Source organism: Arachis hypogaea, chromosome 6, assembly GCF_003086295.3.
Source record: "Arachis hypogaea cultivar Tifrunner chromosome 6, arahy.Tifrunner.gnm2.J5K5, whole genome shotgun sequence".
Classification (NCBI taxonomy): Eukaryota; Viridiplantae; Streptophyta; class Magnoliopsida; order Fabales; family Fabaceae; genus Arachis; species Arachis hypogaea.
In genome coordinates, this window is record NC_092041.1 from 112,410,337 (window position 1) to 112,554,515 (window position 144,179).

The 144,179-nt window shown below is 31.8% G+C and overlaps 9 protein-coding genes, 7 long non-coding RNA genes and 1 pseudogene across 25 annotated transcripts; 7 read left to right on the plus strand and 10 right to left on the minus strand.

Moving 5' to 3' along the window:
* Window positions 1–3,178: 3,178 nt before the first annotated feature.
* LOC112757829 (2-hydroxyacyl-CoA lyase-like) lies at window positions 3,179–5,281 on the minus strand (annotated as a pseudogene).
* A 10,029-nt stretch (window positions 5,282–15,310) lies between these two features.
* LOC112757830 (uncharacterized) lies at window positions 15,311–17,876 on the minus strand. Its single transcript, XM_025806382.2, has 2 exons — window positions 16,293–17,876; window positions 15,311–16,208 (listed from the first exon to the last, which is right to left on the minus strand). Exons 1-2 carry the CDS (start codon window positions 17,709–17,711, stop codon window positions 15,486–15,488), a joined length of 2,142 nt encoding a protein of 713 aa, XP_025662167.2. The 5' UTR covers window positions 17,712–17,876; the 3' UTR covers window positions 15,311–15,485.
* A 3,029-nt stretch (window positions 17,877–20,905) lies between these two features.
* Window positions 20,906–24,629, minus strand: LOC112755771 (uncharacterized). Of its 5 annotated transcripts, none has more exons than XR_003814969.2 (4): window positions 24,226–24,614; window positions 23,990–24,116; window positions 21,665–23,874; window positions 20,913–21,277 (listed from the first exon to the last, which is right to left on the minus strand). It is a non-coding gene; the product is annotated as an uncharacterized lncRNA (long non-coding RNA). The 5 variants fall into 5 exon arrangements; XR_003179074.3 differs by having other exon boundaries at window positions 23,986–24,116; XR_011862685.1 differs by having other exon boundaries at window positions 20,906–21,277; window positions 23,986–24,615.
* A 4,629-nt stretch (window positions 24,630–29,258) lies between these two features.
* Window positions 29,259–31,415, minus strand: LOC140173523 (uncharacterized). The gene is made up of 4 exons (XR_011862688.1): window positions 31,242–31,415; window positions 31,096–31,150; window positions 30,879–31,007; window positions 29,259–29,398 (listed from the first exon to the last, which is right to left on the minus strand). It is a non-coding gene; the product is annotated as an uncharacterized lncRNA (long non-coding RNA).
* Window positions 31,416–44,654: 13,239 nt separating this feature from the next.
* Window positions 44,655–46,762, plus strand: LOC112755773 (uncharacterized). The gene is made up of 2 exons (XR_003179075.2): window positions 44,655–44,805; window positions 45,651–46,762. It is a non-coding gene; the product is annotated as an uncharacterized lncRNA (long non-coding RNA).
* A 457-nt stretch (window positions 46,763–47,219) lies between these two features.
* Window positions 47,220–49,705, minus strand: LOC112755774 (uncharacterized). Of its 2 annotated transcripts, none has more exons than XM_025804070.3 (2): window positions 49,533–49,705; window positions 47,220–48,378 (listed from the first exon to the last, which is right to left on the minus strand). In XM_025804070.3, the coding sequence occupies exon 2, from the start codon at window positions 47,786–47,788 to the stop codon at window positions 47,432–47,434; it is 357 nt and encodes a 118-aa protein (XP_025659855.1). In that variant the 5' UTR covers window positions 47,789–48,378; window positions 49,533–49,705; the 3' UTR covers window positions 47,220–47,431. The 2 variants fall into 2 exon arrangements, with proteins under 2 accessions (XP_025659855.1, XP_072053809.1); XM_072197708.1 differs by having other exon boundaries at window positions 47,220–48,399.
* A 348-nt stretch (window positions 49,706–50,053) lies between these two features.
* Window positions 50,054–51,099, plus strand: LOC112755775 (uncharacterized). The gene is made up of 3 exons (XR_003179076.3): window positions 50,054–50,397; window positions 50,578–50,883; window positions 50,982–51,099. It is a non-coding gene; the product is annotated as an uncharacterized lncRNA (long non-coding RNA).
* On the plus strand, window positions 51,096–52,205 carry LOC140173522 (uncharacterized). The gene is made up of 2 exons (XR_011862682.1): window positions 51,096–51,723; window positions 51,961–52,205. It is a non-coding gene; the product is annotated as an uncharacterized lncRNA (long non-coding RNA).
* Window positions 52,206–52,895: 690 nt separating this feature from the next.
* LOC112755776 (uncharacterized) lies at window positions 52,896–55,488 on the minus strand. Of its 2 annotated transcripts, none has more exons than XR_011862683.1 (6): window positions 55,097–55,488; window positions 54,734–54,916; window positions 54,530–54,617; window positions 54,360–54,437; window positions 54,091–54,198; window positions 52,896–53,197 (listed from the first exon to the last, which is right to left on the minus strand). It is a non-coding gene; the product is annotated as an uncharacterized lncRNA (long non-coding RNA). The 2 variants fall into 2 exon arrangements; XR_011862684.1 differs by having other exon boundaries at window positions 52,896–53,200; window positions 55,097–55,436.
* A 4,392-nt stretch (window positions 55,489–59,880) lies between these two features.
* LOC112757831 (uncharacterized) lies at window positions 59,881–63,292 on the minus strand. Its single transcript, XM_025806383.3, has 2 exons — window positions 61,808–63,292; window positions 59,881–60,687 (listed from the first exon to the last, which is right to left on the minus strand). The coding sequence occupies exons 1-2, from the start codon at window positions 63,224–63,226 to the stop codon at window positions 60,010–60,012; spliced, it is 2,097 nt and encodes a 698-aa protein (XP_025662168.1). The 5' UTR covers window positions 63,227–63,292; the 3' UTR covers window positions 59,881–60,009.
* A 3,172-nt stretch (window positions 63,293–66,464) lies between these two features.
* Window positions 66,465–69,246, minus strand: LOC112755779 (uncharacterized). Its single transcript, XR_011862014.1, has 6 exons — window positions 69,004–69,246; window positions 68,843–68,927; window positions 68,264–68,362; window positions 67,958–68,005; window positions 67,038–67,228; window positions 66,465–66,707 (listed from the first exon to the last, which is right to left on the minus strand). It is a non-coding gene; the product is annotated as an uncharacterized lncRNA (long non-coding RNA).
* A 4,553-nt stretch (window positions 69,247–73,799) lies between these two features.
* Window positions 73,800–74,870, plus strand: LOC140173773 (serine/threonine-protein phosphatase 7 long form homolog). The gene is made up of 4 exons (XM_072198355.1): window positions 73,800–74,171; window positions 74,354–74,469; window positions 74,564–74,645; window positions 74,724–74,870. Exons 1-4 carry the CDS (start codon window positions 73,800–73,802, stop codon window positions 74,868–74,870), a joined length of 717 nt encoding a protein of 238 aa, XP_072054456.1.
* Window positions 74,871–78,866: 3,996 nt separating this feature from the next.
* LOC112755778 (ankyrin repeat-containing protein BDA1) lies at window positions 78,867–82,163 on the minus strand. The gene is made up of 2 exons (XM_025804071.3): window positions 81,420–82,163; window positions 78,867–79,800 (listed from the first exon to the last, which is right to left on the minus strand). Exons 1-2 carry the CDS (start codon window positions 82,041–82,043, stop codon window positions 79,030–79,032), a joined length of 1,395 nt encoding a protein of 464 aa, XP_025659856.1. The 5' UTR covers window positions 82,044–82,163; the 3' UTR covers window positions 78,867–79,029.
* A 10,517-nt stretch (window positions 82,164–92,680) lies between these two features.
* Window positions 92,681–97,024, plus strand: LOC112755780 (NADP-dependent glyceraldehyde-3-phosphate dehydrogenase). The gene is made up of 9 exons (XM_025804072.3): window positions 92,681–93,069; window positions 93,332–93,525; window positions 93,775–93,903; window positions 94,061–94,180; window positions 94,458–94,594; window positions 94,972–95,127; window positions 95,593–95,971; window positions 96,333–96,449; window positions 96,692–97,024. Exons 1-9 carry the CDS (start codon window positions 92,925–92,927, stop codon window positions 96,803–96,805), a joined length of 1,491 nt encoding a protein of 496 aa, XP_025659857.1. The 5' UTR covers window positions 92,681–92,924; the 3' UTR covers window positions 96,806–97,024.
* Window positions 97,025–98,131: 1,107 nt separating this feature from the next.
* On the plus strand, window positions 98,132–107,561 carry LOC112755781 (uncharacterized). Of its 4 annotated transcripts, none has more exons than XM_025804077.3 (17): window positions 98,132–98,537; window positions 101,329–101,592; window positions 101,703–101,767; window positions 102,737–102,830; window positions 103,191–103,369; window positions 103,866–103,916; window positions 104,070–104,126; window positions 104,583–104,703; window positions 104,786–104,852; window positions 104,956–104,997; window positions 105,493–105,598; window positions 105,688–105,798; window positions 106,201–106,272; window positions 106,360–106,461; window positions 106,561–106,607; window positions 106,738–106,765; window positions 106,937–107,561. In XM_025804077.3, the coding sequence occupies exons 3-17, from the start codon at window positions 101,750–101,752 to the stop codon at window positions 107,093–107,095; spliced, it is 1,254 nt and encodes a 417-aa protein (XP_025659862.1). In that variant the 5' UTR covers window positions 98,132–98,537; window positions 101,329–101,592; window positions 101,703–101,749; the 3' UTR covers window positions 107,096–107,561. The 4 variants fall into 4 exon arrangements, with proteins under 4 accessions (XP_025659862.1, XP_025659860.1, XP_025659859.1 ...); XM_025804075.3 differs by having other exon boundaries at window positions 98,146–98,537; window positions 101,329–101,504; XM_025804074.3 differs by lacking the exon at window positions 98,132–98,537 and adding an exon at window positions 100,708–100,837 and having other exon boundaries at window positions 101,329–101,504.
* Window positions 107,562–120,772: 13,211 nt separating this feature from the next.
* LOC112757832 (inositol transporter 4-like) lies at window positions 120,773–122,734 on the minus strand. Its single transcript, XM_025806384.1, has 3 exons — window positions 122,195–122,734; window positions 121,400–122,113; window positions 120,773–121,255 (listed from the first exon to the last, which is right to left on the minus strand). The coding sequence occupies exons 1-3, from the start codon at window positions 122,732–122,734 to the stop codon at window positions 120,773–120,775; spliced, it is 1,737 nt and encodes a 578-aa protein (XP_025662169.1).
* A 12,225-nt stretch (window positions 122,735–134,959) lies between these two features.
* Window positions 134,960–136,357, plus strand: LOC112757834 (uncharacterized). Its single transcript, XM_025806385.1, has one exon. It carries the CDS (start codon window positions 134,960–134,962, stop codon window positions 136,355–136,357), a length of 1,398 nt encoding a protein of 465 aa, XP_025662170.1.
* Window positions 136,358–144,179: the final 7,822 nt, after the last annotated feature.

The following is a 144,179-nucleotide window of genomic DNA, read 5'->3' on the forward strand; positions in this document are numbered from 1 at the left end:
ATGCGTTCAAAAAATCTTTTTTCATAAGAAAAACGCAGTTATTCTTCTCCTCTTTTAATGCGACATTGCTTCTCTTCTCCTCCTATGCTAGGAAGCACCGATACGACACGCGATACGGATACGACACGATACGGATACGCCGACACGTTCTTTTTATAAAAAATTGGATACGACACATTTAGGATACGTTGTGAATTAAAATTTAAATAATATATTAAATTAATAAAATATCATATTGTAAATATAAGAGGAAATATAGTTGCATAAAAAAGACTAAAAATTATGCAATTATTAAAAAAATTAAAAAATTTTAATCTACTCTTGTCATCTTGCTAACAGTGTATCAATTTCTTTTCCTCCAAGCAGTGGCGGAGCTTAGTTCAGATAAGGGGGGCCATGGCCCCCAAACTTTTTATAAAAAATTAAATAGTACTTTTTCAAAAGATAAAAAAATAGTTTAATTGACTTAAATACTTTACTATGACTTAAAATATCTAATAAGTTCAATAAACAACACTCTCTCTATCTTTAAGTTCAAATATAAAAAATTAGATATTTTTTCCAAAGATAAATGTTATTTTATTAATATAAAATAAAAGTGTTTCCATAAAGAAGTACAAAATAATTGGGTATTCCCATTTATCACCAACTGTGACTGAAAGACTAAGAGCTTAAAGAAGAGTAAAGTAAGAGTAAAGAAAATTAATAGCATCTATCAAGTATGGCTCATGAGTTCACGCACTAAATTGCTAGCTTCTTTCACTATCTCTGGTGCTGGGCTTATTACCTTCTCAAAAACACACCGATTTATCGCTTTCTAAGTGCTCCAACACAGATATTTTTTATTTATTTAATTTAATATTATTTTATATTTTATGATTTATTTAATTTAATTTAATTTTTTATATGATAAAAAATAATAGAATATTCAATAAGTATTAATATTATTGTATTTGTATAAATTGATAAAAAAAATTTAATAAATATTATAAATTTTAATATTTGTCCTTCTAACTTCTTCTTTACATGTTTTACAGGATATATATTCAAATTTTTATATAAAATAATAATAAAAAAAATCAAAGAATTGATACATTTTTTAAGAGGAAGGCTAATATTTAAGAAGGAGAACATATAACTTTTACAATATCAACACCTGTAGATAGTTCTTCTACTTTAATGAATTACGAAGAAAGTGAAATATAACCTTCAAAAGTTCAAAAAGTTACATCTAATGACTTTGACCTTGACTTTTTGGAACGAGATCTTGAAAAACGGATCACCCAAACTAGAGAGATGAGATTAGACGAGCTTATCTTAAATGGGGTCCATATAAAAAATATTTTGACAATTATTTTCTATCTGGCCCCCTAAAATTTTGTTTCAAGTTCCGCCACTGCCTCCAAGTCCATCATCCGCAAATACCACAGCTTCTATGTTTGGTTCATCTAAAGATAAATACGAAACCTCACTCAGATTTGGACTGTTGTCATCAACTCTGCTTCTATTAATTATTTTATTTTTAAATTTAAATTTTGATTTGTTTTGATTTTAAAATATTTAAAAATTAAAAAAAATCGGTTAATTGGGCCATAAAACCACAAAATCGGGTCGGACTCGTTCGGATTCGTGACAGTTTCACCAAAATTTTGCACCGTAAGAAGACACGCCACCGATACGCTCGTTTGAAGTATCCGTCGAGTGTCGGTGTCGGATTCGTGTCCGACACGATACGCTGGCACCATAAAAGAATCCGTGCTTCATAGCTCCTATGTGATTAGCCTCCTCCTTATCGCGCCGCCGTTCTCAATGAAATCCTCTCACACCACATTGCTTACGCGTATAGACATCCAAACTCTTTTTGCAAAGTCACAATCTGTGTACTCCCTAATATTCAGCATGTAGTGTCATTGACCCGGACCACCGTCACACACATCGTCTTGCGTTGTCGTGGTGCTGCTCACAAGAGTCGTCTGACTGCAGCATGACGCAGAACGCAACGGCCTGACCACTCTTCCATTTCCTCCACAAACTAATGCACGCACGCGCATATTTTGTTGCCGATTACAAACGGATATTTAAATAAACGTGAGATGTTCTTTTGTTAAAATTTAGATATTTCTTTTTGTTTAACTACAATGAAGGACACAACAAAAAGGTCCAATAATACAAAAAATTATTCCACATCCTTATCCAAATCGAATCCTAGTTTTACTTTTCATTTCACACATGATAAAATTTAAAAAACAACCACACACCTGTTCTCCTTTCTCTTTCACTCCCACTCACATTGCCACTCTGATTCACGCGGTTGTGCTGCCGTCTCTCAATCGGTGTCGACGAATTTTTTATTTTAAACTTATATAATTTTTTTAAAAGTATCCTAACATTTAATTTCAATTAATTTTATTTGTAAAATTTTGGAAATTTTTGGTATCTCTTTGATGTTTTTATTTATTTTATTTATTTTTTGAGATTTTTTTATAATTGAAAACGATTAATACTTGTGTGGTTTGAGAAAAAAGTAAAAATTATAAAATGAGATTTTTTTAATGCTTTTTATAAATTACAAAAAATTATATTATAAATAATTATTGATTAAGTTATCAAAATTTATATTAGGTAGGAATAGTCTCTTCATACTTATCTAAGAGGTCGTCGGTTCGAGTCTCCCGATTTTTGGTAAAAAAAAAAATTAATCCTAATAAACTAACCTATTTTCAGCGACAATAATATTTTTTTGGTTTAATTACTCTACAGGTCCCTATAGTTTCACCGAATTTTCAATTAGGTCCCTATACTTTTTTTTTTCAATTGGGTCCTTATACATTATTTTTTTTTCAATTTAGTCCCTATTAACGTTAAACGTCAAAAAAATTTTAGTGAATTGTGAAATTACTTGTATACCCGTAGGGACCTAATTGAAAAAAAAAAGGTATAAGGACCTAATTGAAAATTCGATAAAACTATAAATATTCAAAGAAAGATATTCCTATAATCCTATTCAATGATTCTACAACATGAAAGATATTCCTATAATCCTTTTTATTTTGTCACTATCATTCTTTTACTTATTTATATACAAATTGTACCAAAAAATATCTTTTTTTTTTTTTACTTTTAAAATATCTTATCTTAAGAACATAAAAAAAAAAGAATGAATAAAATGAAGCAGAAATAGTAGTAATTAGTATATATAAAATTCAATTTCCATCATTCAAGTATTCATTATGAGTATGTAACATTTTACATTTACGTGGATTCATGGAATATAGTTTGTGTCTTTATCATATCATGGTACACCATAAAAAACCACAAGACTATGTAATTTGTGTTATTGAAATTTGAAATCTAAAAATGAAAACTATAGAAAACGTAGTTTCTTGTATTGCAACCTCCCACTCTTTGAACCAGTATAGGAATCAATAATAACATTGATAATAGCCGGTTTTTGAGCCAAGAAAGATTCTGAAAGAGCAGACTTGAGTTCATCAGGTGTCCCAACAAGATAGTCCTTTCCACCAAAAACTTCAATCAAAGCATGGTAGCCTGCTTTCGGAACAAAGGAAGTTGGAGCAGGATCATTTTTGTGAGGTCCATTAATCTCTTTGGGGTTCTCCAGTCACCACCATATATACTTTCATTTTTGAAAACAATCACTACTATAAGTACCTGGTACTGAACCAATGTCTGGATTGAAAAAAAAAGATAAGACATATAAGGTAATACATATTTTCTCAAGTATTGACAAAAGATAACGACAACAAGAACGTATAACAAGATTCAGGACAACAAGATTCGTTTATATGTATCACATAACTATTAGCTATGGACAGAAACATAAAAGAGTTCATGGAAGATCCTAATTCAAAACAATGACAATAAAAATTTCTGCTAGCATTTTATGATTTGTGGTTAGACCTTAAGTTGTTTCTATAAACATGTACTTGAGACATGCGTGAATCAACAGAATCAGTAGTCATATTCTCAATTTTATACACTTTTCATTGGTTGTTACTTAACAATAATATATAGACTAAAATAAAAATAATTCTATTATATGATGATGAAAATATAACTAAAGATAAGGGCATCAATCCACATAACACAATGAAAGAGCAATTAAATAGATAAACATAAAAATGTGTTCAGCAGTATATACCTCAACCTCAATGGCACTAAATTCGAATCCAAAATCCCCTTCAACTGCAACAACAACTCAATCGAGACAAGTTACTACAGCTGAATTGCACCGAGGCCAACCCCTATGGTCTCCCAAGTCCTTGCATCCAATATAGTCCTGAGCTCTGTTTGAACCAACACAGCCCTACCTACATCCATGGTGTTTACACCCTCAAACACCACTCCCAGAGCCGGGCTTCCAATTCCAAGAATTGCAATCTGCCTCAAGAATTAAAACAATATAGTAATTGAATTGAGAAAATCACCAGGGTGAGAAATATTTTTGTTTCGAAACACTAGGTACTCAATGTGAATATAACAGAACCACAATGCCTACAATTAATACAAAACATGGAAAAGAATCAAGACAATGATTGTGAAACCATCAACACAATTTATTATTTGAACATGAAAACTATCATAACATAAATCCCCAGCTCAAATCTTGCGATACATCTTCCTATCTTGCTTAATTCCGTAACCCAAAATATGAAAAAGGAATCGTCGATTTATACATCTTCACAAAATTAAACTATTGCAAATCACACTTTCACACTTTCACAAATTACACTTTCACAAATTTCCCATTGAAAGCAGAATTCATTTATAGAAAAACAGAAGCAGAATCCATCTATAAGAGCACCATCACAGCAACAACAGTCAAACAATGCCATATTTTTTTTTAAAAAAATAACATAAACATCAACTATTAAAACAGAAAAAAGGAGGCTTCTTTCTTTGTCACTTACTTGCAGAAAGTTCGAGTGCAGGGAGATGGAGCAGAGGCACAACGCGGGGACGGGAGGCCAGGCGCTCGGAGGCTCGGAAAGGTGTGGCGCGGTGACTCCAAGCGAGGGCCTTCACCGCGAGGGAACGAAGACGATTTGGCCGGCCAAACAGTGGAAAAGACCTCCGACAACAACCACGCAGATGGGCCCAGCGCAGAGGGGAGGCGACGGAGAGCACACCAGCAACCGTCCGTTACAGCCGATGGCAGCCACACACGCCGACGACGGACGCAGGAGACGCAAGAGACGCAGGAAAACTTAGGGTTTCTTTTTTTCTTAGGAATGAAATGCGAGGGGTTCTTTGGGGATTTGGGAAAAATTCAGATAAGGTCACTGAGCCACTACAGTTAAATGGCAAGAATATTCTTTTTTTATCAAGAATATTCTGTTATCTCAAACGTTGTACTGACGGTAGGGACTTAATTGAAAAAAAAATTAAGGTATAAGGACCCAATTGAAAAGAAAAAAAAGTATAGGGACCTAATTAAAAATTCAGTGAAACTATAAGGACCTGCAGAATAATTAAACCTATTTTTTTTGTAACTCTCACCAATAATAATATGACACATAACAAGTGGTATCTTATTCTTTAAAATTAAGAGAATTGAATAAAATTTATTATAAAAATAAAATATTGACTTAAAATAATATTATCTTATAATTATTTTTAATCTCGGTTAATAATAAGATGGAGGGCCAATTCAAAGTCTTCGGTAAAATAAGAACAGCCCTCGATTCAAAGCTCTCTTTAGAGCCCGTTTGGATAGGTGCATAAGTGAATTTTTTTAATTTTTAATTTATGAAAATGTGTAGTATTAATGTTTGGTACAATTTTTAAAACAAAATTGTAACTTTCTAAAAAACTATTTTGGTGTTTAAAGAGAAGTTAAAAAAATGACTTCTCTCATAATAAAAAGCTTTTTATCACTTTTTTCTTAAAATAAGTACTTTTAGAGTTAAAAAATCAAAAACAAAATAACTTATTTATAAGCTACTTTTAATATAAGCATTTATTGTTTAAGCTATTTCTTCAAAAGTAACTTAATTAAGTTGTTTACCCAAATTGGACCTTACTATTATTAAGATCCTGTTTGATTTGTGTATGTTATAAGAATTCGACCAACCGCATATGTAGTTTCGGAAAGTACCACTTTAGAGTTACCAGTAGAAAAATTGTTTTTAGTGGTTATTTAATTTGTATTTAGTAATAATAAAAAATAGTCACAAATATATTTATTGATAATTAAATATTAATTATCTTAATTATGATTTATCACTAAAAAGCTTTAGCAATAACTATATAATTCTTAGATATTTTTAATAGTTGTAAAAATTATATAATTATCAATATAATATATAATAATAACGATAAATAGCAATAACTATATAATTGTTAGATATTTTTAATAGTTGTAAAAATTATATAATTATTAATATAATATATAATAATAACGATAAATATATAATTATCAAAAAATAAGTCAAATAAAATATATAGTGATCTTTATGTTATTGATACTAAAAATTTATAACTAAATGTGATAGATTTTTTATTGAAGTGAGTTTAGATTGTTATTAGAAACTAGTATATGTTTTCATACCTGTACGGGATAATATATAAAATTATATAAAGACTTTAATTAAAGAAAATTAAATAAAAGTATATATAATAATAATTATTATAAATATTTTATAAAGTTATAATTAAAATCAAATTTTAAAGATTTTTAATATTAAAAATAATTAATATTTGTCTTAATTAATTTGAGTTTGTTGGGTGACCATCTCACTAATCCGTTTAAGCAAGTATTAGGATATTCGAATTTCGTTTTGCGTGCATAGCCATTCATTGGCAAACGATTGACCCTTAATAAATGGAGTATCAATACGTGGTTAGACTTTGCAGGGGTACCGAAACCCGTGAGTACCCGATCCGTCCCTACGGGTCAAGATGAATAATAACTCGACCCGAGGCAAGGCAGGTTTCGTTCAGGGCGAGTGTTCGAGCGGGGAAGAACGGGGTCGGGTTTATGGTGTACCCTCCCCAGGGTATATACGTATAAACACCTTTTATGGATTAGTCTGAGTCCATACTCCATAGCCATCCAGAATCTTCTTCTCGGCTTCTCTACAGAAAATTTCACAGCTCTCATTGTCGTCACATCTTCCATCATCTCGCTACTGAGCCCGTCACTGCCTACTTTCACAGCTCTTGTTGTCGCCGCTGCTGAGTCCGTCACCGTCGTTGTTGAGTCCGTGACTATCTTCCCGCTGAGCTCTTTTTTTTCTAGGCAAATTTCTCAAGCCCGTCGCCGCCTTTCTCCTATTAAGTCCCTTTTCTCTAGGTAAATTCCTCTCTCCCTCTCTCTCTCCCATCACATTGTGAGTCTATTAAGTTCTTCTTTTCTTCTTCCTAGGCTCATCACTTGGTCGTCGCTGCAGCTTTGTGTGAGTGTGTTACCGGAGCTCCTTTCTCCTGAGCGTGTCGCTGTCTTCCTCCTTTGTTTATCTGTCCACGGATAAGTTCTTCTCTCTCTCTCACACATTATGAATGACTGAATCTATATTTCATTGAATCTCTACTTGGTGAAATTGTGAGTTTGTGTTGTAATTTTATTGGTGAAGTTGTGAATTTGAGTTGCAATTTTGTTTATATATGTGCAGTGGATCTAATCTACATTTCAATAATTTTTGTTCATATTATGTACTAATATTTTTCATGATTGATTCTAAGATTATTTATATAAAAATTAATATATTTTATGATTGATTCTTCATTGAAGTGTGAATGTTCTCATTACATACAGTTCATTCTTTATTTTTCATTTTAAATCGTTATTGACTTTGGGTTCTAATTACTAATGTTGGCATGTTGCAATAGTTTATATATATTGATTGAGAATTAGAACTTTTGTGATTTTGATTGATTTATATATGTGCAATGAATCTAATTACTGATGTTGTAATAGTTTGCTCAGTTTTTTGAATAAGTACTTTATATATAATTTGTTTAGATTTTTCAATTTTTTCAATATAGGTGCTTTAAGATTATTTCATGGCTAGTAATGTTAGAGAAGACGCACAAAACAACAGTCTATATTGAGATTGACATTTAGAATAATGCTAATACACTTCATGTTAAATTTGTAGTGATTAGACATTAATTTTTTTATTTAATGTTATTTGACATTATATGAATTTTATGTTTGCAATTTAATTTATGTATAAATTTTAATTTTTTATCTTAGTTTATGTATGAATATATAAATCTTAAAGTATTATTTAATTGTTATAGGACGGGTAAGAGTGGGGAGGGTACTCGTAGGAAAGGGTTAGGGTACAACATTTTACTACCCACAAGAAAGAGTTAGGGTACAATATTTTACTATCCGCAGGTATAGGTGGAGCGAGTAGTTGAGAAGTTTAAGGACGTCGGGCAGGGTCGGGTAAGGCAAAAACCCGCCTCACTGCCAACCCTATACGTAGTGGATTAGTTCTCGATCTGTTCAGTTAAAAAAACACCATAGGAAAAAAAATAGATTTTTTTTAAGTAGAATAATTTATCATTGATAACAATATTTATGGAAATTTGTTTTTGGTTGAATTTACCTGCGATAATTTTATTTATTAGCATCATATTCATTCTTGAAGTCAAAACAATATCATCAATATTGTTACCTGTTAAAATTTCACATTTTATGACATTGTTTTTAAGTTTTCAAACTCAAACTTATGCCATTACAAAAACTATTAAGTTAGTTAATATTCCTTAATAACATTACTGAAACACCATCGTTGAGTATGAGTTTATTGGAAGAGAAACTAATAACAATTTTATTATTCGATATATAATTTATTTTATTGTAAAATGAATTATTATTTTACTAAATTACTAAATATATTTTCTTTTAATTTCTTACACCATTTTATTTGACAATGTTCTCATGCAGTGTACAGAATAATTAATAAAAATATATGAAGTTTTTATTAAAAAATTAAACAAAAAACATATATAACAATTATTACTATAAATATTTTATAAAGTTATAATTAAAATCAAAGGTTAACGATTTTTAATGTTAAGAATATTAAAAATAATTAGAATTTATTTTAATTAATTTGAGTTGGTTGAATAGTTAGACTTATCTCACTTGTCTATTTATGGAAGTATTTTTGAATTTTGCTTATGTATATAACAACTCATTAGTTAGCGATAGACCCTTAATAAATGGAGCTTCAATCCATGGTGGATTAGTTCTCGCCTTGCCGAGTTGGAAAATACAGTGAAAAAAATAGTATTTGTCTTGAAAGTAGAATAATTATCATTGATAGCAATACTTGTGGAGATTTGTCTTTTTTTTTTTTTACCAAAGATAGGAGACTCGAACCCGTAACCTCTTAATTGAGTATGGGGAGACTATACCATTTGAGTTATAACTCATTGGCTGTGGAGATTTGTCTTTGTTGAAACTTAAATGTGACAACTTTATTTATTGGTATCATATTCATTCATGAAGTCAAAACAATATGATCAACGTTGTTACTGGTTAATATTTCACATTTTATGACATGATTTTCAAATTTTCAAACTTATATATAGATTTATTTCTTTACAAAAACTATTAGATTGATTAATAATCCTTAGTAATATTACTAAAACACTATAGTTGAATATTAATTTGTATGAAAAAAAAATCATAATAACTTTAGTATTAAATATATATATATATAATTTATTCTATTAAAAAAATTTATTATTCCTAGATTGGTAAATTTATTTTTCTTCTATTTTTATACCAGTTTATTTGACAATAATTACCATTAAAAAAAATGAATGACTACACTATCTTATAATATGATGTATAAAATAAATTTTATTTTAAAATTAATTTTGGTCAATAAAATAAAATTAAAAATAATTTTTTACACAAATTTAAATTTGACTTTAAAATTTATTAACAACTCACCTTTTTTAAATTTTAATAACAAAAACAAAATTAGTTAACTGCAAAATATTTGGTATTTAATAATTTCAATCACTTAAATTTCAATTAACAAAAATTGGGTTAGAAATTAATTATAACTTAATAATCGATTATATATATATATATATATATATATTAATTAGTATACAAATAATAATATCTAATGTATAATTTATTTGTTTTTTTGACAAGATTAATATATAATTTATTTATTTTTTTGATAGGATTAATGTATAATTTATTAAGGAGCGATTTATTATCCGAATTTTTTTTATAAACATTGTAGTATGTGAAAATAGTGATCTTATTCTCCTATTATTATTTAAAAAATTATTCATAATTTTTTTGTTACGTAATTAACTTAATTAATAACCTTTACTATTATTTTTCTACTAAAAAAAATCATATTTCTACTATTTATATATTTTTTAATACTAATAAATAAATGAATATTTATATTATATTTATTGTCCTAACTTGAGTTGTTTATTTTGTATATTAATAATATAAATAGAGAAAAAATTATGTTATAAATCATATGTTATAAAAATTAGTTAATTTACATATAAATTAACTTTATTAAAAATAAATTTTTTTATATATAATTATCTTTAATATATGTATTATCATGTATATATTTCGATGACTTTTTAATTATTATTATTATTATTATTATTATTATTATTATTATTATTTGTTTGTTTGTTTGTTTTATTACGTTACCAAATAATATTTAGACTAAAAGAGAAAAAATATAATTAAAATTTGTTAGTTTGATTAAAAAATCTCTGGTAAGAATAACTAACTTTTATATATAATAATATTTAATAGTATAGTATGTTTTGTAACAATGACTAAAAACATTAATTCAAATGAGCAAAATTAACCTAGGTTTATCGTCCGAATTTCAAATCAGAATTAGGTTCATTATCTTGGGACTCAATGCAGATGAAGTCCACGTGTCCCATCTCAAATCGGCTCAAATTGAATTTCTGTTGTTAGTTAGAGGTGATAATGGATGTTCGTATGGACGCGGCAGACTTTTATTCCCGTCCTTTACTCCTATTTTTTTTTAAAAAAAATACCCTTTGTCCCCTCTACATTTCTGTCGTAAGTCCCTCTTTAATTATTCCCTTAAGGAATACAGATGCCATAGTTATCTATAGATATTTTTTTAATTTTCTTTTAAATAAAAAAGTCATAATATAATAACCATAAAATAATTAATTCAATATAATTCAACACAATTCATAATATATTCATTATGATAAATAACATTTTAAAAAAATATAAAAATATCTTCTAACAAATTACATAACATAATTTTTTAGAACGAAACTAAGTGATGTAGTGACAAATTTAAGAGGTAGAGAAAATGAATAAGAGAGAGATGCAAAATCAAGACTAAGGATGTGTCTAAAAAAAAGTGTTCGAATTGGAGGCAAGAATTAAGGTTACTAAATTCAAAAATATATCTATTAAAAAAAATCGGTAATTTTATATTCGCGTTGTTTTAACAGGTCTTATAGAAAGGGTAACTATATCCCCTTCCCCGTCTATTTTACGTAGATAGGTTCCCACAATCCCACCCATAAAAATTTGACATATTTCTATTAAGTCCCAAATCGCGATTAATCTCTATAAATATCTATTTGGCTGTTTGTTTGTTTTTATCATTCTAATTGTTAGTATTCGTCGGTTCGTGACGTGGAATTATACCAGCCACTTAGTCAATTCTTAGATAACCAAAATTCATGTTATCATTCTTATAAAGTTACATGTATTTTATTATAATAATATTAATCAAAAATAAAATATTTAAATACTAAATGAGTCACATTTTTCATATATATAATAATGACTAATATCACATTTTATAACTTGTGAAATCATATTATAAATTATTGTTAAGTTTGGATTATAAATATAAATTGAAAAAATTTAACTATAAATTTAAATGGCCTTATTTTTAAACCGTATAATTTAATAATTTTTTTCAATTTCTATACTAATAATATTAATTCTTCTAATTTTTTTAGTCTATGTTTCCAATATATTGTTCCTTTAGAAATATTCAATTACATAAATACTATCTACTTCGTTATACAACAGTCCAGAATCTTAATCATTTGACTTCTAAGGCGAGAACCTCTATATTTTTAAAAATGTGATGAAATTTCTTTATCTATATCACCATGTTATAGCAAAATAGACCAACCTATAAATAGAGATCAAAATCAATAACCAAATAAAAAAAAAGTCAAATACATGAATGTTTAACTACTATGATACATAGATAAATATGGAAGTATAATTACACAAGAATTTTTCTAAGTCATAATTCAAAATTCACCTATCCATTCTATCAATTAAACAACATATTCGAGCGTCACAATCTTTGTAGGCCGCCACGTAGACTTTCAAACACCTAAAAAGTCTTCGTTTTCTTTAGTGTAAGTCATGCAAACCTTCCGATTCATAGACTTCATCATGCTCTCAAGCTCATTAATTACCTCAGCAGTGTCTCGAATAATAAGTATACTTTTGGGTCTCAGAATTTGATCAATCTCAGCCACAACAACTTGAAAATTGCACCTAAGAGACCAATAAATATATTAACAAAATGACACAGAAGGGACGAATCTAAGTATAGAGGTGTGGGGCAAGCGCCCCACTACAATTTGGAATTTTTTTGAGTAGTATATGATAATAATATTTATTTGCCCCCACTAAATTATTAAATTTGACCCCACAATCATTTTTTATTCAACTTTTGGTATTTAATCATTAAATTTAAAAATTTTATATTAGATATTCGTTAGAATGATCAATTCTCAGATTTAAATAAAATTAGTGTTCTTTTTTAAAAATTAACTCAAAGAAATATTATTTATCTTCTTTTCAAATTAGCTTTAATTTTTGTGTAGCAACTGTATTAATTGAAAGAACTTTTGTAACTATGAATATCAATAAGAGTCGGTTTCTAATTGTGTTGGGAAGTGAATTTCTAAATAATTGTTTAGTAATATATATGGAAAGAGAGAAATTTCGATAGCAGTGTTAAAGAGAAAAATTACTTAATTTTTTAAAAATATAAAACCTAAAATAATAGAATTTTAAATTATATATTATTATTTAAATTACTATTTTAGTGTTTTAATTTGTATATTAGATATTTTGAAGGCTAATCATATTTTACAATAATAAAATATAATCATAACAATAATTATGCTATATATAATAAAAAATAATTATCTATTAAAATATATATTAAAATATAAAATACACAATAAAAATAAGTTAAACAATATATGTATTTATACATAGATATATAGTGATTAATAGATAATTTAATATTTAATTTTTTAATATACATATTATTTTTATTATAAAAATTATTACTATGTTATATAAATTTTGCCCCACTACTAAAATTTTCTGGATCTGTTGATATGATCTGACAAACTATTGGTTTTGATGAATGAGAAATGAATTAATTATACACACATTTTCTTGAGTCTTGAAAACAGATAATATGCATGGAGAAAATCGTAGGACCTAGGATAAGTGCTAAACAATTTACACCAATCGTGATACATGCCAAAAAGACCGCGTTCATATATAATATAGGAAGTGTATCTAGAGAATCTATTGAAACCACATTCATGACCTAAATATTCAAATCTTTTATAGCTACAGCAAACCTAGAGACCAAAAAATAATTATAAAAAAAGGTAGTGACAACAATAAATTTATATAATTCGGATTAACATTTCAAAAGTAATTTTTCTTATCCACTATAGATTGATCTTATATCCATAATATTTTGAATATTTGGCTATTGAATTTCTATCCCAACACATTTTCAGTGTTCATAGTCCATGTTAAAATTGTCAGGGATAGGTTTTTCATAAACTCCAACTTGAGAACTTGTCAACCATATGGTCCATGAATACTTCATGGTTTTGTTTTTGGTGACTATGAATACTTCATGGTTAACATATTATATATAGCTCTAAGTGGAAGTTGGAGGGTCTGGTGACTTGTATCCACAATAAGTCGATAGTTGCATTCTTACCACGACGTCTCATAGGAAGAAAAAAATTATTGTAAAAACTACCAAATAAAAATATAATTAATAAAAAAAATGAGATCCTCTTCTAATATTTATGACCTTTTATAATGATAAAATAAAAATTAAAGGAATAAAATTTTATATTTTTATATTAGAAAAAGAATTTAATATTTATCATAATAAAATTAAATAATGGATTAGTTATATTTAATATATTTAAATAAATAAAACCAATCAAATAAAAATATTTTTAAGAATTAATCAAATCAATTAGCTAATACAAATAATTAATATAATTGATTTGATTTGATTTAATTTATTAAATTCAAAAAAAAAAAAATAAATAGTTGATCAAATTTAATGAATTAAAAGACAAATAAAGAAACACTTTCTTAGGAGACAATGATTTAGTTAACTAAATTAATCTGTGTTTATTATATTCAATTAGAATAAATAACAAATTATCTATTTTAATATGCACCTTATAAATTAATAAATTAAAATAATCGATATAATGAATTATAATTAATTAATTGATATAAATTATAATAAATTGTGTGATAAATATCTAATCAAATCAATTAGTTGATATAATTAATTTACTGTAATGAATTATATTTAATGAATTAAAAAAAATAAATTAAAAATACTTTTAATAATTAATTATTTGATATAAATTATTATAAATTGTATGATATTTAAATATATAACTAAATGTCATAGATTTTTTATTGAAGTGAGTTTAGATTGTTATTAGAAATAAGAATGGTTAACACTAAAATTGTTGGTAATGATTGAAGCAAACCCATAGCTACTAGCTAGTGATGAAAAAGTTACATATACGGAACTGGCCACATTTAGAGCTATCTAAATCCAAAGAATGCTTAAGGCACTACTAAACCACGATTTTTTTTTCCGGGTCGGGTATCCACCTATAAAAAAGGTATGGGAGATGCTAGTGCTATCATAAAGATGCAAAAAATGTTTTTTTTTAAAGATATTTTTAATAATTAAAATTTAACACATATAATTATTTAAATTATGTTATTTTTGTTAAAATTAGGTTAGACAAATTAATTTGACCGAAAAATAGTGAATTAAATTTTGAATTTGTTTAAATTAATATTATTTTTTATAAAAAATGACTACAATATCTCTATTATATAAAATGACTAAAATACTTTTATTATATATATTAATTTTGAGAATTCTAAATTTTAGCCATTTTCTTTTCTATTGTTATAGGGTTAGAATTTAAAATTTTTAAAATATATATATATAAAATAGAGATATTTTAGTTGTGTTTTATAATAGGAATATTGTAATAATTTTTTATAAAAAATATTAATTTATACCGTTTTAAAATTTAATTTATTAATTTTTTTTACTAAATTAATTTGTCCAGTCTAATTTTAATAAAAATAATACAATTTAATTGATTATATGTGTTAAATTTTAATTTTTAAAAAATATCTTAAAAAAAAAAAAGACGTTTTTAACATCTTTATCTAAAAGACTCCCAAAAGATATAAGATATAGTAGTAAAGCAATAACGATAAGTGCATAGGAACTATATCCCTCACCGGTGGGTGATATCATGTCAATAGACCAGGCATAAGTTATGACAAGTAACGTCAACAGCGGGCCAAGAATGTAGCCGATGATCCCATTTGGCATTACAATAAAGATTATTATAGTTGCCAAGAAAAGGATCACAGTGTTGATCACTGATAAAACAATGAAATCAAAGGGTTCCATGCTTGCTATCCCCGGTATCCTATGCACAGTAGCGGTGTTTGTAGAATTGAGAGAGAATGATGAAGTAGTAGGGTTGAGATTATTGTCAGGCTGATAGAGTCCACCTGGTGGACTCAATGCTGTCTGATAGATGCTGGTTATAATAAGAGCAGCAACTACCATGTATGCATCACGTTGTTCTGAAGACATGCTATTTCTAAGGCGACGCCATTTCTTTCTCTGAAATACTAGTACTGCTTTCATTAAGTTGGGATGACGACCGCCATGATTAGTTGCTTCCCCACGTTTTGCTTTAGCTCCCTCTAGTATTCTTTCAATCTCTGGATAAGAATTAGCTATAGCTAGGTCTAATGCTGTTTGGTTCCAAGAATTCTTGGCATTTTTCTCCATCTTTTTACTTCCAATCAATAACGTAACAGCCTGGGTATTAGAGGTCCAATAAACAACACAGTTATTTCACTATTTAAATACTTTCAATTCAATACTTTATTGCTATATATATACCTGTGTATTACCGCAGAGTGTTGCAAGGTGCAAAATGTTGTTGCCGTCTACAGTCCTACTGTTCAGGATGGAGCGTTCTGAATCGTCTGCACTGTTGAAGGTGTTTTCTTTGAGCCAGTCAACCAATTTTTCAAGGGCACTCAGGTTTCCACACCTCAGGGCAATGTGGAGTGCAGTTTCCTTTCTTACATTCACATCCTTGATAGAATCCGGGCATATATGGAGGAAATGAGTTAGAAGCCTGATGTTTTCCTCAGAACCAGATAGGCACAGAAGATGCAAAGGAGTGAGGCGTTCCTTCCCTTTGACTCGGACCAGGTCTTTATTAATTTCTACAAGGCGATCAACCAGACTGTAATGATTGTTATGCAAAGCAACGTGGATGGGGCTCAATCCTTGCGGATTCAGCTTGAAACCAAATGAAGGTTTCAATCCCATAATCTCGATGGCAAACTCGACGTGCCCGGCAGAAGCAGCAATATGCAAGGGAGTGTTCACAAAAGGAATTGCATCCACTTCCTCCAGAATGTTTGGATTCTGTTGGATTGCTCGGTAGAGCATGTTTATATTTCCAGAAGTTGCAGCACGTACCAGCACCAGCATTGCATTGACTACTTGCAGATTGTTTGGATTATGTTGAATTGTCCGGTAGAACATGTTTATATCTTTACAAGTTGCAGCTTGTTCCAGCATTGCATCGACTTCCTCGAGAATGCTTGGATTCTGCTGAATCGCTCGGTAGAGCATGTTCATATTTGTTGAAGTTACAGCTTGTTTCAACATTACATTGACTTCCTCCTGAATGCTTCGATCCTGTTCAATTGCTTGGGAGAGCATGCTTATATTTCCAAAAGTTGCAATCCCCCTCATTGCAATGACTACCTCCAGAATGTATGGATTCTGTTGAATTGCTTGGTAAAACATATTTGTGTTTTCAGAAGTTGTAGCCAGTTCATACATTGCATCGACTACATGCAAAATGCTTGGATCCCGTTGAATTGCTTGGTAGAGCAAGTTTATGTTTCTATAAGTTGCAACATGTTCCAGCAATGTGTTGACTTCCTCCAGAATGCTTGGATTCTGTTGAATTGCTATGTAGAGCATGTTCATATTTTTTGAAGTTGTATCTTGTTGCAGCATTGCATTGATTTTCTCCAAAATGTTTCGATTCTGTTGAATTGCTAGGTAGAGCAAGTTTATATTTCTAAAAGTTGCAGCTTGTTCCACCGTTGCATTGATTTCCTCCAGAATGCTTGGATTTTGTTTAATTGCTGGGTGGAGCTTATTTCCAGAAATTGCAGCTTGTTCCAACATTGCATCGATTCCTTCCAAAATGCTTGAATCTTGTTGAATTGCTTGGTAAAGCGTGGTTATATTTCTAGAAGTTGAGGCTTGTTCCAAAGGGCCTACATTTGCCATTTTAGGACCCCTTTTTTTTTGCTCTCTGAATGAAAGACACTAAAATGATAACTTTGAAAGTGATGAAATGGTCTAACTTGCAATTGCAGAACACAATTCTTCACTTCGATTTTTCAACCCATTGACTTCGATTTTCCAACCCATTGACGCGTAATTCATGCATGTGAGCCTTTAAATTAAAGTTTCTTTTGGTGGATCCAAGGGATCACAAATTAAAAAAAGAAATGGTTTCGGCCAAGTAAAAGAAAAAAAATTAAAGAGAGAGCGTGTGTCCCTATTTTTTAAAAGAAAGAAACGAAACAGTAAAGAAGAGGAGAGTTTCCAGCATCGAAAGGAAGAAGTTGTTGGAGGAAAGAGGAGTGCCATTTTCATCACATTAAACTGATGAACTTATTTTATTTTTTTATAAAATTTTATTACGTTATTTTATTAAAATATAATTTGTTAGTTGTATTATTTTTTTTTGTCTTAATTTAAGATATTTATTTTATGAAGAATTTATGTTAATTCTATCAGTTTTAATAATGTATTTTGTTGAATATTGAAATGTCCTAATGCTATTAGGAAGACTGATTATGTATCAATTATTTTGATTGTAGAAGATTTTAGTGGATTAAGTCTCATGAATTTTTGTCCTTTTTTGAGAGTTTTTCCACGATAAAATTCTAGTTTTGATTATTTAATTTCTACCAATATATCTGCTATTTAGAATATCTTTAGTATTACTTATATTATTTAATCGCACAAATTGTGAAAAAAATTATTTTTGGTGCTTCTGTTATCAGAGAGATTCTTATTGAACCACATTTTTTTCAACAAAGTGGTATTGTTTATCTTTGTGCCGATCAAATGAAAGAAAATATTTATGGGCCAAATATGGTTAAATTGAATTCCCAAAATTATTTGATTTGAAAGACCCTCATGGAAGATATATTGTATAACAAGGACTTATATGATTCTATGAAGGGGAATAAATCTAAAGGTACCAAATTCGATGCTGAATGGAAGAAGCTAAATCAGAAGGCAGTTGCTTTAATTAGGCAATGGTTTGATCTTAGCGTGTATCCACAAATTGACACCAAAACAAATGCCGAGAAGATGTATGTGGAAGAAATTGAAGGAATTATATGAGAGGAAGAATGTACAAATTAAACTAAAGCATTCTTAATTAGGAAGCTTGTCAATATGAAGAATATTAAAGGTAAATTAATGTTGGAGCATTTGAGCATTTTTCACGAGACGGTGAGCCAATTAACAAAGAATGAAATTATTTTGAATGATGAGTTGCAAGCCTTATTATTGTTGAACTCTTTGCCTGATAATTGAAAAGTTTTGGTTGTAACATTGACTAACTCAACTCCAAATGAAAAGTTGACATTAACAATAATTAAAAAGAGCATGTTGAATGAAGAAGTCAGAAGAAGAGTGAGGTTTGATTAAATAATGTCTCCTCCTAGCCAGAAGCACTTGTTTTAGAGTCACGAGAGAGAAATCAAAGTAGAAAATTTTACAGTTCTAACAAGTCATAGAGTCAAAACAAGTCAAGAGGAAAGTACAAGTCAAAAAAGGAATTTATTTGTCACCAATGTGGCAAGTCGGGGCATATGAAGATGTATTATAGGTTCTTATAAAGAGAACAATCAAGAGGAAAAACGAAGACAAAAGTAAAGATATTGATAAAGAACTACTGCTATTATTTATGAAGATATTTTTATGATATATATGATGAAAATTATGTGAATTTTGTCTATGATGATTCCATTTGGATTATGAATTTTGAGGTCTTATGATATATCACTCTGAGGCATAAATTTTTCATTTCTTATATTGTTAGAAATTTTGACAAAATCAAAATTGAAAGATAAAGAAGTGTGTGTATCATTAGTATCGGATAATATGTGGCTTAACTTGAAACCAATATAGGATGTAAATTGCAGTTAAAAAATATTAGACATGTGCTAAATATACAGTTCAATCTTATTTCAGTAAAGACGTTGAATTAAGAGCAGGTATTATACTTCTTTTAGTAGTACAAAATGCAAGATTATCAAAAGAATTCTTATTATTGTTAAAAAAGACTAATTTTACTACCCTCTATAATTACAAGCAAAGTTGTGCAAAGAAGATAATAAAATTGAATATTAAATATACAAATGTGTTGAAATCTTGGAAAAACGAGTAATGATATAGCCATCTAGTAATTATTCCAATTAGTTTAATGCCATATGAATAAGTTTACTGAAGTGTAGTATATAATATATATTTCTTTTTCAACTATTCGCAGATCCATATGTGATGGAAGAAAGGGTTACAACTTAGATCTGGTTTGAGTGCATGGCTGAGCTGTTGTTGCAAATAAGTATGTATGGCATTTTGTCCCCACTATGTAAATGTTAGGTGATGGTCCTTGTGGGGTTCTCATTTTGTAATGCTATCTTCTCATACTTGCTTTTAATTTTGTTGACTTTTTGGTGTAAATATTCTTATGTTAATCTAGTTATTGGTTTCATAAAATTAATTAATTAGGCCACTCTCTTCCCATCATGTGCTACACTACGGTGCATCTTGAGGGTTGATTTTCTTTAATTTTTCCGGTATTGCGGTTTCAAAGGGTTGTCTTTTATATTAGCAATATTTGCATGTTTTTTAAAGTATATTTAAAACATATTTTTTTTAGCATGCACAATATACACTATAAGAAATTACCGAAATAGCCAACGATTAATTTAGCGATCGATTCTAGTAGTCGCTAAAACCTTAGTCGCTAACTTGAAAATAGCGACGAACTTCGGTTGCTAACCATTAGCGACCGATATTCAGCTAATGCTACCAAACTAGTATCAAACGATATTGGTCACTAATAAAATCGGTCACTAAATGGAGACCACTTTTTTTGTCGCTAAATTGACAGTCGAGAAAATCGGTCGTTAAATAGCGACCAATTTCTCGGTCGCTAAATTGGTTGCTAATAAAATTGGTCGCCGATATCTGACCTAAAAATCTAATATCGATCGCTAAATCGGTCGTTGTTACTGATTTTCTAATTATAGATTTTTACTAATTATTTATAATATCTATATCAAAATATAAAAATTAAAAGAGACAAAATTCATAAACATTCACAATATCTATATTAAAATATAGAAATTAAAAGAGACAAAATTCATAAATACATCAAATTTTATGATCCACAATCCAAATTTACATTTGTAACTTACAATCCCAATGAATATAGTACATTGTTTCAATGCTTCAAGAAACTCACACCAAGTCCAGAACCGAATCACCTGAAGAAATTTCTCAACATGAGGCTTCAAGCTTGGTGCTTCCACAGATTCAATCTACAAAAAATCAGCAGCAGAACATAGAAGTGCTACATTTGTTGTAGATAATAGCTCCATGCTCATGCTACTGCTAGTGCTATAATAATAGCAAAGCCACGCCACGAGCTCAAAATCATGTGAACCTCCTGGGAAGTCATTGAATATAACTTTGAATCTCACTTGTTCTCCAACTAGATTGCCAAATAAGTTGCTAAATTTACGCCACAAAGTTGTAAGAATATTCTGCAGTAATTTATGAAAAAAGTAAATATATCTTGAGTGTAAAAGCAACAAATAACTATTAATAAAAGTAAGACATTACATTAAAGAAGAGAATAAAATACTTCTTACATACATCAACATGATTAGAGGACACTATCTTCTAACTAACCCATCATAGAATTAATTAGTTAAATAGTTCATTAAAAGAAATGGTACAAGTGAATGAGTGTGCTGATAATCATGGAGTTTCATGCTTGATAAAAGGAAAATTATTGGTATTTTGCACTTTGTGAAATTCATAATTAGATGACATGATGCAATGTAATGCTATAATAAGAGTGTCTACTAGGTATGCAAAAATACTAAAATAGTAGTAAAATAGAGAGAAAAAGAAGAGCTTCAAATCACTTTGTTTATCAAGAAAGTTTCCTCTCCATTATTGATATCAACTTCAACATCACAGCAAGCTTCCAACTCCATCTCTAATTTGTTCCACAAGCTAAAGTGATTAGTTATTTCAAAGAAGCTAAACATGCAAGTGGTGATGAGAATTGAAATAAATTTGTGGGAGCTTGAAAATGAAAATGGGATCTGTATAAATGATGAAATGCTATAATATAATATAATCAGAAAAGAAAACTTGGTGGGAAAATGTATATAAAAAGGATCATTAGTTACTGTAGAAAGAGAAGAATGACGTTGGTGGATACTAAAAAAAACATGTATACACTTTTTCCGTATGTTTGCCAATTCCTTAACACAACAAATCTTCATATTAAAAGACTTGAATTTCAATTTTAATTTCAAACTAGTTAGAGACAGAATTAGACCTTTTCTTGTATGAATTGAACGAGTCATATTCATTATGTCTAAGTACCATATATAAATATGGCATTAGAGGGGGAACAAGATCTGATTAATTTTAATCAACAGTAATATAATCATTATTAAGTGGCAAGTGGTGAATTCTTAATCTTTTAACTTCTTACCAACTGAATGTTAGGATTTGGTTGAATTAGTCCCACATTGCTTAGGATAGCAAATGGAGTGGGTGGCCTAGGCTATAAATATGAGGCTAAGTTCTCCATTTGTTTTTGCACCAGTCAGAAACACTTTAAGCTTGTATCTGATTTTTCTTTTCCTCTGTATTCTTTGATTAAAGAGTGTTGTGAGGTGTAGTTAGATATTTGCTTTGAGAGAGTGTGGGTGTACTGGGGTGCCGGTGAGAGAAAGAAGTCTATGTGTTGTAACAATTTTCACATAGTGATGTTCTCTGGTTGTCATTTGACAACGGCCGTAGTTTTTTCTCCGGTAATTGGAGTTTTCACGTTATATTCTTGTGTTGTGATTGTGTCTATTTTATTTCTGTCAAAGGTGTTTTCTCAAGGGGGAATGGTGAAATGGTGTATTATTCCCTGAAGTCAGGCATGAATGACACATACTTCCACGGTGTTCGTGTGTGTGGTGCGATTACTGTGCTTTTGTTGCCTGATGATGATTTTGGAAGCTTGAAGTTGCACCCTCAAAGTTTTCCTCCACAGTTACAAAGCATCAATCAAGACCTACACTACTCAAAGATTCATTATTGACCCCTTAAAAAATCACATTAAACCACAACTCTTTAATTTAAACTTAACTCAAACCTCAATCTAGATAACACCATAACATTTAAGTGTGACTTTGAAATGTTCTTTAAGTGCTGTCAATGTCATTAATTAATTTAAAGAAAGAAAATTCATTAAAGATATTCCCAATTGCAAACATCAGAGTGTAATGATATCATACTTCAAGAAGAGACCGACCCTCCAGTTAAAACTGTTGCACCCTCACTCTTAGTAGTTGAAATAAACTTGTGAACTTTACGATACTGAAATAGCCAACCAAGTTACAGGACACATTTGGTGTAATATTTCTTACTTAACAAGCAGCAGAAGAACTAGTATTCTTTATCTCATTATCAACTTCAAAGAGCTAGCTCTCCAAAACCTTTTCTAGTTGCATCTACATTTAACTTTTCTCGAACTCTTTGTCAATCATCCTACATCATCATTGCAATCTGAGTAAATACAATCAATCAGTGTGATTTTTGTAGAATTATCTCTAGTGAATGTTGATTCATAATGGAGGTGAAGTTTAAATCAGATTCTATGCCATAGATCTCTTTGCATGATCACACAATATCACCAATGAATTTAGCACATAATATTAAAAGCCTAACAATTAACGCATCAGCAGCCAGAAAAAATTGAAAGGAATTATATTATTTTGTACAAATAATCTGTAGAGTGACAAACTAAAATCAGAACGAAAATGAAACAGAGTGCACTAAATGAGTAAAAACAATAAACCATAATAACTTTTCCAAGATAGATAGAGAGGGCGGGAGATGCTCAATAAATCAAAATGAAGCTCCTTTGTTACTGCTTAATATTCAGGAAAACTACCACACATACATACTGTTAAAGTTGTTCAATATATCATTCCACATTCAATTTAGAAATCTCATCCTCTCAGAAATCTATGGAAGACAAGTTCTCAATGCTCCAAAATCCAAAATTTGAAATAAATCCATGTGACACCATCTTTGATGCTTGATCTTCATCTAGTTTTCTCTTGCCCTACAAAGAGAAAAAAAATGCACACTTTTACTTTGAGAGCAAGAGAGCTTATTTTTCCTTTAGAGAAATAAAAGAAATGTTTAAAAAACAAAAATATTTGTTCATACCCACCTACATTTTTCATTTTCAAAGGCTGATTCACACAAAAATACTCATATTCTCCATGCTGCACCAAGTCCTTCCTCAGATTATATGCAACAACAAGAAGCAAAGTTCTGCGATAACAATTGTATGCTTGTTCTCTGATTCGAAGTTCAATTTCAAAATCAGTAAAAATAGAACCATTAATTACACATAGAAAACAAATCAAACACACCAAAACTCAAATCGACGGGGAGAAAAAGAGAATACATTCTTGTGATGGAGTAATAAGGAAAGGCGGTGTGAGTTAAAAGCGGCAGCGGAAAGTGAGGTCGAAATCAAGGTGAGAGAGATCGTTAGAGTTAGATCGAGATCAAGCTTAGAGAAATCGTAAAAGCTTGACAGCGAGAAGAAGGTGAGAGACAATGAGCTAGCGACAGAGAAGGTGAGCAATGACAAAGAAGGTTGAAGGCTTCAGGCAATAGACGATGGCGGCGACGGTGACGACGACGCAAATGAAGAGGGTGTTGTGCTTCCGACAGTGGCCACATTAGGGTTAGTGAGAAGTGTGAGGATGGCGTGGCTAGGTTAGGGTTAGATTGACTCGGTAACTTCCTTTTATTTAAACTAGAGAACGATTTAGCGACCGATTAGTTTATAACACCTGTTTTTGTATTTCTGTGGATGAATTGATAGCTAAATTTAGAAATAGCGACCTAACATCTTTAAAATATTTTATAATTGGTTGCTAACTTAACGTAGCGACTGAATTAGCGGCTAATTAGTTTTAGTCTATTTCTTTGTTGGTTGCTAAATCGGTCGCTAAATTAAAATAGCGACTGATTTTGGGATCAAAAGAACTAAAGACGAAATTTTCTGTTTTGGTTGTTAAATTAGTTACTAAACTAAAAAATAGCGACCAATTTTATTTTGGTCGAAGAAAAATATTATCAGTCGCCAAATCGGTTGTTATTATTGGCCATTTTCGTTGGTCGCTAAAATCGATCGCTGAATAAAACTTAGCGACCAAATTTTTTTTCCACCTATAAATCTTATATCAGTCGCTAAAATCGGTCGCTATTCTAGTAATTTCTTGTAATGATAACACTTTTTTTCCCATATTGTCTCAAACAGTTCAAAAATGATTTAATGTTATTCCATTTTAACTCAATTGAAAATTACTAATAAAGATATTGCAATAAATATTGTATGTGACAAATTCTTATAATATTTTTAACCTTTTACCATGAATAAATATAAAAAATAGTTAAAAATAATAATTTTAAAATAGAAAAATAAAAAAATTAATTCATGACAGATTTAGCATATTATGATCATGTTTTCCATTCCACGTCATTATCAAATTCTTATTCTTATACCTTTCTGTAAGATCCTTTTTTTTCCTACTAAATTGAAGAAAAAAATTAGTTTAAAAAAATATACATACATATTCAATAGATAGAATTAAAAGTGACAATAATATTTAGTCTTTCTAAAAACGTTGAAATACAAATAGAATTAAAAAATATTAGCAAGATTGATATTTATTAAAATATTTGAGAAAAAATATTATTTATATTTCTTTTTAAAAAATACCATCTCTGTCCAATAGCATTTATACGAGATACTTTATTTTTATATAAAAATATAGGTATCTTTAATCTAACCAATTGTTTAAGAATGGCTTTAAGTATTTTTAAATTGATAAATTAATTTTAGCAACTTCTTAACCACACACATCTTAAAAGTAAAACTGATACTTTATAATTACAGGGTGAATTTCTATTTCGGGTCCATCTAGTGTACAGATGCATTTTGGTACAGATTTACAGATTTTTGTTTTTATTTGGTTTAAAAGTGTATCACTAAAAGTGTTGCATAAAGAAAAAGTGTTACCCTTAATCGTTAACTAGGCTCTGATACCAATTTTGCAATCCTTTTTACTAGTCCTTGTATATTGTAATTTCATCAATTTTGCAATCCTTTTTACTAGTCCTTGTATATTGTAATTTCATTTTTATAGTTTTCAATCTTGTTTTAGTTTATAATATTCTTTTTTGCATGGATTATTGTATATAAAATCTTTTATCTGTTTGTCTTTTTCTTTAATATAATTTCTTAAATCCTCAAAAACTTCTTTTATTTCTACACTTTCTGTTGTTTCTAAATACCTTCTTAATTTTTCAACTTCATTTTCCATTTTTTCTTTCAACAGTTTTAATTCTTTTAAGTCATAATATGGTTTTTCAGGTATTTATAAATTTTTTAAGTTTAATTCCAACTTGTTTATATTTATTCTTATTTCTATCCTTTTTATTATAAGGTCATCAATTTCGATCTGAAGGTTATTTAATTCCCTTTTATACTCTTTTATTTTACTTTTTAATTTTTCTGCCCTTTTTCTTTTTATTTTATTTTCTGATTTTTCAATCTTTTTATGCTTCATTATTTATTTTAAAATTTCTGCAAACTCTATCATTGATTCATCATTATTTTCTAGAGATTCTATTAATTTTTCTAGCTCTTCAACTTCTCTTTTTAACTTGTCATAGATTATTTTTAGAGCTTCAAATGCTCTTTGATTTATTTCAGAAAACTGTAAATAATTCAAACGATTTTCTCTTTCAAAGAGCTCTTGTTTCTTGTCTTGATAAGTTACATATATTTCTTCTTTATTTATTGTCATAATTTAGTGTTTAGGGTTTCATTTAATTTTTCGACCCTTTTTGTTAATTCTTTTATTTCAAAATTTTCTTCTTTAATCTTCAACTTAGATAGACTTAAAGGGCTATTAATTTTAGATTCTCTAATTTGAAAATTCGATGAAACTAATTTTTCTGACGGTTCTTTTAATAATAGAACTGGGTTTTCAATAGCTTTATATTTTGGTATTTCTGTTTTTACAATTTTCTGAAATAATTCATCGACATAAATTCTTTCTCTGTTTTTAAATATTATACTATGATGGCTATTTGTTAAAGCATAATTTATTGCATATGTAATTGAAAATGGTTCATCATCTTGTTCCATTAGATTCTTTCTGTGAAATTTATAAGCCAGACTTATAGATCTTCCAAGATTTTCAGTTGATAAAGGTATAGCATATCCCAGATGGGCATTAAATTTAACATTTACGTTTGCCAAGTTTCCATGAACAATTCCAATTATTTGATCTATTGGGTCATCAGTAATTCTTTTGTCACAGATTGCTAAGCTTATTGGTGAATTAATTCCTTTCATATATGTAGATTTGATTAAGACTTGTATAGTACTAATATGAATCCATCCAATTTTAGATCTTTTTTGTTGATCCTTAATTTTCTCAATCTGTTTACTTAATTCTTCATCATTTATCAAAGCTATTTCAAGTTCTCCATTGGCGGATTTTATCTTTATAGGGGCTTCAAGTTGAATTTTTCCATAGTATATTATATTTTTTCTATTAAAAACTTCTTTTAAAAGGTTTTGTTTATTAAAATTTTCGTTTGATTTGAGATTTAATTCTGTTTTTAAAACAGCCTGTTTTTCATTATCTAATAAAGCAGTTAATCTATAATAATCAGATTCTTCTGTTAATTCTAAACTTTCTAAATAATTCATAATTGAAAGACTAGAATGAATACATACCTTTCTGGAGAAAAACTTCCTTTATTTAATATATTTTACATAAGGTGTTTTTATCTCCAGAGGGGAGATTGTAAATACTAACTCTAGAGGGGAGTTTAGAACTATTTTTCCCTAATGGGAATTCTTCTTCAGATCATAGAATCGCCTCGGCAGCTTCCTCCTTGCTATCCTAGCATTTGAGTACTCTTTGCCTCCTGCTTTCTATTTTCTGATGCCTTCTACAATTGCCTAAGCAACCTATTTATAATGGTTGGGTCTGATGGACAATTCCCATCCTTACCCTTCTTATGACGTCATTGCTTACGTCATTGTTTATTATCTTGCACCAGCTACATTGTTGGTGCTCTATGACCTAAGCGCTTACGTCACTATGCAATAATGTTGAGAGATGCTTCAGATGTGCTGTCTTCCTCTTTCATTATGTGTCCTTCAGATGCGTTGTCTTCTTCCTTTATCATGTGGGTTGATTCCGTTTTATTATTGCTTTCTTCAGATAACTCTGAGACGCATAGCTGGCACTTGTGGTCTTCTCTCTCTTTTATCAGATAGCAGAGATTCCTCTTTATCCCTTCAGGGAGCTTTTCTAAGAGTCCAGACAAGTTGTAGAATGCTGATTCAAATTCCACTAAGAGTCTCATCTCTCTTTCTTCAATTTCATTCCTTTTACTAGACACAAGCAAAGTATTTCTGCTTTTATAATTAATTCTTGTGTGAGATTCCCTTGTTATCTTTTGAGTTCTTTCGAAGACCTTTGCTAGTGTGCTAGCTAGCCTTCCTTCATGACTGTAGATTGTTAAATCTTGAACTTGATCAATTGGTTGAAAATTTCCTGGGAAGACGGACATGAATATTACTTGGTGTGCTGGAACCAAGCATTCTTCTTCTTCATTAAAAATAGGTTGACTGTTCGTAAATTTTAGGGATATATCCCTTGGATTTACGTTGTCAATCATATTTTTAAATCTCTTCACTGCATCAACGAATCCTGCAGGAAACTCACTAATAATTTTTAGATCATTAAAAATTAAAATTGTATCAATTAATCCATACTGGAAAAACTGATAGGTGTCCGATGGGGATGCATCTGGAAATATAACCAGCTTTGTTAGCTGTTCTTTGGCAATAGGATAATATCCTAAAATTGCTCTTTTTTCTTCAGTCCAGTTCAGGACTATATTAAGGGTTTCTCTGTGTAACACCCTACCACACAAAGCTTTACGCTTAAGTCGTAAAACAGAGGTGATGTGGTATTACGACCTCTAAAATAAAATAAGTACATATAATAGCAGAAGAGTTATAATATGCTAGGAGCCTTGAAGAAAAGGGGGAAATAAAAATCGCACAATAAAGGCGCAACGCTCAAGGAACGAGTTAACTTACGTGCTAAGAAAACCATAACTATCAAACATAGGCTAACAGAAGTGGGAATAGAGTGCCAAAGATACAAAATATCAAGCTCCTAACTCAGCCTGCGAAGTCAAGACTGGCCGGAGAATATTTACACATATATACATACATATCCAAAACCCAAAAGTACATACACACAATCCTGCCTCTCCATAAACCTCTAAGAGGATAAAAAAGGACAAGTTATAAGGAGAGAAAGCTAAGTACATATATATACATCACTGTACAACAAAATTATACAATAACACTATCCAGTAACCCCTCCGCTTTAAGAGTCCGGACGCCTAACGAGATGGCTCCCAGTACATATATATACATCACTGTACAACAAAATTATACAACAACACTATCCAGTAACCCCTCCGCTTTAAGAGTCCAGACGCCTAACGAGATGGCTCCCGACCTGCATCTGAAAAACAACAACATAGTATGGAATGAGAACCGGAGGTTCTCAGTATGGTAAAGGTGCCACACACATAATATATAAGGTCCTGGGAATGCCAGAGGCAATCCTAGAACGCCGACACTCAGATTGTAGAGCTTAAAGTGTTAAACAGAAGCCATAAAAGGTGGTTTCCTAAAAATATTTAATCCTAACTTAACTTAACCTTAAATCTAAGTCCTATACTGCCATTCCTCCATACCTCCAATTCCATCATGCATTTTCACAGACAAATAAACAGATAAAGGCAAACACAAGAAAGTTACAACTACTGCAGGTAACAAATACACATTTAGCATGGCAAATACAGATAGGCACACCCAATTAGAGCACAAGCAAGTAATTCAAGTAATATGCATATGATGCATGCCTGTCCTATGGCTGATGAGGCTCATCTGTCGGTTATCCAGCCAACCCGACAAGTCTGAATTGTCCTTAGACTGTCCCCCGACGTGCATCCCCAAGAGTCTATGCATAGATTTTTCTCAAATAATCAATATTGCTCAATGGGGGTAACATTCCCGGGAATTTATATAGTGCCCGGTCACACTTACGTCGTAGGGTCAACAGAGTATCGAGTTTTCAACCTGGTACACGTGGTGGCAAGCCACGACACTTAATCCAGGGAATCTCGTATCTCAGATTATTCAAATTCATAAGCCATATAAATAATTCAATTATAATTCCTCAACATCCACATCATTCTCAATTGCATCTCATTCATCATCATACATAACATATTCAATCTTTATCCTTCATTATCACACCTCCCATTCCGTCCATCAATAATTTCAATTCAAAACATAATTCATTCTTTTCTAAGAATCAAACTTCAAACTTAAAACATACTCACTTTCTTAATAACTCAAAATCAAACCATATAACATTTAAATCTAAATCTCTTTTAAATAATCATCTAAACAAAATCTCTAATTTTTTATAAAATTTCGGCAGCATCTCCTCTAAAACTCGGACTTTGCCACCCTTTTCGGGTCCAAACCTGCTTTCTTTTCAATTCAACATACCCTTCCTCATCATCATAACAACCACCACAATAAATCTACCTCAAATCAACAATTAAACTCATACAATATTCAAATCCAACAACCAAAATTCAACTAAGGATCATAGTTCACAAATCCTAGGCTTTTAACACAAAATACCTCATTATCACAACAACCTCCACAATAGTTATACCTCAAATCAATAATTCACCAAATCATTAGTTAATCAACAATAACATTCAACCATAATTCTCTCCAAATTAACATAACAACATTCACCATCCAAAATTAAAAACTAATTATCCAATAAACTTCAACCAAATATATTCATCGATAAATTACTAAACATTAAACATACACCTGCATTCCAACTTATCCAATGGTCATCTAGCCTAAGTTTTCACAGAACATTATATATTAAATGCAAGAAACCTAAACCATACCTTAGCCGATTTCCACGTAACGACCAAAGCTATTTATTCAAAACCAAAACAGCCCCTCAAAACTCAACTAATCCGCTTCCTCCAAGTTCCAGTATTCACAATTTCAAGCTCCAATTATTTATTTTCAACCTAATACACATTCATAATACATATATACCCAATTTAATACTCAAAGCTCAAATTTAATGAAAATAAAATAGAATTATCGTATCCTCACCTTACCCAAGCTTCACATAAGCAAGAGTGAATGTTTCTCTCAAGCTAATTGGATCCTAAAACATCAGAAATCAAAGAAATTCAATATTCCCACTTAAAATTCGAAAATTGGGGGAAGATGAAGCTGAGAGTGATTAAACAAGTTACCTATGAAATTGTTCCGATAGAAATGTAGAGCTCAACGCGGTGAACGCGTGGCCGCAAACGGTGCGGCGATTGGAGCTCGGACGGAGAAGTTACGGCAAATTGATTTTACCGTCAACGTATGGTTTCTCTCTTTTCCTCCCCTGGAAGGCTTTCTGCGTCGTTATGAAAGTGGGGAGAAGGAAGAGCCCGTGGCTCTCTTTTTAATTGCTGGTCCGGTTGGGCCCATGGGCCCGGTTTGGGCCCGGTTCAACCGGTTCGGCCCGTTCGGTCCAATCTTGGACCGATTTCTTCGAAATTGGTGTCAAAATTCTCGTTTCGATGAGCTCTATCCTAATTTAATATAATATTCACATTTCTAATCCTCCCTATTAAAAAATAATTTATTAACTAATTATCTACTAATTTAACCGGGGTTTACATCCTACCCACCTAATAAAGAATTTTGCCCTCAAAATTCAAATCTAGTTACCTGAAAAGAGATGTGGATAGTCCTTTCGCATATCTGATTCGAGTTCCCAAGTATGTTCCTCGATACCAGCTCGACTCCAAGCTACTTTTACCAATGATACTTCCTTTCCGCGTAATCGTTTAATATTAGTATCATCAATTCTCACTGGAATTACTGGAAGTGTTAGATCTTCTCTTACTTGAATTGGTTCTGGTTCTAGAACATGACTTGCATCAGGCGTATACTTCCGAAGCTGTGACACATGAAATACATCGTGTAAATTCGAAAGGTACGGCGGTAAGGCAATTCTATAAGCCACTGGTCCAATTCTCTTCAGAATCTCAAACGGTCCAATATAACGGGGATTCAGTTTCTTGGTCTTAATAGCTCTTCCCACTCCAGTGGTTGGTGTTACTTTCAGAAAAACATGTTCTCCTTCCTCAAATTCCAAAGGCTTTCGCCTCTGATCAGCATAACTTTTCTGGCGGCTCTGGGCTATAAGCATTCAATTACGAATCTTCTTTATCTGCTCAGTCGTTTCAGCTATCATCTCAGGCCCTAATAAACTCTTTTCTCCATTTTCATACCAACACAACGGAGACTGACATTTCCTGCCATACAGAGCCTCATATGGAGCCATTCCGATGCTCGCATGATAGCTATTATTATAAGCAAACTCTACTAATGGCATATACCGGTCCCAGCTTACCGGCTGGTCCAAAACACAAGCCCTTAGCATATCCTCCAAGGTCTGAATAGTTCTTTCTGACTGACCATCTGTCTGAGGGTGATACGCAGTACTCAAGCTTAACTGAGTCCCAAATGCATGCTGAAAAGCTCCCCAGAACCTTGATGTAAAACGGGGATCTCTATCAGATATAATAGTAGAGGGCACACCATGTAACCTGACAATCTCTTTGATATACATTCGAGCCAATTCTTCCATTGTGCAACTTATTCGGATAGGAAGAAAATGAGCTGATTTTGTTAGTCGATCTACAACCACCCAAATAGCGTCACAACCAGATCAGGTTCTAGGCAAACCTATCACAAAATCCATTGCAATACTCTCCCATTTCCATTGTGGAATCTCCAAAGGCTGAAGGGTCCCTGATGGTCTCTGATGCTCAATCTTAACCTTCTGACACGTTAAACATTTAGATACATACAATGCCACATCATTCTTCATACCTGGCCACCAGAACATCGCTTTCAGATCTTGATACATTTTAGTGCTCCCTGGGTGAATTGAAAACCCGCTCTTGTGAGCTTCCTTCAAGATACTTTGTCGTAGGTCTCCAACATCAGGCACAATAATCCGGTTCTTGAACCTCCATAAACCATCCTGACCTTCTGACATTCTCCACTGTTTTCCCTATTCAACTGTTGGTAATACCCTACGTAACGCTTCACTATCTTGATGAGCCTTCAGAAGTTCTGATTTAAAATCACTAGAAATTTGCAACTGACTCAAACACAGGATTCCAGATTCTTCTCTAACTCCCAAATTCAAACCTTGGAATGCCTTCAGTAACTCTTCCTCCCGTAGCATCATCCAAGCTGCATATAAAGACTTCCGACTCAAAGCGTCCGCTACAACATTCGCTTTTCCTGGATGATAATTCAATTCAAAATCATAATCTTTCAGAAGTTCCATCCATCTCCTCTGACGCATATTCAATTCTTTCTGCTCAAAAAGATACTTCAAACTCTTATGGTCTGAGAAAACATGAAACTTAACACCATAGAGATAGTGCCTCCAAATCTTTAAAGCAAACACAACAGCAGCAAGTTCTAAATCATGTGTCGGGTAGTTCATCTCATGCGGCCTTAACTGCCGTGAGGCGTATGCTACAACATTCTGGTGCTGCATCAGAACACACCCTAACCCTTTCAGAGATGCATCACAATACACTTCAAACGGTTCACTTGGTTCAGGTAATACCAATACAGGTGCAGTAGTCAACATGTGCTTCAATGCCTGGAAACTCTCTTCACATTCCGGAGTCCAGATAAAAGGCGTGTCCTTCCTAGTCAACTTAGTTAAAGGTAAGGCGAGTTGTGAAAATCCTTTAATGAATCTGCGATAATACCCCGCCAAACCTAGGAAACTCCTGATCTCTGTCACTGAAGTTGGTCGCTCCCAATTCATCACTGCTTCCACCTTAGCAGGATCCACAGCTATCCCCTGCTTACTCACCACGTGGCCAAGAAACTTCACTTCACTCTTCCAGAACTCACATTTAGATAACTTAGCATATAACTTCCTATCTCTCAGAATTTGAAGCACAATCCGCAAATGATCAGCATGTTCCTCTTCAGTCTTAGAATAAACAAGAATGTCATCAATGAAGACAATAACAAACTTGTCCAGATATGGTCGGAAAATCCTGTTCATATAATCCATGAATACTGCCGGGGCATTAGTTAACCCAAAAGACATCACTGTATACTCATAATGACCATAACGGGTCCTGAAAGCAGTTTTCGGAATATCCTCGTCTCTAACCCTTATCTGATGATATCCGGATCGCAAATCAATCTTAGAAAATACACCGGCACCCTGTAACTGATCCATTAGATCATCGATTCTAGGCAACGGATATTTATTCTTCACAGTGATCTTATTCAATTGCCGATAATCGACACACAGCCGCATACTCCCATCCTTCTTCTTTACCAGTAACACTGGCGCTCCCCACGGAGAAACACTTGGTCGGATAAAATGCTTACCCAACAGATCTTCCAGCTGAGCTTTCAGTTCAGCCATTTCTAAAGGCGACATCCTATAAGGAGTAATTGAAATTGGACCGGATCCAGGTACCAACTCAATTGCAAATTCAACCTCTCGGTTAGGTGGGAATTCATTAATATCATCTGGAAACACATCTGGAAATTCACATACAACCGGAATTTGCTCTAAACTCTGATCATCACCTGATACTCCCGCAGTTAATAACATAATACCCTGACATTCAATTCCAGAACAGTTTACTATCATAGAATTCAAATAGTAACTATTCACCACAACTGGTGCTTCTGACCCTTCCGGCATAAACTGTACTGACTTTTCAGAACAATCAAGTAAAACATGATTCTTGGATAACCAATCCAATCCCAAAATGAGATCAAGACCAGTCATAGGCAAACAAATCAAATCATGCACAAATTCACGCTGTTGCACTCGAAAAGGAACTTGTGGACATTCTATCCTAGTCACCATAGCTTCATGAGTAGCATTATATACTTTCAAATCATAACCTAGAACCACCATTCTCAATCCTAATTCATGGGCCTTTTCAAATGCAATAAATGAATGACTTGCTCCTGAATCAAATAAAGCATTTAAGATTTTACCAGCCATTTCACAATTACCTCTAATCAGTGTCTCAGATCCCTCAGCACCAATGGTAGAAGTGGTGTATACTCTCCCCGGCTGCTGCACCCTACCAGTCTCATACTTCTTCTTCTCAGGGCAATTACTGGCTATATGCCCGGGCTGTCCACAGGAATAGCACACTCCAAGTCCTAATCTACACGGAACTCCAGGATGATATTTTCCACACTTCTGACAATTCAGATCCTGCTGTGGCTGCTTCCCAAACCTTTTTCCTTGACTAGCATTGGTATTCGGCCTTCTGTAATTACCTTGACCCTGAGTCTGCTGCGAAACAAAACCTCCACGTTTGAAATTCCTACCTCTCGGAGCAAAGTTCCTCCCTGAAGGCCTCTGAAAAGGCATCCTCAAACTCCCTTTCTCTGCTGCCGCCTTCCTCACACAATCCTCAGCCACCCTACTCTTATTCACCAATTCAGAAAATACCCTGATCTCCATTGGGGCAACGAAGCTCAGAATATCGCTCCGAAGACCTCCCTCATATTTAATACACTTCCATTCAGCAAAATCTTCTGGTGCCCCTTGACAGATACGAGAAAAGCGACATAACTCCTCAAACTTACTAGTATACTCAGCAACAGTCATCTGTCCCTGTTTTAACTGCATTAATTCAAGTTCCTTGGCATTTCTGGCTGAATTAGGAAAATATTTCTTATAGAACTCTGTCCGAAAAACCTCCCAAGGAATCGCAGCACCATCAGGCTGCAGGATACGTCGTGTTCCCTGCCACCAGTACTGAGCTTCACCTTGCAACTGATAAGTTCCAAATTCAACCCATTGCTCTTCAGGAACCTGTTGTGCCTGTAATGCCCTTTCCATAGCCTGAATCCAATTATCTGCATCAGTGGGATTTGAGGTTCCCCTAAAAGTCGGAGGGCGAACTTTCAGAAATGTAGCAAGTGTCATAGGACCGTCTCCATCATTATTGTTCCCATGATTATCCTGATTTATCTGATTACCCAGTGCCTCAGCTGTTGCCTGCATAGCTGCAGCCATATTTCCCAAGGCAGCCATAAAGTCTACTGGATCAGTCCCTGTGGGTACAGGAGTAACGGTGCCTGTCCTACCTCTACCTCGCCCGCGACCGCGTCCGCGAGTCGACATCTGGTCCCTATACACACCAAACAAGTGATATTAAGTTGATCAGTCTCAATATCGCAGGTCTAATGCTTTAAGTTCCAAATGCATGCTCACAAACGTTTATGCCATATATATCAATCATATATCCTAATAGCACATAAACACATATACAGAGAATGCACAGAAGCACAATCAGTCCGTCTTTCAGGCTCTATAGGAACGAACTGCTCTGATACCATTAATGTAACACCCTACCACACAAAGCTTTACGCTTAAGTCGTAAAACAGAGGTGATGTGGTATTACGACCTCTAAAATAAAATAAGTACATATAATAGCAGAAGAGTTATAATATGCTAGGAGCCTTGAAGAAAAGGGGGAAATAAAAATCGCACAATAAAGGCGCAACGCTCAAGGAACGAGTTAACTTACGTGCTAAGAAAACCATAACTATCAAACATAGGCTAACAGAAGTGGGAATAGAGTGCCAAAGATACAAAATATCAAGCTCCTAACTCAGCCTGCGAAGTCAAGACTGGCCGGAGAATATTTACACATATATACATACATATCCAAAACCCAAAAGTACATACACACAATCCTTCCTCTCCATAAACCTCTAAGAGGATAAAAAAGGACAAGTTATAAGGAGAGAAAGCTAAGTACATATATATACATCACTGTACAACAAAATTATACAACAACACTATCCAGTAACCCCTCCGCTTTAAGAGTCCAGACGCCTAACGAGATGGCTCCCAGTACATATATATACATCACTGTACAACAAAATTATACAACAACACTATCCAGTAACCCCTCCGCTTTAAGAGTCCAGACGCCTAACGAGATGGCTCCCGACCTGCATCTGAAAAACAACAACATAGTATGGAATGAGAACCGGAGGTTCTCAGTATGGTAAAGGTGCCACACACATAATATATAAGGTCCTGGGAATACCAGAGGCAATCCTAGAACGCCGACACTCAGATTGTAGAGCTTAAAGTGTTAAACAGAAGCCATAAAAGGTGGTTTCCTAAAAATATTTAATCCTAACTTAACTTAACCTTAAATCTAAGTCCTATACTGCCATTCCTCCATACCTCCAATTCCATCATGCATTTTCACAGACAAATAAACAGATAAAGGCAAACACAAGAAAGTTACAACTACTGCAGGTAACAAATACACATTTAGCATGGCAAATACAGATAGGCACACCCAATTAGAGCACAAGCAAGTAATTCAAGTAATATGCATATGATGCATGCCTGTCCTATGGCTGATGAGGCTCATCTGTCGGTTATCCAACCAACCCGACAAGTCTGAATTGTCCTTAGACTGTCCCCCGACGTGCATCCCCAAGAGTCTATGCATAGATTTTTCTCAAATAATCAATATTGCTCAATGGGGGTAACATTCCCGGGAATTTATATAGTGCCCGGTCACACTTACGTCGTAGGGTCAACAGAGTATCGAGTTTTCAACCTGGTACACGTGGTGGCAAGCCACGACACTTAATCCAGGGAATCTCGTATCTCAGATTATTCAAATTCATAAGCCATATAAATAATTCAATTATAATTCCTCAACATCCACATCATTCTCAATTGCATCTCATTCATCATCATACATTAAACATATTCAATCTTTATCCTTCATTATCACACCTCCCATTCCGTCCATCAATAATTTCAATTCAAAACATAATTCATTCTTTTCTAAGAATCAAACTTCAAACTTAAAACATACTCACTTTCTTAATAACTCAAAATCAAACCATATAACATTTAAATCTAAATATCTTTTAAATAATCATCTAAACAAAATCTCTAATTTTTTATAAAATTTCGGCAGCATCTCCTCTAAAACTCGGACTTTGCCACCCTTTTCGGGTCCAAACCTGCTTTCTTTTCAATTCAACATACCCTTCCTCATCATCATAACAACCACCACAATAAATCTACCTCAAATCAACAATTAAACTCATACAATATTCAAATCCAACAACCAAAATTCAACTAAGGATCATAGTTCACAAATCCTAGGCTTTTAACACAAAATACCTCATTATCACAACAACCTCCACAATAGTTATACCTCAAATCAATAATTCACCAAATCATTAGTTAATCAACAATAACATTCAACCATAATTCTCTCCAAATTAACATAACAACATTCACCATCCAAAATTAAAAACTAATTATCCAATAAACTTCAACCAAATATATTCATCGATAAATTACTAAACATTAAACATACACCTGCATTCCAACTTATCCAATGGTCATCTAGCCTAAGTTTTCACAGAACATTATATATTAAATGCAAGAAACCTAAACCATACCTTAGCCGATTTCCACGTAACGACCAAAGCTATTTATTCAAAACCAAAACAGCCCCTCAAAACTCAACTAATCCGCTTCCTCCAAGTTCCAGTATTCACAATTTCAAGCTCCAATTATTTATTTTCAACCTAATACACATTCATAATACATATATACCCAATTTAATACTCAAAGCTCAAATTTAATGAAAATAAAATAGAATTATCGTATCCTCACCTTACCCAAGCTTCACATAAGCAAGAGTGAACGTTTCTCTCAAGCTAATTGGATCCTAAAACATCAGAAATCAAAGAAATTCAATATTCCCACTTAAAATTCGAAAATTGGGGGAAGATGAAGCTGAGAGTGATTAAACAAGTTACCTATGAAATTGTTCCGATAGAAATGTAGAGCTCAACGCGGTGAACGCGTGGCCGCAAACGGTGCGGCGATTGGAGCTCGGACGGAGAAGTTACGGCAAATTGATTTTACTATCAACGTATGGTTTCTCTCTTTTCCTCCCCTGGAAGGCTTTCTGCGTCGTTATGAAAGTGGGGAGAAGGAAGAGCCCGTGGCTCTCTTTTTAATTGCTGGTCCGGTTGGGCCCATGGGCCCGGTTCAACCGGTTCAGCCCGTTCGGTCCAATCTTGGACCGATTTCTTCGAAATTGGTGTCAAAATTCTCGTTTCGATGAGCTCTATCCTAATTTAATATAATATTCACATTTCTAATCCTCCTTATTAAAAAATAATTTATTAACTAATTATCTGCTAATTTAACCGGGGTTTACACTCTGAGATTTGATCTACAGACCCTTTTCTTTTCTTTGATTTCAGCCCTTGTAGGAATGTTTCTTATTATCCCTGTTCTCTGGGTTTGAATTGGAGCTTTATCTGCTCTTTTTAGGGTTTGCTCTGGATGAAGAGCTTCATATTCCCTGAAAGATTCCTTTGCTTCTTCCAGTGTTAAAAACCCTCATTTATGAATTATCCTTGATTGATGTGTAAATGGTGCTGCTTTTTCCCAGGCATCATATACTCCTTTCATGGGGCCATTATAAATTACATAATATTTTTTATCTTGGGTAGATTTTTTGATAATTTCAGCAATTGTTTTATTTTCTGGAATTTTTTCTTCACCTGATTTGTCCACCACGCTTAGCTGGCTGAGCTCTGATGATTTTGGTTGTTGTGTTGATTTCATTGCTTCGACGGCCTTCTTGAGGGATTGGATCTGTGTCCTTATTTGCTGACAATGCTTGCATTTTTCGAGTTCTTGTTCGTATTTCTGAATTTCTTGATCTAATGCGTTGTAGACGAACTCCATTCTCTTGTTAATGTATCAATCGTCCATGATTATAATCAACTTTTAAATTATATCGTATGAAACCTGTTAGGTAGCTTGAATCTGTCCTTAATGTAAATTCTCTGGGTAGTAAATCAATTTTCCATTTCTTAAGAGATTTAATTGCTGCTAGAGTTTCCTTTTCATGAGTGGTATATCTCTGTTCTGTTGGAGTAAAAGTCCCTGAAATATACCTGCAAAGTAATTCCTTTGGGGAATTTTTAGAATCTAGTGATTCTTTTCCTTGCTCCAAACTTTTTATAGCTTTCTTAGCTTTTAGACATCCTGACCAGGTTATGTCTGAAGCATCTGTTTCTACTATTAAGTAGTCATTTTCTTCTGGAATATAAAGTTCTGGAAGTTTTTCACATAATTCTTTAATCTTTTGAATTTGCATACTATCTTTTTCATCCCATTTCCATTCTTTTTTAGTACTTATTTTTGGAAATAAGCTTTTAGTGTATTCTGTTATATTTTTTAAGAATCCTTGATCAGAAATATAATTTATACACCCTAAAAATCTTTGTAATTGTTTTCTATCTTCTATTTTATTAGGAAATAAATTTACCTTTTCTAGGACATTTGGCTGAAGTTTTAGCTTTCCTTGAGTGGATAGAATTAATCCAAGAAACTCTATTTCTTGTTTTGCTATTCTTGCTTTCTTTTTGCTAAGAACTAATCCTTTTTCTTTACATCTTTCTAAAACTATTAATAATTTTTGAAGATGATCTTCTCTATCCTGTTTTGTAAAAATTAGTATATCATCAATGTACACTAAAGCAAATTCATTTAACTCTTTTAGATTTTCTTCCATAAATCTTTGATAAATACCTGGAGCTTGTTTTAATCCGAATGGCAATACATTCCATTCATAGAGCAACACACTTGTTGATTCTTTTGTTGGACAAGTAAAAGCAGTTAATTTCTTTGTTTCTTCGTCTAAACGAAGTTGCCAATATCCTGATTTTGCATCAAGAGATGAAAACCAAGTTGCTCCTTTGATTTTTTCTAAAATTGAATCTTTTCTCGGAAGTTTATGAGCATCACCAATAGTTGCTTCATTCATCTTCTTATAGTTAATAACCATTCTTCGTTTTCCCCTTTTAATTTCATTATTGTTTTTCGACATAGAAGGCTGGAGCCGCATGAGGACTTTTACTTAATCTTATAATTCCTTTTTTCAAAAGATCTCTACATTCTAATGAAAACTCTTCTCTATCTCTTGCGGAATAAGGGATTTTATTTGGAACATTTATCTCTTTTGTCGGATCTTTTAATTTAATGCTTACTAATTCGTTATTTGTATTTTTAATATCTAAAGGATTTTCAGCACAAATTTCATTCAAAAGTTCTTCTATCTTTATTTCAAGATTATTTTTTGGGATATTTATTTGAAAGTATAAATTTAAATAGCATGTCTCCAATATAGAAAATATTTTAAATTTTAAGATCTTATCTATAGTAGTAGTCGGTATTTTTATACGTTTTGATTTTTGATTTATTGAAGAATCGTGTGGAGCTTTTAAAACTATATATGTTAGTTCTTGAATGAATGGATGATATAGCTTTAAAAAGTTATTTCCTATGATACAATCCATTCCAGAATCTAACATGTATATAGATGGAACAATGAACCTATAATTTTGAATAAAAATTTCAACCATCTCTGCTTTTTTGTCAATTTTATGTATTGATTTGTCAGCTATTCTAACTCTTAATGGTTTCTTTAATTTTTTCCAATCAAGTTTTATATTTGAACTAGCAAAGCATTGTGTTGCTCCAGAATCTATGAAAGCATTTATAAATTTTTCTGTTATTTTTATAGTAATAAATGTAGCATTATTACTCAGTCTCTGAGTCTGTTTCCGAGACATATTCAAAAATATAGTCTAAGTTATCATCAGATTCTTCTAAAGGTTCCATGAAACAAGACTTAGCGATTTTTATTTGTTTAGTAAGATCCTTTTTATCCTTCTTTTTCGGACATTCATTTGCATAGTGTCCTTCTTCTTGGCAATACCAACACTTACAATTTTCTTTTTTATTTGGGCAATAATCACTTTTTTGTCTCTTATTTTTATTGTTATTTCTTTTTCTAAAATACCTCTTTTTTCTCCAGTTTGGATAGTATTTTCTTTTTCTAAATTGATATTTTCTTTTTCTTTGAAAATTTTTATTAAGACCATATTTTTGAGGTATCTCTTCATTATCCTGACAGCAAATTCTAATTATATTTGCAAATCTTTTTTGAGTTGCTTCTTGCATACAACGTTCTTTTATTTCCTCTCTTATTGCAGAGGTTGCTCCACCAAAATTATTTTCAATTGTTCCTCTATTTATTTCTCTTATAAATCTTCCCATAATAAATTCGTTAGCAGGATATGGAAGTTTTGTTATATACATATTAAGATAATGATTTTTATCTTCTTCTTTTAATTTGTAATAATGTATTCTATATTCACATATATAAGACTCCACATTACATAGATCATATATGTGAATGTTAGCTAAATGGTTTTTTGCTTCTTGATATTCTTTATTATAGACTTCTTGTTTATGATCTATAATATTTTTTCCAAAAAATTCTTTATATAGAATCATCATTATATATAATATCTTATCATAAGCTGTTATTTTTGTTGCTAATTCTTCTATTATTTGGTTTTCTATTGATGTCATATAATCTCTTATAGCTCCTTTAGTATGAAACCCTATGTAATTCCAAATGTCTCTTCCAGATAATTCATTAAGTTTTGGATTAGTAAAGGCTTCTAATAAGAAGGAATTCAACCAGTTTTCGAAAATTTCTTTTTCATTCGTTTTACAGTCTAAATCGAGCATTCTTTCTCCTTCCATTTCTTGGATTTTAGGAACGTATTTTGATGGTATTTTTGTATATTTTGAATCTTTATTTATAAACCCCTTTTTAAAAGCATAATTATCAAAACATGTTTCCCATTTAAATTGAGATTGATTATCCCTAGATGTTCCAGCTTCATTTTTTACTTGTATTGGAATTGCTGGTTCTTCGTCACTTGAATAATCTAGGATGTGTTCTTCATTTTCTATATTTTCAGAATTTACTATTTCTTCTTCTATCTGAAATCCCTGTTCCATAATATTATTTTCTTGAGCCATTTTTAATTGTTTAAAAAGCATTGTAACTTCTTCTAATTTTTCTTCAATATTCATAATTTTAGTGGTGGTTTTACTTTTAAATCTGTTATGTTGATTATATTTTGAAATTTTTCTTCTTTTGGATTTTCTTTTTCCTTATTTCTTTGAAATTTTATGGATACTAGTATTTCTTCAAGCATATCTACTATAGAATTTAATTGTGGGTTAAAAGTATGATAAAGATGTGGGGAATCATTTCCATGATAACATTTCTTAGAAATTCCGTGTGAAAAATAAGTTTTTTCAGGTTTTTGAAGTCCTTCAATAAAACTTATAGTAAAATAAAGATTTTGAGAAAAATCATTTTGTATTGATTTTAAGAATTCGGTGTCATTAGTTAAAATCATTAATTTTTGATCTATTAATTTTGATAACTTAATTATTTCTTCTCTTAAATCTTCTAATTTACTTTTTTCCATTAGGTGACGCTTTTCTTTGTGAAGAACTACGGTTTTAAGTGAAAAGTGTGGCTTTAAAAAGTGTGGTTTAAGTAAGCAAATCTTTAAATCTGTACAGATTTAGATCTGTACCATATAATTTTCTATTTCATAAACATACAATGTATATAAATTCTGGATACGCAGGCGTCAATTAGTTGTTGGCACTATAGTGAATTTCCTGATTCGGTGGCAACAAATTTCAGAATTTGCTTTGAAACTCGAGAGAAAATGATGTGAAGACTAGTTCATGCAAAAAGATCTTGTACGTGTGTTTTTAATTTTTATCTTTTGTCTTTATTTATATCTTTATTTTTATCTTTGTAGTAATACAAATAAAAAGTTTTTATACTAATATGACATTCATACATTGAATTTGATAATTTATTTGGTTAGGGATCATCACTAAAATTTTTTAAAATTTTATGAGTAATTATCCAAATCAATCCTCCAATGATTTTAAAATTAGACATTTTAATTTCCAAGAAAAATTAATACACAGATTAATCCCCAAGATTTTACTTCAGCAGACAAATCAGTTCTCATTTTATTTTTCGGCAGAGTAATTATCCATATCAGTTTCCAAAAATTTTAAAAACGGATATTTTAATTCCAAAAAAAATTAATGTACACATCAATTCCCAATGTTTCTCTCCATTCGTTAAATATAATAGTCTTTCGTCCAAAAATAAAATAAAATAAAATAATAATAATTATTATTAATTACATAATAATATTATACTATAATTTTTTATATTTTTTAAATAAAAATAATAATAAATTTATTCATTAGATTCTTATATATATATTTATATCTATACATAAGAATTGCTGTCATATGACTCCAACAATATTCATTATCAAAGCTTGTTTCAAGTTTCAACATTACATTGACTTCCTCCTGAATGCTTCCATCGTGTTGAATTGCTCGGGAGAGCATGCTTATATTTCCAAAAGTTAAAAATTAGGAGAGATGTATGTGTTTTTAGATTTCAAAGGGAATAAATTTAAAAATTTCACTATATTAAATAGGCTATGGATTTCTTACTCCCACTTTTATGTGAAAGTATCATTAGCCAACACTAAAATAATTACAAAAAGAACTCCATTTTTTTGTTTTTAAAAAAATCAATAATTAAATATTGACCCTCTAATAACTCTTTTTTACACATTGTTCTTTTTTCTTTAATTTCAGATTCAAAGTAGTGGTGAGAGTGAGACATTTGATTTGCTAGGATTTTGTTTTCCTCCTTCAATCACCGTAGCGGTGTAGCCATTCTCTCTTCCTCTCCCTCCGCAGTCTCTCTCGTTTGCTGCCGCCGCCGCGCAAGACGCCGCCGCCACACTTGGAGGTTAGTTAATCATTATTTTTTTCTCAATAGTCAAGAAATTTAATTATGCTTGCAATGAAAACTTAAAAATCTATTCAGTATTTTCACTGAAAATAATTTTATTTGTATATGTATCTGGTCACTACCTCTATGGTAAATACTAAATAGAGCAGCACTATCTAATCTAGTGTAGTAGATGTAGATCAACTCAAACTTTTATGAACAGAAAAGAAAAGAAAGTTGTGGAGGCACGTGAAGTGCCATCAACTTCTGTGTATGTGTTGTGGCCAGTGGCAGTGAAGGGTGTCTTTTGGATGCTTGCTTTTCTAGCTGCATAAATATGTAATTATTGGAGAAAGAGAACCGTTATGCGTGACAATGTAAATTGACCTCACCATTGTTTTATATTATTCATTTAACGTTTTATTATAATGCTGTTGAATGGTCCTTGTTGCTAAAATATTATTATACTTTACTGCTATTACTGCTGTAACCTGTAAGTGATTAATCTTTGTTGAATGAGACTTGATTAGTAAGCTGAGTTAATTAGAATTTCTAAGGGGGGACAAAATCTAAGATAGCAGTAGCTTAGGCATGGTGGATGAACTCAATAAACTATTTATACTCAAATTGGTTTGGAATTTTGGTTTGGTTTGAGAAATCAATTCATTTTAAAATGTAATCAAACTAAACCCTTCTGGATCCTTCCAAGTTTCAGGGTCTCTATGGATGGCAAACACATTTACGTATACTATCGTCTTGGCTTCAATTTCATACCCTGCTATTCTGCTATTTTTGTTGAATTCTCTTGGTACCAATGGTGCAGGTGCATAATATCTTAATGTTTCTTTGATCACTGCTTTCAGATAAACAAGCTTTTCAATATCTTCATCTTCTATGAATGGTTTCTTGCCATATAAACTTCGTATCTTCTTCCGAACGCAATCCTGCACACTATAGAACTCGACACGGACATCAATATCTCACTCAGATTCGTGGTTTCGAAGAACTCACGTGCTCTGATATCTTGCCTAACATTCTTTCCACTTCAGATTTTCTGATGTGGTAGAATCCAGAGATTCGCTTGGAGCTGAAGAACTGAACGACTCAGATCTTCCTGATTTCTCTCCAGTACTCGCTGCATGGAGAGAAAATCAAATCGAAACCGTTGTAAGAGAGTCTAGTGGTTCCGAGCGACGGAGGTCTGCTTGAAACGTCAAGATCATGGTCTTTGAGAACCTCCTTTGCGAGTTTCGGTGAGGAGATAACTATGGCTGGTTTGAACCCTATTTGAAGGGAGAATATGGAGCCGTAGATCTTTGAGAGGTTCCATAGTTGGAGATTGAGGTTGGAGCTGTCGAGTTGGTGGAGGTTTCCGATTATGGGAAGTGGTTTAGGACCTGGTGGTAGAGTGGTTCTTTTGTGTTGTTGTTTCTTTAAGTGATGAAATATCACTACTGCCATTAGAGGAATTGCAAGAAGAAGCAGATAATACAGAAATGAAAACATTGAGTGGAAGAAATTGAAGAAGCCAATGCAAGCTAAGGGCGACTAATTAGTTATAGAGAACGATCAGATACACTTTGATGCTAAGAAAATTAAATATCTTACTATATATATAGAGTTAAACCTCGTAAAATTGATAGTTGAGAGTCGTTATTTTTTTTTTGTAGTTATGATATTTGATATGATATGAAGCAGCCGAACAAAATTCATAGTCCAAACGGAAGTGCAGTATATATTTTTTATGTTGTATATTCTGGTAAATCAGCAGAGAATTAAAACTTTATATTAAATTAATGTACTAGCAAGAGATGATATAAGACCAAATGCTCTGAATAAGAAGACAATTCCAAGTCGAAAGAGTTGTTACAATTTATATATGAAGGCTGGTGTATGTGTAGCAATTGAAGAGTATGCAACTTTTGTGTGACTCTACTCTTACATTCGACAAGTGGATTCATACTCATTTTGACAAGTTACGTTTTGTTGAATCTATACTAGATCCACAACAATACATATCTGTTGGAATTCATTATTAATCTATTATCTCAGCTTATACAATGTACCAAAAAATACGCACGCTTTCTTGTCTCCTCAGATCAGAGGTGTCGCTTCATGAATTTTTTTTATAAAAAAAGTATAAATAGACAATGAGAATACTAAACAATGTGAATAATGAATATATTATATGTTTAATTTAATAGATATGCAGATAATTATGTTTGTTATTTTTAATTGGATGGTTATTTCTTTTGATATGCATATGTCCTTCGATGACATTAAATTCAATTAAACCAAAGAAGTAATAATATATCTCTTAAGAAGAATCGAGGGATAAATACATTACTGACAAATCTTGGAGATTAAGCTTCATAAACCTAACTACTAACTGTTATATCAAATTCATCCATGAAAGTATTGGATTTTCAATGTGTCATGAACATTAAATCTGTTTGCATTCTCACTGGTGGCTGAATCATGAATTCTCAGCCTATCAAATTTGGTACATCAATTCTGATCCAATTTCTATAGCAGCAATATAAGAACAGAAGATAACAAAACAAAAGGCTAAAACAGAAGTATCTTATTACAGATTTTAACTAAATACATTTCAATAGGAGGGTTATTTTGTTATTGTCATGTTTTAAGAAGGATGGACCTTGCCAGAAGAGATTCCCTTCCAAGCAGATTTCATGGAAGCAGTGGCTGAATTGAGTGCAGCCTCAATATACTTCTTGGAAGCAATGGAGGCAGCTTTCTCCATCAAATTTCCCATCTTTCTTGCACCCTCAGCAGTGTTAACTAGGCTCTCCATTTCAGCCTTTGACATGCTCTCAAGCTCCTCTTCGAAGCGCCGGAACTCGTCCATGGCACTTTCCGTGATAGAATCAGGGTAGTCCTGAGCTTCCTGCATAGAAACCTCAGCCTCTTCAACCTCTTTCTGTTGCTCAAGTTCTGCAGCTGCCCATGCCTTGTATGACTCAATCTCAAACAGCTTCATGAGGACGATTTTTATGGTCTGGGAAACTGTTCACTTTCTCTTATCTCTCCGAAAATTGAATCCCTTGAGGTACAAGGCTGTAGTTGGATCAGGGTCCCTGAAACCGGGCATTTGAAGAAGCTTTCAATTTCCAACAGTTCGGGTAATTTTCCATATTAAGTGATTCTTGTACATATAGTTTTTTCTTACTGGCTGTGTTTTCTTGTTCTTATATTTCTTTCATCTCATGTTAATTGTTTCCAGGGAGGGTATACATGATAGATTTCGGAAACCTCAATTTTCTGGAGTTCCTATCGATGCGAGGAGTCCAGTGGTGCTGGGATGCAATATGTATAATGCTGAAATTGGCAAGTGAGGTGAAGCATCTTTTTATGAAGGTTGAATTCACAGGGGACTTTGAGGCTCTGCAACCCTTTCCAGAGATTGATTTTGTCGAATTTTTCAATAGCCATCCAAAGCTGCGCAAGATATAATTTTTGAACGGAATAGTCTACTAGCTTCATTGCTCTAGGTTTGTCTCCAAGATTTAGCTTACTTGCTCCCATCATAATTCATAACTGTGTATGAAGTCGTGATGGCCATGCTGCAATCTAGTGTGAATGATTGTGACACTATAATAACCCAAGAATCACTTGAATTGACATATCAGAGCCGTCAAAAACATTAATATATTTGTGAGAGCAAAGCAATAACAATAATCATAATAATGCAGCACAGAGCAAATTAAGCTGAGGAAGAATCATAATTTTATCACTACATACTCCATAGACTGAAAACAAATGTCAAGGCCATGATCAAACTACTAGTCGCGCCATCATAGGGCCATAAGCCATATACATTAACATCAATACAGTTATCATCATCATTTATTTTTGGCATAAGTACTTAACAGATCAGTTTTAGAATGCACCATGCACAAAATTACTAGCGGCTATTCGTTTTTCTAATTTATAAAACAAAATAGAAGGATTATCTTATTTATAAATTTTCATTTTGAGAAATATTAGAAGACTAATATTTTTCTTTGTATTATCTTACATACTAGTCAACCTAATAGCTGCGTTGAAATCACTATTATCCCTAGAATAACATTCCTCATAGCTACTGAGTAGCAAGGCAATATCATCACTATTATCCCTAGAATCAAGGCAGGAGAATCAAATCCAATTGGCAATTTCTGAGTGTGGAACCTAATAGCGGTGTTGAAATCATTAAAAAACCTCCTGAAATTCAAATTCGAATCCCCTCTGCCTCCAAGTTTCAAGCTAGGAGAAGCAGCAGAACACACACTGTGGTTTGTGACATTGAAGTGCAAGTAATTTGATAAAGCTAAAGCGCAATTATCAGAGCCAAAGGTGAAGAACTTGGAATCAAAGGCAAATCGACCAATATGGGATACAAAATCATGGACAAGACCATGTTCTTATTGAACACTCGCCAAATGAAACATGGTTTTTGTTCCGTGTTACTCTGCCGAGGTTACAACTACCATATGAATAAGCCAATAAAACACCGAAAACTAATAAATATAGTAGCAAGTAGAGAGAGCTGACATGAGAAACACCACCATTACCACCACCAACAACAACCACAACGTGTGTTAACCATTTACAACATAGAAAGTGCGTGTGTGTGGAGGTCAAAGTTAGAGACAGGGTCAAAGAGATTGAAGAAGTAACAGTGCAAAGAACAGAGAAGAAAACATACGAAATGATGAATTGAAAAGGCATAATGATTAACTAACCTCCAAACATTTAGGCAGAGTCCTGCGCGGCGGCGGCGGACGCAGGGCGCGGCTGCGGACGCAGGGAGCGGCAGCGTCTGAGGCGTGTTGCGGCGACGAGGATAGGCGAACCAGAGATTTAGCAGAGGAAGAAGATGAGAAAATGGCGTTGATCGAAATTGAATCTATAAATCCTAACAAACATCAAACATGCTTCTCTTTTGAGAAACTGAAACTAAAAGAAAAAGAGAAAAAGTGTAAATAACAAAAGTTAAAGGGATCAAAATCTAATTAGTAAATTTTCCAAAAAAAAAAAAGGGTATATTTTATAATTATTTTAATGCAGGTTAATGATACTCCTACAAAAATGTAGGAGTAAAGAATCCATGGCCTATTAAATAAAAAGCAAAGTTGTAATTTTGGGCCAAGGATTCCTTGCTCCTACATTTTTGTAGATTTATCATTAACCATCATAAAAATAATTACAAAATGTACCCCTTTTTTTTTGAAAAATTTATTAAATAAATCTTGATCCCTTTAACTTTTGTTATTTACACTTTTTTCCTTTATCTTTTAGTTTCAGATTCAAAGAAGAAGAGAGGTCTGCTAGGGTTTATAGAATCAATTTCAATCAACGCCATTTTCTCATCTTCTTCATCTGCTCCATCTCTGGTTCGCCTACTCTCGCCGCCACAACACGCATCAAACGCCGCCGCTCCCTGCGTCCGCCGCCGCCCTTCACATTCTCGGAGGAACGAACTATCAATATCACCACCCTGTTAAATTTCGCGGGGAAAGAACGAGAACCAGAGCAACCCTTGATGACACTGAAATAGGACAACTTTCCTCAACCCCACTTCTTGTTGAGGACGACAAACCCAGCAAGGTATACTTTTTCCTCTGCCTTCTTTTCAGTTCGGTTTGATTCTTTTAAAATAGTCAAGATGATGAATTTTGAATCCTTACGGTAGCTTTTCAGGCAATGATTTTTGCCCTGCTTCGAGTTTCCTTGGTGTTTTGATTTGAATTTGATATGCTTTATTTATTTATTTTCATGTCTGCTTAGGAAGTAGAGGAAAGTGTAAAAGTGCTAAAAGATGCAGCTAAGACGAGAAAGGTAGCAGCAGAGAAGGTTCTGTCTGCACTTTCTGTCATTGAGGAAGCGAGGGCAAAAATCACAGGAACACATTTAAAAATCTATCTTTCTGTCCATATCATTCATTAATTCATTAGCTCTAAGACCAAGTTGAATTGATTTAATCACAGGAACACGTGACCATGATTCACCAGATGATAAATCCAAATGGGAATGCGTGAGGAAAGGGGTTTGCTGCATTTGCTGCGAAAGCAATATTGATTCTCTCTTGTATAGGTAAACTATTCAGTATCATTTTGATACATCAGCAGCCAATTTCGCTCTCGAGTTTAATCTCTTAACAAGCATTTTGTTTTTTGGTTTTTTCCTTGCAGATGTGGGCACATGTGCACATGTTCTAACTGTGCTAATGATTTGCACCGAAGTGGAAGGAAGTGTCCAATGTGTCAAGCACCAGTTGTTGAAGTAATTCGTGCTTATTCCATACTATAGTTTAGACATTAAAAAGGGGTTACATATAGCCAAAATTACAGAATCTGCACAAGTTTTTATTTCCTGGAGATTTTCAAGTACCTTAATTTTAAGTTGATGTCCTTCTCCGTCCTTTTGCTTCTTGATGTGATTACCTGTATTTATGTCAACTTGTTAAGTGCAACAATGGAACAGTAGATGGCAATTTTTTGAGGGCCATGTTTCTGAAATAAATAAAGTAAATATCGATTTTGATTTTGAGTGATTGGATTTCCTTCACTTGTTTTCAAATTTTATAGTACTTATGATGTAAAGTTGCATTTTCCATTGGTAGTGTGTATAGCGTGGAGGTTTCTTGATGAGCAGAGTTACTAATTTCATTTTCTTTGGGTTGAGGAGTCACTTCTTGAACTGGAATAATCCTCACATTTTCTTCTCCCACAACCTCGTTACCTGTCTGAATATCTTTGTTGTTCCTTCTTGTTCTTTTGTTGCTGCTGCCCACAATCGAAACTTGAACACTTTCTTGCACAACTTTCCTGGTAGATTTGATCACCACCTTCTGACCACGCTTTGGACCCATTCTTCCCTTCCCTTTCAAGCTTCTTTGCAGATGTTGATAGACAAACTATGAAGGTTAATGGAGTATGTATTTTTTCACTTTCTGTTTTATCTTATATAACCAGCCAAACTCATTTGTTCTTTTTTCAGAAATGATTGAAAATTTGGTATCTTATTGTGATGGGGAATCTTAGTTCTTAATCTTAACCATGTTATGTTTTTGGCTCCTTTTGAAAGATACTACAAAGTAGAACAATTTTTGGCCATAGTTCTTGGTTGGCCATGAATTGATCTTAATCTTCTGTTGGCATATAAATTAAGTATTCAGCACCAGGAGCTCCGCAACTTGCAAGGAAGGTAAGAGATCTACTTCAAAAATCCGGCTTCAGCGCGGTGGAAGAAGACAGAAGGAGGGGGCTAGATCATGGTGCTCGGGTTCCATTGATGTTGGTATACCATTGTTTTATGTAATTTAATTTATACAGTTCTTACCTAGTGAGATAAGATTTCGGTGTTGTTAACCTTATCTCATGCAAGTTTGATAAAGAAATCTTCTTATTTGTTTTCTTCTTATTTTAAAATAATTAAGCACGTCAAAATTAAATAAGATTTTAATCCTTATAAAATACTAGTATTTTGATTTTGAGTTTTATTAGATCATTTTTTTGGTTTTGGACAAGCAACCTTTGAAAGGTTTTTATTTTAAACTATGATGTTAGTTTGCTCCATTAAGTACTGTACTGACGAGTCAGATTAAATATTAACTTAGTAATATGCTGAATGTTGATGTTGTTAGACATATCGCACCAACACTTAAGAAAATAAAGTCTTGAAAATAATTAAAATAGGGATTATTTAAATTTTATTTTACCAAAATAAAAAAACTTTAGAAATCAGAAATTATTTTAAGCCGAAAATATTTAATAAATCATTAATGTTAGGATAATTTACATCTATTCGAAGGCCACCACCATTCCTAAAAAGACGGAAAAAAAATAATTTTTTTTAAAATTATTTATTTACTTCAGTTAAAATGCGCGCACTAAAAAATATGAATTAATAAAAATATAAATTATGTATAAAATTTAATCAAAGAATAAATTAAAAGATTTTAAAAAAGAAATAATTAAATTATCCAAACTAATAGGCTAAAAATAATTATTCTAACTAATATTAATTCAAACGCTTTGGATTTCTCAAATCAATACAAAATGTATCCAACTAATTTTCTAATTTAATCTATGCAAAAAGAGAGATCCAGAGGAACAAACGCTTTTCATTTTCCAACTGATAAAGGCAAATCACATTAAACACAACTATAGAAAAAAGTGTGACACAGCAAACTTGTGTTTAATTCGGCAAAGAAGCCAGAATGGCTATACACACATTAGAAAATTTCCTCAGTTAAGTCAAATCCATCATCAAGTATAAATCAATATTTAGAGTTTACAGTTGCAAGGGGTCAGCATTTAGCAATCCTCAGAAACACCATGGTATGAAAAATTTGGTCGTGCAGATCCTCTTTCAGCAACAACACTCACCAGCAGAACTTCTTCTTCTGCTAAATAACATCATATAAATGAAGGAAATAAGGAAATAAGCAATTCAGATAAGTCACCGTTTAAGTGACAGTAAGGAGAGGCAGATTTACATATGATAATAACACAATAATAAGATGGAAAGGGTGGACAATTTAGTCTCAAGATTATGGAGGCTAAAGGAAAAGCAGTCAGTCCTACAAATTAACGTACTATTCTTAGGCGTTGATTATTTATATCATGAGGTGACTATCTGTCATGACCAACCAAATGAGAAATTATGCTCTCCAAGAAATCTAATCTCTCTCAGTTTCTCGTCTTGCGCGGCATTAAACAGTATGCAGCATTAAACAGCACACACTCAAACTTATCAGATTAGAAGGGTCTAGATTTCCCTCCAAACAAAATTACTATAATCTTCTCTCATTTTCTATTTTTTCCTATAGAGATTTACAGAAAAATTACAGAACAAGCCCATAGCAATTTTCAACGAAGATTTTGAAGATAAGGACTTGTTAAGATTCTTAGGCGTGTTAAATCAGCTCAAATCCCTTCCTACTCTAGCAGTAATCTACTAATTCAATATACAAACAACAAACACAATCTATTTACACAGCAAAGCTATAAGATGTGATCCTATCAAATTAATTCATGCAATTTAATTAAGTCCTAACGAATCAAAAAGTGAACCACAGTGGGGAAGAAACTTAGTTGAATGCAATCAAAATCATTTAATATCAATTTTTCCCTTTTAAACTTTCCAAATTCACACATAACCTGGATAGTTTATTCTTTCTTTAAAAAAAAAGTTATGGAATCAACTACCAAGTTTAAGATATGCATATTTGGTTAAAATTCATTGCATTTCAAAAGTCCAAAAAAAAAATTTTACAAGAATGAACTCCTAACATACCTTTTTCTGATTTGCGGCTTTTCTAGGAAGGTATTTTCCTCTATCCTCCCTTCCCGCTTTAGCCAATGCAGACCTTTCTTCCTTGCTCCGCCTTTGCTTTACATGAACCTAGAAGGTGCATGAATATTTTCAATCAGAGGGTAGTATGAAATTTAGAAAACCACCACATAAACACCATCTCATTTAGTTATAGTTGTGTTTTTCTCTTTTTGCATAGATTGCAGATAGATATCATTCAGATACCAAATAAGACAACCTAAAGTACTTACTTCAAACGTCGTGCTGTCTATTCGCTTCAAACTTAGTTTATCAGAATTTGGAACCTTATTTCTTGCTTCATGTTCTTCCTACAAATCACCATAAAAAAAATTGAAACTGACTTCTGACTAAAAGCTATTACGGTTAGAAATAGATATTACCGAACAAGAAATGGACAAACCTTTTGGAAATCAGCAAACTTTCTTTTTTTTGCTGAGTCTTTCTTTCTTCTATCCGTACCTATACTTTCATCATCACCAGAATTGTTTCTAAAATGCCGCACAAAAGTATGGTAAGTATAAATTGCCAAGTATAAGCATGCAAAGGGAGAAACAGATTATAACCAAAGAACGAGCAAACAAAAAAGTAATACAAATATGTTCACCTCAGCGGTGAAAATTAGCATTCATGTCCTCCCAGGGGATTCATTGCCACCCAGGGTTTCAAGAAAGCCAGAAGGATCAATTTTCGCTTCCTCAATGACAGAAAGTGCAGACAGAACCTTCTCTGCTGCTACCTTTCTCATATTAGCTGCATCTTTTGGCACTTTTACACTTTCCTCTACTTCCTAAGCAGACATGAAAATAAATAAATAAAGCATATCAAACTCAAATAAAAACTCCAAGGAAACTCGAAGCAGGGCAAAAATCATTGCCTAAAAAGCTACCCTAAGGATTCAAAATTCATCATCTTGACTATTCTAAAAGAATCAAACCGAACTGAAAAGAAGGCAGAGAAAAAAGTATACCTTGCTGGGTTTGTCGTCCTCAACAAGAAGTGGGGTTGAGGAAAGTTGTCATATTTCAGTGTCATCAAGGGTCGCTCTGGTTCTCGTTCTTTCCCTGCGAAATTTAACAGGGTGGTGATATTGATAGTTTGTTCCTCCGAGAATGTGAGGGGCGGCGGCGGACGCAGGGAGCAACGGCGTCTGATGCGTGTTGTGGCGGCGAGAGTATGCGAACCAGAGATGGAGCAGAGGAAGAAGATGAGAAAATGGCGTTGATTGAAATTGATTATATAAACCCTAGCAAACCTCTCTTCTTCTTTGAATCTGAAACTAAAAGATAAAGGAAAAAAGTGTAAATAACAAAAGTTAAATGGATCAAAATCTATTTAATAAATTTTTCAAAAAAAAAAAAACGGGGTACATTTTGTAATTATTTTTATGATGGTTAATAATAAACCTACAAAAATGTAGGAGCAAGGAATCCTTGGCCGTAATTTTGATATTGTTGACATATTTTTCATCCATTTTTATCTCATGTATGAAGGAAAAATAATTGAATGGCCCCACATCACTTTTTCTTTTTTTTTTTTCATTTTCTCTCTTAAATCAAATAATAAAAAATTTAATTTTTCATTTATTTTTTTTTACATTTTCTTTGCACTCATATTCTTTTGAACCAAATAATGTGTTAGAGCTAATCTAAATCCAAAGAATGCTTAAGCCACTAAACAACGATTTTCTTCTGAGTGGGGTATCCACATAAAAAGAAAGAATAGTAAAACATAACAGCTAACTCGAAATGAATTAATGAATCCCTTCCCGGTAGGCGATATCAATCCAATAGACACGACATAACTTAAGGCAAGTGACATCACCGCCGCGCCAAGAAAGTAGCCGATGATCCCATCTGGCATTACAATAAAGATCGTTATAGTTGCAAAGTAAATGATCATAGCGTTGATCACTGATATATAAACGAAATCAGAGGCTTTCATGCTTGTTTTTCTCGCTATCCTTGGCACAGTAGCAGTGTTTGTAGAATTGACAGAGAATGATGAAGTAGTAGAGTTGAGATTATTGTTAGGCTGATAGAGTATACCTGGTGGATTCAATGCCGTCTAATAGACTGTGGTTATAATAAGAGCAGCAACTACCAATGACTAGAACCAAAACCATCAATTCGAGGCCATTTTCGGCTCCTCTGGAGGAAGGTACTTCATAGGCTAAAGTGACAAAAGAGAAGAGACCAATGACTGATAAAGAACCACCAACTTCTCCTCTTTCTCGTTCAACGTATCGTCCTCTAGGATGCTCAGGCCCCTCTTCTCATCATTCAAAAGGTAACAAAAGATCTTTCACTAACTTTGTGAAGGAACCTATACCCTGATTCTGTCGCCTTCAAATCTCATTTTGGTAAATGCCCTCACTCTTACTATGATTTTCTACATATATACGATTTTCTTTTATTATGAATTTTGAGTTTCACAAAGATATTGTTCTCAAACAACTCCTGTACTCTATTTTTGTTCCTGACCTAAAATCTTTGGCTGAAAAAGGAATCAATTTTATTAAAAATTTTAGATTCTTGGATTGGAAAAGGCTTTTTGAAATTTGAAAATCTGTTCTGATTTGGCCTGAAAATTCTATGCTAACATGCACTATAGTGAGACTTGTGTTCACTCATATGTTAAGGGCTGCCAAATCTATTTGAACCAAGAAAATATTGGTGAATCCCTTACTTATTTTGATGTAGGAGTAAATGCCTACATTTCTGAAAAGTGGGAATAATTTTAGAATTTCACACAAAGATGTTTTGGCCAATATATGTGAGAACATATCCCTCATGGATGTTGTCACACCAAACCATAGAGCCTTAGGTCCTTCCAAAGCACAGCTTTACCATCTAATTACTCACATTCTACTGTCCCAAAATGATTCATATCAAAGGGTTACTCTCTGTGATACCTTGGTCCTCTATGCTATAATCTACAAAATAGAAATTTTTTTTACTTACTTAATGATGCACCATATGTTTGTTTGACTGTATCAAAAGTGATAAATATGTCTCCCTTCTATATGGAATGTTTTAACTTACATCTTTAAATACTTTTCTGTTGATCTGAGCAATGAGACCATAGAAGAAAAAATTTCATATTTCAATGGTGGTGGTGCAGTAAAACAAACTAAGGGTAAAAGCGCAAAGGCTACCAAGGACACTGGACACAATTCTTGAAGAAGATGAGGAAGAAAGTCTTCCTCCTCCATCAACTGTCGGGACATCTTCTTCTCATAAGTATCATGTGATGAATGGCATTGTTAAGGATGTTTTACATGAGTTTATCAACCTCACCAAATAGATGATCAACTCGAGCCAATAAACTAGGAAACTAGCTCTCCAAAATGAGAACTTATTTCAAAAATCTCAAAACTGGGTTGAGGTGTTACTCAAATATATAGACTCTTTGGATGATGAACAAGCCATGTTCGATCGAAAAAAAAAATCAGTTTGAAACCGAAAATGAGTGATCTGATGTCTAGCCTTATCTTATGTTGCTACCATTTGAAATATTGTCTCTAAAATACTGTTTTATTGCTTTTCTGGTTCTTAAGATTTGAATATTGTTTATTATGAATGACTATAATAGTCATAGAGACTTAAACTTTAACATTGACACTCTTTTATGTTTTGCACCTGTCTTTTGCATATTGATCTTTTTGTGCAGATTCATCCCTTCTTGATGACAAAAGAGGGAGTAAGTGGGTTGAAAATGAATTGAAACTTGTTGAAAACTGTTATGAAAAAGGGGGAATAAAGTGTTTTGAAACTGTTATAAATTAAAGGCTGGTTGCAGTTTAAAATTCTTTGTTTTTTAAATCTATCAGTTGCAGTTCTATTTATGCATATTACTCTGATCAGACATACTGTATTGCTATTGAATAATTGTTGATCTTAGCTCTTAATTATTGGTATCTGAATTCTTAGCTATAAGCTTTGATTATTGTTTTGGTCATGCTTTGAATTAGGATATGAATTTTTTAAATATTAGCTCTGATTTATAATCATCTCAAAGTTAGTTATTGATTGTTTAGATAAAAAATTTTGATTTTAATTGTGATCAAACAGATTTTCTGAGATATAAAACTATTTGAATATATTTTAAATGTTGGCATTATTTCTATGTAAGGATTATTCAAATCAGGTTAAGATAAACTAATATTAGGGGGCATTGTGATAAAAAAAAAAAAGGGGAGTCTTAAATCATAGAAAATATTAAAGGAAAGTTTCTAAAACTCCTCTCATTTTTTTTTAATTCATTTTATAATATTTGTCATCAAGATAGAAATTGTTAAGTTTAAAAAACTAAAATATTATTAAGATGATGACTAAATATTATTGGGTTAAAAATCAATTGTTTGTGTGATTTATTTTGTTTAGTGTGTAGAAAATAATTTGATCACACTAGACCCAAAAAGCATCAACTCAAGCCCAATATCAAGTTCAGATTAAACAAAGCATCATTCAAACACTCTTGATCCAAAGATTGAGTGGCTAAACTATAAGAAAGAAAGAAAGAAAATAGATAGGCCCATATCCAAACACAAGTCCAAACGGTGATCCACACCTAAATTCATTCACTTTATTTAGTTTCTAACTAAGTGATTCAGTTTTCATTTTATTTGAACCATTTCACTTCATATCACCGAAATCAAATTCTTTCTTCTCTCTCTTCTCTTTTTTTTTTTTAATATCACATCACGTGAACTCTCTAAAACAAGAAGAAAGAAAAAGGAAACTCTGAAACTAAGAGCACAAATGGAGAACAAAAATAAGCTTTCAATTTCAAGCAAGAAGAGAAGATCAAAGGGGTTATATATGACAAAAAGGCAAAATCAAATCAAAAGGACAAATCACAAAAAATATTTTCACAATTGTGTTTCATCAAGAAGTGTTGAAGAAATCCTCTGTGTTACAAGCACCGATTTGGAAAATGAAGAAAGTGAAGATAAATGGTGCTCTGCTGTGAATCAAAGCTAAGAAAAATGACTTGGAGCCAAAATAAGAATGCTCGACTCAGATTCAAGAGGCAAGATGAAAAATGTTGAAAGAGAATATTGAAGGTATGGTTGCATGTTTGAGTCGGTCACTGCTTCTACACGCTCTCTCTCTCCTCTATCACGCTGTTGTTGTGTCTGATTTTTTGAAGAAGAAGACCAACAAGTGCTGAAGCAAGGTTTCAAGCGCCGGAAACTTCACTCCTCTATTAAAGGGGTGAATGGTCAAAGATTGGAGAAAGGAGTGAGAGCACAACGTTTGGGTTTTTATAGCTTATTGAACTGTTTATTCTTCTCCTTCATGGTTTTCATTGAAAATATTATTTTTTCAATCTAGTCTTTCTGTGGTTCAATGGTAAAAGACAAAATAATGAAGTTTGTAAGTAAAAGTCATTGAGTGGAAAAAGACAGAGAGTTAGACTTGGAAAAAAAGTCCAAATTTATTTCAAAAAGTTTTTATAAGTGTTTCTGTTTTGTGTCATGATCTTGAGAGGATTTTCTTACAAGTTGGGTTAGCACTTTGTTGTGTAAAAGTTAGGATGAGTTCCTAGTCAAGTCTAGTTTGGATTAAAAACTGAATTTGTCCCAGATAGGATTAGTTAGAATTCTAGTTAAGGAGAATTGATATATGACTATATTACATTGAGTAGTTGAATCAAAATACATTTGTATGTCATTATCTTTTCTCTTCGATTTTGCATTATAAGAGACAAAACTAAAGTATCTCCTAATTTTATTATCTAGTAACACTTCTGTATAACACACCTTTTACATAACTCTATTTTGTTTTCTACTGCGTCAAAAGACAAAATCATAATTTTATTATTTTCTACTCAAAGTATTTAACAAAGCTAAAGATTGAAATCAAAATACAAAAGAAGTTAAGATTCAACCCTTCCTTTGTCAGTGATAGGTATGAGTAGCCATATGATATTAAGAAAGTACATTAAAACCACGCAGCTAAGTAAAAAGGGTTTAGTGAATCCCGTGGGCAATATCAATCCAATAGACACGACATAACATGCCAAGAAATTTGCCGTGGGAAACATCAACAGCATGCCAAGAAATTTGCCGATGATCCCATCTGGCATTACAAAAAAGATCATTATATTTAAAAAGAAAAGGATCCCAGTGTTGATTACTAATATAAAAATGAAATGAAAGGGTTCCATGCTTACTTCCCCGGCTATCCTTGGCACAGTAGCGGTGTTTGTAGAATTGAGAGAAAATGATGTAGTAGAGTTGAGATTATTGTCACGCTGACCACCTGGTGGACTCAGTGCTGCCTGATAGACGCTGGTTATAATAAGAGCAGTAACTACCAGGTATGCCTCACGTTGTTGTGAAGACACGTTATTTCTAATGCGACGAATAACTACTTCTAGTTTCCTTAACTTGGGATGACCGCCATGATTAGTTGCTGCCCCACGTTTTGCTTTAGCTCCCTCTAGTATTCTTTCAATCTCTGGATAAGAATGAGCTAGGTCTAATGCTGTTTGGTTCCAAGAATTCTTTGCATTTTTCTCCATCTTTTTACTTCCAATCAATAACATAACAGCCTGGGTATTAGAGGTCCAATAAACAACACACTTATTTCACTATTTAAATACTTTTAATTCAATACTTTATTGCTATATATATACACCGTGCATGCACAGCTAATTCTGAAAGATTTATTAGCGCCTCTAAACTCTAAAGACCAGGTATAGGAAAATTATACTTGTCAATAAAGTTTGTAGTAACTTAAATACACAGTTGTGCGTATATAATTATAGGATTTGGATCCTCTAAAGTTTGAATTTTACTTTAGAAAGTAAAGTGTGATCTCTCACTATTGATTTCATAGGTGGGACCAATAATAAATATGAAAGAGAAACTATTCAAAGGTAGAAGATCACACTTTACTCTTTAAAGTGAAATTCAAACTTTAGAGGATCCAAATCCATAATTATAAAGGTCAGCTAATAACCCAAAGTTTTTAATTTTTTTTTCCTTACAAATTTGCTGTATAGTTATCTATCATTTGACTAAAAAGTAAATTAAGAGTATTAGTAAAGGAAGTAAATTAAACAAAGAAAATTTTAGTTTTTTCAATACATTAAATACATAAAAACTTACAAAATCAATATTTACTTTATATTTATAATATTTTATTAGTACTCTTAATTAGTGTTATTATGACACCTAGCTATTAATCATATATGAATCAGTTTGTAATTATAGATAAAAACAAACAAACAATGCCAGATAATTAATAAAATTTATTATTTTTAAATAATACTTATCAACGTTTTAGACCTAAATATTAAATTTTAAATTAACTATAAATCCTAGTAGCATCAAAATAAAACATTGACTATAAAATATGTTGGTCCTCGTACAGTCGTACATCTCTCAAAATAATTTTTTTATAAACACAGTAGTCGACTCAAGACGTTATTGTTTAGCTTAGGTGGTATATATGTATAAAAATGGGAGTTACTTAAATAAAGATATTTTGTATAAAAATATAATATATTTATTTAGTTATATTTTAAATAAAAATAACACTTATAATATATTACAATTTAACTCTTTAATCCATTATTTAAGGGCTAAAAAAAATTTTCACATAAAAACAATTATAAAATTTTCATTGGAATATTTACCAAAAATATTACTCTATGCAAGCATATATACCTGTGTATTGCCGTAGAGTGCTGCAAGGTGCAAAATGTTGTTGCCGTCTACAGTCGTCCTGTTCAGGATGGAGCGTTCTAAATCGTCTGCACCGGTGAAGATGTTTCCTTTGAGCCAGTCAACCATTTCTCGAAGGGCACTCAGGTTTCCACACCTCACGGCAATGTGGAGTGCAGTTTCCTTTCTTACATTCACATCCTTGATAGAATCCGGGCATATATCAAGGAAATGAATTAGAAGCCTGATGTTTTCCTCAGAACCAGATTGGCACAGAAGATGCAAAGGAGTGAGGCGTTCCTTCCCTTCGACTCTGACAAGGTCTTTATTAATTTCTACAAGGCGATCAACCAGACTGTAATGATTGTTATGCAAAGCAACGTGGATGGGGCTCAATCCTTGCGGATTCAGCTTGAAACCAAATGAAGGTTTCAATCCCATAATCTCGATGGCAAACTCCATGTGCCCGGCAGAAGCAGCAATATGCAAGGGAGTGTTCACAAATGGAATTGCATCCACTTCCTCCAGAATGTTTAGATTCTGTTGGATTGCTCGGTAGAGCATGTTTATATTTCCAGAAGTTGCAGCACGTACCAGCACCAGCATTGCATTGACTACTTGCAGATTGTTTGGATTATGTTGAATTGTTCGGTAGAACATGTTTATATCTTTACAAGTTGCAGCTTGTTCCAGCATTGCATCGACTTCCTCCAGAATGCTTGGATTCTGCTGAATCGCTCGGTAGAGCATGTTCATATTTGTTGAAGTTACAGCTTGTTTCAACATTACATTGACTTCCTCCTGAATGCTTCGATCCTGTTCAATTGCTTGGGAGAGCATGCTTATATTTCCAAAAGTTGCAATCCCCCTCATTGCAATGACTACCTCCAGAATGTATGGATTCTGTTGAATTGCTTGGTAAAACATATTTGTGTTTTCAGAAGTTGTAGCCAGTTCACACATTGCATCGACTACATGCAAAATGCTTGGATTCTGTTGAATTGCTTGGTAGAGCAAGTTTATGTTTCTATAAGTTGCAACATGGTCCAGCAATTTGTTGACTTCCTCCAGAATGCTTGGATTCTGTTGAATTGCTGGGTAGAGCATGTTCATATTTCTTGAAGTTGTATCTTGTTGCAGCATTGCATTGATTTTCTCCAAAATGTTTGGATTCTGTTGAATTGCTAGGTAGAGCAAGTTTATATTTCTAAAACTTGCAGCTTGTTCCAGCATTGCGTTGATTTCCTCCAGAATGCTTGGATTTTGTTTAATTGCTGGGTGGAGCTTATTTCCAGAAATTGCAGCTTGTTCCAACATTGCATGGATTCCTTCCACAATGCTTGGATCTTGTTGAATTGCTTGGTAGAGCGTGGTTATATTTCTAGAAGTCGAGACTTGTCCCAAAGGGCCTACATTTGCCATTTTAGGACACCTTTGTTTTGTTTTCTAAATGAAAGACACTAAAATGATAACTTTGAAAGTGATGATATGTTCTAACTTGGAATTGCAGAACACAATTCTTCACTACTTAAATGCGTTTAAAAAGGTACGGTCAGTAAAAGAACAAGAAATTTCCATTTTACGTGTTAGGACATAATGAAGGAAATTGGATGGAAGAAACGTTAATCTTGACTACTTGACTTCGATTTTCCAACCCATTGACGCACGCAAATCGATGCATGCGAGCCTTCAAAGTGTCTTTTGGGTGCTAACAACATTTACTGATGATAGCAAATTTCTACTTGTTACAGGCTTTGGCAGGGAAAGCTATGAGTAGTTGAGTACACAGATTAATTGCTTTGGTTGAAAAGTTTGTAATATATCATAGATGCCTTTGAAAGTTACATGACATGTCGTTTTATGGGCATCTGATGTTTTTGTCCTCCTCTGAAAAGTGAAAACACACTAAGGTAGGGTTTGGAAATGAAGTAATGAAATGAATTTTCTTTCCATTTTCTCGCCTTACTTGGAGAGAAAAGATTTTGATGGGTCCCCGTCACTGTTTGTTACTGTTGTTATTTTCCTTTTATATTTTCTTTCATTCCCAAACAAGTGAAATTGAACAATTCCTTCCTTTTTCTTTCCGTTCGTTTTCAATTCCCCCCTACTTCCCCTAAACAAACACAGCATAAATGACCACATGTTCGAAAGTTTCCAAAACGCGTGACCGTACATATGCATGGGAATCTATGCTGTAATTCACCCAAGTTATGTGGTGTATGGAAGCAAATTATCCTAGTTTATACCGTTAATAAAAATGTACAATATAAGAGTTTGTTAACTTGTATTTTAAGGGTATAAGTTAAACAATATCATAAAAAAATATTTTACAAAAATTATTATAAAAATTATTTTTTTTTATATTTTTAATATATTGAATATATTAAAATACTAAAAAAATTTTATTATTATATTTTTAAAATGCATCCATAAAACACAAGTTAGTTAAATATTAAAATTATTTATTCGTATAAAATATATATTGAGATACAAAATATACATTAAAAATAAGTTAAATTATATATAAATATATTGTGTCTGATTTTAGTGTATAAATATTACTTTTGTTTATAAAAATAATTGTAAAAGATTATAAAAGATAAATGAGTCTTTAGTTTCAATACTTTAAAAATATATTAAAGATAACTAAAACCATTATATTTTTAAAAGTATTAAACAACTTTTGTATTTAATAAGGAAAAGTATGAGGAGCCAATGGAATATTTATACAATGTGTACAATGGAAGTTTAGAGAGTATTAGAGATATAATCATTAATGTTACCTTTTTCCATCAGCTGAAGCTTTTAGGATGAGTGGTATCATGCATGGTATTAGAGCGCTAGATTCGAAAGGTCAAGAGTTCGAGTCTTGGTGAACCCCAAAATTCGGATGGTTATCCTAGATAGTATGGGAGATGTTCATTTTGTAATTCAATAGCCCATTCTACACATTGTACAAATAGTTCATTGTCTCCCTAGCGGGATCCATTTAATAAATAATTTGTTTATTTGGTTCGAATTTTCGTAAAAATATTTAGATAAATATTTAAAAAATACATACAAAAATCAAATTAAAAGTTGATCTCTAGACTTGTTCTAATTTTTTATTAAAAAAATTACTTATAAATTTATCAAATTTTAATAATAAAAATATATTTTTTTAATTATTTTTAAAAAAGATAAATTAAAATCTAATTTTAAATTTTTTTTAGAATACATATTTCATAGTTAGTTATTTTTCACATTTTTAAATTAAATATTTTAAATACTTATTTGTAATTCATATATTTTGAGATTATTATCATGTAATTAATCATATATAAATTTACAAATTTCCATTTTTCACTAGTTATTATTATTTTGTACATAGAAAAATTATAAGTACTGTATATTCTTATTAATAAATTATATAAAATCATTTGCAATTTTTAAGCGTATTTAAAATTAGAACTGTACATAGATCAGATAATATCTGCAGATTCGTGGTATTTATGCGCATCTAATCCACAGTCTAATAAAATCGGATATTAGATATTGCATTTATATCCGCGTATTCGATCCGCAGATTTACGGATCCGCACATTTAATAAATAAATAAATAATTAAATAATATAAATACTGAAGTTAAAAGATGCAATCATATTTTTCAACCCATTAACCCTAGACAAACAATGGTATTCTCATCTCTCACACTCAGTCTAAGACTCCCCTACCCCTCAGCCCTCTCATCTTCTCTCAAGCTCACTTCTGATCTCATCCATTACTGCAACACCGTCGTTTGCCTTTGTTACTGGTGTTTTGTTCGTCGTCCCGTCTCCTTCGTCGTCTCCTCATACCATGCTACTTCCTCTCGACCTCTCCATCGTCGCTCGCTGTGTCCTCCATCGACGTGTTCGTCGTCTCCTTCATCGTCTCTATCGTCTCCATAATATAATTTTACTTTAACAATTTTACAAAAATTAGTTATTTTTAATTGTTCTGACTTTTGAAAATTGAGATGCTGTTATGGTTTAAGCTTTTTCCAAACAAAAAATAGATATCAGTAGTTTAAAGTTTTAGTTCTTAATCTATATGTTTTAATTAATAATAGTTTAGGAATTAGAAGTAACTAGATTTAGAAAGGTGGAAAATAGGGTTTATTGACATTTTTTTACAGAAACAAGGGCGTTCATTACAAGAAATTAACGAAATAGCGATCAATTTAGTGATTGATTCTGGTGGTCGCTAAAACTTTAGTCGCTAACCATTAGCGATAGATTTTTGAACAAGGCCACCAAACCTTCATAAAAGAGTATCGGTTGCTAAACCGGTCGGTAACATAATCGGTTGCTAAATGGTGACTAAAATTTCCGTCGCTAAATCAGTCGCTGAGTAAATCGGTCGCTAAATGGCGACCAACTTTTCGATCGCTAAATCGGTTGCCAACGCCTGATTTGAAAATCTAAAATCGATCGCTAAATCCTGAACTAAAAATCTAAATTGGTCACTAAATCGGTTGTCGTTCCTAATTTTATAATTATAGATTTTTACTAATTTCACATTTACGACTATTAAAACTTAATTTTTATAAATAATTATATTTTCACAAAATATAAAAAGAATCAAGCATAGATTAATTTTTCAAATAAATACCAAAACATTCACAATGTCTACATAGAAATATAGAATTTAAAATAATATTAAAAATTCCTAAATACATCATATTTATGATCCACAATTTAGACTAAATAAAACATGGTAAAAATAATTCATGAACATAATTATGCTCTATTCAATATCTACTTAGACCAAGCAACTGTATCTATCTTAACTTATACACTCTGGTATAACTCTCAAGGGCATCACGTCAAAAATTGGTATGCTTTTTCGCTTTCCTCCCTCATTCTCTCTAATGAATCAACAACTGCAAGAAGGAAATATTCAAAATAAAGTTAATATAATTCGACTGAAATCAACAACAAATTCAGCATACAACATTTTCACACATGGAAAATCTTAGCTAGCATGAAAATCTCTTAGCAAAGGAAATAGATTCTTATACCTTTTTGTAAATTCAATAGTTAAACCCAGGAGAGGAAGAATTAGTACTTTTTCATAGAATATATCATCTTTCTGAAACTCACTTAACTAAACATAAGACAATATTCAAATGCAAATGGATTTATAAGTATACAAAAAACTATTATTAAATAATAAAAAAATTAAAAATGCAATAAGGAGAATAAATTTTTACCTCTTGAGTCCAAGTTACAATGTGACCCTTCTTAGATAATTTTCTTGCAAATATTTTATCTTACAATGGCTACTGGAACACTCTGCTAATTGCATTCTTCATCTTCTTCTTCCCTATACCATGTATCTTCTGTATGTGGTAGAGTTTCATGCAGAACATCTCAGCCTCGGTTCATCTTTCAATTTTAGCATCTTCACCCAATAAAATAATATTTCAAATTAAAAATTCTAGTGTCATAGTTTGCCTCAGAGCTAAAAGATTTCTCTTTTTTCTCTTGCTCTTCTTTTTTATTTGATTTTTTTCATATATTTAATTTTGATTTTTCTTAACAGGACACTTTGCCAAGGCAACTTTTTTTCTAAAATAATATATTTATGGGTTTTCAGATTTCATTCATGCTTCTTGTTTGCTTCAGTTGGTGGTTGATGTTAATTCTCGCTTGTTTTTTATAATATTAATAAGCATATATATTGAAGATGAGAATTTTACAATTCACTGAATTCATACTTTCCACACTAATATATAGTGATTGGACTTAAATTAAAAATATTCTAAAAAACACTAACCCTATGGATAAATGTATTCAATCACAATTACTCTTAACCTTAATTTTCTTTTTCACTTTTATACAGTGCAGAAATGGCCTATGAAATTGCAAATGCTGCTCCTTAATTGGCATGTCACTATGAAGCCTGGGTGAAGCCCACTTCACTCGGTACTACTCCAATAAAAGATAGGTAAAATAATAAAAGGCAAAAAGAGAAAATAAAATTAAGTACATGTCATTCTTTTGATGAATAATAACCTATTAGGTTAAACAATATAACAATATATATTAACATAATAGTAAAACTAATATATATTAAACTAATATTAATACCATGAAATGAAGAATACAACTCTATCAAATTTTTTTTTACCTGTTTTGATATCTCAAGTGCTATCAACTCTGCAATACCAGTTCCAGCCTTCATCAAACAAAAGATTAAAATAAGAAAGGATCATTGATATCATTTCATTTTATTTTATAGACATTGTATATTCATGCATTCTCATAAAGTTATATATTCTAAGATAAAATGAATAGAACCTCAAGGGAAGGTATAAAAGGTTTTTACAGTGATAATAATAATACATACTAAATCTTTTTTTTTTCCTTTTCTAAAATAGTAACATGACTTTGTGAAAGATAAAAATAATGAAACAAAATTTTCCAAGACGCTAACCTCTTCAGCACCCAAAAGTAAGAAGGTATGGTCAGCTAAAGTTCTCCTAACTAATTTTAAGGAAGCAAGCAATCCTACTAATACCACAGATTTTGTACCCTGGAAATAAACCAAAGAATATTGGTCATTAAGTAACCTTAAATTAAAATAAGCCACTGCATTAACATTTGCTACCCGAATATCATCATTGAAAACAAGATGAGATAAACTGTATTTTGCAAGCAAATCGAACGCATTATGATTCGCGAAGTCTTCAAACTGAAGAAGAACGAGGAAAATTAGGAAAACATTTGAAAAGAATCCAGAGATTGGAGTGTTGAATCTGATATACCAATAGTCATTGAACTTTTCGACCGAAGATTTAAGAACTGGAATGCAAATCATACAATGCTTGATTTAATTCTAAGATCTAAAATGTTTTTCAGAGGCCAATGTCTTAATTAATAGATTTAAACCCTAAATTATGAATTCAGTGAGAAGAAATTTATCCAATCGTGAAAATACAGGGTTGATGTTTAGACATTAGAGTAGCGAAATCGAAACCCTAAAATACTGATGACAAGAATAAAAATCAAATACCTTATCAGAAGTGTTTTTTGTCCATCTCTACCTTTTCCTTCTCAACTTGCTGCTTCTGTTTCTCCAACCTCTTTCTCTCCTTTTTCTGCACAAAAAAAAAATCATTGGAATCAGGCTTTGAAAAAGGAGAAGGAAAAAGAGAAAGGGAAAGGGAGAGATACCTTGATGTAGACGTTCTCTTTGGCGTGTTCCTCTTCGCTGAGAACCCTACCTTTGTCGTTGTAGAAGAAAGAGAAAGCATCACGAGATGTTGAATCTAGAAGACAACGGCGATGGCGCCAAAGCTGGAAAAGACAACAATGACGACTGCGAGTCTAGAAGACGATGGCGACGACATCAAGATTAGAAAAGACAACGACTGTTTGAGGGGGAGAAGTGTAGCTCAGTAACTGTTTGAAAATGTGAGAATGGTGACTGGTGAGGGTGAGTTAGGGTTAGTGAGGGTAGAGTAATTCAGTAAATATTTTAAATTAGCGACCGATTTAGCGACTGATTAGTTATAACTTTATTATACCGCGGTCGCTAAATCGGTCGCTATCTTAATTATTAGCAATCGACCACCAGCTTAGCGATCGAGTTAGCGACCAATCTTTTTCAACTTATTTTTCTATAAGTTGCAAAATTGGTCACTAAATTAAAAAATAGCAATCAATTTTGTGACCAACAATCCCAAGCATTACTTCCTCATTTCAGTTGCTAATTTGGTCACTAAGTTAAAAAATAGCAATCGATTTTAGCGACCAACTTTATGTTACTTGTATAAAAACCTTATCGGTCGCTAAATTGGTCATTATTAGTGACCAATTTCTTTGGTCACTAAAATTGATCGCTGATTGTAATTTAGCGACCGATTTAGCGACCATCATTTTTCCGGTCCTTGAAATTCTATATTGGTCGCTAAATCAATCGCTTTTAGCAACCAATATTTTCAGTCACTAAAATCGGTCGCTATTCTAAAACTTTCTTGTAGTGGTTTAAATAATTTCTGATGCGCGGATATATCCGATATCAGATCAGACCTCAAAAAATGCGGATATAGTATCCGCATAATTAGTGCACAGTTGAAGAATACCAAAAAGAACGCCCAATCGATATCTTAGTATCTCAAGAACATAAAAAAACTGGTAGATTCTCTCATCTCACTTGGTTATGATATAAATACAGAAACACACGTTGAAGCAATATGTGATGGTCTATCAGAAGATTATTCAAGCTGCATTTCTCTAGTACAAGCGAAGACAGATCTCTTCATGAAAAAACTATTGAAAAGTTTAAATAACTATGCTTAGGTATAGCACAGGCTCAGCTTGTTCAATCTCAATTTTCCAATTTAAGATTCTCTGGAAAATGCTTCAATGGTCGAAGAGTAGAGGAGGAAGAAATTTCTGGCAAGCAAGTAATCGCCTTCACTGTCAAGTGTACAGTAGACCTGGTCATTCTGCACTTACATTCTTCTATCGTTTTGATCAGGCTTATTATGGAAATCAATCTTCATCATTCAATACTAACATTGGAAATTAACCTCTACTCCCATTTACTGCATTCCATTATCCACAGTCTTGTTTGACATCTGCTTTAACATCTTCAATTGTTGATAGTATATGGTATCCAGATTCGAATGCTAGTCATCACTTGACTCATAATTCTCAAAATTTCATCTCATCTGTTGATTATACTGGTCCTGACCAATTATTCATTGCAAATGGTTTTGATATATCTATTTCTCAATATCAAAATTCTGTCTTACATTACTCCAATTCAAAAAGAGTTTTTCTTCTTAAAAAACTATTACATATACCTGAGATTGTTAAAAATTTATTAAGTGTTTCTAAATTTTGTTTGGATAATAATATTTTTTTTTTTGAATTTTATCCTTTTTATTATTGTGTGAAATCATAGGCCAACAAGGACATTCTTCTTCAAGAAACTCTTAAGAATGGATTATATGCTTTTGAAAATTTGTGTGTTCCTCAATCTTTTAGATCAAAATCATGTTGTTTAGTCTTTTTTTTAGCAACTTGTAAATAAAATCTTGCTTTTTGGCATAGAAGACTTGGACACCCTTCCTCTTCTATTGTTAAAATTGTCCTAAAACAATGTAACATTCCTATTAATAATAATGAGAAATCTAAATCTTTTGTTTGTGATAACTATTGTATGGCTAAAATGCATATTCTACCTTTTTCTCATTTTAAAACTACATATAATTCTCCTTTACAACTTGTTTTTATTGACATATGGGGTTCAGCTCCTAGTAAATTTAGATTCTGGTTTTAGATATTATATAAGCTTTGCTGATGCCTATAATAAATATACTTGTATAGTTGTATGTATTTACTTCAAACTGAATCTCAAGTATTTAAAAATTCTAAACAGTTTAAAATCTAATGGAGAAGCAAACTGGTTTTCTTTTAAAACAAGTTCAAAAAGACAATGAAAAAAAAATTTGTCATCTAATTTCAACAACAAAAAGTTGTTAAAAAGAAGCATAGGCACTTAGTTGCAGAAATTATTTTTGTTATGAAAAAGGTGTTGGTGTTTTTGCAGGTTATGGGGGAGTGGGGTGATTTACCGGGCGATGGAGGGAGCCGAGCACCACTGGGGGGGGGGTGGAGGACGTGGCGTCGCGGAGTTCCAATGCTCTGCACCACGGGGGCGTGTTGACTGCTGCCATGCAGGGAACAGTCTTTGTCCCCAGTAAACAGCAAGCAAGCTCTTTATAAAGAGCCTCACAGCCTTTCCCTGGTCATTTATACAAGCAGTAGTAGTGTGTTGTGATAGGGAGAGTAGAGGTGTTAGGGAGAGTAGAAGAAAGAAGTGTAAAACACCAGAGTGATTTCCGGATCCACAAAGAGGGGAAGGAGGTTGCCGTAGAAAAAAGAGAAAGATTGGGAAATAGGAGAAAAAAAAATAGTTTGTATTTATTTTAAAAAATGGTTCGTAATTATTGTACTCCAGATGAACATATTATAAATTATTTAGATCATCCAATTTATGTAAGTTGGTAATTTATATTTTTATTGTGTGTTAAATTTCTGTTATTTTTTTGTTATTTAACATATTAAAATTATTTTTTTTTTTACCAAAGATAGGAGACTCAAACTCGCAACCTCTTAATTGAGTATGGAGAGACTATGCCATTTGAGCTATTACTCATTAGCAAAAATTTGGAAAGATAGGAGACTCGAACCCGCGACCTCTTAATTGAGTATGGGGAGTCTATGCCATTTGAGCTATAACTCATTGGCAAAAAATTTGGAAAGATAAGAGACTCGAACCCGCAACCTCTTAATTGAGTATGGGGAGTCTATGTCATTTGAGCTATTACTCATTGGCTCAAAAATTTGGAAGATAGGAGATTCAAACTCACAACCTCTTAATTGAGTATGGGGAGTCTATGCTATTTAAGCTATTACTCATTGACTATTAAAATTATTTTTCTGTTAATTTTAGATTAATGTTATGTTATAAAAATACTATAATAAAATGTATATTATATGATATAATAAAAATTCTATAATAAAATACATTTTTTCTACCATAAAATATAAAAATAATATAGTAAAATAAATATATAATCTGTAAATAAATTAGTACGTTGCATAATATTCAAAATTTTAATAAATAAATGTTAGAATAATAAATAAATAAATAAATATTAGATATGCATTGTTATTAAATATTAGAAAAATATATTTTTTACGCACGAAGAAAAAAATATCGCCTGGGTTACGCGGAAATTATTTTTTTGGACCTTTGGTCATCTGGACAGTGGAACCTTGAGAATATCTATTCTCATCTGAATCAGTCTCTGCAGAGCAACATTAACTCTTACAACCCAGATGTTCAAGCTGGTTCAGAGGTCGGTTGGTGTTGGACTGGTGCGGCCTCAAAGGTTTATGATGCTCATAGTGGTTATTTGTGGCTCAGTAAGAAGATGTTTAGTTGGGAGGATAGGGGTAATTGGCTTTGGCTTTGGCGTCAACATGTTCCAGAAAAGCACAAATTTTTGGCCTGGCTATGTCTTCGGGAGGCTCTTCCTACTGCTGCATTTCGTTTTAGGAGGGGCATTTCGCACACGGATAGCTGTCCACGATGTTTCTCAGGTCAGGAATCGGTTTTACATTGTATTCGGGATTGTCCAAAAGCCCAACTTGTTTGGCAAGCTTTAGGGATCTCCGATCAACCAGTGAATTTGATGAGTTGGTTCTTATATAATAGCAAACAGCGCCCTTTTAGATTCTTTTCTGGTCTCTGGTGGATTTGGTGTTCGAGAAATAATGAGATCTTTCATCCTCACGAGCATTGGACCACAGACAAGGTGATTGGCATGGCTTTGTCCTTAGAAAAGGAGCTCCGAAATATTTTTGAGTTGCAACGACTATCTATCCCCTCAACCATTAGTGGCTCTTGGATTCCCCCCTCAGTGGGTACCTTTAAGATTAATTGTGATGCTAGCTATCCTGGCAGTGGTGCTCGAGTTAGTTTTGCTTGTGTTAGCAGAGATTGGAAAGGAAGGTGGCAACGAGGCTATCTGGGAACAATTGAGAGTCGTAGCATTTTGCAAGGAGAGTTGTTTGCTATTTAGAGAGGCTTTCTTTTAGCATGGGACTCGGGACAAAGAGACATTATTTTTGTTTAAAAATATAATAATAATAATAATAATAATAATAATAATAACAATATATATATATATATATATATATATATATATATATATATATATATCTATTTAAACGGTTTGTATATTAATAAATATAAGCATAAACTTTTTAAATAGTAAATATTACCACGTTAATGATTTTAATAAATAAAATATTAAAATAAATAAATATGTTAATATTTGTTTATTAATAAATTTATATTTATGATTTATCTAACAAATATATTTTTGTTAATGCAGCCTAACAGGAATTTGTTGATGCGTAAACTGGATCCGCCACAGACGTGAAATCCGATGGTGAAAAACTATTTACGCGCCACGGGATTCTACCACGTATCGAGGATTTGGGTGATAAAAGGATTTCACCCTTTATTAGCTGCTCTGGTTGAAAGGTGGAGGCTGGAGACTCACACTTTTGTGTTGCCGGTGGGTGAGATTACAGTGACATTAGAAGATGTCGCACATATATTTGGCTTACCTATCGATGGAAAACCTGTAAGTGGATGGACTGACAGTAGTAGTGACTTCGTTCAAAGTCAGAGCATGGCAGTATTCGGACGTGAACCAGTACTCAGTAGTAATTCGAAATCCTATATAAAGCTTGGTTGGGTTCGACGTATCAGAGATGCGGAGCCGTTGGACACTGAAGAGTCCATAAGGAGATACGTCAGATGTCAGATTTTCTGTGTGTTAGGGTCGACCCTATTCACAGATAAGTCGACCGTATACGCCCACACGAAGTATCTACCGTTGTTTCGCGATTTCGAGCAGATCCATACTTATAGTTGGGGGTCAGCATGTCTTGCACATCTTTACAGAGCATTATGCCGTGCATCACGATATGATAGAAGGAGATGGATGGCCCTCTTAATCTGTTGTTTATTTGGGCACGGGAGCGAATGCCGTGTCTTGCACCGGTACCGAGACATACCCTTCCACCTGCTGAGATACCAGTTGCCATGAGGTAAATATTTATGGTTCTTGTCGGAGATTATATTTACTATGCATATTTCATTTACGGTTACTTATGTAAATTTTTTCAACGTATGATGTATCAGGTGGAGTCATTCGGAACGGACCACATCGTGGTTAGCAAAGACCATAGCGAATTTTAGGCATGATATAGACTACATGCAGGAGGTAAATATTTATGGTTCGTGTGATTCCTATTTCCAAACATTAATGTTAGGGTTATGACGTACGAATTATATGTGACAGTTTGAGTGGCGGCCGTACGAAGGAATGATCATACCCGGTGAGTTACATGGACATCTTGATGTGTGTGATACCGTTGCTCCGTTGTTGTCGTTCGAGTGTATCGAATGGCACCCTGCGGACCGAGTGATGCGTCAGAGACCATTCTGAAGCTCCATTAACGTCATGGTGCATGGAACCACAAACGAAAACGGATTTTGGCACACAAACCTCACTCCCTCATGAGTATTACGTATTATCTCACCGTCGCGATACACCACTAAATTTGCGGTACCCTCCATTACGCTTCAAACACACCCAAAGAACACTCATACACTCTTACTCAGAATGAAAATGAACCCTAGCACTGCCTTATATAGAGGAAAGCTTTCACCACGCTCCCCACGTGCTGATTGTCTCAGCCAATCATAGCTTGCCACGTGTCAAAACGCCCTCACGTGCTAACTCATCACGCCCCCACGTGATACATACACGTCAGCACACCCCCCACTTGCTGACTCCTCACGCCCCCCCCCCCCCCCCCCCCCGCTTGCTGAGTCAGCACGCCCCCATGTGCTGCTCAGCCAGCCAACCATCTTCAGCCACGTCATCACGCCCCCTGCGTGATTCTCTCTTCGTCCAACCACATGCTGCCACGTCATCTTCACACCCTCCACGTGTAGCAAGCACCACGTCCCCTGCGTATTGGTCTTGGACCACAGACATCCACCTAGACGTAAAACACATTTTTCCTCCAAAAACAGCCAAAACACCACCTTGCAAACCATATTCAAATTCTTAAGCCACTTAGTTGAAATGAATTGATCTTTTTTTATCACTGTCAAACTTTCTTTTTCTTTTTGAAAAGATGCCCTTTTAACCTCTGTCTTTTTGATAAATTAACTCCCTACCAAAATTTTAAACTACAAATTACCTTATGAGATGTTACATAAAGTGAAATCAAATTACAACATGCTCAAAGTCTTTAATTATGCATGCTATCCTTATCTTTGACCTTTCAACACTCATAAAATAAATTATAAGTCTCAACAATGGATTAGAGCCCTGTATAAATTAAATTAGTTCTCATCTTTCTTGATCTTGTTTCCTGGACAAGTTCTTCTTGATGTATCTATAAATACCTATTTAATTATAATACACAACTAATTCTCTTCAATACGAGTCTCATCTTCTTACTCTAATTATTACATATTACTACTGTATAATTCACACTCCGGCTCGACAAAGATTTGGTAGTGTTACATGATTAGGCTTAATTATTATTAGATAGTTGATTATTTATTAAGTCCATATAATAAACTTAGCCAAGTGACTGACAAGAAAAAAGTATAAATAAATAATTTTTAACTAGTCAACTTTAAATAATAGTCATTAATAATTTTTAATTTTATATTTTTTAAAATAAAATTTAAATAATTATTAATTAATGATAATTAATTAATATAGAGTGTAGTTCAAAAACACTTATTGACTTATTAGGCACAGGATTCGGTGGTCCAGGAACCTTTGGACCACTTAGTGGTCCAAATAAAAAACATGTTTTTGGAGTTTTTTATCAATTACTACGTAGTCTTTGAACTAATTTTAATTACAAATTAACCCCATATATTTTATTTAATTATAAAAATAATTTTTTATTTTATAAATTATTATTTTATCAATTATCTATTATATTTATTAACAATCAAATACAAAAATAACAACCAATTATATCCTCCATTCATCCTAATAATTCCAATTGATTAAAAAATTAACTTTGATCTCGTTACGTTCGTCCATGGCTTCCAAATCGTGTTTTCTTGAAATTCAATCGATTGGTTTTTCAAAACAATCGATTGAAAGTTGTAAGGTAGAATGGTAAAAAGCTTAAACCAATCGATTGTTTATACTTTCCAATCGAATGAATGTCTCAAAACAATCGATTGTTGTTGTTACTCAATCGATTGAATTTACAAAAACAACATGGATTTGCCAAATACAATCGATTGGAAAGTGATGACATTGAAGTTTTAGCCAAATTCAATCGATTGGTAATGTAATCCAATCGATTGGAAGGTGATGAAGTTGAATGTTTTGCCAATTTCAATCGATTGGTAATGGAATATCCATCTACTCAATCAATTGTTTTTTATTATACCAATAAGCTATTGAACCAACTTGGTTAAACTTGGTTACCAAAATAATTTCCTCATGTAGTATCACGAATTTAATTAATACTAGTAGAAATACATTTTCTTCGTCCAAACTAGACCAAACTACAGGATCAATGATTTAAATTAAGTGATAAAAATTGTTTTTATGTTAATACATTGATATTGGTGCAAGAAGATAATAAGATCCTGATTATGGTGATTGAAAAAAAAAATTGGATTAATGAGGATTTGTACAACCTATTTGTGATTTATGAAAGTAGAATAGAATAAATTGTGAAAAATCCTACAGAATTCTGAAAAATGAGAACATTACCAATTGATTGAGTAGATGGATATTCCATTACCAATCGATTGAATTTTAAGGAAACACGGTTTGGAAGCCATGGACGAACGTAACGAGATCAAAGTTAATTTTTTAATCAATTGGAATTATTAGGATGAATGGAGGATATAATTGGTTGTTATTTTTTTATTTGATTGTTAATAAATATAATAGATAATTGATAAAATAATAATTTATAAAATAAAAAACTATTTTTATAATTAAATAAAATATATGGGGTTGATTTGTAATTAAAATTAGTTCAAAGACTACGTAGCAATTGATAAAAAAAATTCTAAAAACATGTTTTCTACTTGGACCACTAAATGGTCCAAAGGTTCCTGGACCACCAAATCCTGAGCCGACTTATTATTGGTTAGATTCCTGTTAGTTACTTAACGGAATTGGGTTGACAATTGTTACTAAGTAGGATATGTTTGGCAAACTCAGTTGAAAGAGAAAAAGCACGTTTAGATGTTTTAAAAATTTTAATTTTTAGTTTGGCAAATTTTTTATTTATAAACGCAGAAGTGATTTTGCATTCAAAATCACGTTTACAATAAGCAACAATTTCAAACTTCTGTAATTTACCAATGAACTTTTAGCCATCAATACTCCATCTTTATTTATCTTTTACTAACTTTATCCTTTATGCATGTTATTGTATTATTTATGGAATTCTTATTATTTTTGTTTATATGAACTCTCTTTTTTAATTATTTATTATTTTTATTTTTATTCATTATTTATTTGATATTATACACTTTTATAATTATTATTTTTTTGTATATTTTTTATTGTCTTTTTATAATATAATTTATTAGTCTTATTACATAAAGTAAATTAAACAAAAAATTAATTGTGAATAATAATAATAATAATAATAATAATAATAATAATAATAATAATAATAATAATAAATTATAGTATACTAAAAAAGAGTACTAAAAATACTAAAAAAATACTATATAAAAAATATCATAAAATTTTTTTTGATTTATTTCAATCACTACCAAGATAAATATTTAATTTTTTATTTTTCTTAATACTCTCTAAAATTTATATTTTGTTAGTTTTAATTAAAAATATATTTTACCAATTTTTATATGTTATTTTTATTTTAGTATATAAACATTAATTTTATTTGAAATTAATTAATAAAATCTATTTAAATATCTAAATTAAAATGATAAGATAATATATAAAAATTATTTAAGTTGATGTCTATTTTAGTTATTTTTTATCTAAGAGTGATTTTGAATAATGTGATTCAAACAACATTTATTTTACTATAATACATTTATATATAAAGATCGTCAAACATAAGTTACTTTAACATAAACTTCCAACCAGTCCCCAAAAAAAAAAAACATAAACTTCCAACTCTCGTAAACATAGTTGTTGGTTATTAGTTGAGAGTAAGATTTTTTTCAGTTGCTTGTGATGTAAACACGTGCTTGTATACTCCTCAGCTCTCAGATGCAGAGTGTGGAATCATCATCTTTGTTTCGATCTAAATTCTTCAATTCCTATCGCTCTTGCTTGATTTGAAGTGAGCAACAATGGATAATCTATCGGTGATTCCCAACACAATAGTTACTCAATCAATTGGAATCTTTCTGAATCTGATTTCTGCGATTCAGGCACACATACAATGAATTGAGATTGAGCTTTGAGAAATATCTGGCGCCATTAAATAAAGTATAACACATAACAACCATAACTTATTACAACAAAATCAAAATTAAAAAAGGAAAACACTGATAAAAAAAAATCAGATTGCGTTAACAATAAAAGAATGAAAGAGAACTCCAGGCCCCCTGTGGTCAAGTCATTAGATAGAATCAAACTCGAATATACGAAGTAAAGTCGAACAGTCTCGAAGCTTCCGGTGAAACTTGAGTTCATAATTTGCCTTGAAAAGGATGACGTTTAAGACAATAACCAGCGCGCAGACAATTGGGGGTGCAAGAAAGCAAATCAGAGCGAAAACTTTCATGGCGAAGGTGGGGGATATAGAAAGGATAGAGATGATATAACTAGCGACAAATAAAGTGAGAGAGACCAAGAGTTGTAAGGCCATGTACCCTCCTGGCACCAGAATAAAACTCTGTAATATTGTCCACAAAAGTGTGAGAGAGTTCAGGATTTGTATAAGAATGAATTCAAAGGCAGGCATGACGGATTCCCCTCTTTTTCGGGGTTTGAGAAAAGCAACAACGGTTGAATTCAGGGATAATGAAGTGGTGGTGGTGGCGGAGGAGGAGGAGTCTGCGTCTGCCTGATAGAGCCCACCTGGCGGGCTCAGAGCCGTTTGATAGATGGCCGTTATAACAAGAACCATAACTACCAGGTATGCGTCGCGCCGTTCCCCGGACATATTCCATTTCAGGCGAGTTATGAAATTCGACCTTGGATCTAGTGAAGCCAGCTGTGACGCTTTTTCTTTGTAGTTGAGAGATTCAATTGATGCGCCAGGTTTTGTTCCGGCCTCAAATAATATTTTCTTAATCTCTGAAGAACCAGCCAAGTCTAGTGCTGTTTGATTCAACGAATTCTTGTAATTCAAACTCATATAGGGACACCTTACCAATAATTTAACTGCCTGCGCAAAACGTGTCAATTAAAATGCTGAATTCTCAAATGAACTAGAGTAATGCTGATTCATATATAATAAAATACGAGGAGTGCTAGGGGCGAGTAATTTTTGTGTTTTGTAATTATTAATTAGCCATTAAAAGTATTTTTAATGGTGTGAGATTACATCTAATAGTAGGAAATCACTCACTTTTCTTCTAATAATTAAGTGCTGATCACAAAACACAAAAATTACTGCACCTAGACTTTTCTATAAAATACTATAGTTTGATGGTTTTTTTTTTTTGTGACTTAGTTGTTTGATAATATAGTTAGCCTAAAGCAATTTTATCAATGCATTTAATATACTTCTTACGTCGGGAACGTTATTTGGCTCATCAATTACAAAGATAATAATTCTATTATGGTAATATTAGTGAAAAACTCAATTTAATTGACCTAAATAAAGATATACGTGTTTCTCAAAAAAAAAAAAAAAAACGAACAAACAAAATTTCGGACATACACATGTTTCTAACATTGCACTCTAGGCAAGTACGTACGTGTATATATATATATGAGGAGTGCTAACTAGGGTCAGTAACTTTTGTGATTTGTAGTCATCAAGTAGCTATCAATAATGTTTTTAATTGTGTGAGATTTCATCAAATGGTATGAGATTATTCATTTTTCTCTTATTGGTTACATGCTGACCAAAATTTAATAAAATTGCTGATCCCTTAAATTTTTCCATATATATATATCAAAGTACATGTTATGGTGCAGAAAAAAAAAAGGTGAAAAAAATATATTTTTTATAAATAATTAAATAAATATTATATAAAATATATCATGTTATTTTTATTTACTTTTAAAATTAAATAAAATTAAGTATTACTCTTCATTCTATACATACAAAACTCTATAAAAAGTGGAGTGGAAGAATACAATTAAAGTGAAATCTCTATTGTTAAGATTAAATGTTGGATGAAATAAATTACAATAATACGAATATTTTGATAGAATAATATATAAGCTTTTCCTTTTCATCATGTATAAAGTAGAATCTTAATAAATATTAATATATCTATTAATTTATTTTAATTTTTATGTATATAATAATAGCAAATATAATAATGTTATGTAACGTGATAAGTATTTTATGTTTAAATTAAAATATTATAAATTTAGGATTTAGATATTGTAAAATAATTTTTTATGAATTATATATATATATATATATATATATATATATATATATATATGAAGAGTATTTAGAAAAAATTATACACTAAATATTTTTCATAGAAAATCTAAAAAAGTAATGGTACATAATTACATAGTCAACAAAATTTAGTAGTTTTAGTCGACATTTAAATTTTGATAATATAAAATAAAATATTAACAAAACATTTAATTATTATTGAAATATAAGAGTTTAATTTTGATGTACTAATAGTATAAAGTGTTTATACAATTGTACAATCTTTTTTTATGATCATTCACATTGTTAATATAAAAAAATAATTATTTTATTGATATAACATTATATAATTAAATGTATAGATAAAATTAATTTAGAGTGAATGCATCAAAATTAAATTTCATAAATATAACGGTGATATTTAAAGGAGAGAGCGCATGCACCTGTGTATTCCCCATGAGTGTTGAAATGTGCAAAATGGTGTTGCCATCCTCATCAATCTGGTTCATCACGGAGCGTTCTAAATATTCAGCACCTTTTTTGACGTTTCTGATGAGCCAGCCAAGAAGCACTTGAAAGGCTGTGATGTTTTCACATCTCAAAGCAACGTGCAAGGCAGTCTCATTTCTCACATTCACATCTCCAATAGAATCCGGACAAGTGTCGAGGAATTCCAGTAAAGTTGTAAAGTTTTCTTCATCGTCATCATCAAATTGGCACACAAGATGAAGAGGGGTGAGGCCTTCCCTTCCTTCCTTCACTCTGACCAGGTTACCATTAATTTGTACGAGGCGACGCACCAGATTGTGATGATTGTTGTGTAAAGCCACGTGGACGGGGCTTAATCCTTCTCTATTGAGCTTCAAAGCAAGAGAGGGTTTCAATCTCATAATCTGGATTGCAAAGTGAACATGACCAGCAGCTGCAGCAATATGCAGAGGAGTCTCCACAAATGGGATTGCATCCACCTTCTCCAAAATGTGTGCATCTTCCTTAATTGTTTCGTACAGCTTGTTCAGGTCTCCGGACATAGCAGCTTCTTCCAACTTATCTGCTTTGTTTGCCATTTTTCAGATTCCCACACAATGATACTAACTAGCTATGTGCTCTTTTTTAGTTATTTAATAATATGTATGGATGTACAAGTTTGTAATTGGCTAATTGGGCATGCATAGTGCCAATCCTTCACTTAAATATGTGCAAAAAGTGAGAATGATGGTTGGTATAAGGAAATTCGATCTTCTTTTTTTGTTCCCTTTTGTTAGGAAGAAGGAAATCTTATACTTTTCATGACAAGTTATATTTTAAAGGTATTAGTACTGTTTTAGTCTATTTAGGATGAAAATCAAAATAGTCTATAACTTTATTTTTTATTAGAAATCATTTCTAGCATTTCATTTTATATTAAAATTGATAAAATTGTGAAAGAATAGGAAAAGCAAAGAAAAGAACTTTTATTGATTGTTGATTGATTGAATTGTACTGAAGTGTGTTGTTGTAAACTATGAGGGTAAAACTAAATATATATAGAGCATTGTCCTATGAAAGATAAAAGCAAATAAAGATAAGATAATAACAATTAAAGATAAGATAAAGATAAGATAATAAAGACTAAAATTAAAATTGAATTTTTGTATTCTGTTGGGCTGAATTTGTGGGCCACGATACTTCTTTATTGTTGTCATGGTCTAAAGTAGAAGAGTAGTTTAATACGCCCCCGCAAGCTGGTGGATGGAAGATGTCAATAATCCACAGCTTTGATAAGTTCCGATGAAATTGTTGAGAAAAACGCGTCTGACGTGGTGACGCGGAGGAAGATGCGTGCGGCAGAGCTTGAGCTGCCTACTGCAAAAATATAAAAGGAGATGCTGTGCTTGAGCAGCGATCTTCAAAAACTGTGTGCGGCGGAGCTTGAGCTGCCGGCGGCAAAAACATAAAAGGAGATGCTGTGCTTGAGCAGCGATCTTTAAACAATTGCGTGCGGCGGAGCTTGAGCTGCCGACGACAAAAATACATAAAAGGAGATGCTGTGCTTGAGCAGCGATCTTTAAACAATTACGTGCGGCGGAACTTGAGCTGCCGACGACAAAAATACATAAAAGGAGATGCTGTGCTTGAGCAGCGATCTTTAAACAATTGCGTGCGGCGGAGCTTGAGCTGCCGACGGCAAAAATACATAAAAGGAGATGCTGTGCTTGAGGGAGAGAGAGCAAGCAGCGATCTTCATAAAAAAAAGAATGAAAAAATAAAAAATAAAAAAATAAAAAAATAAAAAATAAAAAAATAAGCGCGTAGAGCGCAATAAAATTGATCTTTAGAGGGCGCGTATGGCGCAATAAGAGTGGTCTTCAAATGGCGCGTAGAGCGCAATAAGAGTGCAGATGGAACTGCTAGAACAGATGCAGATTGAACTGCTAGAACAGATGCAGATTGAACTGCTGAAACAGAATATTGACGAAACTCTCGGAAGAAATTGCAGATGAAATGCTAGAAGAAGGCGCAGACGGAATTGCTGGTAAAGAACCGGGATAATCAAAAGTGTGGTAGAATTTTCACTTGGATGCATGTAACTAAATTTATGATTATTTATTGTGGGAGGAAGTTGAAAAAGAAGCATGGTGATTTCTCACCGAAGAGATGATAACTTATATATCCTCCTCAAGGAGGATACCATGGCTCTGATACCATGATAAAATTGTGAAAGAATAGGAAAAGCAAAGAAAAGAACTTTTATTGATTGTTGATTGATTGAATTGTACTGAAGTGTGTTGTTGTAAACTATGAGGGTAAAACTAAATATATATAGAGCATTGTCCTATGAAAGATAAAAGTAAATAAAGATAAGATAATAACAATTAAAGATAAGATAAAGATAAGATAATAAAGACTAAAATTAAAATTGAATTTTTGTATTCTGTTGGGCTGAATTTGTGGGCCACGATACTTCTTTATTGTTGTCATGGTCTAAAGTAGAAGAGTAGTTTAATAAAAATTGTTTTTTTTTTTAATAAAATATTAGTTTAATTATTCTGTTGATCTCTATAATTTTGCAAAATTTTTAATTAGGTCTTTATACTTTTTTTCTTTTAATTGGATTCTGGACAAAAAAAATTTTTTCAAGTAGGTTCTTTTTGGTAGTAATTGAGTTAATTGTATAGGAACCCAACTAAAAAAAAATTGGTGCAGGAATTGAAATAAAAAAAAATATAGAGACTCAATTGAAAAAAAAAATTACTATAAAGACCCAATTAAAAAAAAAAGTATAAAACCTAAACAAAATAATTAAACCTAAAATATTTTTCTAATAACGAAGATATCCCTTATCATCCTCTTTGTTTGGTTGTCCTCCCCTCTGCAGAACCATCATTAGTAATTCCGAATGCGTATCACACTTCTCTCTCTTCTTCTTTTTAATCGGACCATTCTATGAACACCTTAATAATTTTCTCTTCTTCCTTCTGAACATCATCCACTTTAAAATTTTTGTCCTAATTTTGGTGCTCTTTAAAACAATATCATTTTGAGAAGTAGTGTTGTTTTGTCCTTCCATAGTGCTCATTGTTCTTTGAAGTTTCAGTGACTTCGGAACCTTTTGCATATGCTGGCGGTTGCGCCCTTAAAAATAGTCGAGCTTGCAGAATTTGAGCTTGTCCATCACGCGCCGCTAACAATCAATCTCTAACAATCAATCTCTCTCTCACCGGCAGGCCTTCTCCGCCTCCCCACCGCAACCCACTCCTCTGATCGCTTCCGCTTCTAGTCGGAACTGTCTTTACCAGATCGGGAGCTTGTGAACCTTATGTTCGGACTCGGGTTCGAGTCTCAGAGTTTCCGCGCGTCAGCGCACGTGACTTCCCCCTCGGAGCCGGCGTCAACAGCGACAGGAACAGGCGCGTCGAGACCGAATAGCTCCGGCATAGGCCTGAGGCCGATTGTGCTATCTAAGGAGGCGACGGAGGCCATCAATGATGAGCCGGTTTGTCCGAGGCCATTCAGTTTTGACTTTGAGCATCCAACATGCACTGAAGAGGATGTCAAGGAGCTCATATATATGCAGAGAATCTGTCAAGTTCAATCCAGATCCACCTTCTCACTAATTGATTTCTGTTACCACATAAATACCATCATCATCCTATGTAGATGATTTGCTAGGGACAACAAACTTCTCTTCCTTTGTAATCTTAGACTTAAATGTCACCAACCAGGTTATAAACAAAATTTCTGGTGGATGTTACAAGCATTTAAACAAAAATATAAAAAAAACATTCGTTTAATATGAAAAAAAAAAAACATCCTAATACTTAACAAAAGAAATATCTAATTATATTTTAGCAAAAATAATTAAATATCTATAAAATTTAAAAAAAATATAAAATTTTTAAAGAAATAGAGGCATTCACATTTGCAATACAAAAAAATTCGAAAAATATATAAAAGAACATCTATTTAGTATGAAAAAGAAACATTCTGATACTTAGCAGAAGAAATATCCATATATATTAATTCGTAGAAATTTTGGATTCACCAAAAATACTTTGGCTGGTTTTTGGCTAATACCCTTTTGGTTCCCTAGCATTACTCATAATTAATTAATTTTAAAGTTTTTAAATTCAAAATTTAAAAAATTTAAAATTGATTTGGTAAACCTAATTAAAACCTATAAAAACCTTCCTCTTCTTTCTCACATTAACCTACCCACCTCCAACAATCACACACACACAAACCCCCCCTCTCTCTCCGTCAGGCCCTCTCCGCCTCCCCACTGCGACCCACTCATCTTCTATCACCGAAATCTGGCTCGTCGGATTTGCCACCGTCGACAAGAACCGCTTCCCTTTCGTGAACCAGATGTGTTACCGGACCCGCCGTTGTAGTTGGAGTTGAACTTGAGCTCGATCCCTAAGGCGGCGGCGATTTCGAGGGCAGGGGGACAGCCTGAGAAGCCATGGAGGCGATGGCGGGCGTGGAGGGAGGAGGCGACGGAGGAACTGTTATGTGCATATGATCCCTTTTGGCCATCATAATTTATACTCGTATACTTAACTGCTTCTCATGGTAGGTGAGGATACTTTGTGTGTGTAATTGTACATAAGTTCAAGGGAGTTTTCATTCATCTATCTGCATGCATATGATCCTATTCCTTTCTCACCTCAGATGGTGGGGTTCCCTTTGATGAGATTTGTTATTAGGTGTCCTGATTGATTTTTAAATATTCACATTGATGACCGGGTGGGGTTCCCTTTGATGAGATTTGTTATTAGGTGTCCTGATTGATTTTTAAATATTCACATTGATGACCAGTTATCAGTTGTCAAATTTTCTCCCTAGAATGTTGCTTATTTCATTTTTTTGTGATTTCTGATGCTTGGCTTTTCCCCACTCCCAATTTAGATATATAAAGGGTGAACCAACCATTGAAGAATACTATGATTTATATACAGAAGCTGAGACATACAGCAATCAGATATAAGAGGCAATAATGCAATCCTCTAATATAAAAAGAGAAATTCTCCACATACAAGCATTTTTTATACAAGTCTTTACAAGTTATTATATTAACGCGCTTGAACTGTTACTGCACATTCTTCTTCCTCTTCCTCTTCCTCTTCTTCTTCTTTTCTTTCGTTTCTTACTTTCTCTTTCTCCTTCTTCAACCGTTACTGCACAATTTCACTGCACCGTCTTCTTCTTCTTGCTGCACATTCTTCTTCCTCTTCCTCTTCTTCTTCTTCTTCTTTTCTTTCGTTTTTTGCCTTCTCTTTCTCCTTCTTCATTTACGTGCTTTTCTCTTTGTTTTCTTTTTTCGTTATTCTTGATTTCCATTATTTTTTGATATCAAGCTCTGAAATCGTTTTTGAAGAAGAAGAAGAAGCAGCAGAAGATGAGGAGGAGAAAGAGAAAGAGTTCTGAATTATGCATAAGGTGTCCTTTGGGTGTATTTCTGTAATCGTTTGGGTGTATTTCTGTAATCGTTTGGGTGTATTTCTGAAGTTCCATTATTTTTAAAACGATTTCAAAGCTTGATTTCAGAAACCATGAAAATCGAAAAAAAAAGAAGCAAGAATACCAGTAATAAACGCAAGTAAAACAACTAATGAAAAGGCAAAGAGAATAACAAAGAAATATCGTTTGGGTGTATTTCTGTAATCGTTTGGGTGTATTTCTGGCGTTCCATTATTTTCAAAACGATTTCAAAGCTTGATTTCAGAAACCATGAAAATCGAAAAAAAAGAAGCAAGAATACCAGTAATAAACGCAAGTAAAACAACTAATGAAAAGGCAAAGAGAATAACGAAGAAATATCGTTTGGGTGTATTTCTATAATCGTTTGGGTGTATTTCTGTAATCGTTTGGGTGTATTTCTGACGTTCCATTATCTTCAAAACGATTTCAAAACTTGATTTCAGAAACCATGAAAATCGAAAAAAAAGGAAGCAAGAATACCAGTAATAAACGCAAGTAAAACAATTAATGAAAAGGCAAAGAGAATAACGAAGAAATACATGGAGGAAGAGGAAGAGGAAGAGGAAGAGGAAGAGGAAGAGGAGTTGTTCATAATCCACGGTGAGTGAAGAAGAAGAAGAAGAAGAAGAGGAAGAGGAAGAGGAAGAGGAAGAAGAAGAGGAAGAGGAAGAAGAGTCGTTCATAATCCACTGTGAGTGTAGCGTTTTGGAAACTGAATAACGCATTAAAAGACCCTAATGTGTAGCAACTTGTAAAACTTGTAAGTAAAAAAGACTTGTATGTGTAGCAAGTCTCATATACAAAAATATAAAAAAAATATCCTAATACTTAATAAAAGAAATATCCAGTTATGTTTTAGCAAAAATAATTAAATATCTATAAAATTTTTAAAAAAATTATGAAATTTTTAAAGAAATAGAGACATTCACATTTGTAATACAAAAAAATTCGAAAAATATATAAAAGAACATCCATTTAGTATGAAAAAGAAACATTCTGATACTTAGCAGAAGAAACATTCATATATATTAACTCGTAAAGATTTTAGATTCACCCAAACGTATTTGGCTGATTTTTAGTTAATACCCTTTTGATTTCTAGCATTACTAAATTGTCAATGCGACTACACCGCAGGGTGCAAGTTGTCCAACAGAACTTCTTTTACCTTATTCCATTTTTTTTTCCAGCGACATCTACATCTCCTAGTCCTAGAACCTCTTCTTTCAGCTAAATTTTAGCTTTTTGTTTTAATTTTAATTTTTTTATTATTTATTATAAGAATTTTATGAAATTGATGAAAATATCTATTTTTTTATAATTTTTGTGATTTAGACATTTTAGATTTTGTTGAGATTTTGATTAAATAATTGTTAGTGATTTGTCACTGATATGTTACTTATTGATAAAAAAAATAAATTATTACTAATTTTAGAGAACAGGAGTAATTCTCCTTCTCCAATCACCATTCGAAGGTGAATTCGTGGCCACCAGGACAATGGCCACCGCCGTTGGAGCTATGGTTTTTATGTACCTCATGCTCAGCAGGAAGCTCCTTTCTAAAAAGAAAAAAGAAGCTGGAAGAGGCATGGATAATCGGAGGAGATTTGCTTGCCAGCGATTTTCCAATTCTTCCTTTTTTCTCTTTCTTCTTTTTTCTTCTTCTCCCCCGTCATTCCATATTTGGTTTCTCTCTGTTCTAATTTTTTTTTCATTCTTTCACAAATGTTGTGCTGTTTTTGTTGCTAAATTTAAAAAATTAGGTTACAATGAATGAAATTGATAATTATTTGGATTTAAATGCTATATTGTTATTGTTAAATGCTGTATTTTTTAATTTGATTATTGATATTTGGTGGTGATAATGATAATAGAAAGAGTGATAATAGTAGAAGATGAGACTCGTGTCATAACAAATGCAAATGTATTTTTATCCGTAAAATGTCAAAAGGACGATTTTAATACTAAATGAAACGTTGAGAACGATTTTGAATTAAAAAAAAAAAAGAGTTAAAGACAAATTTGATTTTGACCTCAAACTATAGGGATTAAAACAGTACCATCTCTATTTTAAAGGTAAATATTTCTCTACATGTATATTAAAAAAAAAGGATTTCTTTTTTCTTTACAGAATTTGATCAATATTTTAGTGGTTCACACACTTCTTTGATTTCAATTAAGTACACTGATCTTATTGGCTTCAACCGAAACAAATATTTATTTTAGTGTCTTAATCTCAATCTCCATGGTCAACATGACATGCTCAGCCAGCAGAAACATACGTAAACAAGCTGGTATCACATTGGAATATATATAGTACAATGTCCTAGCTTTACTCAGAAACTTACTTTGTCAAGACTGAAGCTTCTTCTCTTCTCCACTTAGTGTTTGATATGTTTTCCAGCGGGACAAGATCGATTTTATTGTTGTTGAATCTGCTGATTGTGACTTGTGACCACAAGCCATATTATTACGTACAGTACTTAGCTTGTAGCTATGAACATCTAGGAATATATTTTCCTTGTTAGTTGCAAAATAATATCTCTTTATGCCTTTATCTGTGAATAAGTTATTCCAAACTTGCTCAGAGTGTGAGTGTGTTTTCTCAACACAAAAGTGGAAGGAGAAGAGAAGCAGCCACATTTTTGTTTACAAATTTTTATTCTTGAAACAGAAAATTACTTCGGTGACACAAATTTATTTTCACTCAATTTTTTAACATATTATTCGAACAAATAAATTGCTAATAAATTTTATTATAATAAATACATCTTACAAAAATATCATTATAAAATAGTTGTTAATTATTCGATCTTTTATCCAATTTTTTTAATCTATCATTTTAATTATATATATATATATATAATACATGTCTTCAGATTTAAAAAATTCTGTATTTTCTTCTTATATTTTTAATTTATGTTTATTCTAAAAAAATTGTGTGTTTATTAAAAAAAATTATTTTTATTTTTCATATTTTTCTTAAAAAATTGTATGTTTACGTAAAAGATTTATGTGTTTAGCGTAAAGATTCATGTGTTTATTAGATTAGAAAATTTCAGGTTTTTTCCCTTTTTTTAATAAAAATTTATGTTTCTACCTTCGAAACATTTTTATGTTTAACATAAAAAAATTGTGTTTACTTCTTACGTTGTTTCTCTTAAAAAATCTGTGTTATTTTAAAAAATTTATATATTTATTGCAAAAAAAAATGTATTTTTTATTTTTTTTTTAATTTTTTATAAATTTTTTAAAAAAATAAAAGAAAACACATAAAAAAATTATAAAAAAAGACGATGCAGGAGAAAAGGAAAAAGATACAGAGAAAAAAGAATGCGGAAAAAAGATGTAGAAGAAGAATTAAGTAGAGGAGTAAAAAAAAGAACACGAGAAGAGAATTAAGTGCAGAAAATATAAAAGATAAAGACTTAAACAAAGATATTTAAAGAAGGTTTGATCTTATTTATTGAATAATAAATTGTTATGTATTATATTTTTGACATATAACATAAATTAAAATTATTGTCATTATTAAAAAGTATTATTATATTATTGAAATTGTTATTTTTAATTTTGATACTAATATTTTAATTTGTTTAAAATTTAAATTTTTAACCAAAATTTTATTAGAAAATTGTTTTTTTTTATTATGAATAAAGTATATTTTTTATTTTTAATATTTTTAAAAAATTTTAAAAATATTTTTAACGTTTAATTTATTTAAATTTTATCTTTAACTTTTGTTGTCGAATTTTTTTCAGTCAAACATGTGATCAACATTTTTTTTTCTTTCAATTTTACCCTTCTTTCCATTGTACACTACTCTTCCCTTCTCTCTCAATTATTCCGGCAACTACAATTCATCATCACCTCTTTAGCTCTTCATTGTTTTCTCTTTCATATTTATTCTAGGTCTCACTTACAAAATCAATGGTGATAGATTACACTTTACTCTCTCAATTATTAAAAAAAAATTGAGAGAATTCATTCTCCACATTCCTCACATATTTTATCATATATTTTTTCAATTGTATTTTCTAGGATTTGAACCCTAGACCTTAAAGTGAGAAAGAGAGAAAAATACCATTAGAACGAAGGCTCATTGGCGATTCATCATCACCTTTATCATCACCCTCACTTTTGTTGGGCCACTCCAAATTCCAACCAACCCTCCCCACATCACAGCCCCTCCCAACCCCAACCCAGTACCGCACCGCTTCCCATCACATCATCATCACTATCGCTCCCTAAAACAAACCTTTCTTCACATCACTGAAAAATAAAACGTTAACTAATAGTTGATTGTAATTAGCAGTTAAAAAAAAATTTATTTTAATATTTTTTAAAAAAATTTTAAAAAATATTTAAAACAAAAGATATATTTACTTTTTTTTTATTATTAACTTATGTTTTTTAAAATATATTTTTTAACCATAATCAAATAAACAACTTTACAAAAATTTATTTTTGCCATCTTTATATAAGTGGCTTGCCGAACATAAAAATGAAGCTCTACTAAACGCACCAGTTAAAAAAACAAAAAGTATAGTAAATAATGTTTGGTTCATACTTAATTATAAAATTAACTTAATCACATAATATTTTTAAATAATTTTAGTTAAAAATACTTTCATATTTTTTTTTTCAATTATGCAGAACATAAGAATATTAATAACTTGTTATTTATATGGTACTGTAATATAATTCTTATAATTCTAATAATAATACTCTCTAAATTATTTATAATATGTATCAAATATATGTGTGTGTGGGAGCGACAAATGAGTGCCTCTACTTGACATTAAAGGCATAAATTTAAGATGCACATAGAATAAAAATGCTATGTGTATATAACTATATATAATTGTGTATGAACATATATTTTATTTTACTTATTTTTAATATAAAAATAAATAATGAATTTAGTAATTAATTTTTTTTGTGTGTATTTAACATTTATATATATAATAACCACTGATACTTGAGGCTATGTATACTCTTTTCATCTTTTGAATATAGTTCTCCCCAATCTTTGATTAAAGGAGATTGATATTGTGTACTAATTTTTTTTAAAAAAAATTATATACATATTAAAAATTAATTATTATATATTTATATATAAATAAATATATTATTTAATTTATTTTTAATATATTTTATATCTTAATAGTTGATTTTTCAAGATGTAACATGGTTGTTTTTTTTTTATGTACCAAACATGCTCTATGCCAAAACATGCTCTATGCTCTATCCTGTATGCCAAAATTAACTAATTTTAAATATTCCATGCGTCTCAGAATTCAAGAGGCATATATATCTGAATATTCGGAGAGAACAATCGAGTGAATAGACTAACAATAATAGAAACAAAAGCACCAACATGAGCATGACATGTTGAAGTAGTAACAATAATAAATGATACACGCACCTTTTTTTTTTGACATATATATATATATATATATTGAAAATAGTCCTGCATAAAAAAAATAAAATTTTCTCAATTTTTTTGAGAACAATATTTTTTTTTTCCACGGTATCCCCCAACCCGACAGGTCAATGACTAATCCGTCGCGGATCTGAGTTCCATTTAAAGGTCTGTCGCTGGCCAATAGGTTGCTGCATGCACAAGACGGGATTCGAACTCCCAACACTTACTTAAGCGGACGAGTGAGCTGACCACTCGACCAACCCAAGTTGGTTTTTGAGAACAATATTATTAAGTGTGAATTTTTTAATACAGCAACCTACTTTGGTTCCTGTAAAGTGCCTGAAGAGCACGCTGATCAGTCAATTCGGCCCAAAACTAAGTGCTAAATAATAGCAACATCTGCATCCCCTCCTTTGACTTTGTCTGAAATCTGAATCCACACATACAAAATAACCATCACTTATTATTTACTTCAATCCCATGCACTATAGATATCAATATCAATATAATTAGTAGTTCAAAAATTCAACCAAATCAAAATCACTACTGTACTTGGCTCATGGCTGGAAGTGGAACATTTTCAGAGATCATAGATGGTGATGTATACAAATACTATGTTGATGGACAGTGGAAGAAGTCCTCATCAGGAAAATCTGTTCCCATCATCAACCCCACCACCAGAAACACCCACTACAAGGTTCAAGGTAATTAATTTACATATACCCTTTTAATCTACCATCTCAATTTTTTGTTTTTTTCCTGATTCAAACGATTCTGTGGATCTTCATGTTGGTTTTTACTTACCCTTCTTTTATTTTGTTTCTTTAGTTTATGGAATTGGAAAGTGATAGATAGCATGGTTAGACCTTTTTATTTTTTTTATTTTTTTATTTTAATTTTTTCCACCGTCAGTGTTTATAGTATTGATCCAATTTTAATTGTGATTGAAAATGTTCAAAATGACAGCTTGTACCCAGGAAGAGGTTAACAATGTAATAGACTCAGCAAAAAAAGCTCAGAAATTGTGGGCAAAGACACCACTGTGGAAGAGAGCAGAGTTGCTTCACAAGGCTGCAGCAATATTGAAGGAGAACAAGGCACCTATTGCTGAGTGCCTTGTTAAGGAGATTGCAAAACCAGCCAAAGATTCTGTCACTGAAGTATGTGTAATTAGTTTGAAAATTCATTCAGAACGCTGACAAAAACTAGCTTTGTTAATTTCATTCGTATATAGATTTGTCAGCATTCTAAACATTCATAGATAGAAATAGTAATTTACTCATCTTTCATGAGTTCAAACAAACTGAACATGGTAGAAAATGATAGTTTACTCATAATACATTTTCAGAAATTCCATTTCCCAATTGGCCCTCTAATATGAAAATGGTATATATGCTATTTTATTAAAGGTTGTGAGATCAGGGGATTTGATATCATATTGTGCTGAGGAAGGAGTCAGAATTCTTGGAGAAGGAAAGTTTCTGGTCTCTGATAGTTTTCCAGGCAATGATAGAACCAAATACTGTCTCACTTCCAAGGTATTTCACTTACTCTTTTAGAGATTAGCATTAACCAAGTATTTGTTTCCTTCACATTGAAATATATCATATAAATATATGTTCTGATTCTTTTATTTCTCTTAGTTTCTCCACCTAATGTCAGATCAAATCAATAAGCATGTATTTTTGTATGCAGATTCCACTTGGAGTTATTCTGGCTATTCCGCCTTTTAATTATCCTGTTAATCTGGCTATTTCTAAGATTGCTCCAGCTCTTATTGCTGGAAACTCCATTGTTCTCAAACCCCCTACTCAGGTATGCAACTATTCTTGCTTATAAATTATAATGATTAAATAAAATTAGACTAAACTAGCAATGTTAGTTGTACCCTCAAAGATACATTTGACATCAGTTTGATCTCAGAAAGATTTGTGACAACAATTTACACTTTGAAGATCAAATAAGTCCACGAAAAAAAGAAGAAAAGATCAAATAAATGCCGCATGCATCTCTCAAACTTTATATATGAATTACAGGGTGCTGTTCAAGATGTCCACATTTGTGTTGTTCAAGATGTCTATGTTTTTTACAGGGTGCTGTTGCTGCACTTCACATGGTGCATTGCTTCCATTTGGCTGGTTTCCCCAAGGGCCTTATTGGCTGTGTCACAGGAAAGGGTTCTGAGATTGGTGACTTTCTTACCATGCATCCAGGTGTGAACTGCATAAGGTAAACTTCCTCTTCACTTCATCAACTGCTTCATACAAGTGTTTTGTGTTGTCCACTATTACTTGTCAAAGGTTCACTCATCGAATAATCGATCTCTCGAACTTTTCTAAATGTGCATACTGACCATGCTGACAAAGACAAACTTTCTACAAAAAATAACACAGCATTTAACAAAGTTTAAGGGATCATAATTCCACATTTGAGAAGTTTAGGTGAGTAATTTGCACATAGTTCAAAATGCAAGATAACTTGGAAGTTTTTGTTATTAGTATAGATGTTTTAATAGGAAAGATCCTTTGAGCTCCTTTTGTTATTAGTACAGATGTTTTAAAAATTGTAGTTGAAAGATTTGACATCTAATTCACCTTAATCCTCAGTTTCACAGGTGGAGACACTGGGATATCAATATCAAGAAAAGCTGGCATGATTCCTCTGCAAATGGAGCTGGGTGGAAAAGATGCTTGCATTGTTCTTGAAGATGCTGACTTGGATTTGGCCGCCGCTAACATCGTAAAAGGAGGCTTCTCCTATAGGTAACAAGAACAATGCTACACAATAATATATCAAATTGCTTAATCTGAACCTTGTGCTGGATTGATCATATTTCTAATAATAGGGTCTAGATATCGAAGATAAAAGGGTAGCCCGATGCACAAGTATCGCTCATCAATGCAGGGTCCGAGAAAGAGTTGCACTCAGAATGTAATGTAGGAAATCTATAGTTAGGAAATCAATTTCTTTACTTGAAACATATTCAAAGAAGGAAAACATTTCATGAAAGGACCATCACTATCAAATTCTTGTTTAATCATTTAACTAGAATGAATATCATTAAAAAATCTTTACACTAATTCAATCTTTTGTTAAATTAAACACAGGACCTACCATGTTTAAGCACAACAGATATAACCTCATTTCTAGATTCATAAGAAGGACAATTCTTAATTTCCTAACTCAAACACTGACAAATTATAAATTATATAATATTCTATGTTCAGTGGCCAAAGGTGCACAGCAGTGAAGGTTGTTTTGGTCATGGAAAAGGTGGCGAGCTCTCTCGTTAAGAAAGTCAACGAAAAAGTTGCAAAGCTAACTGTTGGTCCGCCGGAGGATGACTGCGACATCACGCCGGTTGTGACAGAGTCCTCTGCTAACTTCATTGAAGGGTTGGTACTGGATGCTAAAGAGAAAAAGGCAACATTCTGCCAGGAATACAAGAGGAAAGGGAATCTCATATGGCCATTACTGCTGGATAATGTTCGTCCGGATATGAGGATTGCGTGGGAGGAGCCGTTCGGACCAGTTTTGCCAGTTATCAGAATAAATTCTGTTGAAGAAGGAATCCACCATTGTAATGCTAGCGATTTTGGTCTTCAGGTATTCATATAGCATCACTTTTAAACAATATGCATAACTGGAAGGATAAGAGAACCTTCATTCAAAATTATTGCAATTTATGTTTCATTATTTTGTGATTCATTTCACTTTTTTGGGTGGATATCTTTCAAATATTGTTGTCATCATTGTTATTTTTTCTATGTCACACTTGAGACCTTATGGATTAAGTATTTTCTTCATTAAGTGGAGTTGGTTATATGGATTAATAGGGTTACCACTTCTCATCATTCTTGTCCATTTAACACTACAACATGTTGATTATAATTATAGGAAGCAACTAGCTCCAACACAATCAGTTCATTGATCCATGTCCATGATTATTTCCTTTTGTGTAATTTAGGGATGTGTCTTCACAAGTGACATAAACAAAGCAATAATGATAAGTGATGCAATGGAGACAGGAACAGTTCAAATTAATTCAGCTCCAGCTCGCGGACCAGATCACTTTCCATTTCAGGTGAAATCTTTCTCCTCCTCCATCTTAATTATTATTGCCAAGTTTAAATGTAGAATTAAAATATATTTTGGCAAGTTTGATAGTAGAGTTGATTGGTTCTAACTCGACATTCTTCACTTTTTAAACTAGCTTTTGGAGTTGAGTTAGATTCGCTACATTCTAGTATTTAGTATTTACTATTTAGCCATGAAAGTCAAAAAAATATTATTCCGGTAAAGATTCTTAAAAACTGATTTGTGCAGGGTATAAAGGATAGTGGAATTGGTTCTCAAGGAATCACCAACAGCATTCATATGATGACAAAGGTTAAGACTACAGTAATCAACTTACCAGCCCCATCTTACACCATGGGATGAAGTAAATAATATTAGTAATAATAATACCAAATAAACATATATAATTAGGAGGACGTGCTTCCAATCTCTCATGCATTATGGAGTGCCAATCTTTGACTATGTCACTATCTATGGCTATTTGTACATTATGTAGGATATGGATATTGAATAATTTTATGGCTCATGAATGGTGGTTTTGAGTTTTTTATATTCAAAAATCATATGATAATTCTACACAAATTAGTTATTAATGTGATGCAGAATAAACATCCCAAAATATTTAATTATAAATAAAAAAGTTTCAAATAGAAATGTGATATAGATATTTTTTTGTCCGAAGCACAGTTAAATACAAAAGAATAATCATCACTTCTCTCTTACATAAAATGTTTATGACTTTTAAGAAGTGACTATGCATGATAACCCTAATTCGATGCAAAGAGTTTGGTGGTTAAAAAATTTTGATATGGAAACAAAATAAGTGATATACTTTAACATGGTAATTTTTTGTGTTTTTTAAAATTGTGGGAGTACACAAATCGGACCATCCGATTTGTGTTTAAAAAAGTGGAAAAAATTCAGAGTACACAAATCGGAGGGTCCGATTTGTGTTAAAAAAATTAAAAAAACTCAGAGTACATAAATCGGACCATGCGAGTTGTTTGATTTTAAAATTTTGCTTAAGAAATCGCATGGTCCGACTTGTGGTTGGACAAATATGAATTTCGAAAGTTAGAAAACGGACCCTCCGAGTTGTTTGTTGTTGTCATTTTTATTATGAAATGGAATATCCAACACAACTCGGATCCTCCGAGTTGTTCCACTGACACCACATCGCTATGAAGCACCTGTATCCCTCATGTCCGAGTCTAACACCACTTTTACTTCCATATTCAAATTAAAAAGTGGAGTTTGGTACTTTGGTTAACTAAACCGATTAGATTGTTCCCTATTACTCTAACTTGGGGGAGTTTAAGTTGTTTAATTTAATTATTATATTCCAAATTCAATTTTTAGAATAACAATATGTGCCATAAATTTTGTAGTCAATCTCATATCCATGCATCAAAAAACGAACTTCAATAAAGTCAGACATTAATCGTTTTCTCCCCTACAAGGCTACAACTTGTGAGGAAATAATAATAATAATAATAATAATAATAATAATAATAATATGTGCCATAAATTTTGTAGTCAATCTCATATCCATCAAAAAACGAACTTCAAATACAGTCAGACATTAATCGTTTTCTCCCCTACAAGGCTACAACTTGTGAGGAAATAATAATAATAATAATAATAATAATAATAATAATAATAATAATAATAATATGTGCCATAAATTTTGTAGTCAATCTCATATCCATCAAAAAACGAACTTCAAATACAGTCAGACATTAATCGTTTTCTCCCCTACAAGCATAGTTGTAAAATCCCTGTTCTGTTTCCACTTTCCACTTTTCCCCAACCCAGCAACCCTAATCCCCTAGCGGCTAACCCTCCCCGTCACCACCTCACCTCAATCTGTCACAGTGTCACTCACCCAGCCACCGCCGCCAGCCGCCCGCCGTCGTCTTCTTCGTCTCACCGCCGGACACCTATTCTGAAGTCTGAAGGAATAGAACAGACCCGCGGCTCCGCTTCGTCCCTGTCTCTCATTGCTGTCGCCGTTGCCTCGCCGTTGCTGCTCCTGCCTCGCCGTTGCTGCGCCGTCACCCTCGCCGTTGCCTCGCTCTTCTGCTCTGTCAAACAGGTTAGCTCCAGTTCTCCTCTGTTCTGCACTTCTCGCTGGTATGACTTATGAATAATGTTGTTCTGCACTTCTTCTCTGTTCTCCAGCAACCTTAAACTGCACTTCTCCTATTTTATCCAGCAACTTTAAACTGCACTTCTCCTATGTTATTCTATTCTGTGTTGAAAACTTAAAATTTCTGGGATGAATATGCTTGTTAAAATATGAACAAAGGCACAGAAAACTACAACAGGAGCAACAATGAGGAGAATTGTCAGTGCCAATGATCTCACATCTGGTCCAAATATGAACCTACCCTGAAATAAAAATTTCTGCAAAAGAAAAGCACGGAAAACATGAATTAGTAAGCATCTCCTAAGTGATAAATTGGCCAGATACAGTAAGTAATTCAAATAATATGCAGCAATATAACTAAATTTTCCTGTTCAATAAATGTTTTGTAACAAACAAATTACAACATGAAAAGTACATCTGGACTTGATTCCCCAAAGACTACCAGAAAAATGTTCCCAAATCAATTTCTTAGAAGTTAACATTTGGTGATTCCTTAAATTAGAGGAGAACAGCATAGTAGAATGTTTGATTCACTTTGATCATGTCCACTTCTTATGTATTTAATTTCCCATCCAGTTTTCCAGATTCTTTTGATAGAACAATATCTCAGGCATTGATCAAATCATAAGTAATAACTTGCAGCCTCCATTGCCTCCAAAGCAATTAGAGCTTTCGAAACATTTCATCAACGGTTAGAAAGAAACAGAAAGTTCAACATTTTTTATCCTACCCAAATAAACTATACTAAATTTGACACGTCAATCAGACAACCAAATGGATGTTACAGCTGCAAGGCTTCATTAGTCAGTTCCTCAGAGAAAAAACACCCTTAGAGACATTTCCTAAAAAATTAAATTAGGATGTAACTCCACATTTGTCATGAAGAGCAACTTTCCGACTTCGAAATCACTCCTTTGGATTTAGTTTATGAATTGTTATTCTTATTGTGTTTAATTAAGATACTAATGTACTAGTACTAACTAATTTCATGTTTATCTTTCTATTAGTTATATTTAAATTTTGAAACTTGGTTGCTTTTAAAATGTTGATGAAGAACTAAAGATATGTATTTTAAATTTATTAAGTTTATGACTATTTTTAGTATTTTATATTTTTTATTTATGTGAAACCGGTTTTATTGGTTCAATCAGTGGTTTATCGGTTGAACTAATAAACCAATGAACCAGTAATCTGATTGTTTGATCATCGGTTCGGTTCTTACAACTATGTCTACAAGGCTACAACTCGTGAGGAAATAATAATAATAATAATAATAGAGTAAAGTATCGTTTTTTTTTTCAACGTTTGGGGTAAGTTCCAAAATTGTTCCTAACATTTAAATCGTCCTCTTTAAGTAAGTCCATAACGGTTTAAAATTGATTCAATGTTGTGTGGCAGCTAGGGATCTGCTAATAGAATTGACGGCGAAATAAAATTGAGACGATTTTGAAACGTTAGGGACTTAAATAGGACGACAACGTTGGGAACAAAAATGATATATAGAAATAAATTTTAATTTTATCCTTTAATAATATTAATTTTTTACGGTACGTAGTTATTCAATTATTTTTTAATCACATTTAAGTATTAAAAGATTAAATTTATTTTTATGTATCTTTTTTTTTCCAACAGTTCCGTCCTATTTAAGTCCCTAACGTTTTAAAATCATCTCAATTTTGTTCTGCCGTCAATTCTGTTAACAGATCCTAACGATAGGATAACATTGAGTCAATTTTGAAACATTAGAGACTTAAATAGGATGATTTAAACATCAAGAATAATATTTTATGTCCCAACAACAAACTTTTAAATAAAATTTTAATTTGTGACATTAATTTCTGGTGTACCGAATTAAAAAATACGTGAAAAACATTTACAGGCTTACCGCTGTGGGTTCTTTGTACTTTAAGTCTTTAACACGTGCCCAAAGCCAAACCCCCGAGCGTTGAACACGTTATCCAACCATTGCATTTATTTTATCTTACTTTAGAGTTTAGACAGAAATGGTGCGGTCCTAAACCCACTTTAATGGTGCTCAATTAATCTAAACCCACTTTAATGAAATAATTAAATTTTAAAATTCAACCTTATAACCCTAAACCCACTTTAATGGTGCTGAATTGTCAATTCAACTCAACTCTATGAAGCTTTGTTAGCCGCCCCCCCCCCCCCCCTCAAAATTTTCATTCTCCCCTCTTCACACTTCAAAGCACCCTCACCCCGTTCTCCTCTCCCTCACGTCACAGGTTTCTCTTCTGCCCCTTACAATTTTTCTCTTCTTTCATTTTCTTTCTTGAATCTGCATTGACTTCTTTAATTTTCCATAACTGTCCATGTTTGATTATTTAGTCCCAGTTAATTGAACGTGTTATCTATAGTAAGCTAATTTTATTTTTTAAATACTGATTGTTATTGAGTTCTCTGTTTTAGGTATCAGTTTCATTCATGCTCTTGTTAGCCTTTTGAGTCGCATCTATTTTTTGTTGCTCCATGTGTATTGATTTCTGCAATTTTTGTTCACAATGGTTAAGCGTTTAATCGTTTTATTTTCATCTACTGCATGTGTTACTTACTTATCCTGTTTTATTTTCAAATTTGGTTCTTCTTTTGTTTCATATATCCCCTTGTTTTTGTGATAATTTAGTATGCAAGTTGGACACCAATTGGGATAGTTATCTCTTGAATCCTTTTTAGTTTCTATTATTAGTGTAGTGATAGATTTTTTAACATGTTACAGGCCAGGCTTAGTCTAAAGTTGTCGTAGCTTGTTTAATGCAAGGTATAGTTTGGTCCGTTTTCATCTTGTAATGAGAAATAGCATTGTCATTGCGTTTCCTTTGAGATTGAGACCAAACATTAGCAATACTCTACTACATCACAAGTTCCGGCCAACCTGCTTTCACAGCCATGAAGGTACGCACACCACAGCTTTAACGCTTTCAATAGCCTAGGGCACTTCATTCGTCGCATGTTCTTGTTCCTCCCCTCTCTCTCTCTCTCTGTAAGTTCTCTCTATTTGTTTCTATCTAAAACACTTTCTATTCATGTAATAATTCTTTGTTTGTGTTGTTCATAATGCCATTGCTTACGGCCCTTCTTCTTCCATGCTAGGACATACCATTAGTTGTGTGCCCTACCCCGCTCCTCAAACAAAGCCCATGGCGCTTCATTTCGAGGTTCAACTCCCCATCTATCTATTTATCTATCAATCTATCTATTTATCTATTTATATTTATATTTATATCTATATAAAAGTTGATACCAACTCTCTCCACAATGAGTTTAAGCCATCTTTTTTTGTTAATGATGTCACATCAGCAATTCTAATGACTTGGCAAAAGATGAAAATCAACCAATCACTATTTAGTAAAATTTTTAAAAAAAATTAAAACAAAAAACTCTTATATATTATTATTCAATTGAAACATCAAGTACTAATTAAATGCAATAAACATACATTAAAAGTGTCATAATAATAATAATTATTATAAAAAATTTCAGTTACAAATATTCAAATTCTACAACTTATACATATTAAGATTTTTACTACTCTTCATTTCTTAATCTCTCATATTAATTGTAAAAAATTCCTTAAATTTAATATAACATTTTTATATGTTTTTCATTCTCATTCATTTATTTTTTTAATTATTTACAAACAAAAAAACTACAAGAAAAGACAAAGTGTAGCCATTAATGCAAATCGAAAAATGAAAATGCAGTTTTGTATAATTCTAATATAAATAACCTATGCCTTGTTTAAAAATAAATAAATTCAAAATCTATTTATAATATGTTCTCTAAAATATTTTTAATATAACATTGACTAAAATATACTATATAGTATAAATAATCTACCTCTCCGTACATTGCGCGGGTCTCACTCTAGTTCTATTTTAGTTCTTTTACGCCTTTACATTGCTGAAGTTTTGTTGTCTTATTTATGTGAAAATCAACGACATTCATTTATTGCTATTGTTGTTGTTTTACCTTTGGATGACTGGGGCTGAAAGAATGATATGGGTATGCATACAAGAGAATAAGTGATAACTCTAGATGATGGCTAAGAAGCACTGTGTGCACTTGTTAAACCATTCTTTGGTTATTTTTTTCCTGAAGTTTTATTGTTATGTTTGCTTTCTCAGATTCTTGGCCGGTTCAACCGTGCTCGTGCAGCTCAATTGACCCTCCCTCACTTTGTGTGTCAAACACCACTATTTATGCCAGTGGGTACTCAAGGTTAGAGTTTCCAATTTATCCTTTCTGATATGCAGCAAATGAAGTTTTCTGTTTTTTCCTAGTGTTTTTCATTCTCATGCTCAAGCCATTTCATGCTATAAGATAACAAAGTTCACCTTCAAAGTTGTTGCCAAATTGTTTCATTTTTTTATAATACAATATTGCATTCGTATTGAGTTTGTTGTTTTTGGGGGAAAGTATGGACATCGGTTACTCATGTCCATAGAACATTCGATGTTGATATTTGCATTGATTGAGTTGATTTTCTCTTTCCTAGGCTTTTGACAGATTTCTAAATGGTTATCTTGCACTATAGATGTCACAATTTTGCATTCCTAATTGGAGGGTTTAAATGAACAGGGACAATCAAAGGCTTGGCAAATAACGAACTTGAGAGAATTGGTTGCCAAATAATTCTGGGAAACACATATCACTTGGCCCTTCGACCTACTTCCGAGCTTCTCGAAGAAGCTGGTGGTCTTCACAATTTTATGAACTGGCCACGGGCTATGCTTACAGACTCTGGTGGCTTTCAAATGGTTGTTGTTTGACTTAATATATACTTTTTCCTTTTACTGTTGTAATTTCGAGCATTCTAGTAATTATATTATTATCATCGGGTTCCATCAAGTAATACTGTTGCATACTAATTTTGTCTGATAATTTTTCATGCCACAGCATTGTTTGTGGCTTGTGTTTTTTCTTATTATTGTCTCTGTCTTCAACCTTTGTACAAGTTTATCTGTATCAGAATCAAAAGTTATAGTATAATGTCACTTCAAAGTGAAGAATGATGTTGATCATACTAAGAGAAGTATTGAAAGTAATCAAGGTTATAACAGAAAGAAGCTTAAGGCTGTGTGGATAGGCACTTAGGCAGGACCAAAAAAAATGACATTGGAGCTAAACTTGTTGTGTGAAGTGAATCTGTATTATCTTTTTGCTAATTGATAACTATATTCAGGGATAATGTTGAAAAAAATCATTTATATTTTTTGTTAAAAATCTTACCAATCTACCTCACTAATGTTTTAGGTCTCATTGTTGCATCTTGCTGATATCACAGAAGAAGGTGTGACATTTCAGGTATATATTATTTTCAAGTTTCACAGGCAAGTTTGTATCGAACCTTTTTTCCATTTTAAGACAAGACAAAAAATTATAATAAGAAAAGGTTACAATTGTAATCTACAATGAAATTCTGTTATTTGTAACTATAGAATTATTTTCTTGCTTCAGTCACCGGTGGATGGCAAGCCAATGCTTCTTACACCCGAAGAATCAATTCAGATACAAGTATGTAGATTAATTGTTTTTCCTCCATATGTTTCTTTCAATCAATACTTGATAGTTTATTTAAAATTTGAAAACTTTTAGGACTCCACATATTATGATTTGCTTTCAGATAGAAGTTGTTCATTGAATTCTTGTTTTAAGTTATAGTTATTCCCAATATAGTATTTCCAAATTGAGAAAGATGATCTTTTATTAGATATTCGATTAATGTTTATAATTTAAGCCTCATAGAAAATTGCAAGTGACAATGCATAACAGATTGTAGTACTGACTACAAAGTATAGCACTGGAAATTGATTCGTTGTTCTTATGCACGTTTTCTTGATGCCTTCAATAATTTCTGGTTTCTTGTACCTGCTTCTGGAGTTTTTGGTTGGAGCTTACGGCTAGCAAACTGTAACAATATATTTTAAGAAAATTGATTTTTCTTTCTTATGTTCGTCATAAATTGTACAGAATAGAATTGGAGCAGATATTATTATGGCTTTGGATGATGTCGTAAAGACCACCATTACTGGTCCAAGAATTGAGGAAGCTATGTATCGAACGCTTAGATGGATAGACAGATGCATAACAGGTAATTATGTTATTGAAGTGTATCATTTAAGTCTTTGGTTGTTTCCAATGCTAAATGTAATGGACATTCCTTCTGTTAACAGCCCACAAGAGACCTCACGATCAGAACTTGTTTGGTATTGTACAAGGTGGTTTAGATCCTGAGTTGAGGTAAATTTTAGCACAAACCATGATGTTCTTCCTATTATCAATGTGGATGTTGTGAAACAAGTAACTAACTATAAATTTATAATTTGCAATATGCTGTACTCAGGGACATCTGTGTCAAAGGTTTGGTAGACCGCAACTTGCCTGGGTAAGCGTAAGTTTATTTAGTCATATAGTCTATTTTGTGGTTTCAAGCATATTGCCATTTCTAATGTTATCTATTTATTTTGTGCTGTCTTTTAGAACTATACTAGACAGTATACAATACTAGCTGGTTTGAATGTCAGCTCCAGTCTCTTTTGTTTAGGCACCACACAAAATGGGCTTGGTCATATTATTCATGAATCATTAGTGTGTAATATCTTAAAGTTAAACTATAAATTGTGAGTTAAACTAACTCGAGACAATTTAATGTGTATAACAAAAGAAAAGAAAAACTAGGATTGTTGATCTGGTATCTAGTACTTATCAAAAGAGTGAAGAAAAATAGTATAGCATTCCAAAAATATGCATGAATAGATAAAGGTCTTCTTTCATTGACATACTACAATTAGAAGTAACCTTGTGAAATAAAGGAGGACATGTGGAATCAATAGTTTCGTAATGCTGCTAAGGAGCTTAATATAATTTTCTTTTGTCACAGCTATGCTATTGGTGGTCTTGCAGGAGGCGAAGACAAAGATTCGTTTTGGCGAGTTGTTGCTCAGTGCACTGCTGCTTTGCCAGAGGATAAACCACGATACGTTATGGTCAGAATAACTTTCATCATAGCAGCCATTACTTTGATATACATTTCAAATTAAATCAATTTCATACCATTTGCTTGTACTTGTTCCAGGGAGTTGGTTATCCACTTGATATTGTTGTTTGTAGTGCTTTGGGTGCAGACATGTATGATTGTGTCTACCCCACCCGTACAGCACGTTTTGGGACTGCCCTTATTCCTGAGGTGATCTTTTTCCATTTTATGGACAATTTAGGCTATGTTACAATTAAAATTTTTGGGAACAAAACTTTATGGAATAAAAATTAAAGGAGGAAAATATTATCTCCTTAAAATTACAAGTTGTTTGGTATACAGAGAAAATAAAAATTCTCAAGAGCTCAAATATGCAATTCACTAAACGGGGGCAAACATTTACCCTAGTCAAATATAAAGTAAAATTTATCCGTAGGATTAGTGAATTTTACTCTGAAAAATTTTTCTTTCTTCCTTTAAAATTTAGCACCACAAAATGTAGCCCCTCTTTTCCATCTAGCTGAACATAACCTTATAATTTTTTCCTGCCATCATAGTCCACTTGTTGATGCATCCGCATGATTTTAAAAATTCTTTGCGGTATGTTTGTAGGGAGTACTAAAACTAAAACACAGAGCCATGGCTGATGATACTCGACCAATTGATCCTACCTGCCCTTGTATGGTATGCTTCTGAGAGGGTACTTCTTTATTTGATGAATTATTTGACGAAATTGGCATATTTTTTTATTTTTTTATTTTTTCCTCATAGGTTTGCAAGAACTACACCAGGGCCTACATCCATTGCCTTGTCACTAAAGACGCCATGGGGTCTCAGCTTCTATCATATCATAATTTATATTACATGATGCGGGTAGAAAACTCTACATTATATAAAATTTTGCTTATAAATTAATGATCAGTATATGTATATACATGTTCAACTAAAGTCCTTGTATTTTTAAATTTGCAGCTTAGCAGGAATTTACACACATCAATAGTTGAGGGAAGGTTCCCAAAGTATGCTTATATTTAATTACGTGTTCCTATCATTGGATCTCTCTTCTATTATTAATTATAACTTTTTCCCCTTGAGAAGTTCAAAGCCTCCCTATATGCCACTAACCCTTTTATTTTTATTTTTTTGTAGGTTTGTATGTGACTTTTTACAAACAATGGTATTTAATACTTCATTTCATTATTTTCATCTGCATTCATGTTAATGTTTGTATGTTTGAAATTTAAATATTTATCTTTGAATTGAAAGATATTTACCAACATCATCTTTTTCAAACTATCAAAAATATTTGTTGACTGTTATTAAATCTTCTCACACCTTTCTACTGCAGTTTCCCAAAGGTGATGTTCCTGAATGGGTCTGCAATGCTATGGAGGTGGCCGGAATCGACATTTCTTCCTGCTGTGCTACATTTCCATCATGCCAAGAAAAGTATTCCAGCGATGAAATCGGAACTAATCGATTTGATAAGGTCAAAATTGAAATTTAACATACACATGGAGTTAAGGCTTACACACACAAGTTATAGATAAATTTAGAAATTTAGCCGAGCACGGAAAGCATGCACAAATTAGTTTACACAATGATTTTTTTGCAGGTTAATGCTTACTTTGGTTCTTCCATGTACACGCGTGAATCATTTTACTTGACTCGTTAAAATCAATGAGAACTAAAATGACTGACGCGTGTACCTATGGAGATCAAAGTGAGCATTAACCTGCTTACTTTTGGTAGCATAAATTTTGTATCCTGCATATGCTGCTTTGAGTAAAATTTATTTAAAGGTTTACAGCAAATCTTTTGTTCTTTCCAATTCTTATTGTCAACACAAGTGGAGATTAGGGTTGTGTTCGTGAAAGGAAAAAGAAATGGCGTAACATTATTTAAGTCTTGCTGTTTATGTCATGTGATTTTATATCTTTTAATTCGAACTTAAATGAGCCTTCTTTAAGCAATTTTTTTTTCCTTTCAAGTGTCGAAGCTCATGGCTGTCCTATCATGGAAATACTTATAATTTTTTAGGTATATTTAATGTCTTATAGAAGCTTTTCTTGAAGTATTGTAAATAAAAAAAAAATAGTCGGGAATATTTCTAAAGCTCGACGAAAATGTTTTAGAAGTATAGGAATCTAAAATTGATAACTTTCTTTTTTTTGGTCTTGAACAATTGCAACAATTTCTATATTCAAAATAGACATTTATGTACGACTATATGAACTGAATGTATTGTTCAACATTTTATGGACACCGAAAGGCGAGAGTCTAAAAATTGAACACATCCTTCAGATTAAACATAAATAAAGAGGAATTGTTCCGTTAATTTTTTGAAAATTTTATGGTAATTTCTCTTTATCATGCATATCAAAGAAGGTCGGTAGTTGTATACTGAGTAAAAACTAGTAGTTATTTAAATATTTGCATTATTTTAAACATTGAAATTTTACAATATTATAGATTATGATGCAAAAAATTTATAGCATTAAATTATACTAGCGGCTTAATAGGCACGATGTTCAGTCGCTTTTTTATTATTTTTTAAAATTTTTTTTGTTAATATATTATTTATTTTTTAAATTTATTAGATAAATATTTTTGTCATTATTTTAATATTAACGTGACCTTATTTATATCATATTTTTTTACTTTAAAATTACTATAAAAAACTTTTAAAATGTTAAATTATAAAAGCACCAAATAAAGAGATATATATATTATCAAAAAAAAATATAGTTAAAAAAATAATGATAATAATATTATCCTGATTCAAAAAGAGTATATATAAATCAAAATACATGTTAGTTATTTGTAAAAGATAATTTTACTTAAATATTATGGATATTTATATTTGTCTTCATTTTTTAAAGTGGTAGGCCAAAATATGAATTTGGATCTAAAGAGGCTTCTTTTTCCTATAAATAGTGAAAAAACAAAAGAAATGAGAATGCTTGTCTTTTTTGTTTTTAAATATCAAACTATAAGAATGATCAATAAATAAAATAGGAGAATATAAAAATTGTGTATTTGAATAAAAAATTTCGTAATTCATCATACATCTCCTTATTAATAATTTCTTGAGTCTTGAAAATTTGTCACATTTTTTTACCATAAAAATAATTATATAAACGATTTAAGATTATTTAATTAAATTGATTCCTTATTATAGGGACGAATTCAATTAATTCAATTAAAATCCGTAGAATTGAGATATCTTGTTTTGCACTGAATTTTTTAAAAAACAAAAAAAATGATATTAGTCTTAGTTTATATATGACATTACATCTTATTTATTAGGAATTTATATTATTGTTTGTTACCAAAATGAGCTAGTTGTGCACTTCTAAATTTATGGCTGAAAAAAAAAAAGTTAAATTTTTAACATAATTAGTATATACGTCAAAATAGATAGTATTATTATTATATAATAAAAATTTATTTCATTATTTTTTATTCTTTTGATCCAATATTTCTCTTTTTATTATCTTCCTGATGAGTTTTGTTTGCTTTAATGGTATCTCTCCAACCAATAGAATAAATTTTGAGTAGACGAACCTGATTTAATATCACGTTTAATTATTAATATTAAAATAAAAATATGTATCATCAATACAATTGTCACGGTCGTTAATATAGTAATACTTAATTTATTGTTTATTGGTCTCGTTGATACAATGAATTGATTATCCTTTCATATACTCTATACCGGTTAGAATCCTTCTTCCTATCATTTATTGTATATATGTATCACAATATATCTTAATAGTATTTTATATATTATTTTAGCATTAAATAATAATACATCCCAACTAAGATATACTTTTACCTTTTATTGGTTTTGAAAATTTTATTTTTATAATAAACGTCCATATCAATATAAATAGAAAAAAAATCAGAAAAGAGTGATAATAAAAATAAAAAATAAATAACGATAATAATATAATAAAAGAGTACGAAATAATATATATGAGATAGTACGAACAAACTGCTCTTATGATAGTAGAAATAATGATAACTACATATGTGTTATAATAATGATAACTACATATGTGTTATTTTGGACTGCTCTTATGATGGTAGAAATAATAACAACTGTATCGGTTGTTTTGGATTATAGTGATAGAAGTAAAATGAAAAAAATAATTGGATATCAAACTCTTATATCTCTTTTAATTTATTGGGTAACTAATGAAATAAAATATTATTATTTACAGTATAAATTAAATTAAAAAATATTTAACCTGTAACTTTATAGTAGAAAAAAATAGTTATTATAACAGAAATTAAAATTGTCAATGGTACAATAGCACTATTTTAATTCAACCTTGTGCAAAAAAATCGAATCTAAATTTATTAGGTATTAAATAAAATAAAATATTATTAACACTATAAATTAAATAAAAAAATACCAATACCTTTAGAATTAAAAAAAATTAGATTTTTAAAAATAAATAAATAAATATTTAATACCACAACTACTATTGTAAGGAGAGTGATTGCACATTTGCACATAGTTTACAGAGTATAACTCACTTCAAAATTTTAGTGTTCTCTATCTCATTTTCATCTCTATTTCAACAACGGTTATACAAAAATCATATGTAACTTCTTCTTCAATTCTTTTATTCTATTAATTTACCTTTTAATTTGTTTCACTTTTTTTTTCAATTTTTTTTACTTCTATTTCTAATTCAGGATGCACTTCTCTATATGGAACAATTATTATTAGAATAAGAAAATAGTAAATAGAAAATAGTAGAAAAAAATAGTTATTATAATAGAAATCAAAGTTATTAATCATGCAATAGGACTATTTCAATTGGAAAAGAATAAAAGAAAATTCGAATCTAAATTTATTAGATATTAAACAAAATAAAATTACATAAAACGTTATTATTTACCGTATAAATTAAATAAAAAATTACCAATATTTTTAAATAAATATTTTATACCATAACTGCTAAGTAGAACTCACTAAATAGAAAAAAGAATGGAACTTCAAACTCTCATATTTTCTTTGTATAAATAATAATTTTAGAATTATCTAAATATTTTAATATAAATTATTTAATATTGTTAGAGCTAAAAAAATTAAGAGATAAATTTTTTTTTGTGACAATTAAGAGATAAAATTAATATTTCTTCTAAGAATGATTCTTTTTAAAATTATAAATACACAATAAAAAATTAGAATACATTAAAATAATACCATAATAAAAAATAATTCAAAAGATAAAATTAACAAACTAATGGAATATATATACACAACTAACCAATGTTATCATCATTCAGTATATTATTTGGACCAATTCTAATACTTAAATATTTAAAAATAAATTTTAATATATAAATAATTTTTTTGAATTGCGTAAATCTTTTAATATAAATGATTTAATATTGGCTGGACAAAAAAAAAATAAAAAATAAGATTAATATTTCTTTTAAGAATGACTTTTATTAAAATTATAAATACATAATAAAAATTTAGAGTACATTAAAATAGTACCATAATAAAAAAATTTAAATATTAAATTAATAGTGTAAATTTTTTAAGTGAACAATTAACAATCATATACACTGTATTATAGATATATGTAACATAGTATATTAGAAATAATTGAAAGTTTACTAAGCATGAATTAAAGCTTTTAAAAAATGATAATTTATACCCACTAATATTATCACTGTTGTATCTATTACTTGGATTTGGACCAATTTTATTATTATTAGAGTAATACCCCAAATAGGTCCCCAAGAAATTTACCATCGGACAGTTTTGTCCCCACAAAATTTAACTAAGATTTCGACCCTGAGGTTCTCAGATATCCCCCAGATACGTCCCCACACCCGTTTGATCCGGTTAAAGTGGTGACGTGTCAGGTTAACTGTGACATGTCACCTTTAGGATATTTTGGTCCCCATCCACGCTGGACAAAACGACGTCGTATTGGAACCAGGGACAAAACGACGTTGTTTCAGGGAGGATAAATTCGTCTCCACTTAGACAGAGAATGCAAACGGCGCCGTTTTCATGTTGGGGACCTATTTGTCTTATAATAGTATCTTAGGGGACCTATTTGACCTATAACTCGTGATGTTAAAAGAAACTATATTTACTTCAACGCAAACCTTAAAAACACATTGATATTGGTTTGTTCATTTATCAAAATGGTAACATAAACCTGAGAACCCAAACATGTTAACCACACAAATATTTGGCTTCAATAGCAACACAAACCAAATCAAGTCAAAAGAATGTTTATTTTCTTCAACATAAACTAAACGAAACCATTCTAAACAACATAACGTCTTCTTCCTCCAACATAACAAAAGGTGGTAACATAACAAAGACAACAACTTTCACACTAATTCTTAGAAGCATCATTTCTTGAAAGACTGGTTCACACAAATTCATTCCAACACGAGGGTTGAACCAGTCTTTCAAGAAATGATGCTTCTAAGAATTAGTGTGAAAGTTGTTTTAGTTATGTTACCACCTTTTGTTATGTTGGAGGAAGAAGACGTTATGTTGTTTATAATGGTTCGTTTAGTTTATGTTGAAGAAAATAAACCTTCTTTTGACTTGATTTGGTTTGTGTTGTTATTGAAGCCAAATATTTGTGTGGTTAACATGTTTGGGTTCTCAGGTTTATGTTACCATTTTGATAAATGAACAGACCAATGTCAATGTGTTTTTAAGGTTTGCGTTGAAGTAAATATAGCTTCTTTTAACATCACGAGTTATAGGTTAAATAGGTTCCCTAAGATACTATTATAAGACAAATAGGTTCCCAACATGAAAACGGCGCCATTTGCATTCTCTGTCTAAGTGGGGACGAATTTGTCCTCCCCGAAACGACGTCGTTTTGTCCCTGGTTCCAATACGACGTCGTTTTGTCCAGCGTGGATGGGGACCAAAATGTCCTAAAGGTGACATGTCACAGTTAACCTGACACGTCACCACTTTAACCGGATCAAACGGTTGTGGGGACGTATCTGGGGGATATCTGAGAACCCCAGGGTCGAAATCTTTGTTAAATTTTGTGGGGGACAAAACTGTCGGATGGTAAATTTCTTGGGGACCTATTTGGGGTATTACTCTTATTATTGTTATGAGTATTTGAATGTTTAAAAGCAAATCTAATATTGGCATGAGATTAATATATTTTTAAAATCTATTAATGTATTCAATAATATTAATAAAAGATGAAATCAGAAGAGAAAAATGGATAAGAGGTAAAAGATAACAGGTGAAAGTTACGTCAAGGTGGCCAAGTGGAGTAATGGGAGTTTTTTCAGAGATGAATAACTGACCTTAAACGGTAATACTGGAAAGAAATCTTGGACACCAAACTTATGTATTGCCATTATATTGAGTTTAAGAAATTAATTTTATATTTTTATATGGAAATTATAAATTTAATAATAATTAAAAATAATTTATAAAAAATAAAATATCTTAAATTATTTAACATGTAAAATATTAAAATAAACAAATTTAAATTAAAAAATAAAATTAAAAATATATTAATTTGCTATTATGTGTAATAAAATTAATACAAAAATTTATTGATATTATTTAAAGATTAGTTATTTATAAATATTATTAAATTTATTTATTTTTTCAATCCTACTTAATTAAAAGCAAATTTAAAAATTTATATCCAAAACATTTTTTATCTCCATCCATAATTTTAATAGATAAAAAATATATTTCTTCAATCTTATCTTGAACTTCTTTAATTATCTTTAATTTTATTATTTTTTAAGATTATTAATTTTTATTTTGATTATATTATCTCATCATATTATACACTATCCTTTGTCTCATTATTATTATTATTATTATGCTGCCTTGTTTTATTCTTTTTTTTTTCTTCTTCTTCTATTCATCCCAATCGTAATTAATTATGACCGTACCATTATTCCAACTCTCATTTTTGTTTATCACTTTGATCCATAACTACCATTATATTAACTTTTGAGTTATTAAAAATTTGCTAAAAGAAATTTTTTTTTCTTCTTGGATTTACATATCTAGATGTATACCTATTATATAGATTCTTATTATTTTTCAGACTTACTTGTTAAGTCATATTTTATTGCTTTCAGACAAAATTTAAGATATCAAGTATTCAGATTTTTTGTTAATCAAATTATAAAATTTGCCAACAATTATAAAAAAAATAATATCAAATATTTTATATCTTCTTAAAAGAGTAATATTATATGGACACTACTATTTTAGCTACTATTAACATATACAATTGAATATAAAAATATTATATTATTGTTGAATATCTTCCCTATTCTTAACACTTATTTATAATAATTCTTAATATTTCTTTAGATCTAATATGTCAACTTCTATGTATCTAACTAATAAAATTATTAAGATTTTCTTAAAATTTTACTTAATTTCAAAACAAAACTATAATTTTATATTTTTATTTTTTTCTAATATTTTTAGAAAATTAATTTTTATGTTTTTTAAATTATAAATCTGACACAAAAAATTAAAATTTTAATAAATAATAAATTATTAATAAATAAAAATAAAAATAACAATTTTATAAGTTATTTATTTTATGTATAGAATAATAAAATTTAAATTAATTTAAGTATGATACTAAAATTATTATGTTGTTATTATATGTAATAATTAAGATAAAAATTTATAAAAATTTATAAATTTATTTATTTTTTTAATCTTATTTAATTTGAAGCAGATATAAAAATTTAAATTTAAAGAACTCTTTTTCTGGCATAATTTTAATTGCTAATTTTTTTAATTTTATATTCAATATATTAAATCATATTTTATTTCATTATTTTTTTAAAAAAAATTATTTTCATTTTTATTATTTTTTATTATTTCCATACACATATTTATCATTATTTTTTTTTTATTGAGTGAAATAAAGATAGATAGAGAGTACTACATGTACTCCATAGAAGAGAGAAAAAGACAACATAAGTAGAAGTTATGTGTAGAATAAAAAAGTAACATAATTATATTTTTGACCAAAATTTCAGACGACAATTATATTAAACACTATTTATCAATAAGATTAAGATAGAAAAGTGAAAATTAGACACCAAATTATCCTATTCCCTTTATATATTGTTATAAATATTTAATTTAAAGTGCATTAAGATATAATAATATCTATAACAATATCATTTAGGACAATTATGGAAGGTTTATCGAATCAAAACCTAAGAAATAATTATTATTAATTAAATAAATATACAGGATTGTTACCTATATTTGGATCATTGGATCTGTTACGTAGACAATGTTATTATGAGTATTGAATAAATTTGTTTTTATGGTGAAAATATATTGTAAAAGATAATTCATATTAAATGATATACTAACTACATAAATTTATTAATGGGATGTATAAGTGTATGGTGAGGTGTTGCTGCCTCTGTTCTTTGTTCACCACTTCCATTGATATCTTGTCAACTGTAATTAATCAAAACAAACATATAAACATAGTTTTACACTTTTATTTAATGACGAAAAATAAATTATATATTAGATGAAGTGAGAAAGATGCATGAAAAGATGGATGAGAAACGAAGGAAGTTTTTCTAGTAACAGCAATGTGAAGTGAGAGAGAATAAGGGAAGAAATAGATCATTATTATAGAAGTTACATGGATTTATAAAATAAGGAGAACATGAATGAAGATGAGGTAGCGGGTAGGTTATTAGGAAGGATAAAAATGGAAAAAAGTTTTGGACACCAAAACAGGTTTTTCCATTATATATTGTTTTATATATATTGTTATAGATTTACAAAATGGTCATAAAGAACAAAAGTCTCCGTCGGCTAAAAAAATCAGACTGTAAATAAATTCTTGTAATTTTTTAAAAAATTATATTCTTGTAATATTATTATGGATAAAATATTACTATACTAGTTATATTTTATAAGTTATTCTGGTTATTGATCAGCCAATAACATTAGTCAGTAGTGATACATTGAAGTGGCTTGTGTTATGCCACGTAGACGTAGTATTGACTGATGGTATGCCATGTATTAATGTACTTAATCAATGATATGTGGTATGTTTAGATTTTATATTTATAGAAAATTTATTGTTTTATTAAAAGAAATAATTCTTTAAAAAAATTAATTAATTCTAGTTATTTTATATTTATGAAATATTTTTGTCTATACTTTGGACCAAATTACTTGGAGCCTAATAATTTGGCTCGAGGCATAGTTAATATCTTTGCCGGCGGCAAGTGCGTAATGTTTAGTGGGATCATATTGAAATTTTATTCCTACTATAACTTGAATTGTCAATTCAGCCGCATCATGTTTATTCATCCTAGATTCCGAGAAATTAGGATGCCTTTTTTTTTTTTTGAAGTAAGGAATGATCACGCAGTAAGTAACACCTATGTTTCGGCCTTTTGGGTGAATTTTAGTTCGAAAGGGACTAGGGCCTCTCAAAATAGGTTAAATTTATTGCATTAATCTGTTTATTTGTTTAAATAGATATATTTTGTTATTAAAATCAAATTTATTTAAATTATGGGTTAAATAAAATGAGTCCAATTAATTAAAAAAAATAATGGACTAAACAGATTAGTCCAATAATTCATTTGGACGCTTATTATTCTTTATTCCCTCATCAAAAATTAGCATTCATTTAATAGTATATTTTTTTGTCTTTAAAATTTGTTAAAATTTTTAAAAAATCTAAATTTTAACGATTTTGTTAGGTAGACAATAATTTTTATAAACAATGTAAATAATGTACTCTAAAATTGATCCAATAAAGTAAAAAAATATTCCACCTCAAATTACCTCATAAACCTTAACATTATTAGGATAACCATCTACACACCTAGTGAATTGAACATCCAGCCATTGTTAACTGTGCATGAATAAATCGAATCAAAAGAAATAACCATCCAATTAAAAATAATGAACATAATCATCTGCATACCTATTGAATTGAACATCTGACATATCCATTGTTCATCACATTGTTTAGTATTCTCATTATCTACCTATACTTTTCCAAATTTTAATTTGTTTTAATTTTATTCTTAATGTTTTCGATTTGCATTAATTTTATCCCTATCTTCAAATTCTTCTGATCAAAATATAGTCAACAACATTTTTTTTCAATTTTATCCTTTTAGAACTATTCACCATCATCGTCATTTCCAAAATATGTTCTTCTCTCTTTTCAAACTATTCAAATCCTTGGCACAGTGACAGCGTATTCAGAGTCATTAGGCAGTTGGGCGGATGGTTCTCAATGGTTCAATGCAGCAGCAGCCACCTATGCATGCCAAGCAAGAGGTGTGTGCAGGGGCCAACAGTGTTGTGGAAGAGCAACGTGCAGAGATCGAAGGCAACATGGAACTCCTAGTTGCGTGGTGACATGGTGAAACCTTGAGGTAAAAGAAGAAGAACGCTGCTGAATGTCAAAGAAGAGAGTCTTCAATCTAGGTTCTGGTTGGAGACAGAGGTGCAGAGAGGTAGAGGATACTAATAGTTATTACTTTTAGTTTGGAAAAGTCCTCGTGTATAAAAATTAATTGTAAGATTAGAGTTAACATATTCTCAAACTGCGAATAAAATTAGAGTTAGCTCCAAACTCTATCCTATTCTACTTACTGCCACCCTTATCCCCTATGTCTAATGCTTAAATAACAATTAACAAGAAATTGGACTAAATATTTTGCAGTTCAATAAAGAAACCGAAAAAGTCTAAATAGTGTCATATGCATGTGTCTAAGAAAATGTAATGGCCTGTGGAGGGAGCATGGATGGCATGTGGGAGTGGAACCTACACTCATTCAACGCACTTGATATTTTGTTTTTTTATAGGACTCACCATGCCACTCGGGCGGAATTATCTATAAAGAAAGGGGGTAATCCCCCCCTAATTTTAATTTTATATGTAAATTATATGTAAATTTTAGTTTAGCCTCCCATCAAATTTTATTTTAATTTTATTTTATTGTATAAATATTTTTAATCCTCCTCTAATATTTAATCTAGCTCCGCTCCTGATGCCACTTGTTCGCGCTGCTGTTCTGTTTGCGGTGTTCTCTCTTAGCTGCTTCTACATCAAAAACCAAATGAAGAATCCATAAGCAACAATATATCACGTTATTTAATCCTTTCCCGTCTAAAATTATATTCTTTCTATATTCATGTGGCAACAACAAAATACACACCGCTGTAGATAATAAAATACATGAGCAATTTCTTTCGTTTCGTACTATCTATTAACAGAAAGATATGCATGTCTATTATTTACTATTATGAAGATCTAGTTAATTGGTATTTTTTTTTAAAGACTAATTAGTCTAAAATCAAAATCATGAAAAACCTAATTATCATTCTACTCTAAGTAAAATGATTCGATACTGTTGATTTTTCAATCTAGGAGCAAAAAGTAGTACGGCTTTCAAGCATAATATAAGTTTAAATGAAACATTTTTTCCCTATTTAAAACCCGAAAGAATAATGACGTAGGCTTTTATTTATTTATTTATAGTGGCTGCAAATAATGATGTTTAGTTTAATATAATGTTAAGTTAATATCAGTTAATTAAACTGATGAACAACATAGTGAGATGTTAAAGTTTTTGAGAAAGAAAAATATTTTAGGTAACTGACATACACTTAGTACCACTAATTTACTAAAGAGAAAAGTTTGGTAACCAAACTTAGGGAACCAAAATCAGCCAAAATCTTCTATTTTTAACTTTATTTAATTAGATGAACTAAATTTAATTAAAATTCTTCCATGCACTACCGTTTTTATTGCAACATTTATTATATATAAAAACATTAATTATATATATTTAATAGTATATTATAAATACATACCTTATCAATTTATATTCTTATTAAATGAATATAGAAGGACCTTCAATATACATAATTTATATTCTTATCAATTTATATTCTTATCAATTTTTGTCCCCTTCAATATACATAATTTATATTTATGGTTTTTAATTTATATTATAATAATAACAAAAGTACATTTTTTATTTATTATGTAACAAAAGTACATTTTATATATATATATATATATTTATACACATAATTTTTATAATTAATATATTTTTACAATTAATATTATGCAATTTTAAACTATATTTTATTATATATTTCAAATTATTTCATATATACACTAATAATTATGATTCATGTTTTAATTTTTTTTAAGATAGTATACATTTAAATTAACGTATAATTTTTTAAATCATTGATAATTTAAAAATTTGTTTCATATTTTTCAAAGTGAAATCATTTATTTTGATTTACATATATTTTCAAATTTTACTATAATTAGATTTGAAAAAGGAATATCAAATACTTAAATTAATTTATTTAATTAGCAAATTTACTCATAACATCCATAAGTTCATACACATAACATTTATAGTTAGATAAGGTACACATAACATCCAAAATTTCATATTAATAACATCCAAAATTTTATATTAATAACATCTATAATTTCATACTCATAACATCCATAATTTCATATATATAATATTCATAATTAATAAATTTTTATAATTAATATTACTAAATTTTAAACTATGTGTCTTGTTATATATTTCAAATTATCTTATATGTACACCAAAGAGTCATAATTTTAATATTTTTTATTTACTATTTATACGTATTCTTATTTATTGATTTTAATATGACGAGTTAATAATTATTTTTAAAATATTGTTTCTTAATTTTTGTTTATATTTTATTTTTTATTTTTTATTTTATAATAATCTATATGTAAAATATGAGTTGTATAACAAAATTTGTTAAATTTTCTAATTTAATATTCATATTTTATACGTATAATATTTATATTTTTTTTTAAAATGTGTTGAGGTGATTTGAAATTTTTAAAAAATTAAAAATATAAGAATTTGAGATTTTTATTTGGAAGAAAAAAAGTTATAGAATTATAAATGCATATAGTAATAATGAGAGAGAAATTTTTGGAATTTGATTCACATTAAATTTAACATTAACTTTTAGTATAATTAAATGAGGAAAGATAATTAATTATAAAAAAAATTAATTATGTCAATTAAATTAGGAGAGTGATTTACACTCTCTTATAAACGCAAATGTTATTAATCATATATCTTTATTTATTATCTATAATATTTTGGCTACGTAGCATTGCCCTTTACTAAATAACGTATATATTGCTTAAAAATTCAATAATTTGTTGAGCTTGTGTAAAATTAAAGCCTAAAGGTCATGCACGCATGCGCGGAAATAACAACTTAGTTTATGTTAGTTTAGGTGAGTTCTTGTTGAAGTTGTAAATTGCAATGTGATATTAGACTTGCTGTGGAATGAAGACTTAGGAGAAAAAAATAATTTATGAAAATTTTAACCTAATTCTCTAAAATATATATTAATTATGTGCTTAATTTGAAACTTTTTATTAAAAATAAATTATTTCAACTTTCTAATGTATATATTGAGATTTTATTTTTAAGAAATTGTATTCTCTTTTTATATGATCACGTTTTAATCTAATAGTAAAAATAAATAAAATAAATAAGAGGTTAAATTCTTTATATATTTTTGTGTGAAATACAAAAATATTTAATTATTTTAATACTTTATATTGTTATGGTGGTAGTATAATTTGTCACGGACTTATTGTAAAAAAAAATAATTATATAAAGATAATATTTTGTGATTTTTTTTTATAATTATGAAAAAGCCAAATGTGTAAAAAAAACAAAAATAAAAGTAAAAGAGTGTTAGGAGACCAAGAAATTTTATGATTTGTAGTTACAAATTAGCTGTCATTAATATTTTTAATGGTGTAAAATTATATCTAACGGTGTGGAATTACTCACTTTTTTGTTGTTGGCCAGATTTTAATAAAACTGCTGGCTCCTTATACTTTTTCATAAAGTATTCATACAACGTGCCTATTTTCTTATTTAATGTATTGGATACAAATCTGACATACATGGAGAAATTCTGTATCGCTCTGTCAACATGGATTTTGAAGAAGAGAACGCACGCATTGAAGCAGCAATTATATTTATCTCCTCCTTTAATTTTCATTCCTCGAAGAGAGAATCCAATTCTCAATCTATATGAAAAGAGATAACTAACAGCTTCATCATATCATATTGTTTATTTACCAGTACTTGCTTTCTCTTCATCTGTCTTTGGATTGGTGCAATCGCAAGGGTTGAACCCTTTCTGAAGCAACTTCTCAACCTCTTCAAATTGAAGCCCTTTGGTTTCTGGTACCAATAGATAGATGGCAACTAGTCCAATTGTGGAAAACCCAGCAAAGAGGAGGAATGTTCCTGCAGCCCCAAGTGCATGGATGAGTGACAAGAATGTTAAACTCACTATGAGATTAGCACACCAGTTTGAAACTGCTGCTATGCCTCCACAAATTCCCCTAAATCTCAATGGGTAAATCTCTGAGTTCAAAACCCAAGGCACTGATCCCATTCCAGGAGAATACGCAAGGATATATAGTCCCAACACTATAACTGCAAGAACTCCAATTTTGCTTGGGCATCCATCAGAAAACCACACGCGCTTTTGCTCACCGCACACCACTCTGACTTCCTTTGTTTCCGCCAGGCACGCTCCTGGAAGATGCTGCATCATGTTCATTGATTACGTTAGATTAGATTAGACTAATACATATATATATATATATATATATATATATATATATATATATATATATATATATATATATATATATATATATGTTGAAAGAGATGGAAGTGATGAACTTACATTGCCCCCAGTGCTGGCACAGAAGGCACATTCAGCTTTCAAACATTTCATGCAGTTCCAGGAAGAGACATTGGGGGCATCAAGATAAGCTTGGCATGTAGCGTTAGCACCGAAACTGAGGGTGTCAACGTTGTCAATTGGCGGAGCGGTGGTAGCTGCCTGATAAAAAACTCCAGTCAGAGTGAGGAGGCAAATGATGATTGCAATAAGGGATAGGAGCATGAGCTTTCTCCTTCCATATTTATCGATGCAAAGCATGCTAAGGATAGATCCAATGGCGTTGAGACCAGAAGTGACAAGGGAGAGTGCAAGTGCGGTAGATTTTGATGCAATGCCGGCAAACTGAACAATGGTTGGACTGTAATACATAACGGTGTTGATGCCAACGAATTGTTGAGCGACTTGAGCAGTCACGCCTGCATACAATCCTCTTCGAACAGCAACGTTGCTGAAAGCAGCCTTCATTTTCTCTCCAAGAGTTTGACCGATCAACCCTTCCACTTGCTTCTCTTGTTCTACCGCTTCTCTCATCACTTTTATCTCCCCTTCAATCTCGTCTGCTTTGTAAATCTTTTCCAGGATTTTTCTTGACTCGTTTTCTTTCCCCTGGTTGTACAACCACCTCGGTGACTCAGGCAGGGTCAGCATCAAAACGAATTGAACCACCGCCGGAAGTCCAGCCACTCCAAGCATCCAACGCCACGTTCCAGGAGTCTGCATATTATGGTAAACAGTTTAGTCAAATATGTTAAATTATCTAATTTTTTTAATTATTATCCGAGTAGATATATATACCTTGGTGAATGCGAGGTTGATAAGGTAGGAGAGGAATTGGCCAAAGGTGATAAGGAGACCATTGATACAAACGAGAGCTCCTCTAATGGCAGCTGGGGATGCTTCTGAGATATAGAGCGGAGAAGTCATGGAAGCTATGCCAACTCCAAAACCAACCAAAATTCTTCCAACAATGAGGACCCAAGGAGCAGGGGCAATAGCCATGACTATTGCACCAAGAAAGAAAACAATATCAGCCCCCAAGATAGAGGTCTTACGGCCGAGCCTGTCGTTCATCCATCCACCAAGTGCAGCACCAATGATGGCTCCCGCTACAGCCATACTTACAATGACTTCCTGCAACCATAATTTCTTATCAACTTCTACAAAGTCCTCGCGAATGTAAAGCAAGGCTCCTGAGATAACACCGGTGTCGTAGCCGAAGAGGAGACCTCCAATTCCAGCCGATAGAGCAAGGCGCATGATATAGGGCGAACTGGTTGCTCTTTTCCAGAATTCCGTGAACTCTTGCTTACTCGCTGCCTCCGGCCCTCCTTCCATTCTTATTGATCACCTTATTAATTTAATGTCAACCTATTGATGATTTCTAGTTTACCTCTACCACTTGCACTCCACGCTGAAAATATTATTATTCCATTAATCTTTGTTTATTTATGCATACAATTAATGCATTTCATAACATTATGCAGACTTCTAATTATAAAGTAAAATTTGATTTCAATGATAATTAATCAATAATATCTATTTTTTTTATCCTGATCTTAACACCTTATCAAAAAGATTATTATTAGTGTTCCTAATTAACCATGTAAAGATGTGATCAGCAACACAGAAACAATTAGGAATATATCCTATCATATCATTATTATTTATTTATATATAAAGAAAAAGTACAATCTAAAAAAGAATTGAGATAAATTAAACAGATAAAATATGTTACGTACTTGTACTACAGAAAAAATAGAGAGAAAATCAACTTTGCTAAGAAAACCACAGCACTCTAATGTTAAACTTTCGGAAGGTCTCTCAGATCAGTTGTGTGGTATTACGCTCCTTTTTGTCTTGAAAGTTTAAAGTTACTGGCAATGTTTTAAACTCTGTCTTTTCTCTCCTTTATATATAAATCTTTCCCGTTAGTGGCAGCTAATATATTCATATCTTTAACAAACAACAAGGCACCAAAATATGTCTATAGTAAATAATAAGCAAAGTGGCAGCTAATATATTCATATCTTTAACAAACAACAAGGCACCAAAATATGTCTATAGTAAATAATAAGCAAAGATTGCCTTATTATATTCAACTCTGTCTTAACCGTATATTAGTTTTTTTAATCCTATCCAATTTCTTATTTTTTCCGTAAAAATTGATCTGTTTTTTGTGTATCTTATCTATAACTAAAGCTAAGTTCTCTAACAAAATAACAAAATACAAGAATTAGAGAGATACAACGAAAGTTTAACATCAGAGTGTTGTGGTTTTCATAACAGAGCTCATTTTCTCTCTGCTTTTTTTTAGTACAAGTATATAACATGCTTCGTCTATTTAATTTATCTCAATTCTTTTTTGGATCGTACTTTTTCTTTATATATAAATAAATAATAATGATATCATAGGATATATTCCGAAGTATTTCTGAGTTCGTGATTGCAATTTTACATGGTTAATTAGAAACAATAATAATGACCTTTCTCGTAAAGTGTTAAGATCTGGATAAGAAATAGCATATATTATTGATTAATTACCGTTGAGATCATATTTCACTTTATAATTGAAAGTCTGCATGATGTTATGAAATGTATGAGATTAATTGCATGCATAAATAAATAATAACAATTGATTTATGATTGATGGAATAATAATATTTTCAGCGTGGAGTGCAAGTGGAAGAGATAAGCTAGAAATCATCAATAGGGTTGACATTAAATTAATAAGGTGTTCATCAATAAGAATGGAAGGAGGGCCGGAGGTAGCAAGTAAGCAAGAGTTCACGGAATTCTGGAAAAGAGCAACTAGTTTGCCCTACATCATGCACCTTACTCTATATGCTAGAATTGGAGGTTTCCTCTTCGGCTACGACACCAGTGTTATCTCAAGAGCTTGCTTTACATTCACGAGGACTTTGTAGAATTTGATAAGAAATTATGATTGTAGGAAGCCATTGTAAGTATGGTTGTAGCGGGAGCCATCATTGGTGGTGCAGTTGGTGGATGGATGAACGACAGGCTCGGCCGTAAGATCTCTATCTTGGGAGCTGATATTATTTTTTTTTCTTGGCATAATAGTCATGGCCATTGCCCCTGCTCCTTGGGTCCTCATTGTTGGAATAATTTTGGTTGGTTTTGGAGTTGGCATAACTTCCATGACTTTCTCTCTCTACATCTGAGAAGCCTTCCCAACTGCCATTAGAGGAGCTTTCGTTTATATCAATGGTCTCCTTAACACCTTTGGCCAATTCCTCTCCTACGTTATCAATCTTGCGTTCACCAAGGTATATCTGCTTAGATAATAACTAAGAACGGTTAGATAATTTAACGTATTTGACTAAACTATTTGAAATAGAGTATTACTAGGAAGCCAATGGTCTAAGTGTACAATGTGTACAATAGGCTAAATCTAGCCCAATATGAATAAAATGGACATCACCCATACTATCTAGAATAACCATCCAGATACTGAGGATAATAGACATCTCATGTCATGAAACCACTCATCCCAAAAGTTTAAGCTGATTTTGGGGTTCACCAAGGATCAAACTCTTGACCTTCCATATCTAGAGTTCTGATACCATGTCATGAAATCACTCATCCCAAAAGCTTAACTTGACAGAAAAATGTAACACTAATGATTATATCTCTAATACTTTCTCATTATACACATTGTACACTTAGACCATTGGCTCCTTATACTTTCTCATTGAAATAATATGTGTCCACATCTTATCTATCTTGGTTAACTCACTATAAGAAAATAGAGTTATTTTAACACTTTATTTTTTAACACCATAATTAGATGTCAAAATTAATATATATTTTTGACAAATATCACAAATGTCAAATTTTCTATATTTTCTTGATGAATAATTTGACCGTAGAAAATTACTCCTTAATTTTGATACTCATTTGTTTTCAATTTACTCCACTATTTTTCTTCTTCTTTGGGCTCTGTTAATTTTGATATCACACTGCTCTCAATTTAGGATTATACTACTCATTCTTTATCTTCAAAATCTCAATTTATTCTTTAGTTTCAAGATCTCATTTCATTATTTGTTAAAATTTTTTGTTGAAAATATTTTATAGTCAATAAGTGTCAAAATAAATAGTATTTTTGACAATTAATAAGTATCACAGAAAATATGTTCTCAAAATTTTCTAACAAATTATTTTTGATAGCCAATATTTATCAAAATAAGATTTAAATTTTTTTCACAATCACTTATATGTTAAAAATACTATTTTTGACAAAATTTTTATTAACATATTTTCATAGTTAAAATAGTGTCAAAATTTATTTTTTTGACAAATTTTAATTTTCTTTTACACATTATAACCCTAAAAAATAATCTATATTGTTGTAGTGACTTGTGCAGACTCCTAGAACGTGGCGTTGGATGCTTGGTTGGCCGGACTTCCGGCAGTGGTTCAGTTCATTTTAATATTGATCCTACGTGAATTACCGAGGTGGTTGTACAACCAGGGGAATGAAAAGGAGTCAAGAAAAATCTTGAAAAATATTTATAAAGCGGACGAGATTGAAGGGGAGATTATTCAGAATTATGTATACTGAACGTTTATTCAGAATCATAATGACATAAGGAAAATTCATATTTATTATAATAACAAGGCACAAGAATAATTTAATTTGTTGCTAGATATTTGTTTCAATTGAATAATTGCTGAATTCCAATCTTTTTAAAATATGAGGTGGTAATAACTAATAAGTCGTAAATCTAGACTTAAAAAACTATGCATGTATAATATATCGGGATATGAGACATAGAACGCCTTTAATCATTGCCACTCCTAATGTGAATTGAGATTAAAATCCAAGACATTTTTTTATATTAGTGATTTTATTAGTAAGATTATCGATGTTATATTTATTTTAATTTTTTTCCCATAAAAAAAGAAAAGGGGGTCAAGATACTTCTTGGTGAATAATTACACTTTTTATTTTTAATATTAGAGAAGAACGTGTGTTTTATTGTATCATGAGATGAGTTGTGTATCACAAAATTATGGAAGAGAATGAAAAAAAATTTGAGGGTCAGATTCGCAAATATGAGGGTCGGGTTTGTGTTTATGGGTTTCTTATTTTTTAAACCCACAAATCTAAAGGTTAGATTTGTGTTTATAATTTTTTTTTTTTTAAAATCACAAGTCTGTGGGTCATATTTGTGTACCGATCAAATTTTATTATGAACTCCAACTCAGATTTCTTATCTCCATCACTGTTGTAAAAACCGGACCGGACCGGCCGGTTCAACCGAAAAACCGGTAAACCGGACCCTATACCGGTCCGGTCCGATAATTAGACCGTATAAGAAAGAGAATCGATACGAACCAGTCAGACCCGCTATAAACCGTTGAAAACCGGTCAAAACTCGGTCAAGACCGGTCCGACCGAACCGATTGAAAATACAAATTTATTCAAAATGTTGGTGGAGGGAGGGTTCGAACCCCTAACCTCAGTGAACTATGAGACACTCACAACCGCTAGGCTACTATGCTTCTTATACATTTATACGCAAATTATAATATATATATAAGTATCTGTTATCAACTAATCTACTTTTATTTTATTTTTTTTAATTTTAGTTATAAACTTGATCTTTTTAATTATATTTTTATTTAACAATAATTATAAACTCACTTATTCTTTTTTTTCATAATTATATAATATATATTAATATTATTTTTTTAATAAATACTTGTAATATATAATAATATAATAGATATAAACTAATTAATAAATTATTGAAATTTAAAAATAATAGTTATTTTAATACAAAAACAAAATAAAAATATTTATAATAGAATAAAAATAACAAAATACTTATTATTTCTGTTTCATATTATTTTAAAATAATTTAATATTCTTAAAATATTAGTGAAAATATGTATTTTAAATTTTTAGTTATTTTTTATTTATATAGGACCGGGTTAAACGGTTCAACCAGTGACTCACCGGTTGAACCAATAATCTAGTGACCCAGTAATCTGATCGGTTCGATCACCGGTTCGGTTCTGACAACTATGATCTCCATATTAAAAAAACCCTCAACCTATTCATACCAATGAATAACACATTCTCTTTCTCCGTTTCAAAAAGAAATTAGCCGAATAATTAAGGTAGTCCAGAGTGTGATTGTGATATGGGGGATACTAGTACTGTAACAATAATAAGCACAAAGGCCTTGTTTAAACCGTGTGATATATATAAACACATTGATCAAAATGATGGCCCACACCTCACTTCTTCCAGATCTGACTTGGTCATTTTTCCAAATATGTAGAGGCATCGGCACCATCTCTACCCGATTGATAAAAATAAGAAAGCTGCATATATGCTGCAATATACCAGAAATTTGGTTTTATCATCAAAGAGATCGAAAGCTACTAGCTCTATACTTAGTGAGCATGTGTGTGAAATGAGACTTTGGCTATTGTATAGCGTTACCCAGATCATATTTGGTTTATTTTGGGTTCTCATGCATTGCATTGCAATCACAAATAACAACACGTATTCTCACTACTTTATTTTTATTAAAGCATGCATGCCAATGCATGACTACACAGCAATCTATGCATCTTTTGAATTTATTGACTATGTTCATCATCATCCAACTTGCTTCAAATTAGACTTGCATGCAGACGTACTTTCAATTTCATAATAACCACAGAAAATCCATATAGTATTAATTAGTGATTTCTTTATGTTATTCAACGCTTCTTCAGTAATTGATTCAAAATGTAGCACCTTGAATCACTGTTGAATAACGTTTTTAGTAAAACAATTTCTGCTAGGTAATCAACCGGGATCTAGTAAAAAATTAGCTGGATAGGAGTTGTTTACTTATATTTTTTTTCTTAATAAAAATGTTATTTCATTGTAAAAATTTGTTGGTGCAGTACAAGGACAGAATTGTAGCAACGATGGCGATGGTTACCAAGCTTTCAGTCATCAACGGCGGTCGAAGTCTTGTATCCAAGGACGGCAGATGTATTTGAAGTAGCATCTGGGAGAGAATCTCAACAGCTGCATTGTGTCGTCACCGACAAACCTTGTCCCACCATCGATTGGCGACAACGAAGGCCAACGACTAAGGTGATAGGAAGACGCCGGAAGCGAGGGAGCGTGAGGAGTAATCTTTGTATCACAGCAACGATAGCCATGGAGAAGGGAAGGAGAGGAGTCGTCTTGCAGCATCTGTCGGGTTGGGTTGGAGTTGGGAATTCTGTCGGTTCGGGATCCTCGACACCAGAGTATGGCCAGAGATAAAGAGCTTCGACCATTTCGGCATGCCACAGGTTCTCACAAGGTAGCATGGACAATGCGAGTCCGTTCCATATTATATTACAAATATGATAAAATATGAAACATTATTCACCTACAGAATCATAAACTACTAATGAAAAAATTAAGTAGAATCGAGCCACACCTCAGCCACTTGATTGGATTCAAAACAATAATCAATTTCGTTCTGGTTCAATTAACAATCTGAACTTGAATTATTCATTATATTCAATAACGAGATAACTGATGATGGAGGATAAGGAGGAAAAGGAAGGAGGAGAAGAAATTAAAATAAAAAAAGAAGGAGGAGTAGAAGGAGGAGGAGGTGGTGTTAGTGAGGACGATAACAAAAGAGAGAAGAACGTGCAATAACAGCATGAAAAAAAACTTGCACGCGTAAATATAAACGACTTGTATAAAATTGTATCAAAAAATGACTTATATATGGAGAATAATTGAAACAATAATTTGAAAAAATACTATATGTGAAGAAAAATTTAATGTTGTTATTCAGTTAAATGAATATAAACTTTAATTCAGGCAACTAATTAAATACTTTTATTGAGGAGAGAAGGTAAAATTAATTATTTCTGTAGAATTCTTCTGGTAATAGTATACATATTCAACAAATTCAATCTATATTTGTAAATAATTTGAATTGGTCTAATAGTTAGTTTACTAGTTCGCTTAAATAAATATTGAGAGTTTGAATCCTGTATCGCATATATACAACAATTAATTAGTCAGTGACAAACTTCTAAATAACAATTCATATCTACGATAAATTAATCCTTAGTGAAAAAAAAAATTCAATATATGTTGTACTAAAAGAATATTAAAATATTAATACATTTTGTTATGTATATTGAGATTAATTTTGATGTAAAATTATTTTAACTAAAATTTATGTGTTTATATAATTATTTAGTTAATTTAAACAATTACATTACAAATATGATAAATATGAAAAATTATTCACCTACAGAATCATAAACTACTAACGAAAAAATTAAGTAGAATCGAACCACACCTCAACCACTTGATTGGATTCAAAACAATAATCAATTTCGTTCTGGTTCAATTGATAATCTGAACTTGAATTATTCATTATATTCAATAACGAGATAACTGATGATGGAGGATAAGGAGGAAAAGGAAGGAGGAGAAGAAATTACAATGAAAAAAGTAATAGGAGTAGAAAGAGGAGGAGGTGGTGTTAGTGAGAATGATAACGAAAGAGAAAAATAACAAAGAAGAAGAAGAAGAAGAAGTAGAAGAAGAACGTGCAATAACAGCACGAAAATAAACGTGCACGCGTAAATATAAATGACTTGTATAAAATTGTATCAAAAAATGACTTATATATAGAGAATAATTGAAACAATAATTTGAAAAAATACTATACGTGAAGAAAAATTTAATGTTGTTGTTTAGTCAAATGAATATAAACTTTAATTCAGGCAACTAATTAAATACTTTTATTGAGGAGAGAAGGTAAAATTAATTATTTCTGTAGAATTCTTCTGGTAATAGTATACGTATTCAACTAATTCAATCTATATTGTAAATAATTTGAATTGGTCTAATAGTTAGTTTACTAGTTCGCTTAAATAAATATTGAGAGTTTGAATCATGTATCGCACATACAACAATTAATTAGTCAGTGACAAATTTCTAAATAACAATTAATATCTACGATAAATTAATCCTTGACTTATCGAGTTGGAGAATACAGTGAAAAAAAATTCAATATATATTGTACTAAAAGAATATCAAAATATTAATACATTTTTATATGTACTAGTGTATGTTCCCGTGCCCTGCACGGGATAATATATAAAACTATATAAAAAAAATTTATTAAAAAATTAAATAAAAAATACATATAATAATTATTATTATAAATATTTTATAATTTAAAAATATTAAAAATAATTAATATTTATTTTATTCAATTTAGATTGGTTGAATGGTCATCTCATTTGTTCGCTTAAGCAAATATTTAGACTCAAATCTCGCCTTGTGTGTATAACAATCTATTAGTTAACGGCATATCCTTAATAAATAGAGCATCAATTGTGGTGGATTAGTTCTCGACTTCTCGAATTAGGAAATTCGTAAAAAAAATTGTATTTATCTTTAAAATAGATTAATTTCTCATTAATAGCAGTACTTATAGACTTTTATCTTTGTTGAAATTTAACTGGAACAATTTTATTTATTAGTATCGTATTCATTTTTGAAGTCAAAACAATATGATCAACATTGTTACTTGTTAAAACTTCACATTTTATGAAATGATTTTTAAATTTTTAAATTTTTAAATTTTTAAATTTATAAACTTATGTCATTACAAAAGTTATTAGATCGATTAATATTTTTGGTAACATAATGTACCGAAACACCATCGTTGAGTATTAATAAGTGTGAAGAGAAACCAATAACAATTTTTGTTATTCAATATATAATTTATTCTATTAAAAAATAAATTAATATTTCTTGAACTGGTAAATACATTTCCTTCTAATTTCTTACACCATTTTATTTAACAATATTTATCATTAAAAAATAATAAATAACCATATTATCCTATAATATATATGATGTACAAAATAATTTCTTATCTTAAAATTAATTATAGTTATTGAAGTAAAATTTAAAATATTTTTATTTTCTTACTCATATTATCCTTTCAGTCATCAACGCGGTCGAAGTCTTGCATCCAAGGAAGTCATATGTATTTGAAGTAGCATCTAGGAGAGAATCTCAACTAGGGGTGGTAAAACGGATCGAACCCGTCGGACCGACCCGCCAAACCCACTGAAAAAGTCGGGTCGGGTTAGGATTTGAAACCCGCTAAATAAAAAAAATCCACCAAACCCGTACCGCCAAATTGACGGGCTTTGGCGGAGCGGGTCGGTCCGCCGGGTCGGAGATTTTTTTCTTTTTTTAATTAAATAAAAAAACTATTACTATTATAAAATTAACAATTATAAAATTTTCAAACACTTTTTTTTATTTTTTATTTTTATTCTTCTTTTAGTTATTAATTTTATTTATTTTATTTTACAATTTCGTATATATGCTCAAATTATGTGACTTATTTTTTAAAATAAAGATGGTTCTATTAACAAATATTATTTTGAACAATTTTATTGAAGTTAAAAATAAAAAAAAAGATAGTGAAAAAAATTATATTATAATTTGACTAATTTTTATTTGTATTAGATTTTTTAATTATTATTTTTTGGTTAATTTTAATAAATTTTATTTAAAAAATAAAAATAAAAAAGAGTCAAACAGGCTAGCCCGCCGACCCGCCAATCCGTCATAAAGAGGGACGGGCTAGCATTTTGAACCCATCTTAGTTGGCGGGGCGGGCCGGCCCGCACTGTTTATAGGGCGGGCCTAGGCGAGGTGGGGCAGGCCAGCCCGCTTTGCCACCCCTAATCTCAACAGCGGCGTCGTGTCGTCGCCGACAAACCTTGTCCCACCACCGATTGGCGACAGCGAAGACCAACGACTAAGGCGATAGGGAAGACGCCGGAAGCGAGGGAGCGTGAGGAGTAATCTTCATATCACAGCAACGATGGCCATGGAGAAGGGAAGGAGAGGAGTCGTCTTGCAGCATCTGTCGAGTTGGGTTGGAGTTGGGAATTCTGTCAGTTCGGGATCCTCGACACCAGGGTATGGCCGGAGATAAAGAGCTTCCACGATTTCGGCATGCCACCGGTTCTCACAAGGTGGCATGGACAATGCGAGTCCGTTCCAGATTTCGATCCTTTCCTCTGTAACAGAAAGCTCATCGGAGCCAGTATTTTATCCAAAGGATACTCATTGTCCTCCGGCGGCAATTACATGGTTAGGGAGAAGGACCAAGTGTCACCATGCAACCGTGAAGGATATGGAAGGTTTGAGAAGGGATGTTTTCAAGAGAGAGAAGAATATATTTTAGAAATGATGATGATTGTGAATAGTTTTTTAAAGGGTAAAATTGGAAAAAAATGTTTATATTTTGACCCGAAGAATTTGAAGATAGGAATAAAATTGATGCAAATCAAAAATGTTAAGAATAAAATTAAACAAATTAAAATTTATTGATATTTTTAAAACTTTTGACAAATTTCATGGACAAAAAATATACTTTATCCAATTTTTTATATATAACTATATTTTAATAAAAAATAAAAAGTATTGTTTTTTATCAGTTTGGACACATATAAACATAATCAAGTGTTGGCACATTTGATTTTATTTTTAGCTTTTTTTTTAAATAAATTTAAAAATAATATATATTGTTAATGTAAAATATTATCTAGAATATTTTATATAATTAGTTTTTTTATACTTTAATATCAATATATGATACTTTTTTTTGTCTTGACCATAATCAAATGTCTTCTAATTCTTGTTTCTATTATCATATAGAAGTCGGATCGCTAAAATGGATTAAGTCTATCGGGTCAACTTGTTAGTCCGTTTAAACAAACAGATTTTATCTTTAAAATTAAACTCGTTTAAATAACAAGCTAAACAGACTAGCTCGCGAGTTAAATGGGTGGACTTTTTTTTGTATTCAAAAAATTCAGCAAATATCTTCTCTAGTCTAACCCATCAATTAATGAAATATTGTTTATTTATAATTTTTGAGTTAAAAATAATTAAAATATTTTTAAAAAATAAAATAAAAAATAATTTATTAAACTAACTATAAACGATCTGTGCTAAAAATTATACTCCGTGAACAAAACGAATTTAAACAGCCATACATGGAAAGAAGTGTGTTTCAAAATCGTTGTCAGCATTGCATACCGTAAATAATAAAGGGTATAGTATGGTGACTATTATTATAATAGTCACGATAATTATATAATTCTAGTAATATTTAAAAGATATTGTTAAAATTAAATGATATTTTTATATTAAAAAATAAAATTAACGAATGTTACAAATAGTATAAAAAAATATAATGTTAATAGTAAGAATACTATTTAAGTAATAAGCGTAAAAAATATATAACCACCTTAGCTACTAGAATAATAGATTCCACTAAATAATAAGAGTAAAAAATAAATAGGTCTTTGACCTTTTTAAATGTAGGCATTTTTATTCCTCATAATTAAAAAATACATTTAAAAATCTCTCATCTTATAAAACGCGTAACCATAGTTATCAAATCCGGTTTGACCCGGCCGGTTCGACCGGAAATCCGGTCACCTGATCGGGCCGAGCCATACGTTGAACTGGCCTTGCAATAGACCCGGTGGAATCCGGTTCAACCCGGTGGGTTTTGATGAAAACCGGTGACCTGGCCGGGTGATGTGACCCGGTCCGGGTGGTGCAATTTTTTTTTTATTCCTAAACAAAACGGCGTCGTTCTAATGAATAATGATTCCCCCTTCCCCAAACTGAAATGAAACCCTAATGGCTATCCCCCCTTCCCCCATTGCCTCACCTCACATCTCCTGATCTCCCTAATGGCGTCTGAGAAGAGTTCTCTGAGACTTTGAGAGTCTGAGTTCATCAATCGGCCTCACCAGTCACCGCCGATACACCCCCCCAGCCAACCTCGTCGTCGTCACTCTCAGTCTCGCGTGGTCCTCGTCAGCGCTGTTCATCAAGTCGCGGCCTCACCTCTCGTCGTCACTCTCAGTCTCGAGTGGTCCTCATCAGCGCTGTTCATCAACTAGCTCAGAACGCTTCTGCGGCCTCACCTCTCCGTCATTCACAGTCTCTGTTCCCTCAGTCTCTGCCTCAATTCCTCTACTCCCTCAGGTCAGTGCCTCTGCTATTGACCTATTGTTATGGAATCTGTTGATAAATTTGATTTTTTAGAGTAGTTCTTGAATTGTATTGTTGCTGGATGCTGGTGGGTAATTTGGTCTCTGTTGAATTGAATTATATTGTTGCTGGTTGCTGGTTGGTAATTTTAGTCTCTGTTGAATTGTTCTTGAATTGTATTTTCCCTGTTTGTTGCTGGTTGCTGCTGTTGCTGGTTGTTGTGTTGGTAATTTGGTATATAGTTTTTTAGTTGCTGGTTGTTTAGAGTTGCTGTTAGTTGAATCAGGAAACTTTGGTGTTGTTGTTTACTGCTGGTTTGTTTAGACTTTAAACTTTAGAGTTGCTGTTAGTTGAATCAGGGAACTTTGGTGAAATGGTGGTGGTTGTTGTGTTGCTTAAAAACTGATTTAAGCAAATCCTTTGTTGTTGAAAATATTTTTGGTTTCTTTGCTAGAATTTTAAAAATGGCTTCATCTCAAACACCATCAGAAATGCCACCATCTCAAGAACAAGCATCATCAGCAACTCCTATCCCTGATCTTACCACTAAAAGAGTTTATAACAATAGAGGAAAGACTGATCCAGCTTGGGGTCATTGTAAACAAATTGTGGAAAAAACAGGGAAAATTACTATGATGTGCATATATTGTGACAAACCTGTTAGGGGAGGTGGGATTAATCGATTTAAGTATCACTTGGCTGGAAAAGGAGGAGATGTTGAGAAGTGCAAAAAGGTTCCACCTGCTGTTGCTCATCAATTTGGGCAAAGTATTGAAGAATTTATGAATAAGAAAAGGAAAACTCAAGAAAATTATGCAGAAAGTTATGGAGAATGTGATGATGTTGAAAGAGAATTTGATAGAATGGAAGAGGTTGAAGCACGACAGCAACAACTCCAACATTCAAGGACAAGGTTGCCACCACCCGCAGCTAGGAAAGGGAAAAAGACTACTGGAATAGAGACTTTTTTCCCATCTTCAACAACACCTGGAGCCCAACCAACGATAAAAAGTGTATTGCAAAGTAAAGAAATTGTAGAAAAATGTGACATTGCCATTGCAAAGTGGATGGTTGATGCTTTTGTGCCATTTAATGCAGTTAATTCAGCATATTACCAACCAATGATTGATGCTATTGCAAACATGGGTGCAGGATATAAAGGTCCAAACTTTGGTAGAGTTCGTGGGTATTTGTTGAGTAAGTTGGTGGAGGATGTGAAAAAGATGATTGAACAGTATCGTGAAATTTGGAAGCGAACTGGATGTACTATCATGGCTGATGGATGGACTGATCGTTGTAGGCGCACTTTAATTAACTTCTTGGTTTATTGTCCTAAAGGAACTATCTTCCTAAAGTCTGTTGATGCTTCTCATGCCTCCAAGACTGCTGAATTATTGTTTAAGCTTTTTAAGGATGTTGTCAACTTTGTCGGTCCTGAAAATGTTATTCATATAGTGACGGATAATGCTGCAAATTATGTTGCTGCTGAAAGGTTGTTGGAAGCTGAATTCCCTAAGTTGTATTGGTCTCCTTGTGCTGCGCATTGTATTAATTTGATGTTGCAAGATATTGGAAAGTTGAATGAAGTCAGTGAGACAGTTTCACATGCTTCAAAGATTACTAAATACATATATAATCATTGTCATCCATTGTATCTTATGAGGAAGTTTACCGGTGGACGAGAAATACTTCGTCCAGCTCCAACTCGCTTTGCTACCAATTTCATAGCTTTGCAGAGTATTCTGGCTCAAAAAGATGCATTAAGAGCTATGGTAACTTCTAAAGAATGGACAATCTCAGCCTACTCCAAAGAAGCTAAAGCTAAAACATTTGTGGATCAAGTTTTAGACTCTAAGTTTTAGAATCAATGTACAGATGTTGTCAAGCTTACTGAGCCACTTGTTCGTGTGCTTCGTATTGTGGATAGTGAAGATAAAGTTGCAATGGGTTTTTTGTATCAAGCTTTTAATATGGCTAGAGAAGAGATAGTGAAGAGGTTTCGACGAAGAAAGAAGATTGTGGAGCCTTACTTGAAGATTTTGGATACTCGTTGGGATTCACAACTTAAAAAAAATCTTCATGCTGCTAGCTATTGGTTAAACCCTGCTTTTCGATTCAATGCTGCTGAATTTGAAAAACATAAGCAAACCACTTATGGCCTACTAGATGTAATTGAGAAATATTCATATGATGATTCAGAATTGAATACTAAGTTGACAAGTGAGAAGAGAATATATTCTAATGCTGAAGATGATTTTGGAAGACAATCTGCACTGCGTGAACGAAGCACAGTGATGCCAGGTAAATATTTTATTTAGTTTTATCTTTCTTTATTCGTTAATTTATTTAGAAAAGCTAATTGTAATGCATTGCCTCTTTTGATTTTAAGACCAATGGTGGGAATCTTATGGAACTAGAGCACCAAATTTACAAAAGTTAGCCATTCGTGTTTTAAGTCAAACTTGTAGTTCTTCTGGTTGTGAGCGAAATTGGAGTATTTTTGAACACATCCACACAAAGAAGAGGAATCGGTTAGAACATCAAAAGCTTAATGATCTTGTTTTCGTTCATTATAACTGGAGGCTACAACAAAGGTATCTTCTATAATTATTTATCTAATTTTAAAAAGTATTGTTCATTAAAATTTAATCTTTAGTTTAGTAATTACATAACTTGATAACATAGGAATCTAATGAGAAAGCAAAGCTATGATCCAATTTGTCTTGATACATTTGATGACCAATTTGTTAGGATTTGGTTGAATTAGTCCCACATTGCTTAGGATAGCAAATGGAGTGGGTGGCCTAGGCTATAAATATGAGGCTAAGTTCTCCATATTTTTTGCACCAGTCGGAAACACTTAAAGCTTGTATCTGACTTTTTCTTTTCCTCTATACTCTTTGATTAGAGAGTGTTGTGAGGTGTAGTTAAATATTTGCTTTGAGAGTGTGGGTGTACTGGGGTGCTGGTGCGGTATTTGTAACCCACTAACTTACCGGCAAGTGCATCGGGTCGTACCAAGTAATACCTTACGTGAGTAAGGGTCGATCCTACGAGAATTGATGGATTAAGCAACAATATTATTTGATAGGCTTAGTTAGACAAACAGAAAAGAGTAATTGAGAGTTCAAAAGCATTAAACAATAAAAAAAGAGTTTAAAGACAGGTAGGTGAATAGGTGAGGAATAAAATATTGAGAAAGCAGTTAAGGCTTCAGAGTTATCTATTTTCTGGATTGACTTTTCTTATTAACTAATTTTTAATCATGTAAGATTTAATTCATGGCAAACTATTTGTGACTAGACCCTAATTCCTTAGACCTTCCTAGTCTCCTCTAAAATTCATCAACTGCCAATTCCTTGGTAAATTAATTCCAATTAGAGGGTGATGATCAAATTCTAGTTTATATGCCACAAGAATCCTGATTATCCAAAAATAAAGGGATTATATGTCACGTATCCCGTTAAATACAAACAATTAGAAATTTATGATAATATGTTTTCAAGCTATTGTTCAAGTAAAGAGCTTTTCCAAGTTATACAAGAACTCAAATAGAACATGGGTCATACTTCCGTTCCACCTAAATTCATAAAATAAAGAATGAAAACAATTATTGAAATATAAATCAAAACATGAATTAAAATAGAAAAATAATACTATCAATCCATACAATAGACAGAGCTCCTAACCTTAACAATGGAGGATTAGTTGCTCATGGAATATGGAATGTAAATTTGTATGGAATAATGTTGTGGAATGTTCTGGAACCACCCTATTGGGATCCCTTTTATAACTAATCCTAATAATTTAAAAAATCAAATTTCTAAAATTAAAATTAAAATAATATCTTTTCCTAAAATAAGATTTGAATTTAAATTTGAATTAATTAACAAGTCTTCAGCTGATGGGTGGGGGACCACTTGATTTGTCCCTTCTACAGCTTCTAATCTGTGATTTCTGGGCTAAGAACTGGGTCAAAATAGCCCAGAAATCGCCCCCAGCGTCTTTCTGCGTTTTCTGCACGTGGCGCATGTCACGCGGACGCGTCGGTCACGCGCACGCATCGATGGTCCTTTTTCGCGAGTCACGCGGACGCGTCGGTCACGCGTTCGCGTCATTTGTGCAGATTCCAGCCCACGCATTCGCATCAGGCATGCGATCGCGTCATTGAGATTTCCTCCATTCCGCGCGGTCGCGTGAGCCATGCGTCCGCGTCGGTATTCGCTGGTCATCTCCTTGGTTTCTTCTCTTTCTCTGCAGAAACTTCATCAAATCCATCCGAATGCTACCTAAAATGAATAAAATTGCACAAAGCTCAAAATAGCATCCATAGTGGCTAAAATATAATTAATTCTTAATTAAACTCAACAAGTTAGATGCAAATTCACTAGGAAAAGATAGGAAAGATGCTCACGCATCAGGTGCCGGTGTTAGAGAGAAAGAAGTCTATGTGTTGTAACAATTTTCACATAGTGATATTCTCTGGTTGTCATTTGGCAACGGCCGTGGTTTTTTTCTCCAGTAATTGGAGTTTCCACGTTAAATTCTTGAGTTGTAATTGTGTCTATTTTATTTCTCTGTGAAAGGTATTTTCTCAAGGGGGAATGGTGTATTATTCCCAACATGTGGTATCAGAGCTTCGGTTCGGTGGGATTTATTCTTAGTATGTTCTGTGGTTGCAGCCTAGTCTGACCTTCCACATCAGAAAAGAATTTTGTCCTGTGGCTTGAGGTTGATCTTTGGTTGCTGTTGTTGTTGCTGGAAGGCAGTGTGACACTGTGAGAGTGCAGTTTGGAAAGGTTCTGGCTAAGGAAAGACTTGGTATTTAAGTGTATCCATTGTGACCCACCTCTCTTTCTTGGGGACCCTTCCTAGTGCACGGTCTACAGTTGAGTTATACTATTCCAGTATACGGTTGCAACAATGTCAGGATATTCAAGTGCTGTGAAGCTTGAAATAGAGAAATTTGATGGAAGAATCAATTTTGGCTTGTGGCAAATACAAGTCAAGGATGTGTTGATACAATCAGGTTTGCACAAGGCGTTGAAGATGATGTTCTCTAGAAGATAAGAAGTATCCTCATGGTATTGCCGCACTGCCATGGATAAGGATAAGTTGTGGCAATCGGGTCCACAATTGCACACGGGCATTGGTTGGCGTTGAGATGCAAGGTGTGTGGCGGAGTTATGTCGATGGCTGAAGAACTTCCAGGAAAAGCCAATTTAGAAGTTGCACCATGAATTTTTAGCAAGGTTTCGATCTGTACCAAGGCGAAATGCTTGGAGTAGTCTAATTCCAAGTGAGTATACTTTCATGGTGGAGTATGATAGTTCTCTGAACTATGATTGTTGGTATAGACAATGGCAGCAAAGAATTGTCGGTGTTGACTATGGAAGCTGAAGATGTGTGACTATTTCAATCAAGGTGGAGATTGTTATGATTTGGTTGAATTAGTCCCACATTGCTTAGGATAGCAAATGGAGTGGGTGGCCTAGGCTATAAATATGAGGCTAAGTTCTCCATATTTTTTGCACCAGTCGGAAACACTTAAAGCTTGTATCTGACTTTTTCTTTTCCTCTATACTCTTTGATTAGAGAGTGTTGTGAGGTGTAGTTAAATATTTGCTTTGAGAGTGTGGGTGTACTGGGGTTCCGGTGTTAGAGAGAAAGAAGTCTATGTGTTGTAACAATTTTCACATAGTGATATTCTCTGGTTGTCATTTGGCAACGACCGTGGTTTTTTCTCCAGTAATTGGAGTTTCCACGTTAAATTCTTGTGTTGTGATTGTGTCTATTTTATTTCTCTGTGAAAGGTATTTTCTCAAGGGGGAATGGTGTATTATTCCCAACACAATTCGGATTGGATATTGGAAGATTCACCGCTGTTTTTAACTCCTGAAGAGGTTGATGCTCTACGAAATGATTTGGCAAATATGTCCATTCAACCAACTTTGGATGATCTTGGTAAATTCTTCGATTGCTTGAATATTTTAATTGTCAGTTGCTATTACAAATTATTCTTGATATTGATTTGTCAAAAATACACAAATGTAGATCAATTAAATTTGGAAGATGACCAAGATAATGATGGACCAAGTAACAATGCTATAGAAGATATGGATACAAATCAAAATGAGGGAAATGTTGATCAAGCTCCTAATTTGCCCTATGAAGATGTTGATGCCGACTTTGAGCTCACCCCTTGGACTTGATTTAATGATTGTGTTATCTTTAACTTGCTCTAGTTGATTTAAATTGAGAACATATTTTGTACTAAAAACGAGTTTATTAACTCTTCTTTTAGATTATTAGTTATGTTTAAGACTTGATATTTGATTATTAATGTTTGTAAGACTCGCATTTTAAGTTTTAAGACATTATTTCAATTTTATTAATATAATTTTATATTTTTTTTAGTTATGACCGGGTTAACCGGGTGAATTAGTGACCCACTGGTTGAACCAGTAACCCGGTGACCCAGTCATATGACCGGGTTGATTACCGGTTCGGTTCTGATAACTATGCACGTAACAATTATACCCTTCCGTTGAATTGGGACTCAAAACAACAACAAAAAATGCTGACTTAGAGGGGGTGGAGACTGACTTGTCCGTTTTAATTGATGATGTGGATGGAGAACAAATTGTTAATAGACAAATTGGTCCTTATAAATCATGTTCGAGAATATGTTCGTTGTTGCAGGCTTGCAGCTAATTGAAGAAGAAGGGAAAGAAAAAGAAGAGGAGGAAGATCTCATGTCATGTTAAAGGGGTACACCACCATAACTGTTATAACATAGAGTAGGCAAGGTAGGCGGCGGCGGCAGCGGTGGTTCTTCGAAGTAAGAGGAGGAAGAAGTAGGAGGGATGTGGAGCTGGTGAAGAAAATGATCTCTTATGGTTGAGAATGAATCCCCAAAGTAGCAGGCGGTGGTGTCATTTTCAAGTTGCTGTTGCCAGTGATATGACGAGGGCGGTTCATCGGAAGCGGTGGCAGCATCGCCGTATGGTCCTCTACGGAGTATATAAAAGGACAATTTAGAAGCATAAGGATCAATTTGTCCATTAACAATTTGTTCCCCATCCACATCATCAACTAAAACGGACAGCTCAGTCTCCACTCCTCCAAGTCAATATTCTCTGTTGTCGTTTTGAGTCCCAATTCGACGGAAGAGTATAATTGTCACGCGTTTTATAAAGTGACGAATTTAAATGTATTTTTCAATCATGTGGAATAGAAATGTCTGCATTTAAAAAGATCAAGAATCTATTTGTCTTTTACTCAAATAAATAATAATAGACAGTCCCTTTCTAATGCTTAAAAGTTAAGAAGACAAGAGTTATCTTTTATCAAAAAATAAAAAAATAATAAAGAAAAGTTAAATGATCTAAAGCCTTGCTCGTGGAAAGTTTTTTCTTTGAATAACTAAATTTCTAATTTGAAAAAGTTATAAAATTAAAGAAACCTATAGTGAAATTAAACTAAATTTTAATCTTGTTCACCATCACCCGTGCATAGAGTATGGCTTAAATTTGCTTCTCTACACTCTTTAGATGCACTCACTTTTCCGATTAGATAATAAGATTATAAGACAATACAAACATATCAGTATAAGTTAAAATGATATTGTACAGCTAAATACATTTCTTTTATTGGTTTTTCTAAAATTAATCATCACATTATTAATAAGAAAAATCAACAACGAAGATGAAGATTTCATATTTTATATATAGTAACAATATAAGGAAAATGCACACAAACAGACACACACGAAAGTGTTGATTACAAAAAAACTTAATTGGCTATCTAATTTTATATGAAAGTTTACGTGAATGGAATTTATTAAAATTTATAAAAATAGTGATTACTTAAGAATTAAGAATGTAACTGCCATGCTATTTAATAAAAATACTTGTATTTATTCAACTTGTGATGAATGGTTTGAGTAGTTTTTAAGGTGTGGCAATATAAAAAATTGAACGTCGATGTAATCCTTTTTTTGCACCGTATGTATACATTAAATTAATTATATTCTTAAAAATGGATTTGTTAAATATAAATTAAATAATAATAATAAAGATAATTTATTTAAATAAAATAATTGGCATTCATATTTAAGCAAATAATCTGAAACTCACTATATACCTGTCCTATTTAAAATTTATATAAATCGCGAGACTTCTACTGCAGTTTATGAAGAGAAACATTTGTACATAAACTGTAAGACCCCTACCGCAGTTTATAAAGGAGATGAAATTTGCATAAAACTGTGATAGCCAATGATAGATTGCATTCTTAGCTTGAATATTTCAATTTTTGGATTTGAGAGAATTTAGAAGAGAATCACTTGACAGCGATATTCGGGCAAGGTAGGGTCATGGGAGAACAAAATCGTTTGTACCGATTGAACGGCAGTATTCACGTAGCTGGAAGCATCAATAAAGAGGTTAGTTGTTCTCTTTATATGTTAGTTGTTTGTTGTTCCGTTCATATTTTATGTCACTTTGATGTGTAGTTGGGATATTTTTATAAATAATTTAAAGATGTTAGTAATTTATCTGTTAAATTTTGATGAGTACCAGTTTATTTTCTTTTTGTTAATTTATGTGTTAATCTTTCATCTTTAAATTATTTAATTTATAAATAATTTAGGTGTTAATGATTTATCTGTTAAAATTTAATTAGTATCAAATTAACTTTTTAATTAATTGATATGTTAGATTTTTATCTATAAAGTATTTAATTTAAAAATAATTTAAATGTTAGGGATTTATCTATTAAATTTTGATTAATACGAATTTTTTGATAATTTATGTATTACTCCTTTATCTATGAATTATTTAATTTATAAATAATTAAAGTGTTAGTATTTTTTCTATTAAAATTTGATTGGTATCAATTTATTTTTTTATTAATTTATGTATTCATCTTTTATATGTGAAATATTTAATTTATAAATAATTCAGGGGAGTGCACCATGCTGCAAGATGTGGCTTATCAGTTGAGGTTGTCTGTTGAGGGAGAGGTTGCTAGTGAGTGCCTCATTGACTTTGAGCAGTTCATTCCCACCGAGAGACCAGTATGGAAGTGGTTTTAGGAGTTATTCGGCGAGCTATCGCCACCGAATAGGGTCAAGTAAATGACGATCAACTTCACATGGTTTTATGAGAGATTTTGGGTGCTCTCAGCCAATGCGAGTGAAGAGACAGTGCGTATATACGCTTGTGCTTACATTATGATGTTACCATCCATGCAGCTTTTCGGTGACAAGAATGGCAACCGGGTTCACCTTCGGTGGTTACTGTTTGTTGCGAGACTTGACAAGTTGGGCAATTATAGCTGGGGCTTAGTTGCACTGGCCTGGTTGTATGGATGCATGTGTCGGGTGGCCAAAGAAATGTCGTTAACTTGGTCGGACCACTTTAGCTACTACAGTCCTGGATTTTCTGGCAGTTCCCCATGCTGAAGCCGAGTGGTTTTGACACATTTGGTTTTCCGTTGGCATCCAGGTATCATTTAATGTTTTGTGTGTTATACATATTTATTTTAATGTATTATCCTTTTTTTTATGCTCTGCTAACAACGAAAATTATAGGTGGGCGACATATGTACCAACCTCCGATGGTAAGGAGGAAAGAGTAGTTTAGATGCGCCTTGTTTTGGACAGATTGCGTGATCGACACA

Coding starts and splice junctions, on each gene's coding strand:
- LOC112757830 (XM_025806382.2), bottom strand. CDS start 17,711: ATGGCAAATGTAGGCCCTTTGGAACAAGCCTCAACTTCTAGAAATATA. Junction 16,209..16,292: donor CACTCTGCGGTAATACACAG/GTATATATATAG, acceptor TCTAATACCCAG/GCTGTTACGTTATTGATTGG.
- LOC112755774 (XM_025804070.3), bottom strand. CDS start 47,788: ATGAAGCTGTTTGAGATTGAGTCATACAAGGCATGGGCAGCTGCAGAA.
- LOC112757831 (XM_025806383.3), bottom strand. CDS start 63,226: ATGGCAAATGTAGGCCCTTTGGGACAAGTCTCGACTTCTAGAAATATA. Junction 60,688..61,807: donor CACTCTACGGCAATACACAG/GTATATATGCTT, acceptor TCTAATACCCAG/GCTGTTATGTTATTGATTGG.
- LOC140173773 (XM_072198355.1), top strand. CDS start 73,800: ATGGTGAAAAACTATTTACGCGCCACGGGATTCTACCACGTATCGAGG. Junction 74,172..74,353: donor AAGAGTCCATAAGGAGATAC/GTCAGATGTCAG, acceptor ACGATATGATAG/AAGGAGATGGATGGCCCTCT. Junction 74,470..74,563: donor GAGATACCAGTTGCCATGAG/GTAAATATTTAT, acceptor ATGATGTATCAG/GTGGAGTCATTCGGAACGGA.
- LOC112755778 (XM_025804071.3), bottom strand. CDS start 82,043: ATGGCAAACAAAGCAGATAAGTTGGAAGAAGCTGCTATGTCCGGAGAC. Junction 79,801..81,419: donor CACTCATGGGGAATACACAG/GTGCATGCGCTC, acceptor CGTTTTGCGCAG/GCAGTTAAATTATTGGTAAG.
- LOC112755780 (XM_025804072.3), top strand. CDS start 92,925: ATGGCTGGAAGTGGAACATTTTCAGAGATCATAGATGGTGATGTATAC. Junction 93,526..93,774: donor CCAAAGATTCTGTCACTGAA/GTATGTGTAATT, acceptor ATTTTATTAAAG/GTTGTGAGATCAGGGGATTT. Junction 94,595..94,971: donor CCAGGTGTGAACTGCATAAG/GTAAACTTCCTC, acceptor CTTAATCCTCAG/TTTCACAGGTGGAGACACTG.
- LOC112755781 (XM_025804075.3), top strand. CDS start 101,399: ATGAGAAATAGCATTGTCATTGCGTTTCCTTTGAGATTGAGACCAAAC. Junction 102,831..103,190: donor TATGCCAGTGGGTACTCAAG/GTTAGAGTTTCC, acceptor TTAAATGAACAG/GGACAATCAAAGGCTTGGCA. Junction 106,273..106,359: donor ATCCTACCTGCCCTTGTATG/GTATGCTTCTGA, acceptor TTTTCCTCATAG/GTTTGCAAGAACTACACCAG.
- LOC112757832 (XM_025806384.1), bottom strand. CDS start 122,734: ATGGAAGGAGGGCCGGAGGCAGCGAGTAAGCAAGAGTTCACGGAATTC. Junction 122,114..122,194: donor TCAACCTCGCATTCACCAAG/GTATATATATCT, acceptor CATAATATGCAG/ACTCCTGGAACGTGGCGTTG. Junction 121,256..121,399: donor GTGCCAGCACTGGGGGCAAT/GTAAGTTCATCA, acceptor AACATGATGCAG/CATCTTCCAGGAGCGTGCCT.
- LOC112757834 (XM_025806385.1), top strand. CDS start 134,960: ATGGCTTCATCTCAAACACCATCAGAAATGCCACCATCTCAAGAACAA.